We start from the raw sequence: 144,179 nt of genomic DNA, 5'->3' as shown, positions 1-144,179 counted from the left end.
TAAACAAATCAAAATATATTTTATACTTGAGATTATTCAAAGTAGCCACCCTTTGCCTTGATGACAGCTTTGCACCCACTTAGCATTCTCTCAACCACTGGTACTGTACATACATAGATAAATAAATACAGTGCATTCGGAAAGTATTCAGACCCATTTACTTTTTCTACATTTTGTTATGTTACAGCCTTATTCTAAAATGGATGAAAAATAAAAATGTTCTCATCAAGCTACACACATTACCCCATTTTGACAAAGCAAAAACAGGTTTTTAGAAATGTTAGAAAATGTATAAAAAAACAAAAATATTACATTTACATAAGTACACTGCTCAAAAAAATAAAGGGAACACTTAAACAACACAATGTAACTCCAAGTCAATCACACTTCTGTGAAATCAAACTGTCCACTTAGGAAGCAACACTGATTGACAATAAATTTCACATGCTGTTGTGCAAATGGAATAGACAACAGGTGGAAATTATAGGGAATAAGCAAGACACCCCAAATAAAGGAGTGGTTCTGCAGGTGGGGACCACAGACCACTTCTCAGTTCCTATGCTTCCTGGCTGATGTTTTGCTCACTTTTGAATGCTGGCGGTGCTTTCACTCTAGTGGTAGCATGAGACGGAGTCTACAAACCACACAAGTGGCTCAGGTAGTGCAGCTCATCCAGGATGGCACATCAATGCGAGCTGTGGCAAGAAGGTTTGCTGTGTCTGCCAGCGTAGTGTCCAGAGCATGGAGGCGCTACCAGGAGACAGGCCAGTACATCAGGAGATGTGGAGGAGGCCGTAGCAGGGCAACAACCCAGCAGCAGGACAGCTACCTTCGCCTTTGTGCAAGGAGGAGCAGGAGAAGCACTGCCAGAGCCCTGCAAAATGACCTCCAGCAGGCCACAAATGTGCATGTGTCTGCTCAAACGGTCAGAAACAGACTCCATGAGGGTGGTATGAGGGCCCGACGTCCACAGGTGGGGGTTGTGCTTACAGCCCAACACCGTGCAGGACGTTTGGCATTTGCCAGAGAACACCAAGATTGGCAAATTCGCCACTGGCGCCCTGTGCTCTTCACAGATGAAAGCAGGTTCACACTGAGCACGTGACAGACGTGACAGAGTCTGGAGACGCCGTGGAGAACGTTCTGCTGCCTGCAACATCCTCCAGCATGACCGGTTTGGCGGTGGGTCAGTCATGGTGTGGGGTGGCATTTCTTTGGGGGGCCGCACAGCCCTCCATGTGCTCGCCAGAGGTAGCCTGACTGCCATTAGGTACTGAGATGAGATCCTCAGACCCCTTGTGAGACCATATGCTGGTGCGGTTGGCCCTGGGTTCCTCCTAATGCAAGACAATGCTAGACCTCATGTGGCTGGAGTGTGTCAGCAGTTCCTGCAAGAGGAAGGCATTGATGCTATGGACTGGCCCGCCCGTTCCCCAGACCTGAATCCAATTGTGCACATCTGGGACATCATGTCTCGCTCCATCCACCAACGCCACGTTGCACCACAGACTGTCTAGGAGTTGGCGGATGCTTTAGTCCAGGTCTGGGAGGAGATCCCTCAGGAGACCATCCGCCACCTCATCAGGAGCATGCCCAGGCATTGTAGGGAGGTCATACAGGCACGTGGAGGCCACACACACTACTGAGCCTCATTTTGACTTGTTTTAAGGACATTACATCAAAGTTGGATCAGCCTGTAGTGTGGTTTTCCACTTTAATTTTGAGTGTGACTCCAAATCCAGACCTCCATGGGTTGATAAATTGGATTTCCATTGATTATTTTTGTGTGATTTTGTTGTCAGCACATTCAACTATGTAAAGAAAAAAGTATTTAATAAGATTATTTCTTTCATTCAGATCTAGGATGTGTTGTTTAAGTGTTCCCTTTATTTTTTTTAGCAGTATATTCAGACACTTTACACGTACTTTGTTGAAGCATATTCGGAAGCGATTACAGCCTTGAGTCTTCTTGGGGCGGCAGGTAGCCTAGTGGTTAGAGTGCTGGGCCAGTAACCGAAATACCTGAGCTGACAAGGTAAAAATCTGTCATTCTGCCCCTGAACAAAGCAGTAAACCCACTGTTCCCCGGTAGGCCATCATTGTAAATAAGAATTTGTTTTTAACTGACCTGCCTCGTTAAATAAAGATAAAATAAATATTGGATATGAGGCCACAAGCTTGGCATGCCTGCATTTGGGGAGTTTCTCCCATACTTCTCTGCAGATCCTCTCAAGTTTTGTCAGGTTGGATGGGGAACATCGCTGCACACCTATTGTCAGGACTCTCCAGAGATGTTCAAGTCCTGGCTCTGGCTGGGCCACTCGAGGACATTCAGAGACTTGTCCCGAAGTCACTTGGCTGTGTGCTTAGGATTGTTGTCCTGTTGGAAGGTGAATCTTCGCCCCAGTCTGAGGTCCTGAGCGCTCTGGAGCAGGTTTTCATCAACGATCTCGCTGTACTTTGCTCCGTTCATCTTTCCCTCAACCCATGACTAGTCTCCCAGTCCCTGCCGCTGAAAAACATCCCCACAGCATGAAGCTGCCACTACCATGCTTCACCTTAATGATGTTTCCAGGTTTCCTCCAGCCGTGACGCTTGGCATTCAGGCCAAGTTTCATCAGACCAGAGAATCTTTTTTCTCATGGTCTGAGAATCCTTTAAGGTGCCTTTTTAACAAACTCCAAGCGGCCTGTCATGTGCCTTTTACTGAGGATTGGCTTCCCTCTGTCCACTCTACTATAAAGGTCTGATTGGTGGAGTGCTACAGAGATGTTTGTCCTTCTGGAAGTTTCTCCCATCTCCAGAGAGGAACTCTGGAGCTCTGCCAGAGTGACCATTGGGTTCCTTTTCCCCCGATTGCTCAGTTTGGCTGGGTGGGTCAGCTCTAGGAAGAGTCTTGGTGGTTCCAAACTTCTTCCATTTAAGAGTGGAGGCCACTGTGTTATTGGGGACCTTCAATACTGCAGTACCCTTCCCTAGATCTGTGCCTCGACACAATCCTATCTCGGAGCTCTACAAACAATTCCTTTAACCTCATGGCTTGGTTTTTGCTCTGACATGTGCTGTCAGCTGTGGGATCCTTATACAGACAGGTGCCTTTCCAAGTTATGTCCAGTCAATTGAATTTCCCCACAGGTGGACTCCAAACAAGTTGTAGAAACATCTCAAGGATGATCAATGGAAACAGGATGCACCTGAGCTCAATTTCGAGTCTCATAGCAAAGGGTCTGAATACTTAAGTAACTAAGGTATTATTTTTTTTGTAACACATTTGCAAACATGTCTAAAAACCTGTTTTCGCTTTGTCATTTTGGGGTATTGTGTATAGATTGTGGAGGAAAACCTTTTATTCATTCCATTTTAGAATAAGGCTGTAACAAAATGTGGAAAAAGCGAAGGGGTCTGAATACTTTTTGAATGTGTGTGTGTTCAAGATATCATCCTAATGTTAGATCAAACCCTATCTAGAACTTAATGGGGATCTTAGCTTATGTTCTGGGAATGTTCCCAGTTTGCTGTGTGCTGTCTGAAATAGTCAGCTGAGAATCACCCCCATCTCACCTGATGGAGAAGAAAGAGTCCGCTGACAAGTGTATCATCTGTCTCCCTCGCTGATGTTTATCACCACAGTAAGAGGTATAGGCAGGCAGACATTCATCACTGGATAGAGAGGAAAAGTAGTACATTGTCAACAACAGACTTGGTATTGAGCAGATGGTTTGGGGAATGATGTCTCTGCTTGGTGATTGACATCAGAATGCCTCACTGAATGGCAATGATCTCTCACTGGTCTGTTTCATTGTAAGGACTGTCTCTCTACACTTCATGTGTCTGTCCTTGACAATTAGACTGTCTTTGTTACTCTCCTGCAGTAGCATGCCCATGCACACTCATGTGCATGTCACACATACACATACATATCCTCTCAATATACTTATTACAGGCTATGCTAAAACCCTACACTCCAACCCGAGTACTCCGTTCTGCCACCTCTGGTCTCTTGGCCCTCCCACACCTACGGGAGGGCAGCTTCTGCTCAGCCCAGTTAAAGCTCTTTTCTGTCCTGGCACCGCAATAGTGGAACCAGCTCCTGCTCATCATCGAAAAACATCTGAAACCCTACCTCTTGAAATAGTATCTTAAATAATCCCACAGCACCCCCCCCCTTGTTCGCACCTCCTCCTCAGCATCTGCTAAATGACAAAAATGTAAATGTTTAGAAGTTTTTAAAAATTAGGTGTTGAAATGGATTGGGTAACAAACCCATTCCACCTTTTTATTATCGATGACAGAGCTGTAATAGTGGAAGTACTGAGTGTTGACTGATTGGCTGTACTTTGTGTGTTTCAGCTAGCCAGACACAGCAAGTTCCTGCAGCAGAGCTTGAGGCCGCCAGCGGCGGGGCTGCTTCTGAACGATGACACGGAGGCAGACGACGCCCTTGGTTACTATGCCAACCACACCGCTCAGATAGAGGTAGACCTCACCCAGACAGTCTTCATCCAATCACATCATCCTATTATCTCAATCCAGTGGCAAAAACTGGGTAAAACTAGTTGAAATTACATCATGATTTTTATTTCATCCAGTTTTTGGTTGTAATGACACCAAATCATCCAATTTTGCTCGATGGAAAGCTACAGGCCTCTTCTGCACTTGTTTTTGCTCAGGGGTTTGTGATATATGGCCATGGGCTGTATCCAGGCAAACTGCATTGCGCCTTGCATAAGAGCAGTCCTTAGCTGTGGTATATTGGCCATATTCCACACCTCCTCGGGCCTTATTTTTAAATATACAGTACCAGTCAAAAGTTTGGACACAGCTACTCATTCAAGGGTTTTTCTTTATTTTTACTATTTTCTACATTGTAGAATATTAGTGAAAGACATCAAAACTATGAAATAACATATGGAATCACATAATTTCTTCAAAGTAGCTACCCTTTGCCTTGATGACAGCTTTGCACACTCTTGGCATTCTCTAAACCAGCTTCATGAGGTAGACACCTGCAATGCATTTCAATTAGATATACCCCTGAAAGTACAGCTACTTTTGTTCTTAGTCTTAGGTGTATCATATCATGTTCTTTCCTCAGATTGTGCGTCACGACCGCACCATGGAGCAGATAGTGTTTCCAGTGCCCAACATCTGTGAGTACCTGACAGAGGAGTCCAAGACGCGCGTGTTCACTACAACCGAGAGGGACGACCAGGGCAGCAAGGTCAACGACTTCTTCACGCAGTTTGATGACCTCTACAATGAGATGCGCTGGCAGAAGAAGATACGCAGTAAGATACATTTTACACTGATGAACAATTCTGGTGGTGAAATAATGGCTACATTGTGATACAGGGACATTAATCAGTTGTCCCGTGTCTCTATAGACAACCTGGCTCTGTTCTGGTTCTCTCGGCACATCTCTCTGTGGGGAAGCATCTCTTTCTACCTAGCCGTTCTAGTCAACGTGGCCGTGGCTCTTTTCTACCCCTTTGGAGATGACGGAGATGAAGGTGAGATGTCCTACAGCAAGTTCTTATTCATTAGGGACAGTTTGAAATACATAATGTCCTCATCTGCTTGCATGTGCCTCCCCTATCAAGGTGTTTTTGTACTTCCCTTATGCACTACGCTTTTCTGCACGCTTACTATACCACCGGTCAATATAATCTACCAGTCGACTGTCTATCCTGCCATTTATCCATAGTGACAATAGTGGTAGTTGGATTGTGTGTCTAGACCTGTAATCGGTTAATCATACCAAACATAAAATAATTTGATTGTGACCGACGGGCTCGATTCGGTCTTTATGTAGCAAAATTGGAAATTGTGTTTTTTACATTGGATAAACGTAGAGACTCAGAGCTATAAAATGGTATGTCATACACTACAGTTGAGGAACAATGGGAAAGTAATTCTGCTTTGAAAGTTAATAAACTTGTAACCTCACTTTTGAGAAAATAGCCCTTGAATGTTTTGGTACTACTACTGGAAAGCCCTTCTTTGTCTACACCCATTCAGCATCGTTCACACCCTTTTAAACTTTAGCCCCACCCATCTCTTTAAGGATTCACATGTGAGGCTATGTACTAAACAACCACAGTTTTTCAAGACTAAAGGCTGGTTTATACTACGGATGTGTTTGCAAATTTAATCTTCAGTGGCTGAGTGTGCTCTGGGTGTTCGTAAGCTCAGAGTGTTGCCAGATTGGCCATTCGAAAAATTGAGAGCGTTTAATTCTCAGAGCGTTCAGAGCGCACACTGAACGCTCTGGCTGAAAAGTAGGGTTGATCCAAGCATTCTGACCTAACAGCAGCAGTCAAGCACCCAAGCTAACTGGCTAATGTTGGCTAGCTTGCTAGCTACTTCCAGACACAAATGAGAGAACAGCTCACTCTGACCATTTTACTCGCTCTAACAGAGCTGGTTAGGCTGTTTTTATGTTATCTGGAGCATTGGTGACGGCAACTGTGCTGCTGGCAATAATGTAATTACGCTTTTTTTGCCAAATTTATCTGGCACCAACCATATTTAACGTGTGTTGAGCGTTCGTAAATTCGTCAGTTATTCTGCGCTCTGGCACACTCAGACGAGTGCTCTGAAATCGGAGTAGATAGCCAGAGCGAATTTACCAGCTACGTCTATCGAAAGTTGTTGCAGTGACAACATAAACATTCTATTGAAATAGTTAGCAGTCTTTTGTTTAGACATGTATCTAGCTAGCTAAACAATGAACCATAATCCCAACTTATAACGTTGCTACCCTGCATGAATCTGAAGGTAGCTAACCAAACAGGTTCAATGTTAGCTAGCTAACATTAGGCTTTAACTAGCAATCCAAATGGCTCTGAGATATGAATAATATTACTACACAGATCACACACAACGTTAGCTAGCTAGCCAGCCTATTAACTTTAGCTAGCTAGTTAACAGTACACTTTAACTTGAAATGAAAATTACTTTCTGACAAAATTAGTAATGTGAAATATCTGAAAATGTAGCTATCTAGACTCTCTTACCCGTATACATGGATGGATGCTTCTACCTCTGTCACGAATGTCATGGTTGCCCATAGTTTGAAAATGTAATGCGGAGCCTTCTGTGTGATCTCTTTTCGACTCCATCTGCATATTTGCAGTCAAACACCAGAATTTTCTCCATCTCCTTAGCTATCATACTCAAATTCCAATATTTCAAAACTCGGTCCTTCAGAAAGTGGACAGCAACACTTATGCAGTTCTACTACGTGATATCTTTTTTAAAAAGCTGTGTTAGAAAGTATTACCAACACATACTGACCAGCTCATATTATAGACCGAAGCTCGCTACATGGCAGACCAATCCGAACTCCTCTATCGGCATGTCCAGCCTACTCACTTTCTCAGCCAGTCATGGCTACCTGGAAGATTTCGGTCTTTTTTCCATGGCTAAACCAACTAGGCTCGTAATTTAACAATGATATTCATATTTACAGATGGCATACAAGTTTGTTATTAACTTCACTAGGGTAGGGGGCAGCATTTGGAATTTTGGATGAAAAGCGTGCCCAAATTAAACTGCCTGCTACCTAGGCCCAGAAGCTAGGATATGCATATAATTGGTAGATTTGGATAGAAAACACTCTAAAGTTTCCAGAACTGATATGGCAGGCAAAAACCTGAGGAAAATCCATCCAGGAAGTACTATTATTTTGAAAGGCTGCTTTTCCATTGAAAGCCTATCCACCATACAAAGACTTAGGACCCAGTTCACGATCTCTATGGCTTCTTCTACATGTGGCCAGTCTCTTTAGGCATTATTTCAGGCTTTTACTCTGAAAAATGAGGGAGATACAGCACGTTCAATGAGTGGTCAGTGGAAATGTCCAGACATGAGCCCAGCGCGTGATCAGGCCTTTCTTGTTTCTCCTTTTCTATTGACGAAGCTTTTGTCCGGTTGAAATATTATTGATTATTTATGACAAAAACAACCTGGGGATTGATTTTAAACATAGTTTGACATGTTTCTACGAACTTTTATTGTACGTTTTTTGACTTTTCGTCTGGATGTTGAGAGCTCGCTTTGTGCCTTTGGATTACGGAACTAAACGCACCAACAAAACGGAGGTTTTTGGACATAAAGGGACATTTTCAAACAAAACGAACATTTATTGTGTAACATGTAGTCCTGGGAGTGCCACCAGATGAAGATCATCAAAGGTTAGTGATTCATTTAATCGCTATTTCTGACTTTTGTGAGTCCTCTCCTTGGCTGGAAAATGTCTGTATGGTTTCTTGTGGCTAGGCGCTGTCCTAACATAATCGCATGGTGTGCTTTTGCCGTAAAGCCTTTTTGAAATCGGACACTGTGGTTGGATTAACAAGAAGTTTATCTTTAAAATGGTGTATAATACTTGTATGTTTGAGGAATTTTAATTATGGGATTTCTGTTGTTTGAATTTGGCGCCCTGCAATTTCACTGGCTGTTGTCGAGGTGGGACGCTAGCATCCCAATGATACCAGAGAGGTTAAGGCACATGAAAGTTCACATGTTCCTGAAGGCAATTCTGCCAAAAAACGTATTTTGATTAAAAAAAAAATTGTAAGTTTTTGTTCAAATGACTGTCCTGTGAAGTAGTGAAGGGCAACTTACGCCTAGTTTCCTGAAACGAGTCACAATTTTCTATATAAATCTACAAGATAGAGGAATAGCTGATAGGCAGTGGAGGCCAGGTGCTTCATTGCACATGAAAGAACAGTGAAGACAGGCAGCTCAAAAAGCTCCCCTATTGATCTTGTTTTAGGGACTATAAAATGATCCTACCTAGACTAGCCTACAACACCACAATCCAATGAATAATTTCATAATTGTTTTCTAGTGATCACAATTCTACTCTAGGCTGTAAACTGCAGTGAAAATGTCATTTGAATAATGGCGCAAAAGCACTGTTATTTGAATGTTTGATTTCATTCATTCCATTTGGATCAGGAGTGGGTCTACTCTCAACAGTTTACAGAAAGGCACAGTAGCAGGCCAGTCTGGCTGTATTTTTACTTCTGATGCGCTGTCTGTTGCCAATCATCATTATCCCAAGTTGCCCTGGCCACAGGCCTATGCTCCCAGCAGGCCCAGTTATTCAGGAAAGCTTAACACGAGCAGCCATTCCTCGACCTAGACCCTAACGCTTCAATATAGCCTAAATATTTGTCATTTAACTTTTTAAATGTATTACCTTTTGTGTGTGGCATAAACACAACTAGTCACAATATTCTCATCTGATTATACTACTTGAAAAGTCTCCTGTAGGCGATCTGTGCATGTTCATCCACTCCACTCTAATAGAATTCCAGCATCCGAACTGTGCAACTGCCATTCGATTAATGGAAAGAGAAACACCAAAATAGTAATGACATTTGGAGATTGTCAAACCAAACCATCGATGCTGAGTAGGGAGGGATGTATTTTCATTTTTTTATTTTATTTACATTTACATTTTAGTCATTTAGCAGATGCTCTTATCCAGAGCGACTTACAGTAGTGAATGCAAACATTTCATACATTTTTTTCTCCGTACTGGTCCCCCGTGGGAATCGAACCCACAACCCTGGCGTTGCAAACACCATGCTTTACCAACTGAGCCACACGGGACAAATTTAGATTCTGTTCTTGATTGTGTTGTTGAAAACGCAAACCATTATGATAAGCGCTCGAAGTCGGTAATCGGTATACAGTTGTGTTGATTATTGGTTGTGTGTGGTGCATTGGCACAGAAACCTGTTTCTGGAAAATTTGTTGCATATATTTGTATATAATTATAAACTGGGTGGTTCGAACCCTTAATGCTGATTTGGCTGACAGCCGTGGTATATCAGACCACGGGTATGACAAAATATTTATTTTGGTTGGTAACCAGTTTATAATAGCAATAAGGCACCTCGGGAGTTTGTGGTATATGGACAATATACCACGGCTAAGGGCTGTATCCAGGCATATACCACACCTCCTCATGCCTTTTTGCTTAATATAGCATCAAATTGTGAAAATCAGATTTCCCCCCAGCTGATCATTGTCTGCAGCCGGCTCTGATCGTAGTGTAGTGAAACAGGCAGGGAGAGTGAGCTCGTCCGTGGTGGTCAGCAAACCCTCAAACTTCTGGCCTGTTAGCCCTGCGTGGCAAAACCATGCTGAAGGTCGTAAAGTCGATATCCACGTTTATGAACACAGGGTTGCTACAGGGTTTACAGTACAAGAGAAGGGTCATGTGAAAATATTTTTGACGTTGGGGAGGGGGGGTGCGTCTTTTTCGACCAGTCCCTTAGGGCACATGGTAACAAAAAAAACACGAAAGCAAGCGTTTCTTATTGGACATGTTCAGTTAGTCCCTACCTGTTTTTGGTCCATTTTCTTCCGTTTGATGCCAACTGAGCACGACCCAGTAATTCCCAAAGGGTCCCAAGTGGCTCTGGAATCCACTAGTGAGTTAAGCTGTTTATCTTAGGTGAAGGCTAAAGCCTGGATTGTGGCTGGAAACATGACTTCTCATTTCATGATAGTAATAGCGAAATCTAAAGGTAGATCATGATGCAAAAAGTTAAGCACAGAAGGAAAGTCCCAATCTTGTATGGCGAATTCTACATGATCATGTGCCTGATAATCACAGTAAATGTTGGTTCATGTGCTAAGGTAAGTGTTTATGAGATGCACGAGGTCAGTGGTTTGGATATCACCAGTCTTCCCTTTGGGCCATTGTTTGACATTCCCCGCTGTTGCCTATTGTGACTGTCTCTCGAGAGGCAGAGAACCCAGAGTGTTGTGCCAAGTGCTAGACTGGTCCCAGATCTGTTTGTGCGGTCTTGGCAGTTGCAACTTAGCTATAGGCTTGTCCCCAACTGGCAATACGGCACAAACAGATCTGGGACCAGGCTATAATGAAGCACTCTGCTCTGTTGCATAATACATGAACCCAAAGGCTTCAAATGCCAACTCTCTGAACAGTGTCAATGTCTTCATCTGTATTTGTTGTTTGTTTGTTTGTTTACTCCGTTCCCAGGCATTCTGCCCCCCTTTGTGTCCATCCTGCTGTGGGTGGCGTTGGTGGTGTGCACCGCCATGCTCTTCATCCTGCCCAAACCAGGGAGTGTCCGGCCCTTCCTGGTCTCTGTCATACTGCGCTCTATTTACACATTGGGCCTGGGCCCGACCCTGCTGCTACTGGGGGCCGCCAATGTAAGTACATTAAAGTAAAATACAGACAAAATAGTTTTAAGTAAATGTACAGTGTAATATTAAAAACTCTTGTTTTGTCATCTCAGCATCATCTTCTATTGAAGCCATCTTTCAGTCCTCCTCTTTCCTCTCCTCTCTCCAGCTCCTAAATAAGATAGTGTTCCTGGTGAGCTTCGTGGGCAACCAGGGGACGTTCACGCGGGGCTACAAGGCGGTGGTCATGGACATGCCCTTCCTCTACCACGTGGGCTACATCATCGTCTGTATGCTGGGCCTCTTCGTCCATGAGTTCTTCTACAGCTTCCTGGTTAGTGGAAACAATCTTTGCAGCACTTCACCATTTAAGTAAAAAAAATACAAGAACTTTATATTATTATTGCTCATTTGTAATTTTAAATATCCATCCAATTCAATGAACTGGATTAATTTAACTTGAAAGTACTTGGTTATTATTCGGAAAACATAAAATGGACGTTTAACAGTGATCTTGATTAAGTCTGGACCTTTCTTGGTGCCATGTGATGCCGGCAGGTGGTTATAGTGTGGTTCCATCATTTAGCTTCATGGTCGACTTGTTCCCCCACTTGAACCAGGTTTTTCAGACACAGCTGCATTTGCAGAAAGCCACATCCTCTCCTATTTTTGCTGTTGCTGTTGCTGTTCGGAAGCTATGTGATGTCTGGTTCCTTTACAGCTCTCCTAAAGCTGTGGGTGCCCGTGTGTGTCCCTGTGTCTGCATATGTCTGACTGTGTGTCTGTCCCCCTCAGCTTTTTGATCTGCTGAACCGTGAGGAGACCCTGCTGAACGTGATCAAGAGCGTGACACGTAATGGGCGCTCCATCGTCCTCACGGCTGTGCTGGCCCTCATTCTGGTCTACCTCTTCTCCATCGTGGGCTTCCTCTTCCTCAAGGATGACTTCCTCATGGACGTGCAACGTCTGCCAGGTCAGTACCCATAGACGTCCCCTTGTCTTCAGCCCAGAACCTTGTACTCTATCCTAGGTGCCTGCACTGTAAACCACCGTCACCCCCTACTCACTACCTTTGCCTCTATACCCTACCCTTGGTCTCTGCACTTTTACCCCTGTTCAATTAGTACTAGTACCCAATGTTCCTCAACCCCTATACTACTCTAGGTCTCTGCCCATTTACTCTGCTCTGTCACCCCCCCTGTTCCCCCACACTACCCCACCCTCCTCAGCCTGTTCTGCTGATCGCTGATATTGTCACTGCAAAGTATAAGGTACATGATCTCTGATGTTGCTCCCGAACACCTCTTACACTGGACTGTGGCCACATAGTCTCCCCATTAGTCCTGCCACCCACACCTGCCCTTCAATACCCACACCTGACTGGCCAATTCTATGTCCCTCGATCGTAAGAACTTCCTCATACAGCCAGTATACAATCTGACCACTATCTAATAATGACGTCAGTGCAATTCATTTTGCCCACTAGGTAGAAGGGCTGTGTGATTTTTGCACGTTAATCCATATGTCTGTATCGCAGAATCAAGGTTTTTTGTATTTTTCATTTTTATGAGTGTTTATGTCCGCTTGTTGTCTTTTTGGTCTCGTTCGCTCCTTCTGTACTGTGTGCACCTTCCCATTTATTCCAGATATATGTATATAATGACGAGATGCTTATGTCTCTGCCCTAGCAATAGCAGTTGTTGTCCCAAAGGCGGAAGGCAGGCGACAAGCGTCGGTTCAAAATAAGCGCATATAAAAGAATTGGGCTTATTTTGGACAGATTCTGGCAAGAGTGAAACCTCTTGCTTCTCCTCTTTCTCTATGGTTTACATACACACCCAAGCCCACTCTGACAAATGGTTTCGCTATTTGCATTTTATGTTTGGTCCAACAGAATGGGTCATATGGACACCGAAACACATGGAGACATTATTTTACTGTAATAGAGGAGAAGTTAACCTTTCGAACCATACCCTGTTTATGTTTCAACTCCTCAAACTTCGAGCGGCGCAGACACTACTAAAATGGATGTGTCAATGAACATTAATTCTGGAAAAATAATGGCCAGTTTGTTGCGTGCATTACGCTACCACGTATCGCTCTCAGCCTTTTAGTCAAGTAAAGATTGTTATACTGGCTGTTTAGTCCGTGTTTTATAAACGTGCAATAAGCAGAAATCAATTATATAAGGAATTGCCAACTGGTTCTCATTCTGAGAAATATGGTAGGCCACTTGATTTCAACATCTGAGCAAAGTGGACAGGCTAGCATGCTGTTCAAACATTTGGAGAAGGACAGAATGCTGTGTTCATAACAATTCAACTCTTTTACCTTGTTAGCTAGCAAATAGATCCAAGTTGGCTAAACTTCAAATATAAAGATTAGCAGGCTACTCATTAGCACGTGGACTTGTGCTTGAGAGATTGTTTATGAGATCGGTGTTAATTTTCTATAATGCCTGCTGCATTATTAGTGAAGGTGCATTATGCATGTTTCTGGTTAAATTTGTAACAAAAAGGGTATTTTTATAGACAGACCTGAAAGACAGATCTGTGATTATTGCAAAAAAAAATATTCCTCCTCCACCACACTTTAGTTGGCACTATGCATTGGGGCAGGTAGCGTTCTCCTGGCATCCTCCAAGTCCAGATTTGTCCGTCGGACTGCCAGATGGTGAAGCGTGATTCATCACTCCAGAGAACGCATTTCCACTGAGTCCAATGGTGGTGAGCTTTACACCACTCCGGCAGTTTGAAACTCGGTAGTGAGTGTTGCAACTGAGGACAGACCATTTTTAGACGTTACGCGCTTCAGCGGTCCCGTTCTGTGAGCTTGTGTGGACTACCACTTTGTGGTTGAGCTGTTGTTGCTCCTAGACGTTTCCACTAAACAATAATAGCACTTACAGTTGACCGGGGCAACTCTAGCAGGGCAGACATTTGACAAACTGACTTGTTGGAAAGGTGGCATCCTATGATGGTGCCATGCTGAAAGTCACTGAGCTCTTCAGTACGGGCCATTCTACTGCTAATGTTTGTCTATGGAGATTGCATGGCTGTGTGCTCAATTTTATACTCATGTCAGCAACGGGTGTGACTGAAATAGTCAAGTCCACTAATTTGAATGGGTGTCCACATACTGTTGGCCGTGTAGTGTATATTGTGATTCGGCCCATAATTTAGAACAAATGGAGATATGAGTTTTTGCCCCTATCGCCCAGCCCTACTGGGTAGTTATCACCAGGAAGTTATCACCAGGCAGTATTTCATGAGACAGATGGCTCCATTATCATTACATGCTGCTCTCTCTTCACAGACGCTCTGCTAATTATTAGTGGAAAGGGGTTGGAGAGTAAACAGCATCTATTTTAGTGATGTCGCCAGTTGAAACTGAAGAAGGTTGATGTTTTGATTTGTCTCTGCAGTACTCATTAGGTTAGGCAGGATATACAGAGCAGTAGGATGGACTTTTTGTTTTCTGTCACAACAGCTATGTGGAATTGTCATTGAAAACTAGTAAACACATGTTTACTATACATAGCTAGTTTACTAGACTAAAGGTTTTTGATAAACCTGTTCTCTGTCTTGGTTGACTGACTGTCTGTGCTTGCATGTTTGTGTGCGCTTATACAGTGCCTTCAGAAAGTATTCACACCCATTGACTTTTTCCTCATTTGTGACCGACCGGCTCTATTTAGCAAAATTTGAAATTGTGTTTTTTACATTGGATAAAAGTAGTCTCAGAGCTAGCAAATTGTATGTCATACACTGCAGTTGAGGAGTAAAGGGAGTAATTCTGCTTTGAAAGTTGATAAACTTGGAACCCCACTTTTAAGAAAATAGTCCTTGAATGTTTTGGTATACCTACTGGAGAGCTCTTCTTTTTCTTCACCCATTCAGTGTCTTTCAGACCCTCTTAAGCCTTAGCCCCACCCATCTCTTTAAGGATCCACATGTGAGGCCATGTGCTAAACAGAGTGAGTAAGGTAGTGTAGAAAACAACCAAATATTTCAAGACTAAAAGTGGTGTAAGTATTAGAAAAAATATGCTTTATCTAGTCCTTGGCCTATATCCTAATCTGAATTTGGTGCACTTCATGTTGTTCTTCACATTACCATCTCTGGTAAACCCACACTATATCAAATACAATTTAAATGTACCCCTCAGCCACATCTAGCTAAGTAGATGGGTCAATATTGTCTAGACATGTACAGATGACCGTATAATTAGCAATGCAATGGATTTTTGAGATACTAATAATATTACTAAACAGATCATATTCGTAACGTTAGTTAGCGAGCAAGCCAGCTAACAGTACACTTTAACTTGCAATAAAAATGATTTTCTGACAAAATTAGAAATGTATAACATCTGAAAGTGTAGATAGCTAGACTTTTACCCGTATGTATACATGGATGAACACTTCTCCCTCTCTGTCACGGATGTCATGGTAGCCCTTAGTTTGAAGATGTAATCCGGAGACAGGTGATTTATACAAAAGCTTTCTGTGTTCTCTTTTTGACTCCCTCCACATATTTGCACTCAAACCACATTATTTTCTCTAGCTCCTTAACTATCATACTCTGCTTCCACCGGGCATTCTACTGATTTCAAAACTCGGTCAACATCTTCGTGACAACAACACTGTTGATCGCGATTTCTTCCCCATCACTGTCATCAGAAGACTCTACAATATCTCGTTCAGTGAAGATGTTTTTACCAAAATCAGGGATTTCCTCATTGTCAGAGTCAGCATTGCACCATCGTCCTCCAGTAAGTAGTCCATCACAACCTTTTCCCACTGATCTTTGTCAATAGCGTCTGTTAAATTCAGTGCAGCACTTTTGCAGTTATTCATGATATCTTTCAAAAAAGCTGCGGTAGAAAGGATTATATACACATACTGAGCAGCTCATGTTATAGACAGAAACATGTTAGCTTCATGGCAGACCAATCTGAACTCCTCTATCGGCATGTCCAGCCTATCCATTGTTTCAGCCAATGATGGCAAGCTGGAAAGTTTGTCTTTTTCCTTGGCTAAACCAACTGGGCTCGTAATTTAACCATTTTATTCGTATTTACAGATGGCATACAAGTTTCTTATTAAGGTACATGAAAGTTCACATGTTCCAGAAGGCATTTCTGCCAAAAAACGCATTTTGATAAAAAAGTACATGTTTACATTCAAATGCCTCTCCTGTGAAGTGCGACATACGCCTAGTTTCCTGAAACTAGTCACATTTTGTTATTGCCTGAATTTAACATTTATTAAATCAAGATTGTGTGTCACTGGCCTACACACAATACCCCATAATGTCAAAATGGAATTGTGTTTGTAGATTATTATTTTTTTTTTAATGAATGAAAAATGAAAAGCTGAAATGTTTTCAGTCAAGTATTCAACCCCTTAGTTATGGCAAGCCTAAATAAGTTCAGGAGTCAAAAATGTGCTTTAATAAGTCACACAATAAGATGCATGGACTCACTCTCTGTGCAATAATAGTGTTTAACATTTTTAAATGACTACCTCATCTCTGTACCCCACATGTACACTTATCTGTAAGGTCCCTCAGTCGATTTGTGAATTTCAGACACTGATTCAACCACAAAGACTAGGGAGGTTTTCCAATGCCTCGCAAAGAAGGGCACCTATTGGTAGATAGAAAAAAAGCAGACATTGAATATCCCTTTGAGCATGGTGAAGTTATTAATTACACTTTGAATGGTATGTCATCACACCCAGTCACAAAAAATATATAGGTGTGCATCCTAACTTCGTTGCCAGAGAGGAAGGAAACCGCTCAGCCATTTTGCCGTTAGGCCAATGGGACTTACATTTACATTTTAGTCATTTAGCAGACGCTCTTATCCAGAGCGACTTACAGTAGTGAATGCATACATTTCATAAATTTTTTTCCCCGTACTGGTCCCCCGTGGGAATCGAACCCACAACCCTGGCATTGCAAACACCATGCTCTACCAACTGAGCCACACGGGACTTTTAAACAGTTGCCGAGTTTAATGGCTGTGATGGGAGAAAACTGAAGATGGATCAACATTGTAGTTACTCCACAATACTAACCTAAAAGAAGGAAGCTCTGTACAGAAAAATAATATTTCAAAACATACAGTCGTGGCCAAAAGTTTTGAGAATGACACAAATATTAATTTTCACAAAGTCTGCTGCCTCAGTGTCTTTAGATATTTTTGTCAGATGTTACTATGGAATATAATATAATAGTATAATTACAAGCATTTCATAAGTGTCAAAGGTTTTTATTGACAATTACATGAAGTTGATGCAAAGTCAATATTTGCAGTGTTGAACCTTCTTTTTCAAGACCTCTGCAATCCGCCCTGGCATGCTGTCAATTAACTTCTGGGCCACATCCTGACTGATGGCAGCCCAATCTTGCATAATCAATGCTTGGAGTTTGTCAGAATTTGTGGGTTGTCTTTTGTCCACCCGCCTCTTGAGGATTGACCACAAGTTCTCAATGGGATTAAGGTCTGGGGAGTTTCCTGGCCATTGACCCAAAATATTCAATGTTTTGTTCCCCGAGCCACTTAGTTATCACTTTTGCCTTATGGCAAGGTGCTCCATCATGCTGGAAAAGGCATTGTTCGTCACCAAACTGTTCCTGGATGGTTGGGAGAAGTTGTTCTCGGAGGATGCGTTGGTACCATTCTTTATTAATGGCTGTGTTCTTAGGCAGAATTGTGAGTGAGCCCACTCCCTTGGCTGAGAAGCAGCAACACCACACATGAATGGTCTCAGGATGCTTTACTGTTGGCATGACACAGGACTGATGGTAGCGCTCACCTTGTCTTCTCCGGACAAGCTTTTTTCCGGATGCCCCAAACAATCGGAAAGGGGATTCATCAGAGAAAATGACTTTACCCCAGTCCTCAGCAGTCCAATCCCTGTACCTTTTGCAGAATATCAGTCTGTCCCTGATGTTTTTCCTGGAGAGAAGTGGCTTCTTCGCTGCCCTTCTTGACACCAGGCCATCCTCCAAAAGTATTCGCCTCACTGTGCATGCAGATGCACTCACACCTGCCTGCTGCCATTTCTGAGCAAGCTCTGTACTGGTGGTGCCCCGATCCCGCAGCTGAATCAACTTTAGGAGATGATCCTGGCGCTTGCTGGACTTTCTTGGGCGCCTTGAAGCCTGCTTCCCAACAATTGAACCGCTCTCCTTGAAGTTCTTGATGATCCGATAAATGGTTGATTTAGGTGCAATCTTACTGGCAGCAATATCCTTGCCTGTGAAGCCCTTTTTGTGCAAAGCAATGATGAAGGCACGTGTTGTGACCCGATCCTGTAGGTTCATGCTCTACAACATTCGCAGAGTACGACCCTGCCTTACACAGGAAGCGGCGCAGGTCCTAATCCAGGCACTTGTCATCTCCCGTCTGGATTACTGCAACTCGCTGTTGGCGGGGCTCCCTGCCTGTGCCATTAAACCCCTACAACTCATCCAGAACGCCGCAGCCCAAGTTCTCTCACATCACCCCGCTCCTCCGCACACTCCACTGGCTTCCAGTTGAAGCTCGCATCTGCTACAAGACCATGGTGCTTGCCTACGGAGCTGTGAGGGGAACGGCACTTCCGTACCTTCAGGCTCTGATCAGGCCCTACACCCAAACAAGGGCACTGCGTTCATCCACCTCTGGCCTGCTGGCCCCCCTACCTCGGCGGAAGCACAGTTCCCGCTCAGCCCAGTCAAAACTGTTCGCTGCCCTGGCACAACCACTTTACGATTGTAAAGTGGTTGTTCCACTGGATATAATAAGGTGAATGCACCAATTTGTAAGTCGCTCTGGATAAGAGCGTCTGCTAAATGACGTAAATGTTTCCTTGCAGGTAACCATGTTTGACAGAGGAAGAATAATGATTCCAAGCACCACCCTCCTTTTGAAGCTTCCAGTCTGTTATTCAAAATCAATCAGCATGACAGAGTGATCTCCAGCCTTGTCCTTGTCAACACTCACACCTGTGTTAACGAGAGAATCACTGACATGATGTCAGCTGGTCCTTTTGTGGCAGGGCTGAAATCCAGTGGAAATGTTTTTGGGGGATTCAGATCATTTGCATGGCAAAGAGGGACTTTGCAAATAAATTGCAATTCATCTGATCACTCTTCATAACATTCTGGAGTATATGCAAATTGCCATCATACAATTTGAGGCAGCAGACTTTGTGAAATTTAATATTTGTGTCATTCTCAAAACCTTTGGTCACGACTCTACATCCTGTTTTCAATAAGGCACTAAAGTAAAACTGCAAAAAATGTGCCAAGAAATGTACTTTTTTTTATTTTTTTATTTTTTATTTCACCTTTATTTAACTAGGCAAGTCAGTTAAGAACACATTTGTATTTTCAATGACAGCCTAGGAACAGTGGGTTAACTGCCTTGTTCAGGGGCAGAATGACAGATCTTTACCTTGTCAGCTCGGGGATTCGATCTTGCAACCTTTTGGTTACTAGTCCAACGCTCTAACCACTAGGCTACCTGCCGCCCCAGGTTAGTTAGCACAATGTCCAAAGAAGGGCCAGAAGTATACAGAATAGTGTCGTCTGCGTAGAGGTGGATCAGAGAATCACCAGCAGCAAGACCGACATCATCGACGTATACAGAGAAAAGAATCGGCCCGAGAATTGAACCCTGTGGCACCCCCATAGACTGCCAGAGGTCCGGACACCAGGCCCTCTGATTTGACACACTGTACTCTGTCTGAGAAGTAGTTGGTGAACCAGGCGAGGCAGTCATTTGAGAAACCAAGGCTGTTGAGTCTGCCGATGAAAATGCTGTGATTGACAGAGTCAAAAGCCTTGGCCAGGTCGATGAATACGGCTGCACAGTATTGTCTTTTATCGATGGCGGTTATGATATCGTTTAGGACATTGAGCGTGGCTGAGGTGCACCCGTGACCAGCTCGGAAACCTGATTGCATAGCGGAGAAGGTACAGTGGGATTTGAAATGTTCGGTGATCTGTTTGTTAACTTGGATTTCGAAGCCCTTAGAAAGGCAGGGTAGAATAGATATAGGTCTGTAACAGTTTGAGTCTAGAGTGTCTCCTCCTTTGAAGAGGGGGTTGACTGTGGCAGCTTTCCAATCTTTGGGGATCTCAGACGATACGAAAGAGAGGTTGAACAGGCTAGTAATAGGGGTTGCAACAATTGTGGCAGATACTTTTAGAGAGGGTCCAGATTGTCTAGCCCAGCTGATTTGTATGGGTCCAGATTTTGCAGGTCTTTCAGAACATCAGCTATTTGTATTTGGGTGAAGGAGAAATGGGGGAAGCTTGGGCAAGTTGCTGTGGGGGGTGCAGAGCTGCTGACCGGGGTAGGGGTAGCCAGGTGGAAAGCATGGCCAGCGGTAGAAAAATGCTTATTGAAATTCTCAATTATCGTGGATTTATCGGTGGTGACAGTGTTTCCTAGCCTCAGTGCAGTGGGCAGCTGGGAGGACTGAATACAAAGCGTTATGTTTGGGGCAAATCCAACACGTCACTGAGTACCACTCTTCGTATTTTCAAGCATGGTGGCAGCATCATGTTATGGGTATGCTTATCATTGGCAAGGACTAGGGAGTTTTTTTTTGATAAAAATAAACTAAATAGATGTAAGCACATGCAAAATCATAGAGGAAAACTTGGTTCAGTCTGCTTTCCAACAGACACTGGAAGATTAATTCACCTTTTAGCAGTACCATAACCTTAAACACAAGGCCATATATAGACTAGATCTGCTTACCAAGATGCCATTGAATGTTCCTGAGTGGGCTAGTTAAAGATTTGACTTAAATTGGCTTATAAATCTATGGCAACTTGAAAATGGCTGTCTAGCAATGATCAACAACCAACTTGACAGAGATTGAAGAATAAACAAATATTGTGCTATCCAGGTGTGTAAAGCTCTTAAAGACTTACCCAGAAAGACTTACAGCTGTAATCATTGCCAGAAGTGATATTGACTCGGGTATGAATACTTTCAAGTATTTTTACTTAAGTAGTTTTAAGGGAGATCTTTACTATTTGTATTTTTGACAACTTTTACTTTTACTCCACTATATTCCTAAAGAAAATCATATACTTTTTAATCCATACATTTTCCCTGACACCCAAAATTACTCGTTACATTTTGAATACTTAGCAGGACAATTTTATAATTCACACACTTATCAAGAGAACGTCCCTGGTCATCCCTTCTGCCTCTGATCTGGCGCACTCACTAAACTCAAACACTCCATTTGGGTTATTTTTCCAACACTGTATTTCATTTTTTATTATTATTATTTGGGCTAAATTTAAAAAAGTCAAAAATTATATTCAGTCTATAACACAAAAAAATGTGGAGTAGGTCAAGGGGTAAGAATACTTTCTGAATGCGCTGTACCTTAATACATATTTGCATGCAGAATGAATAGCCTATGCCTTTGCTCAGTTCCCAATTTGGCTATGTATGTGTGAGAGCTTTCCAGAGCATGAGTGCATGCATGCGAGAGTGTGTCTGTGTGGGCGTGTGTACGTGCCCTTGCACAGCGCTCGGGCAGTCAGACGGAGAGAACCTGCCAGCACATGTGCACCTGTTGCATAATCTGGAGCAGTGGCTGTGCAGCGCAGCACTCTTATGTAACCCACTGGGCTGGGGGGTGGGGGTGTGTCTGTGTCTCTGTCTGAGGGCACTGCAATTCTTAGTGCAACTTTTGACAAATGAAAAAGACCTAGCTAAAAGACAGTCAACTGGGCTCTTTAAATTGCAGTTAATTTTCTTAAATCATGTTTGTCCGTTTACCCAGGTTTGTAATGCATATTACCTCTTTATGTGAGTGTTATATCACACAGTCCATTGGCCATAGGTGACGCTTGGGACAAACTGTTTGATGGTGAAATTATTTGGGTTTATTGAAATGTGCCTGAAAAGAAAATGTATGTTTGGGACAATCTGAAGCAGCGAAGAGAGAGGGTTATGAGATGGGTATATAGTAGAATCTCTTACGAGAAAACAAGCTCCAGGCATGGACCCTATTAGACAAAATTGGTTGTCACAAAGTTGTCTCCAAGTCACTATATGTGACCAATCAATTTGAGACGTTCTCACAAGTGGCTACGTTTACATGCACACCAATATCCCATTATTATTCGGTATACTCAATTATCGAGTTGACGCGTATAAACATCATATCCTGTTCACAATCACCTGAAAAAGTTTGTATCCCGGTTATGAGAAACCTGCATAAAATGCCTGGGATATTCTGATCTTCGATGGAATACTGTGGCATGTAAACATCCCATTTACTGTTGTTTATTGCAGACTGTTTTATGCATCCCATTGTGTGATGTTTTCATCTGATTGTCAAACATCACTTTAAAAAGTAGTTCCATCCATCATAATAATGCCATAATAATTTGTTTTGCTGATACTCCGTACTGGACATTTTAGACTACTTGCTTATGCTACTTTCACCCCTAATTTAAATACGTTTCTGCTTATAATTTCCAACATTTGGTAGGTCATTTGTTTGTCAACTATAGTTAGATACATGCAACTTCTCTTCTGTCGTAACATTTTGCCCTAGAAGACTAAATAAATTAGTGTTCACCAGAATCTCTTATATTGATAAAATTAATACATTAGTAATCTAGTTAACAACGGTAAAGTTGTCTGTTTCGTTTAGGGACCGTAAAACGCAATAACTCCAAAACAGTGGAAAGATTGTTCCTGTGCAAAATGTCCAAATGTCATCAGTTTGACCGGTTTTAAGGAAATGAAAAGCTGAGAAAACGATGAGACACATTTCTGATAAGTCTTCAGTTGGTTTTGGGTACATATTATATGTGGTTGAAATACTGTCTGTTTGCATAACAATGTCAAAGATAACACTTTACACGTGCATTCACATTTTCTCGAGATGTTCAATGAAATAAATAATATTTCTCCACTCCTGTTCCCAAGACAAAATTAATATTTGTTGTATAATTTTACTGCAAGAAATGCATAATTCTGCAGGAGTTAATATTATATTATTTTACATGTGAGAGGTTATAGGCCCACAATCAGTGTCCACATTTCAGTTACTATTCCATTTAACCCATATGAACTTCAATTAGGAATATTCTGTTTATTTCTGGAGACAGGGATACTCGTGAGCAGGATATCAAAGGTGCATGTTAACGGCTTATCCCAAATAAGACCTTAAGTGGGTTATGAGCTACTATCCGGACTACTTTGCGCATGTAAACGTGGTCAATGTCATAACCAGCCTTCTCACAACCTATTTATAATGTTGTGACAACGTTATGTTTTAGTATTGGCGAGGAGGGGGGAACACCCTGCCCCATCTCCCCAGCTTCTCTACTCCCTGTTATGGTCTCAAGGGTCCCTGGTCATGACTCTCCAGCCCAGGTGTGGACCTCTTCACTCTGCCTGTCTCTCATTATCACAGTCAAGCACTGTTGAAAAGGATATGAAGGGCCTGTTGAAATGTCAGTATTTTCAAACACACATAGCCACCGGCCTGCATCTGCTGTTATGTGCTGGGTACACAACTACTGCGAATGTGATTCATGTTGAGTCTATCATGACTGGTTATGAATGGATAACAGATCTATCCTCCATGACAAAAGGGGCATGTCTGCTCCTTGTTTTGCTGCGACCTTTTTAATAACGTTTATAGATTATGAAATATTGATGAGAACCTTCAAGCGTTTTTTCTCTCTAACCTACTCAGAATAATTTCTGTATACTGTCCTATTATTTTGTTTTCAGTTGGATTTGCTTATTTTCCTGCTTTTAGGGAAACTGGAAACGCTAAAAGATGGCCGAGCTCCCTCCGACAAGTGTTTGAAAGACGGCTGCCCAGACTCCTTACCCACGTCTGTCACCAGTAAGTTATCACCAACTAAGTCTCTAAAATGACCCCCTGAAAAGGTATTCTCCCCTTGTCTCATTAGCATTTTCCTCTGTGTATAATTGACACTGCAGCAGGCTTTAGAACTCTCCATGTCAATTCCGTTTAGCCAACTAAAGAAGCTCTGTGTGTGATCTGGGCAGGTCTAGTGGTCTATAGCTGCTGCCTCTGGAGCATATGTACAATGTACTGTTGCGAACATGGGTTTGAATCCAGCCCTCTGCTCTTTCAGCACTTTCTATCCAACCTATCACCTCTATCTTTTTTTGAGGCCATGTGATATGAACAGCCAACCACTTGTCCTTATCATGAATGTTTTATCTAACAGCATTTGGCACATGTCACATGGATCCCCAAACTCAATGTCCTGTAACAGTGGTTCCTAATCAGACCATGGCTCGTTCAGTCAGTTCTCAGTCCTTCATGTTCAGTAGCCCTCTAGGTGTGTACCTGTTCAGGGAGCTGTGTAAATTGTGAAGTGTTGGCTCTCCTCTCTAGTCAGTTAGCCTCTGGAAGGTTCCACACTGAGGCAGTGGCTGAGGAAGGGTGTTGAGACAGGGTGTTAGAGGCAGGATGTTAAAGCAGCATCCTGGAGAGGGAGAAGCAGAGGGGATGACTCATCGTCCTCATCTTTGTTCTCCAGCCCAGTGTGTGTCCATGGATCACAAGCACTTCAGGGGCCTCTACACGTGTCCTAACCCGCACTTCTCTCCATGCTATTTCTATCCCTCCATCTCTGGCTACGTTTCACCCTCTCAATCTCTCCCATGCTTTTTTCTTTACACCCTCTATTTCATTTTTTTCTGTCTCGTAGGGGGGTCACATCATCCCATGTGTTCCTTTGTTTAAACTCTTTCATCCTGTGTTGAAGTCCTACATCTACTATTGTGAAGGCATTTGAACCTGTGTTTTAGAATTTTGTCAGAATGTTTTTGAATTATCAACATGCCTCTCATTGTCAGGAAGATCTAGGACACTACTACTACCTTTGTTGTGTACATCTATCATTAGTTTTGTACACTATTTTTGTGTCCAGTGATGGTGGGGGAGGATGATGGGACGGAGCGTGTGTGTGACACTCTGCTGATGTGTATCGTGACGGTGCTGAACCAGGGCCTGAGGAACGGAGGGGGAGTAGGAGACGTGCTGAGGAAGCCTTCCAAAGATGTGAGTGACCTCATACAATCAATCAGTTGATCAATGAACCAGTCAGCCAGTAATTGATGGATGGGGGGTGGATTGTCTTGTTTGTTTTATAGAAAACAAAAGGCCAAATCTTTTTCATGATGATGATGATGATGATGATGATGATAATGGTAATAATTGGGATGCTGATTATGACGATGCTGAGTACGATGACGTGTATAGTGATACAACTTTTCATGATGATGCTGATGAATATCACCGTTTCATTGTTTCTCACTGGTCCTCTCGTTTACCAGGATCCTCTGTTTGCAGCCCGTGTGGTGTATGACCTACTGTTCTTCTTTATTGTCATCATCATTGTCCTCAACCTCATCTTCGGCGTCATCATCGATACGTTCGCCGACCTGAGGAGCGAGAAGCAGAGGAAGGAGGAGATACTGAAGACCACCTGCTTCATCTGTGGTGGGTACACAGCCCTACATAGCACCACATAGCGCTACATAACACTATGTAGCACTACGTAGAACTACATGGCACTATACATTTACATTTACATTTTAGTCATTTAGCAGACGCTCTTATCCAGAGCGACTTACAGTAGTGAATGCATACATTTCATACAATTTCATACATTTTTTTCTGTGCTGGCCCCCCGTGGGAAACGAACCCACAACCCTGGTGTTGCAAACACCATGCTCTACCAACTGAGCTACAGGGAAGGCTATACAGCGCTAGAGCACCACATAACAGTACACAGCACTACATAACTGTACATAGCAGAGAAATACAAATAGTACAGTTCTGTTGCTTTATTTGTTACCCTTCTGCGTGAAACTGTGGGGGGTTTTGTATCATCATGATAAATTCAGTAAATAGCGTCATTCTACAGTAAATTTCTTGCTTCTTGCAACTTTGGTAGCAATACCCATTCGACTCTAACTTGCTATATTGTGCATGCTGCCTGTAGATATCAGACATTCATATGTGCTGTAGATATACAAGACAGGATAGAGGCTCTAAAATATGGTTAAGAACACCAAAGAAAGACGGAACGGTAAAGTGAATTGTTGTTATCAGAGTGTATAAGTCATGTTTCACCTCTCTCAGGGTTGGAGAGGGATAAGTTTGACAACAAGACAGTGTCATTTGAAGAGCACATCAGGTCGGAACACAACATGTGGCACTACCTGTACTTCCTGGTTCTGGTGAGGGTGAAGGACCCCACGGAGTACACTGGCCCCGAGAGCTACGTGGCCCAGATGATCAAGGTGGGTAGTTTATTAGCTACTTCCATGCTCTACACGTCTTTACCTCAACACACAGGGTCTGTGTTGCATGACAGAAGGGTGTGTGTGTTTTATCACCAAGGTACTGGTGATGCAATGATAAGTCAGGATTTTATATTTGAGCCCCTACGCTAAATGTGAAAACCGTGTTGGAACGTTAAATTCACACTCCTCGCACACACAAACACAACGTTTGTCCTGACAGTGTATGTGTATGCAGTATCCATAGCGTCTGAGTGTGAACCCGTAGCCTCTGCAGCAGACTCTGCCAAAAAAAGAGAGAAAAAAACACCCAAAACGTGACTGAGCCTCACCCCCCCTCCCCCTTCCCCCTGCCCAGCATCAGTCTCCCTCTCTTCTCTCTTCCTCTCCTTTTAATTATTTTCTTAGACTTGGTAATATAGCTACAGTGCAGTACTTCTCTCAGGTTTCACAGAAACTAGTGACTGTTACTATTATACTCAGGTCTTCTCCCCTCTAGGGTTGTAGTAGTGTGATACTCAGACCTTCTCCCCTCTAGGGTTGTAGTGGTGTGATACTCAGACCTTCTCCCCTCTAGGGTTGTAGTGGTGTGATACTCAGATCTTCTCCCCTCTAGGGTTGTAGTGGTGTGATACTCAGACCTTCTCCCCTCTAGGGTTGTAGTGGTGTGATACTCAGATCTTCTCCCCTCTAGGGTTGTAGTGGTGTGATACTCAGACCTTCTCCCCTCTAGGGTTGTAGTGGTGTGATACAGTCATATCAAGGGTGGCGGCATCAGCTCACTGTATGGTAATGAGTGCTGAAACCTGTCTGGAAAGCCATACAGAGGAGCTTTTATGTATTGGGTAGGTATTATGATGCATCGTTAGGCTTGTCATAAGCCTGAATAACCCCCCCATAATTCCTTATAATCATCTCATAATGATTCTGACTACTACCAGCGATTTTGAATCTGTTCAAATGTTGAAACAAAGAGATACTTAACATATGATATGCCTTGTTATAAAACATAAAAGCTCATACATGATTATAACATGTTATAAAGCATTATAGCTGGATGCTTAAAGTAAAGGGTTACCAAAAGGTGTTTTAGATGGTTGCCAAGAGGTTAATGGATTTAAACATCATTGTGGTGATTTACATTATGACGTAATGGGAGATCAGGGATGATTGTATAACAATGCAGATTTGCATAACATAATTGACAACTGAATCTATTTTAGCATGTTTTAAACAAATGATGCGTCCTCTTCTGACGGCCAGTCAGTCCAAGGTACTAGTGCATGGTGACGTCATGGTTAATCTGTTTATGTAGGGCCTATAAGCACTGTGATTGGCAGAATCCTGTTACGTGTGTGTGTGTGTGTGTGTGTGTGTGTGTGTGTGTGTGTGTGTGTGTGTGTGTGTGTGTGTGTGTGTGTGTGTGTGTGTGTGTGTGTGTGTGTGTGTGTGTGTGTGTGTGTTTTGCATGCTTACAGTGCATTTGGAAAGTATTCAGACCCTTTGACTTTTTCCACATTGTGTTACATTACAGCCTTGTTCTAAAATGTGTTAAATTAAAAAAAAATCCTCATCAATCTACACACACTACCCCATAATGACAATACCCCATAATGACAAAGCGAAAATGGGTTCCTAAAATGGGTTCTTGGGAGGTGACCAAGAACCCGATGGTCACTCTGACAGAGCTCCAGAGTTCATCTGTGGAGATGGGAGAACCTTCCAGAAAAACAACCATCTCTGCAGCACTCCACCGATCAGTCCTTTATGGTAGAGTGGCTAGACGGAAGCCACTCCTCAGTAAAAGGCACATGACAGCCCGCTTGGAGTTTGCCAAAAGGCACCTAAAGGACTCTCAGACCATGAGAAACAAGATTCTCTGGTCTGATGAAACCAAGATTGAACTCTTTTGTCTGAATGCCAGGCGTCACATCTGGAGGAAACCTGGCAACATCCCTACGGTGAAGCATGGTGGTGGCATCCTCATGCTGTGGGGATGTTTTTCAGCGGCAGGGACTGGGAGAGTAGTCAGGGTTGAGAGAAAGATGAACGGAGCAAAGTACCCTAGAGATCCTTGATGGAAAATCTGCTACAGAGTGCTTCGATTCACCTTCCAACAGGACAACGCCCCTAAGCACACAGTCATGACAATGCAGGATTGGCTTCGGCACAAATCTCTGAATGTCCTTGAGTGGCCCAGCCAGAGCCCAGACTTGAACCAGATCGAACATTTCTGGAGAGACCTGAAAATAGCTGTGCAGCAACACTCCCCATCCAAACTGACAGAGCTTGAGAGGATCTGCAGAGAAGATTGGGAGAAACTCCACAAATACAGGTGTGCCAAGCTTGTAGCATCATACCCAAGAAGACTCGAGGCTGTAATCGCTGCCAAAGGTGCTTCAACAAAGTACTGAGTAAAGGGTCTGAAAACTTATGTAAATGTGATATTTCAGTTTTATTTTTTGCAAAAATTTATAAAAACCTGTTTTTGCTTTCTCGTTAGGGGGTATTGTGTGTAGATTGATAAGGGGGATAAAACAGTTGAATGAATTTTAGAATAAGGCCGTAACGTAACAAAATGTGGAAAAAGTGAAGGGGTCTGAATACGTTCTGAAGTGTGTGTGTTTGTGTGAGATTTATCACAGTGAGCACAGAACCAGCAGGTGTACTGCAGCCATAGCTGTGTTACATAACCCATCTCAAGTGGCCTGCTAATGGATCAGCCTTGCATGGCACGTGCTCTCCCGTCCCTTTCTCTCACAAACACTCTGACACACACTCATTATCACGCCGCAAGTCATTTGTCTCCTTAGCAACGTGGCTGTCGGTTGCAACAGGATAGAGGAAGACGAGCGTAGAGGGGCCTCTGAACTCATGATCTATAGAAGCCAAAGGTCAGCGTGTCCCTGTGGGGGGGCACATGCATCACACACGCATAGTCTCACTGACTCACTCACTCACACAGACACACGCGCACACACCCACACTCCTCTGAGTCAGTCAGTTTTTACCTAGGTGAGTCAAGTGGAAGGCAGCACATTTAGTACAGTCTCCAGCAGAGATGGGTGAATTGAACAACCTTGGGGCTCTTTCTCAAGACAGTGATTAACACAATCATGTGCTGCTTGCTTTTCTTAGTTTGATAGCAGTGTAGTGGACTGTAGGCCACTAGGGTTGATTATGGAAGTGGATTGGTCAAAAAAAGAATGCTTCCTCAGGTGAGGTGTGAGCGTGTACCCTTATGGGTGGTGCTATGTCAGTGACTAGCCGAATAAACAAAGGAAAAGTCAAAACGGTATCCTTGGGATGTCCCAACTTTGATGTCACCCCATTGAAGTTGAAATGTAGAAGGTTAAGGTAAGGGTTAGGGTTAGGTAAGTCTTATGTTTAGGGTTTAGGGTAGGGACGTCCCAAAGATTCCAAATAGCACTAACCAATAAACAAAAGCCCTACAGAGGGCACCTGTACCTGACTATACCCGAAACATTCTCTGGAGTTTAATCATGGTTCATTAATCAGTCATCCCTCTGAGCAGGTTAAGAGTGTGTGAGTGGGTGTCCCTATAACTCCCCTTTATCGGTCTGTGCCTCTCTGATTCTCTCTCTCTCTCTTTCATATACACACACTCTCTCTCTTTCTCTCTCTGTTGCAGTGCAGTGTATATTCCTCCACTAGAGAATCAGTGCTGCAGGCAGGAGAAACCATACACAACTCCTCTCAAACCATACACAACTCCTCTCAAGCCATACACAACTCCTCTCAAACCATACACAACTCCTCTCAAGCCATACACAACTCCTCTCAAGCCTAAAATGGTTGTTCCCCTAGTCACTATCATGCTGAGTTGTGTGCTTTGTCCATGTTCTGTTGTGTGCCTGGTGGAAAAGCTTCACCGCGATATGGCAAGGGCCAACCACTGGAGAGCCACTGTGAGTGGTGTAGTCTGTAGTGTGAGACTAAGTGAGGTGTCAGAATGGTTCAGTGAAGCAGTACTGAACCCCTGACTCACCCTCATATACTGTACACTGTTATTATTTTGGCAGGTGATTGTGCCCAAGTCAATTTTTACACTGTGGGGTTATTTTGGGATAGACTCGTTATGTCAGAGGTAGGCTGGGATTGTTTATATTAGCCCATACACACAGCTCAAAGGTTAGTCTGTGGACTGTACGCTTTTAATAAAAGCACTCTCAGCACCTTTTTAAACTGTTTTTCAGCCAAACTGGCAACAAGAGCTTACATAACATCAGCTGATTGCAATCTATCTGTCTCACTGAAAGTTGTCTTACACACACAGATACAAATCCGCACATGCGCACATCGGCGCGTAAGCAAGAATATAATCAACACACATCCGCGCAAAAGACACACACACAAAGGCAAACCGACACAGATATTGGCACAGATACACGTACACAACTTAAGCCTATTACATAATGCTGCTGTTATATAATGTTCCCCCGTTCTCCTTTTCAAATCCTTGTTTATTGTTGATCTGTATCTGCAATTACAACAGTGCTATATTCCTACTCATTTTATTTACTGCTTCACTTGAAACACAATGGTTATGTGTTTGAGCTTGTGGAGGCTTATCTGGAGTCAGTTTCTTTGAGGAGACGTACTGTACAGCTTACTGCAGTACCCAGCCATCTGATCTGGAGTCAATTTGTCTGAGAAGCTCTCACTACAGCTTACTGCAGTGGCTGGCTCTGAGACAGCACGCCTGTCTCCCAGCACACACTCCTCTTAAGTGAGGAACTTGGACCAGTTCCCACCAATGATTTATGTATTCACTAGATGATTGACAGGGGGAGATGATTTGACACCACGGCACCTCCATCTTGGCACTTCCCCACCATTATAATTTTTATTTAGGAAGCTATAGAAATGCGAGAGCATGCGTGTACCGATAGGATGCTTGAGGAATGAGTAGGTCAAGTTTTTACATACAAAACTGTGATTAAATGTAGAAGCCAGACAACAGTTTAAATTAAGCCTCTAAAATTGATAGATCAATATATCCCCAAGTAACTGGGAGAGAGCGAGTGGTCAGTTATGAACAACAGCGAACCAATCAGTTAGTAAAGCGGCGCAGCAACACGAATCCAACAAGCTTCCCTCAGAGGAAAAGACAAGGAGCAACTTGGAGATGCAAACGAGAGTAAAGAACAGCTAAACGATATCCAGGAAAACATACACTATATATACACAAAAGTATGTGGACACACCTTCAAATTAGTGAATTCAGCTATTTCGACCACACCCGTTGCTGACCAGTGTATAAAATTGAGCATACAGCCAAACAATCTCCATAGACAAACATTGGCAGTAGACTGGCCTTAATGAAGAGTTCAGTGACTTTCAATATGGCATCGTCATAGGATGCCACCTTTCCAACAAGTCTCTTTGTCACATTTCTGCAGTGCTAGAGCTGCCCCGGTTAACAGCAAGTGCTGTTATTGTGAAGTGGAAACTTCTACAACGGCTCAGCCACAAAGTGGTAGGCCACATAAGCTCATAGAACGGGACCACCGAGTGCTGAAGCGCGTAACGTGCAAAAATCGTCTGTCCTCGGTTGCAACACTCACTACCGAGTTCCAAACTGCCTCTGGAAGCAACGTCAGCACAAGAACTGTTGGCCGGGAGCTTCCATGACCAAGCAGCCGCACACAAGATCACCATGCGCAATGCCAAGCGTTGGCTAGAGTGGTGTAAAGTTCACAGGCATTGGACTCTGGAACATTGGAAATGCGTTCTCTGAAGAGATGAATCACGCTTCCCCATCTGGCAGTCCAATGGACGAATCTGTGTTTGGTGGATGCCAGGAGAACGCTACCTGCCCAAATGCATAGTGCCAACTAAAGGAATAATGGAATACTGGTCTGGGACTGTTTTTCATGGATCGGACTAGGCCCCTTAGTTCCAGTAAAGGGTAATCTTAACGCTACAGCATACAATGACATTCTAGACGATTCTGTGCTTCTAACTTTGTGACAGCAGTTTGGGGAAGACCCTTTCCTGTCTCAGCATGACAATGTTCCCGTGCAAAAAAGAGATCCATACAGAAATGGTTTGTCGAGATTGGTGTGGGAGAACTTGAATGGCCTGCTCAGAGCCCTGACTTCAACCCCATCGAACACCTTTGGGATGAATTGGAACGCCAACTGCAAGCCAAGCCTAATCGCCCAACATCAGTCCCCGACCTCACTAATGCTTTTGTGACTTAATGGAAGCAAGTCTCTGCAGCAATGTTCCAACATTTAGTGGAAAGCCTTCCCAGAAGAGTAGAGGCTGTTATAGCAGTAAAGGAGGACCAACTCCCATGCCCATGATTTTGGAATGAGATGTTCGACAAGCAGGTGTCCACAAACCTCTGGTCGTGTAATGTAGCCAATATGCTCTCAATGCACACCAAAACAAAGTGCTACAATCTGTTGTTAAAAAAGTAGATTAGCTCAAAAAGAAAGTAGTGTCAGACATGCACATACAAGTCGTGCGCATGAACGAACAAGACAAGAAAATTTGCCTTCTGGAAACAAAGTTACAAAGTTTAGAAGATGAATTTGACCAGCAGCAAAACTGAATGAGACGAAACAACATGAGAAATATTGTCCTTACTGGAAGACGAGGAAAAAGGGGACCTTTCCAACTACGTGTTCAAGCTGATATCGGAAGAACTTGACATGGATATATCACTAAACGATGCCATAGGATCATCGTGAAACAGAAGAACACTAAATACCATCGCACTGTAATCTTCAGGCTGTGGAACTATTAGACTAAAGTCAACATTCTGAAGACGCAGAGATCAAATCCACAGCCAGTCCATTCAATTGGTCCAGGACCTGTCTGCTAGGCTGGGGAAAAAACGCAAGAAATGCATTCCGATCAGACAGGAATCAAATCTCACCTCCGCTTCCGGTAATAGAAACTGACCACAATACTTAAATGGCAGTCTATCTCCAATGTATGTACAAAGACATAATCCACAGGCTTTTGGTACATCAGGAGAGGAGTTGGAGTTTAAAAGCCCTAAAAGGAGTAGCACCTCAAAGTACAAAGAAGTAATTTGATTTATGTTTTTTGTGTATTCTCTGTTAAATGTCTGCTCAGCCCATATGCTCACACACACTATATATACAGTACCAGTCAAAAGTTTGGACACCTACTCATTCAAGGGTTTTTCTTTATTTTACTATTTTCTACAATGTAGAATAATAGTGAAGACATCAACATTTATGAAATAACACGGATGGTATCAAGTAGTAACCAAAAAAGTGTTAAACGCATCAAAATGTATATATATATTTTTTGGCCCAACACGCCTGTGTGTTAAGTCATTGTCCTGTTGGAAAAGCAAATGATAGTCCCACTAAGCGCAAACCAGATGGGATGGCGTATCGCTGCAGAATGCTGTGGTAGCCATGCTGGTTAAGTATGCCTTGAATTCTAAAAACCAGCAAAGCACCCCCACACCATTGCGCCTGCTCATCCATGTTTCACGTTGGGAACCACACATGCAGAGATCATCTGTTCACCTACTCTGCGTCTCACAAAGACACGGCGGTTGGAACCAAAAATCTCACATTTGGACAGATTTCCACTGGTCTAATGTCCATTGCTCGTGTTTCTTGGCCCAAGCAAGTCTCTTCTTATTATTGGTGTCCTTTAGTAGTGGTTTCTTTGCAGCAATTCGACCATGAAGGCCTGATTCACGCAGTCTCCTCTGAACAGTTGATGATGAGATGTCTGTTACTTGAACTCTGAAGCATTTATTTGGGCTGCAATTTCTGAGGCTGGTAACTCTAATGAACTTATCCTCTGCAACAGAGGTAACTCTGGGTTTTCCTTTCCTGTGGCGGTCCTCATGAGATCCAGTTTCATCATAGTACTCGATGGTTTTTGTGACTGCACTTGAAGAAACTTTCAAAGTTGTTGAAATTTTATGGATTGACTGACCTTCATGTCTTAAAGTAATGATGGACTGTCGTTTGTCTTTGCTTATTTGAGCTGTTCTTGCCATAATATGGACTTGGCCATATTTGGTAAAAGACCATCTTCTGTATACCCCCACTACCTTGTCACAACACAACTGATTGGCTCAAACGCATTAAGAAGGAAAGAAATTCCACAAATTAACTTTTAACAAGGCACACCTGTTAATTGAAACCCATTCCAGGTGACTACCTCATGAAGCTGGTTGAGAGAATGCCAATAGTGAGCAAATCTGTCAAGGCAAAGGGTGGCTACTTTGAAGAATCTGAAATATATAAGATATATTTTGATTTGTTTAAGACTTTCTTGGTTACTACATGATTCCATATGTGTTATTGCATAGTTGTGATGTCTTCACCATTATTCTACAACATTGAAAATAGTAAAAATAAAGAAATACCTTTGAATGAGTAGGTGTGTCCAAACTTTTGACTGGTACTTTATGTAACGAATACAATAACTATGTGTTTATACTATGACTATCCCATTTCGTGAAATGCCCACCACCCTCATACAACTGTCTGCTAAAATGTTTTATCTGGTTCTTCAATGACAGAACAGACAATGTTAACTTTTGATTTTATACAAGTAAAGACCAACAAAATCCAACGTATTACATGGAATGTACACATTCTCTATGATGGGGGGGGCATATGGTTCTTGAACACTTAGAGATTGTCAGCAGATGTGGTTTTCTTGCAAGAGTTTTTTTCTAAATATAAGGTGGGTCTGGGCAGGGGGGGATGTTGTGGATGTTTGTGTGTGTCAGTATTTTGTCGTATGTTTTGTATTGTAAAACAAATATTATACATATTTTATAGTACATTTGTTTATGCCACGTTTATTATATTACAGACACCGTAATGTATGCTTTTAAATGATATGTGAGCTAAACATTAAACAAAAATGAAAAAATATATACAAATATTTCCTTAATGTTACTGTTAGGCTAACATCACATTTAATCTTTTCACAAATAGTTTCATATGTAATCACATGTAGATGTAAACCTGAAAATTGATTAGTGTACACAAACAGAGATACAGTAATGTGGGTTTCCTGTCCTTCATGAGATCACCAAATGAAACACACTCGTCATGACTGTCCCTTAAGTGTCCACGGGCCACTCCCACATTCTCAAAAATATAAATATTGTTTAATTATTCAAACTTTTGATGTCCAAGGGTTTCTCTGTGTTCCACAGTTTACATTCCAATCTCAGACCCACTGTAACCTGATCCTTCAGATTGTCACAGGAGAGAATGCCTTCATCAAACAACACTGTTTCATGACGCATCAGTGACATGGCAGGAGATGTTTTGAAACAATTACTGCTTCACATACAAGCCAGTGAATTCTATGCGTTACAGTGTATGAGTCAACAGATTTGGCGGGCCTGGCACAGCTCCAGGTATATGTCTGTTATGTTTATGGGGGGGTCAATTAAGGAAGACATCCTCTTCTGGAAACCAGGACAACAGGAAAGGATATTTTTAAAGTACTGGACGGCTTTGTGACATCAAATGGACTTTGGTGGTCAAGATGTGTTGGTATCTGTACTGATGGCGCAAAAGCCATGACAGGGAGACATAGTGGAGTGTTAACACGCGTGCAGGCAGTTGCTCCTAATGCCACTCGGGTACACTGCAGCATCCACCGAGAGGCTCTTGCTGCCAAGGGAATGCCTGACAGCTTGAAAGACGTTTTGGACACAACAGTGAAAATGGTTAACTTTGTTAAAGCAAGGCCCCTGATCTCTCATGTATTTTCTGCACTACGTAATGATATGGGCAGCGACCATGTAATGCTTTTACAACATACAAAAGTGCGCTGGTTATCAAGGGGCAAAGTATTGACACATTTTTTTTTAAATTGAGAGACAAGCTTAAAGTTTTTAGTGACTTGTCTGACCGCTTGCACGATGACGAGTTTCTCACACGACTGGCCTATTTGGGTGATGTTTTTTCTCACCCGAATGATCTGAATCTAGGATTACAGGGACTCTCCGCAACTATATTCAATGTGCGGGACAAAATTGAGGCTATGATTAAGAAGTTGGAGCACTTCTCTGTCTGCATTAACAAGGACAACACACAGGTCTTTCCATCATTGTAGAATTTTTTTGTGTGCAAATGAACTGTGTCCTCCTCCCAGAGTGCTAAGAACCTTGGCGTGATCCTGGACAACACCCTGTCGTTCTCCACTAACATCAAGGCGGTGACCCGATCCTGTAGGTTCATGCTCTACAACATTCGCAGAGTACGACCCTGCCTCACACAGGAAGCGGCGCAGGTCCTAATTCAGGCACTTGTCATCTCCCGTCTGGATTACTGCAACTCGCTGTTGGCTGGGCTCCCTGCCTGTGCCATTAAACCCCTACAACTCATCCAGAACGCCGCAGCCCGTCTGGTGTTCAACCTTCCCAAGTTCTCTCACGTCACCCCGCTCCTCCGCTCTCTCCACTGGCTTCCAGTTGAAGCTCGCATCCGCTACAAGACCATGGTGATTGCCTACGGAGCTGTGAAGGGAACGGCACCTCCATACCTTCAGGCTCTGATCAGGCCCTACACCCAAACAAGGGCACTGCGTTCATCCACCTCTGGCCTGCTGGCCCCCCTACCTCTGAGGAAGCACAGTTCCCGCTCAGCCCAGTCAAAACTGTTCGCTGCTCTGGCACCCCAATGGTGGAACAAGCTCCCTCACGACGCCAGGACAGCGGAGTCAATCACCACCTTCCGGAGACACCTGAAACCCCACCTCTTTAAGGAATACCTAGGATAGGATAAAGTAATCCTTCTAACCCCCCCCCCCCCCCCCCTAAAAAGATTTAGATGCACTATTGTAAAGTGGTTGTTCCATAGTATATCATAAGGTGAATGCACCAATTTGTAAGTCGCTCTGGATAAGAGCGTCTGCTAAATGACTTAAATGTAAATGTAATGTAAATGTAAATGTAACTGAAGCTTACGGACAATGTCAAATGTGATATAGTGAAGCACCTGAGTGAGCTGGGTGTGCAATTACGCGGGTACTTTCCCGAAACGGATGGCACAAACAACTGGATTCATTATCCCTTTCATGCCCTGCCTCCAGTCCACTTACCGATATCTGAACAAGAGAGCCTCATCGAAATTGCAACAAGCGGTTCTGTGAAAATTGAATTTAATCAGAAGCCACTGACAGATTTCTGGATTGGGCTGCTCTCAGAGTATCCTGCCCTGGCAAATCGCGCTGTTAAGACACTGATGCCCTTTGCAACCACGTACCAATGTGAGAGTGGATTCTCGGCCCTCACTAGCATGAAAACGAAATACAGGCACAGACTGTGTGTGGAAAATGACTTAAGATGGAGAGAGTCTCAAATACAACTCAACATTGCATCCTTTCAAGCACACCCTTCTCATTAATCTGTGGTGAGAAATTCACAATTTTCAATTAACAAATAAGGTTTTATATGAAAAATGGTTAAATAAAAAGCAAAATTATTGATTATTATTATTATTATTATTATTATTATTATTTGTGCCCTGGTCCTATAAGCGCCCTTTGTCACTTCCCACGAGCCGGGTTAAGACAAAAACTCACACTCATTCTTATGTTTAATAAATGTATCGTATAGTGTTGTGTGTGGCAGTCTTACAATGATGGCAAATAACAACATTTGAGAGTGTGCTGACCCTGGTGCTAGAGGGGGTACGCAGCTGGAGGTTGAATGTTTGAAGGGGTTTCTGGAAAGTGCCAATATGGTCAACCGGTGGCTTCAAGCCCTCATTGGCCAATACATAGCATCAGCAATCCAGAGTTTATATACAACACTGGTTCCCACGGATGTACTGCTCCCCATCCTGCCTTCCTCTCTTTCACATTCTGTTCCTGGCTCCCTCACTCTGTTTGTCAATCAGCCTGCCTCTGTCTTTGTCTTTGTACAGTGCCTTTGGAAAGTATTTAGACCCCTAGACCTTTTCAACATTTTGTTACGTTACAGCCTTATTCTAAAATAGATTAAATTCATTTTTCATCCATCTACACACTATACCCAATAATGACAAAGTGAAAACGGGTTTTTGGAAATTTTTGCTAATTTATAAAAAATAAAAAGCAGAAATACCTCAGTTACATAAGTATTCAAACCCTTTGCTATGAGACTCCAAATTGAGATCAGGTGCATCATGTTTCCATTGATCATCCTTGATGTTTCTACAACTTGATTGGAGTCCACCTGTGGTAAATTCAATTGATTGAACATGATTTAGAAAGGCACACACCTGTCTTTATAAGGTCCCACAGTTGACAGTGCATGTCAGAGCAAAAACCGAGCCATGAGGTCGAAGGAATTATCTGTAGAGTTCTGAGACAGGATTGTGTCGAGGCACAGATCTGGGGAAGGGTACCAAAACATTTCTGCAGCATTGAAGGTCCCCAAGAATACAGTGGCCTCCATTCTTAAATGGAAGAAGTTTGGAACCAAGACCACCAAGGTAACCTCCCGGCCAAACTGAGCAATTGGGGGAGAATGGCCATGGTCAGGGAGGTGACCAAGAACCCGGTGGCCACTCTGGCAGAGCTCCAGAGTTCCTCTACCTTCCAAGACTGGGAAACTAGTCAGGATCAATGGAAAGATGAATGGTGAAGTACAGAGAGATCCTTGATGAAAATCTGCTCCAGAGTGCTCAGGTTCACCTTCCAACAGGACAACAACCCTAAGCACACAGCCAATACAACGCAGGAGTTGCTTTGGGACAAGTCTCTGAATGTCCTTGAGTGGCCCAGCCAGAACCCGGACTTGAAGCCAATCGAACATCTCTGAAGAGACCTGAAAATAGCTGTGCAGCGACGCTCCCCATCCAACCTGACAGAGCTTGAGAGGGTCTGCAGAGAAGAATGGGAGAAACTCCCCAAATACAGGTGTGCCAAGCTTGTAATGTCATGCCCAAGAAGACTCAAGGCTGTAATCTCTGCCAAATGTGCTTCAAAAAAGTATTGAGTAAACTGTCTGAATACTTATATAAATGTGATTTCAGTTTTATGTAACATTTTCAAAAAACTGTTTTTGCTTTGTCATTATGGTGTATTGTGTGTTGATTGATGAGGGGTAAAAAAAACAACCTAATGTTACAATAAGGCTCTAACGTAACAAAATGTGGAAAAACGTGAAGGGGTCTGAATATTTTCCGAATGCACTGTATAGCCTTCACACTTTTCCTCTCCTCTCTTTGGTTTTCCCCTTTTTTTACCATTTCTTACCCTCTCTCTCCCTCTGGTTTTAACTTTGAATCTGCTATGTAAATACATTAATCTCCCCTCTCTTTCTCCCTTCCCCTCTCTCCATCTCCAGGAGAAGAACCTGGACTGGTTCCCCCGAATGCGGGCCATGTCCCTGGTGAGCAGCGAGGGGGACGGCGAGCAGAACGAGATGCGCTCCCTGCAGGAGAAACTGGACAGCACCGTCACACTGGTGTCCCTGCTGTCCTCCCAGCTGTCTGAGCTAAAGGATCAGGTACGTTACTGTCGTTGAACAAGACATTAATTTAGACACTGAACACGGCCGCACAACTCCAGTGTCATGTTCATTGTGACATGCAATGTTTGATGAGCACTTCCTATTGGATAAGTCCAAATAGGCTTTCCCCGTTTCAGTCCATGTTTGAGTGCTTGGTGCCTTATGAACACCAGTCAGTATTCGAGGGCCACCATCCTGTTGATTTTGTGGGTGTCCCTAGCACTTAACTGATCAATGGATTTCATTGATTGTTCAGAGTTTTTTCCACACGCTACGGACTTTCTTCATTTCTATCCCTTTAAAAGTTCAGAAGCATCCACTGTGGCCCTTGAGGACCAGATCTATGCACTCAGCCTTCCATTATCTTTAACTCCGTGTAATATCCAAAGTTACATTTGATTCCAGTACATATCTTTTTAACCAGGGATTGAAATCAGCAATCCTGTGTTTCAATGCTCAACCATACAGTCATCTCGCTCTCCTCTCTGACCAAGAGGCTCTCAACTCCTTCATGACATCCCAAGGCACAGATCACCACGGGTCTACTCACTCACATCTACTCATTCACATGCACTTGTCATTTTCTCTGAGGTTATCATGCCTTTATGTACGAGGCAATTTCCCTCCCTGACCTTGGGCTAACTAGTTGTGTGCAGCAAGTAGTGTGACAGATCTCAACACTCACCATCACCCGATCATCACCCGATCATCACGACCCCATCATCACAACCACATCACCTGCCTCTCCTACATGTAAACTCAAGGCAGTCACAGGCCTCTCCGTGGCAGAACAATCAAAGTGCTGGTGTTCATGTTATCACAGACATTGCTGTGTTTACCTAGGAGAGTTGTTAAGGACTCAAGTCAGACAATTGTTTCTGAAATATTACATAGAGCAGGGTGAGTATGGAAGACAGGAAATCAAAGCTAATTGGCCCTTCACACTCGTACCTGTATACAGAATGAAAACTACAGATTTGGGTACTGATAAGATTTAATTGAAAACTGCCCAAACTGGCAACGCTGTGTGTAGTTTATATTGAATAAGTTATTATTTCCTTCTCTTCTCCCCAGATGACAGAGCAGAGGAAGAATAAACAGATGATGGGCTTCCTGGGGCCTGCTGGGGTCAACAACCACCACATCCCAGCACACTGAGGGGCCTGGGTCCCCCTGCTAACAGAGAAAACTGCTGGTACACAAAGGGGCCACAAACACGTGCACACACACACACACACACACACACACACACACACACACACATATACAATGTGCATACAGTACACACACGCACCCACACAATAGTATCAGATTTATGGGGCCAGCAGCCACTGGCCCACACACATAATTTACTCAAACAGTGCTTTGTATTCAAAGCAAACAGTGCCTTGTATTCAAAGCAAACAGTGCCTTGTTCTTAGACAGTGTACTGACTCCTCACCCAGCATCACCCTCTCACATAGAACAGTACAGTGATGTCTGCCTTTAGGACAGCACAAGCTGCCCAGACATTCTGATCATCCCATGTCAGCCCTGCTGCTCAATGAGTGAGCCTCTGAATGAGATCCCAGGCATGCCACACATTGGCCAGTGTCACTATGGCAGACTCCTGCAGACTGGAGGTCATGGGAGAGGGTTAAAGGTTAAGTACAGTGGCTCTGTGGGCAGCCACGCTCTTCCTTCGGTATTGTCAGTGTACTGTGTCTGAGACTAAGATGACGACAGAGACTGGGCTATACGCAGGTTAGGTATTAGTACATTGGGTTGGTTGGTGTTGTTCAGTTCTCTTTGGACTTGAAAGGCTGCTCCTTGTATTACTGATAGGCCCTCTTTGGAAAGGGTGTACGTGTAACTTTAAGGTGAAGTATTTGATCATTAGCCTGGTCTCAGATCTGTTTGTGTGGTTATTCTCTTTGGATATGTTTTAATATGACCTGTTAACTTGTGAACGGAACTGGACTATTAAATTTTTTATACTTTGGAATTAGAAATGGAACATTGATCAACTTACCGCCTGGCTGCCTTGGAGGGTAACATTGATCAACTTACCGCCTGGCTGCCTTGGGGGGTAACATTGATCAACTTACCGCCTGGCTGCCTTGGAGGGTAACATTGATCAACTTACCGCCTGGCTGCCTTGGAGGGTAACATTGATCAACTTACCGCCTGGCTGCCTTGGAGGGTAACATTGATCAACTTACCGCCTGGCTGCCTTGGGGGTAACATTGATCAACTTACCGCCTGGCTGCCTTGGAGGGTAACATTGATCAACTTACCGCCTGGCTGCCTTGGAGGGTAACATTGATCAACTTACCGCCTGGCTGCCTTGGAGGGTAACATTGATCAACTTACCGCCTGGCTGCCTTGGAGGGTAACATTGATCAGCTTACCGCCTGGCTGCCTTGGGGGGTAACATTGATCAACTTACCGCCTGGCTGCCTTGGGGGGTAACATTGCTTTGTCATCTCAATCATTATGACTGTGATAGTCAATGTTCTCAATATCCTGCACTTTTAAAAAATGTTAACGTACAACTGGAGAAACGGATTTGCATATGACGTTACTTTGCCTTTTGTTTTACACTTTACTTGAACTCGCTGCCATAATGCTTCATACCAGTTTCATTAACATGTCGTAAAGCTTCATAGCATGTGTCCGGTCTCCAGGATATACTATGCCAATGTTATGACACATGTATATTTACATGTATTGTGGTATTTAGCCTTATGCTATGAAGCTTCACGACGAGTTCAAGTAAAGTGTTGTCGCCTTTTCTCTCAGAGAAGTGTCCTCCGTGATAATGCAATCCCTGAACAGCATTATGACTTTCTATTCATATTGTACATAGTCTATAAATAACAGAATGAAAAGAAAATGTATATGAAGATAATCTGATTATCTGTACGGAATTTACTTGAAATGCCTTGAGTCTTAAATCTTATATTGGTACAGAATGTAGTCAGGAGGACTGATTTGAAAATCATGTGCTTGTGTCCAATACAGTAGATAGTCTTAGTAACTCACTCATGTTGATAGAGATGTTTGATCATACTGTAATCGTGGGGTGCGTCCCAAATGGCTCCCTGTTTCCTATGTAGTGCCTTACTTTTGACCATGGTCCAGAGGGCTCAAGTAGGTGCTTCTGGGCCCTGGTCAAAAGTAGGGCAATAGATAGAGAATAGATTGCTATTTGGGACATAGGCATCAACTCATCTCATACTGTAATGATCATTCTCTATGGCTTGTTAGGGGTTCAAGCAGTGAAGCTGTGAGAAGCCCTATTGTATTTGTTGGCGTTCATTATTATACATCTTCTTCCGCCAAGGAAAATGAATTCGCACATTCCTGTAAGTCCTAAGAGGGTGCAATTTGGCATGATGGTAAAGGCCTATGGGCCCCACACCCTCTCAAGCAATGCCATGTCAATTGGCCTCATGGTGGCTTTATAACAAGCGATTGAAGATGCAAACTTTGAAAGGTCATGTCCCTTACCCCGGTTCAGCTAGAGTCATGAAATTCGGTACATAGGTCCCTCTCCTTACAAGGAACAAATTTGCTTCGATGACGCATACGTTTTTCCATGATGGATTTTCCACCATTTCCAATTTTTTGTTAAACATTTAAAACGCTACTCATCTGGCATCGAATGACCGATCTGCATGAAACTTCATTCATGGTATCTATGTACCAAGTTCTCTCAAAGCAATATTTTCCAGGATAGCATCTCAAACAACATGGCCGCTACTGACCAATAAACATTTAAGTGGGCGTGACCTGGCACATAAATGCATATAAATCAGACACAGATATTTGTATTTTAACAACTTCATACACATGTTCCAAACACTGTCAAAACTCAACATATGCAAGCACATTTAGATCAACCACAAAGTGGCACTGTCATGGGCACATGTTTATATCTCTTGATCTGTTTGACTCAGATTGATGAAATTTGGCACACACGCTCAGGGATCTGGGTGGAGCTAACTTGTAGAGTATGGTTAGGTTTCCTGTAAAAACAGGAAAAAACAATCATGCAAGCTCATTGGCTTATAGTGGCCATGTTGTTTGAGCTAGAGTCTTGGAAAATATTGTGTTTAAAGACGTTCATAGATGCTATATACCAAATTTGTTGCCAATTGGTCAAGCGATTTTCTGTTGTCGTTTTTAACTCTTGTAACTCAGCCATGTAACTCAGTCACATGGAATTCAATTGAATATGTGTGTATAAAACTTGTATGTCTGTAAAAGTTTTTATCTTCCACAATCACATGACAGTATGAGAGTATGTATGCACTTCAGAGGGGAATGCCCTTTGACACTTTTCTGTAAACAGATAGTATTTTATGTTGTTCAGATGCTATATTGTAATAAATCTATGATAAAATGAGACTGGATGTTTCTGCCTTGAGTTGATCACTGTCTCTGTGTATTTAGTCAGCCGTCTTGGGGTTGAATAATTGTTGTTTTGGGGTTGAAATTCATGTTTGTCCTACAGTTGTGGGCCACCTACACACCCACACACACTCATTTACTCACACGGATCATGACCCCAGAATGGGACCTTTAGCCCCCCTAACAGCACCACTGGCTCAGTGGCATTACAGTGTCACGTTCCACCTCATGGTCAGATCCTGCGGTCATCTGCAATTGATCAACGCTCACAGTAAACATCATGCTTTAATCACACTGCAACTATTCTGCTTCTTCCATCTAATTAACTGGATAAGAACAGCTAGTTAACACACATTAGATGCCTGATGTTGACTTTGGGTCAGCAGGAATACAGTCGAGTTATAACAAAATAAAGATGACCAAAAAAACCTGTAAAATAACTAATATACATACTGAGCTATATTGTATGCTAAAAAAACAGGACAGGGCTCACGTTCAGAAATGGCCCGGTTATGTTTTGTTAGTGTTGATTCTGGCGAGGCTGCGTTGGATTATGCCGCCTCTGTGAGACAGCTGTTAAAATTAGCTGCACGTGGTGTCATAATAACCCACAGCTGTCACTGAGCAAGGCAGGAAGTGGAAAGTCCAGCATATCTGAAATGCTCCGACTCTGAGGTGAGGGAAAGGAGGGAAGGGAAGGCTAGAGGCAGTGATGGGGCTTGCCACCCCTGAATCTGTCTACTGTATGGCACAGTCATAAACATCCACTGCTTTGTTTTTAATTTTATTTCAATGACGTGAGCAACTGGGGACAATTTCAGCCATATATTCTCAAAAATCTTTCTCATACAATTAAAATGGTAGGACAGATACCACCATAGTTAATGTACTGCTTTGTACCTGCTTCTGTTGGGCATGTCCTGCCAGTGGACTGTAGTGGTGTAAGGTGCTGCTCCGGACCAGAAAGAAGTCTTTCCACTGTCTAGTGCTGCTCATAGTCTGAGAACATACTGATGTAATGTTATGAGTAACCACTTCCAGGTCAATGTCTCTTACTGTACACTTGTGATTCTGAGGAACTGTCTGGAATGACTCTTAGAATTCTTAGTCTCTGATATGACTATGACTGGGTTCACTAGTAGTGGATTGGGCCAGGTACACTGTATTTCCATTGTCCATTCTACATGTTTTGTGCATGAGAACAACACGATGTGTGCACGTGTGCTTAGACACAATTGGACACCGGCCATCTTTGAGTCTCTCGACACTGGCAGTCCCCGCCCAAAGTCACGTGTTGTTCTGTCAGGGTGAACTCGAACCCACCCAATATTAGTAGGACAATAAACAGGACATTATGCCATAAACCCCTCTGGGACTCAGCCACGCTAATGTTTGGATGGTGGGTTTACTGAATGGTTGTTGTAAGCATATGTGTTAGATGTTGCAGTGTGACAAACTAAGGTATTTTTGTGTTGCAGTGTGACAAAAGAAAAATAAGTATTTTCAAATAATGTTGACATGTTTTTTTTGATAGTTTCGGTTATGCCAGGTGCATGTGGCCATTACTGAAGTGAAGCGTCTCAATAACAGAAGTGTATCACACATTGGTGATTTAGCTTGTTTTCATTTCATTTTAGTTACTTGAAAGTGTTCTGCTCCCACTGTAAGGTTGATCCAATTAAGTAATTGATCGCCTCATTGATCTCCTACAATCATCTCCCTCTCAAAGGCTCTGAAGAAATTCACAGGACAACAGATCAGATATCTGTTTTTACCCTTCACAGATCTATGACCATTTCAAGCAGGTGTTTGTGTTTTCAAAGGAAGAAAACACATTTTGTGGGAGGGAAAGAACTCTTTACTGACAGTTGTATAAATACACTTCCCTCGTGATGGGCTGCATGTTACTTCCTGTGTCATGCTGTGGGGATGATGAGGCGGTATGGTCACATTGTAGTTCATACACCCTCAGGCCAATCAAAAACACCACAAACATCAGGGCTGTTTTCATTAGGGAACACCCTAGTAGTCCCTCCCTGTTTAAGTATTTTTTTCATTCGTTTGGTGTCTAATGAACAAGGCCCAGGCCTTCTAATGCCATTTAACTTTCTCACTTAATCTGATAACATGCTGCTGTAGTGTATTTTTGCAGTCCAAAATATCTGGTGGTGTCATGCTTTTCCCTTGGAGGGGTATGGTGAGAGACACAGATCCCTTATCCCTTCTAGTAAGGGAACGAAAAGACTCCAGCTCAGATAGTTATTATGCTTCCCTCGAAAGATGTCTGCTGTCTTCAGTGATAGCTAGGTGGGATACTGTAGCTCTAAGGCAAAACGCATTCATTCATTCACATATTTTTAATCAACAGTATTTCAGAATTGGATTAAGAAACAGAAGTAGGATTGCATGTGACATACATAATAAAACTGTGATTCAAGGACTTAAGTCAACACCATTTATTCAAAGTAAAAGTGAATCTAAGCTAAAAGGCATAGAAAATGGACGTTGGCAGTCGTTTTTTCTCTAATGTACATGTAAGTTACTTGAAAACGCTCACCAATTAAATCTATTGAAGATTAAACAGATTTCTCAGTTTTTCTTCTTGTACAGTAAATACCATATTACCACCCACCACTAGTTAACGCTAATGCATCACGTTTCTCTTTCTCATTCTGCTCTAGTCTCCGGTTGTGTCGTGTGATTTATGAACCACAAAAGTTGATTTTTACATAAGGCAAATCTCTCAACTTGAGACAACTGATTTAACGTACTGTCTTCACTATTGAAGAGAGTGGGACACTGTCCTGCTGAATTAGCCAATGAGCCATGTAAACATCATTTCCCTCTTCGGATGGCACGGTCCAGCTGTCCGTCCAAGTACCCCTTTGGTAGTTTGGTGTCTTTTCTTTATCTATTAGAAATATCTCATGTAGCATTGGCAACTACGAGTACAAAGTTATCCACACAGTATATAAAAGTCGTTCAAAAAGCCATTATAGAAAAAGTCAACGACCCCAAAATGTTAATATGATTGAGAACAACCTAAACACACACTTATGCACACACCAAAAGGTTTTGTGTAATACATCTGTCCATTCGAGAAGAATGAGTGAAGATTCTGATTGGCTGATCTCTCAATACTCTACCCTCAATAGTGGCATCATCATGGGCTAACACATCATCATGACATCATCATGGGCCTCTTCTTCCTACAACTCCCATCAGACCTTCTACCAGTGCTGGAAGGAGGGCGAGCCCATCTGCAGCTCCACGAAGAACACTTGATAGCGGCGCTTCCACATGACGAAGGCCCCCAAGGCACATACCAGTGCTTTAGTACAGCAGCTGGAGGGGGAGAGGAGAAGAGGTGAGCTAGTTTAGTATAGCATAGAATATCTAAGCATAGTGGGGATTCCAGGGCCGGGGATACATTTTTAGAGGGAGGTCATCATTAATCCTGAAGGACAACAGCAGGGTCATGTTCTGCAGGCATGCAATGAAATTACTTGAAACAGAGGACAGACTATGAATGACAACACTGTTACAAAGCATTTTCACTGTTGGAGCCTTATTAAACATGACTCTAGTTGTCTACACTAAGACAACTGGAGTTTTATGTCTTTACGCTACTTTACGCTACTTTAAATGACAATGACAGCAAAAAAATCTAATGGAATCGGATCTTTTTACTTTTGATTTATGTGGTATAAGTCAAAAGATTAGATTCCATGTGTTTTACTGTTTACACATTAGGGAAAAGATCAGATAGGTATCAGATATGCAAATAATTGGCAAAATATCTGAATTGGGCTGCCTGTGTAAAAGTCACGCTAATCAGTAATTTAATGTGTTACAGTAAGCGGAGTAAAGACATACAACTCGTTGTCTTTTCCCTTATGTGTAAACAGCAGAAAAACACATGGAATATGTTCTTTTGACTTTCGATTTATACCACCTCTATATGTGGATCTGACTCCTGATACAAACCTGATGATCCATATATGGCTCTCTGATCATTATTTTGCTTTGCTCATTACCTACCGTTTCCATGACAACCACCCCAATATTTAAAGGAACAGTGACCAGAAATGAGCATTCCATCCGTGTGCTACATCAGTGTGAATGCACAGATTTGATGTGGGTCACATGTAAAAGTGTAGACAGAAAAATAATTGGGATATGGAAAACAAAATCTGATTTGGATTTTTAGGGTGGCTGTGTAAACACAGCCTTAGAGAACAAGGTATGCCCCCTCTCTAGCCATATAAATATGTTTGTCTGCTAACAATTATCTCCTCGCACAGCGGCCAATAAATACCTGCAGGTCCTGGCTATCGGCCAGAGGTAGAACCTGACCCTGAGAGACACTCTTAAAGGGGCACTTCACCACTTTATAACCTCATTCATTATGTCCAGCAGTACCATACCAGTGTGTATATATTTTAAAACGTCAATATTTTACATGTCAAAAAGATACAAAGAAAATGACCCCCTTTGATGTCATTGGGAGTTATTTTCAAAATAATTCAGTTATTTTCACACAAAACGTTCCAGTTGGAAGTATCCTTTCAATGGAGGACTGACTGCTGAAAGTAGTCTTCATGTGAGAATCCCCTGCAGCTACCATCCACTGTACCTTTATCCACATGTTGTGTGGGTATGTACACATTATGTAAACGATGTCTAAAAATACAGCTTGATAATGTGTGAGAGGGGCTTTGTGTGGTTTATGTAATTGGAGTGTACAATCCCAATAACGCTAGCCCTTCATCTAAATCCACAGGTTACGTAACATAGCCCTGATTCGCTCAGTATTTGTTTTCCAGTACACGCCTCTTATAGCATTATGTCATGTTTGATGCTTGCTTAATTTGAAATGGTGTTTATGTTTATTTAAAAACCACTGTGAAATATTGAGAATTAAAGTACATCATGAGATGTATTGTGCTGTGCTGAACCAAAGCGTGCTAGAAGCACTTCACAAAGCCGTTTATATAGCTGTACTCACGTGTTATGTTAGGCTATGAACTTTAGGAAGACATGAAGAAGGCGAAAATAGGGACAATCTTTTGTTGCATACATTTATACCACGGAATGTAGATTGTATTACTTTTTTAATGTATTGTTCAATTTATACACGTTATAAGACTACTTGTCAGTGTCCGTGTATAGGAAATGAGAAATGGAGTCAGTCGCAGGACACCGAACTGAGTAAAACATACGTATTTTACTCTAAGAAAATTTCATCATACAAAATCCACGCAGGGATAAAAAAAAAAAATAACTATACACACGACCAACAGAAAAACAATAACGCACAAAACATCATGAGAACCAGAGGGTTTAAATAGGGAGGTAATCACAACGAAATGGGAACCAGGTGTGAACAATCAAGACATAACAAATGGACAAAGAAACATGGATCGGTGGCAGCTAGAAAGCCGGTGACGATGACCGCCGAACGCCGCCCGAACAAGTAGTGTCACAACTTCTACATACATATTGAGTGGAGGAAGTCCACCTGTGAAAATGTTATATTTGGACGATGCTCCCCATTCTGGCATCTCTGCACTGCCTCCCAGTCTCACTCAGAATTGAATTCAAAACCCTCCTGCTGACATTCCAGTGCATCCATGGCAATGCCCCAACATAAGAAGTGTTGACATGCTGCATGCACCGAGGTGTCTGTATAAACTACTAGCACACAGCTTGGACACCCAGCATACCCCACAAGACATGCCACCAGAGGTCTCTTCATAATCCCCAAGTTAAGAACAGACTTTGGGAGTACTACATAGAGCCATGGCTACATGGAACTTTATTCCACATCAGGAAACTGATGCAAGCAGTAGAATCAGATTTAAAAAACAGATAAAAATACACCTTATGGAACAGCAGGGACTGTGAAGAGACACATACACATGATAAGACACGCACTCTACACACTCGTACACATGTATGTTGTATTGTAGATATGTGATAGTAGAGTAGTGGCCTGAGGGAACACAATGTGTTGTGAAAAGTTTTATAAAATGTTTAATTGTTTATAACTGCCTTAATGTTGCTACCCCAGGAAGAGTAGCTGCTGCCTTGGCATGAACTAATGGGGATCCTTAATAATTACAAATACCTCAAATAACTGCTGCTATACCATAATCTCACCGCAACCTCAGATCGCATGATAGCCTACTCCTCCACGTCCCCAGGACCAAGCTCTGCTCCATGGGGGACTGGGCTATCTGCTCGACCGCCCCCGTGCCTCTGAAATGGACTGGGCTATCTGCTCGACCGCCCCCGTGCCTCTGAAATGGACTGGGCTATCTGCTCGACCGCCCCCGTGCCTCTGAAATGCTCTCTCAGACCACGTGAAGGCACCATAGACTCTGGGCTCCTTTAAAAATTGCATAAAAAACGTCCTCTTTAGGAAGGCATTCGATTAGTTATAGCTGTTTTCTTTTGTTGTCTTTGTCCTTGTAGCGTCAGCTGTGTTCTCTGTGCCAGTGGCCCTGTCTAGTTGTCCTTTTTTGTCCACGTCTCTTGTTTTTAGTGCACTCACTGTATCACTTTGAGAGTTTTTCGCATTATATAATCAATGTATTATTAATTGGTTGGAAATTCCAATTGCCTTCATTGTATGGCTAATTAAATGAAACGATCAAGTCATGTCCAATAACTGCGCTCATCTACCCATAGGCTTCCTACAGAGCTTTGCCAATAGACATGCTGTGTTCTGCATTTCTCTGTATGGCCCTATACATACAGTATCACCTTTATGGTTCAACCATACAACCCTACAATCAGACATGGGTTCAAATCATATTTTAAATAAATTAAAATACTTTATCTGAGCTTCATTGAGCTTGCCTGTTGCAATGGAACTAAAAGAACAGTTGCAAAAGTGCCAACCCTGTCCATATGGCACTCTAGCCAGGCTAAAACAAGTATTCAAAAGATTATAGTATTTGAAACCAGGTCTGCGTACAGTATGTCAATGTGACAATCAATGTTCTCTGTGCTGTAGTATATTGGCCCTACACATTACTTTAAATCAGATCCAACTGACTAAGTACAACCTTTGTATGGTTGATTTGAACGGGGGGGGGTTGGTAATGAATGGTATTCTTTTAAATAGTACCAATCATCCATTAGATCTGAGTTGGGCAGGAAATTGTCAGAGGGCATGTGGCATAGCCGTGGGAAGTAGGGGTGCTGAGGCCTCCGATAAATAGGGAAAATATATTTACAGTACCAGTCAAAAGGTTTGAACACACCTACTCATTCAATGGTTTTTCTTTATTTTTACTATTTTGTATGTTGTAGAAAAGCAGTGAAGACCTCAAAACTATGAAATAACACATATAGAATCATGTAGTAACCAAAAAAGTGTTAAAGAAATCAAAATATATTTTAGATTTGAGACATTTTTTTTCACCTTTATTTAACCAGGTAGGCTAGTTGAGAACAAGTTCTCATTTGCAACTGCGGCCTGGCCAAGATAAAGCATAGCAATTTGACGCATACAACAACACAGAGTTACACATGGAATAAACAAAACATACAGTCAATAGTACAGTAGAACAAAAGAAAACAAAAAGTCTATATACAGTGAGTGCAAATGAGGTAAGTTAAGGCAATAAATAGGCCATGGTGGCGAAGTAATTACAATATAGCAATTAAACACTGGAATGGTAGATGTGCAGAAGATGAATGTGCAAGTAGAGATACTGGGGTGCAAAGGAGCAAGATAAATAAATACATACAGTATGGGGATGAGGTAGGTAGATAGATGGGCTGTTTACAGATGGGCTATGTACAGGTGCAGGGATCTGTGAGCTGCTCTGACAGCTGATGCTTAAAGCTAGTGAGGGAGATATGAATCTCCAGCTTCAGAGATTTTTGCCGTTTGTTCCAGTCATTGGCAGCAGAGAACTGGAAGGAAAGACGACCAAAGGAGGAATTGGCTTTGGGGGTGACCAGTGAGATATACCTGCTGGAGCGCGTGCTACGAGTGGGTGCTGGTATGGTGACCAGTGAGCTGAGATAAGGCGGGGTTTTACCTAGCAGAGACTTGTAGATAACCTGTAGCCAGTGGGTTTGGCGACGAGTATGAAGCGAGGGCCAACCAACGAGAGCGTACAGGTCGCAATGGTGGGTAGTGTATGGGGCTTTGGTGACAAAACGGATGGCACTGTGATAGACTGCATCCAGTTTGTTGAGTAGAGTGTTGGAGGCTATTTTGTAGATGACATCACCGAAGTCGAGGATTGGTAGGATGGTCAGTTTTATGAGGGTATGTTTGGCAGCATGAGTGAAGGATGCTTTGTTGCGATATAGGAAGCCGATTCTAGATTTAATTTTAGATTGGAGATGCTTAATCTGAGTCTGGAAGGAGAGTTTACAGTCTAACCAGACACCCAGGAGGTTAGTTAACACAGTGTCCAAAGAGGGGCCAGAAGTATACAGAATGGTGTCATCTGCGTAGAGGTCGATCAGAGAATCACCAGCAGCAAGAGCAACATCATTGATGTATACAGAGAAGAGAGTCGGCCCGAGAATTGAACCCTGTGGCACACCCATAGAGACTGCCAGAGGTCCGGACAGCAGGCCCTCCGATTTGACACACTGAACTCTATCAGAGAAGTAGTTGGTAAACCAGGCGAGACAATCATTTGAGAAACCAAGGCTGTCAAGTCTGCCAATAAGAACGTGGTGATTGACAGAGTCGAAAGCCTTGGACAGGACGATGAATATGGCTGCACAGTAATGTCTCTTATCGATGGCAGTTATGATGTCGTTTAGGACCTTGAGCGTGGCTATGCTGCACCCATGACCAGCTCTGAAACCTGATTGCATAGCGGAGAAGGTACGGTGGGATTCGAAATGGTCGGTAATCTGTTTGTTAACTTGGCTTTCGAAGACCTTAGAAAGGACAATGACCTAACACACCTCCAGGCTGTCTAAATAATCAGCTAGAGACCAAAATTATGTTCATTTAAGGCCTAATGAAGTCAAGGTGACGTCATCACATATGTAAGAGGTGGAACAACATGGTTGGTTAAGGCATATTGGGCAGGGCTAGAGGCTCTACAGTGAAATAAGACAGTAATCACTAACCAGGACAGTAATGAACGAGGCATATTGATATTAGAGAGAGGCATGCATAGCCAAGTGAACATATGGGTCCAGTGAGTGGTTCGGCTGACTGGGGACACGGCGATTCAGACAGTTAGCAGGCCGATGCTAACAAGCTAACAGTTAGTAGGCCGGGGCTAAATAAGCAAGCAGTTAGCAGACCGGGGCTGGCAAGCTAGCAGTTAGCAGACCATGTTAGCAAGCAAGCAGTTGGCAGACCGGGTCAGGCAAGCTAGCAGTTAGCAGACAGGGGTATCGGTCTTCAAAGTAGCCACCCTTTACCTTGATGACAGCTTTGCACACTCTTGGCATTCTCTCAACCTGCTTCATGAGGAATGCTTTTCCAACAGTCTTGAAGAAGTTCCCACATATGCTGAGCCCTTGTTGGCTGCTTTTCCTTCACTCTGCGGTCCAACTCATCCCAAACCATCTCAGTTGGGTTGAGGTCGGGTGATTGTGGAGGCCAGGTCATCTGATGCAGCACTCCATCACTCTCCTTCTTTGTCAAATAGCCCTTACACAGCCTGGAGGTGTGTTAGGTCATTGTCCTGTTGAAAAACAAATGATAGTCCCACTAAGCGCAAACCAGATGGGATAGCGTATCGCTGCAGAATGCTGTGGTAGCCAAGCTGGTTAAGTGTGCCTTGAATTCTAAATAAATCACTGACAGTGTCACCAGCAAAGCACCATCACACTACCTCCAACATGCTTCACGGTGGGAACCACGCATGCAGAGATCATCCGTTCACCTACTTTGCGTCTCACAAAGACACAGCGATAGGAACCAAAAATCTCAAATTTGGACTCATCAGACCAACGGACAGATTTCCACCGGTCTAATGTCCATTGCTCATGTTTCTTGGTCCAAGCAACTCTCTTCTTATTATTGGTGTCCTTTAGTGGTGGTTTCTTTGCAGTAAATCGACCATAAAGGCCTGATTCACACTGTGAAGCATGGAGGAGGAGGTGTGATGGTGTAGGTTTGCTTTGCTGGTGATGTTGTCAGTAACTTTTTTGGTTACTACATGATTCCATGTGTGTTATTTTATAGTTTTGATGTCTTCACTATTATTCTACAATGCAGAGAATAGTAAGCATAAAGAAAAACCCTTGAATGAGTAGGTGTGTCCAAACTTTTGACAGGTATTGTATACTGCTCAAAAAAATAAAGGGAACACTTAAACAACACAGTGTAACTCCAAGTCAATCACACTTCTGTGAAATCAAACTGTCCACTTGGGAAGAAACACTGATTGACAATAAATTTCACATGCTGTTGTGCAAATTGAATAGACAACAGGTGGAAATTATAGGCAATTAGCAAGACACCCCCAATAAAGGACTGGTTCTGCAGGTGGTGACCACAGACCACTTCTCAGTTCCTATGCTTCCTGGCTGATGTTTTGGTCACTTTTGAATGCTGGCGGTGCTTTCACTCTAGTGGTAGCATGAGACGGAGTCTACAACCCACACAAGTGGCTCAGGTAGTGCAGCTCATCCAGGATGGCACATCAATGCGAGCTGTGGCAAGAAGGTTTGCTGTATTTGTCAGCGTAGTGTCCAGAGCATGGAGGCGCTACCAGGAGACAGGCCAGTACATCAGGAGACGTGGAGGAGGCCGTAGGAGGGCAACAACCCAGCAGCATGACCGCTACCTCCGCCTTTGTGCAAGGAGGAGCAGGAGAAGCACTGCCAGAGCCCTGCAAAATGACCTCCAGCAGGCCACAAATGTGCATGTGTCTGCACAAACGGTCAGAAACAGACTCCATGAGGGTGGTATGAGGGCCCGACGTCCACAGGTGGGGGTTGTGCTTACAGCCCAACACCGTGCAGGACGTTTGGCATTTGCCAGAGAACACCAAGATTGGCAAATTCGCCACTGGCGCCCTGTGCTCTTCACAGATGAAAGCAGGTTCACACTGAGCACATGTGACAGACGTGACAGAGTCTGGAGATGCCGTGGAGAACGTTCTGCTGCCTGCAACATCCTCCAGCATGACCGGTTTGGCGGTGGGTCAGTCATGGTGTGGGGTGGCATTTCTTTGGGGGGCCGCACAGCCCTCCATGTGCTCGCCAGAGGTAGCCTGACTGCCATTAGGTACCGAGATGAGATCCTCAGACCCCTTGTGAGACCATATGCTGGTGCGGTTGGCCCTGGTTTCCTCCTAATGCAAGACAATGCTAGACCTCATGTGGCTGGAGTGTGTCAGCAGTTCCTGCAAGAGGAAGGCATTGATGCTATGGACTGGCCCGCCCGTTCCCCAGACCTGAATCCAATTGAGCACATCTGGGACATCATGTCTCGCTCCATCCACCAACACCACGTTGCACCACAGACTGTCCAGGAGTTGACGGATGCTTTAGTCCAGGTCTGGGAGGAGATCCCTCAGGAGACCATCCGCCACCTCATCAGGAGCATGCCCAGGCGTTGTAGGGAGGTCATACAGGCACGTGGAGGCCACACACACTACTGAGCCTCATTTTGACTTATTTTAAGGACATTACATCAAAGGCGGATCAGCCTGTAGTGTGGTTTTCCACTTTAATTTTCAGTGTGACTCCAAATCCAGACCTCCATGGGTTGATAAATTGGATTTCCATTGATTATTTTTGTGTGATTTTGTTGTCACCACATTCAACTATGTAAAGAAAAAAGTATTTAATAAGATTAATTCATTCATTCAGATCTAGGATGTGTTATTTTAGTGTTCCCTTTATTTTCTTGAGCAGTGTATATCGACAGCACCCCCACCCCAAATTATCTTCCCACGGCCATGGCATGTGGGTCTCACCTTGGCGATGAATTGCATGGAGGTACTCTCATCTGGTAGGTACGTAGTGCAGTAGAGGAGGAAGCCCAGCAATGAGACCACACATAACTAGAATAACATAGAACACAGCGAAAAATGTATTTATTGAGGGTCATTCTCTAAATGATATGCTTTGCAAAATATACTTGTATACTTTAAGTTAACCATTCTTTCATGTTTGCTTAAAAATACAAAGGCTGCTTTAAGGGAAGGGAAAGGAAAAGGGGGAAACCTAGCCAGTTGTACAACTGAATGCATTCAACTGAAATGTGTCTTCCGCATTTAACCCAACCCCTCAGAGAGGTGCGGAGGGCTGCCTTAAACAACATCTACGTCTTCGGCGCCCAGGGAACAGTGGGTTAACTGCCTTGCTCAGGGGCAAGACATAAGGGGTCATGCATGCTCATGAAAGTCTTACATTGCATCATTTTGCATTATTCCTGCATGCTTTAAGTAAATAGTTACCAGTCCATGATCACTGCGTTTTTATTTTCTGAATGGCATATGTGTTATTGGGAAACTGAAATCTTTTCGGATCTGATAAACACCAAGTGTTTCCATGGTGCTCTAAGCCACTGTCACGACTCCCACCAAAGGTGGCTCCCCCTCCTGCTCGGGTGGCGCTCGGCGGTCGTCGTCACCGGCCTACTAGCTGCCACTGATTCCCTTTTGTTTTCCCCCTTTCCATTATTGTTTGCACCTGTTCTGTGTTGGGTTCATTAGCGGGGCTATATTAGCCAGTAGGCCCGCCTGCTCTTTGTGCGGGATTGTTTCTCTGTTGTATTGCTTGTGTACACGCTGTTGGTGTTTTGCACTAGTGCGTGTTTTTGCGCCGACTGTGTTTGTCCCCTGTGTTTGGGGCACTTTGTTTTGTGTGCGCTCATATTGCTATTTGGGGTGGCTTGTGTTTTCGCCGTTGGGCTCATTAAAAGCCATTACCCGATATCGCTGCTTCCTGCGTCTGATTCCTCTCCCACAACGCTCAAGCCTTACAGCCACACACACGCAAACCTCTTATCTTATTTGCTGCTGAGAGGGGCCTCTTCAACCCTCTTCAAGCTGTTCATCCCAAGTTCACTATTAATATTCTGCACTTTCAGCATCAGCTTGTCATCTGATAACATTCTTACTGCTATGGCGAAAACTGTTTTCCTCCTCTGTTGCAATGACACACACCCTCTCTCAGAGCATATTAGAGTCTTGTGACTAACATGCAGCATCTAATTGAATTATCTTGGTAAACTCAGTGTTTTTCACTGGGCTGTAAAACTCAGAATGGATGTTCCCTATGTGTACTAAGACTTCCGATTGCACACATCTGTACACACTGTAATTAGGGTATATGGGAAGCTGAGAGAAAACAACATGTTTTTCTCCTGTACAGAGATGCAACTGTGAAGTATCTCACATGGACAACATGATTTTGTTAAAGAAATGCTAACGTTCACCACTAGAAAGTCAATGCTATAGATGGTAGAGAAAAACACATAGTCAGACCCCTGTGTTATCATTAGTAGGCTGCTATAGCCTTGGGGCTAAAAGCGTTCATTAATGTAGTTTCTATAGAGTGAAATATTATTTGTTGTAGCATGAGAATATTCCAAATTCAATATAGAAACGCTGTATCTTATGTAACTTGTATTACTCCTAAGCAGAACTTCAGTGGAAATCCTGACTACATGTTAATACAATGTTGCAACATAAGGTAAAGTGTTACCTTCTATTGTTTTCAGTATTGTTTGCTTTATTTATCTGAAAACATTAGCGAACTGTAGGATTGAGGTAAGAGGCTAAGAGCCATAACGCTGACTGGCATTCTAGACTTGTTGTTTTCCCTGCAAGCCAAGTACTTTTACTTTTACAAGGCCAAAGTCTTGCCATGATTACAGTTGGGGGAAAGTTTGAAACTTGTTACAGCCCTTTAAGCCAGTATACTGCTTCTACGAGATAGATCTAATCAACAGTCAGCGAGTGAGGGAGCAAATGTGAAAATAACATCAAGTTAATTGCTAGTAGTCAACATGTTTACATTTAGAATGTCACCCAATGTGTTCAATGAGACTGAGGGGAACTTTCCCTTTTAAACCCTGAGATTCTAACAGCTATAGAAAAGGCAGTAAAGCATGATAACTCTAATTCTGACTTTAGGTGGAGATAATGTAAGATGAAGTGTGAATAGATAGATGAGACTAGGCTGATAAGGAGGTGTATACTGTATGTGTACACGCAGTCAGGGCAAGGTGGAAATACAACAGGGACAAAGTGACAAGTCTATGCAGAAGGACATTTGGCGTACAAACTGAAGAGGTAGAAATTAGTAATGTACAAGAGGGCCATGCAAATGTGTTGAGACAAATGTGGAGATGAGGAGATATGTACATATGTCTGTGTGCTAGAGTCATACAGATGTGTTTATATACATCATTAGGCCATGCATGCAGTGAAGGTAGAAGAGAAGTCCATTCGGCTACATTCCAGGGGATGAGGCGGTACAGCCCAGTGTCCATGCATCTATTGTAGGTGAAGTGCATGGGAGGCACAGTAGGTACAGCCAAACAGTGAGGTGAGGCTGGACAGAGGCAGCAACCATAGTGGCCAAACTGAGTGTCTATGCATGTAAATACACAAGGTTGCATTGACAGTGGTAGACCTGATCACCGACGACGATGAGACAGTCTATAGGGAGGTCAGTGACCTGGCAGTGTGGTGCCAGGACAACAACCTCTCCCTCAACGTCAGCAAGACAAAGGCGCTGATCGTGAACTACAGGAAAAGGAGGGCCGAGCAGGCCCCTCTCCACATCGACAGGGCTGTAGTGGAGCGGATCTAGAGCTTTAAGTTCCTCTGTGTCCACATCACCAAGGATCTATCATGGTCCACACACACCAACACACAACAACACCTCTTCCCCCTCAGCAGGCTGAAAAGATTTGGCATGGTCCCTCAGATCCTCAAAAAGTTCTACAGCTGCACAATTGAGAGCATATTGACTGGCTGCATCACCTCTTGGTATGGCAACTGCTTGGCATCCGACCACAAGGCGCTACAGAGGGTAATGCCGACGGCCCAGTACATCACTGAGGTCGAGCTCCCTGCCATCCAGAACTTCTACACTGGCGGTGTCAGAGGACAGCCCTAAAAATGTTCAGACTTGAGCCATCCAAGTCATAGACTGTTCTCTCTGCTACCACACGGCAAGCAATACCAATGCACCAAGTCTGGAACAACAGGACCCTGAACAGCTTCTACACCAAGCCATAATATTGCTAAATAGTTAGTTAACCAAATAGCTACCCGGACTATCTGCATTGACCTTTTTGCACTAACGTTTTAGACTTATCACATACACTGCTGCTACTGTTTATTATATATCCTATTGCCTAGTCACTTTATTCCTAGTTATATGTACATATCGACCTCAATTACCTCGTACCCCTGCACATCGACTCTGTACTAGTTACCCCATAGATATATCCAAGTTATTGTTACTAATTGCATATTTATTATTACTTTTATTATGAAGTGTTATTACTTTTCTATTATTTCTCTTTTATTTCTCTCTGACACCGCCAGGCCCTCTATACCAGGTGGTGTCAGAGGAAGGCCCTGAAAATTGTCAGAGACCCCAGACACCCCAGTCATAGACTCTTCTCTCTACTACCGCATGGTAAGCGGTACCGGAGTACCAAGTCTAGGACAAAAAGGCTTCTCAACAGTTTTTATCCCCAAGCAATAGTACTCCTGAACAGACTATTTGCATTGTGTGTCCTCCCCCTGCCCCCCCCCCCCACTACTCTCTGTTTATCTTATATGCATAGTCACTTTAACTATACATTCATGTACATACTACCTCAATTGGCCTGACCAACCAGTGCTCCCGCACATTGGCTAACCGGACTATCTGCATTGTGTCCCACCAACACCTCTTTTTACGCTACTGCTACTCTCTGTTCATCATATATGCATAGTCACTTTAACCATACCTACATGTACATACTACCTCAATCAGCCTGACTAACCGGTGTCTGTATATAGCCTTGCTACTCTTATTTTAAAATGTCTTTTTACTGTTGTTTTATTTCTTTACTTACCTACACACACACACACACACACACACACACATACTTTTTTTTCGCACTATTGGTTAGAGCCTGTAAGTAAGCATTTCACTGTAAGGTCTACTACACCTGTTGTATTCGGTGCACGTGACTAATAAACTTTGATTTGATTTGATTTGTTGGGAAGGGAAGGGCCCGTAAGCAAGCATTTCACTGTTAGTCTATACCTGCTGTTTACGAAGCGTGTGACAATAAAATTTGATTTAATTTGTTAGAGGATGAGGATGAGGATCCATGCAGTCATGTAGTGAGGTCAGATGAACATAGGGACCAGAGAAAGATAAGGCAAAAGCCCATGCAGCTACAACAGTAGCACTATGCCATATTGAGTGAACATGCATACAGACGGACGAGGAAGGTCCATGCTTACAAGGATGCCGGCCCAGTGTGGGGTCTCCCTGGCCAGGAGCGAGGGGCTGATGGTGACCATGAAGAAGGCCACGGCTGTGATGGCCACCCCCAGCAGCAACTGCAGCAGGGCGATGAGTAGGTGGAAGTGACAGCCACAGCACTTGTGGGAGTTCTCGGGTGCTGGGCCTCCATCCTCGGCCTTCACCTCTTTCTTCTCCTCTGATGGGGGGTGCTCCTCCGCTCTTCTCTCTTCCTCCGGATCCCTTCTTCCCTTCTCCCATTCTTAACCTTCTGTCAGGGAGATGCGACAAGCACTTCTTCTTCAGCTTCTCGGGAGATGGTTTTCAATCTCTTTCCTTTCCCGTTCATTTGTTTGTCAGTCTCTTACCGTCGTGCTGTCTGTCGGGTCTGCTACCTGCCGCGTTCCCTTCCTCTTCCTGCTCAGGGTTCCTCTCAGCATAAGCCCAGCTCTGCTGCTAGGCTATTTGGAACCAGAGAAGGCTCTGAACTAATATGGAAAACATTTAGAGCAGATTCCTGGAGCTGCTCTGGCGCCACTTAGCAGAGCAGCAGCACATTGAAGGAAAATAAGAGGAAGAGAGGGGGGGCAGGGAACACAAAGGGGGACTCCAACACATGACCAGAAGCACTGATGTGATCAGGCATCAGTTACATAGAAAATAAAACAAAATAATGTTTGCTGTAATCGGAAATAGAAAGCAATTAGCAGTTAGGGGTTAAAGAAAGATTGGCACAGAAAAGTCAGCCACGTCATTCTCGAATGAGAGCGATTGGATCACTGTTGTCAACACCGTTACATGCACAGTTGGGCCAAGTGGTGGAAGCCAAAGTCACATGATTTAGTGGAAGAAGTAATGTGATCAGGAGACATGTGAGGGCATTACTGTAGCTCTGATCCTTCATTAAAATGATCAAAACGTGGATTAATTAGTCCAATTACAGTTCAGTCTCAAGGGTATAAGGAATTTTGGGGTGTTTTATTCCAAATAAATAGCAATGCCAAAGTAATGGAATTAATCATTACATTATTATATGGTTTCAGAGCAACATTTAAAATGAAAGTAAGTAATTAAATGCACAACCTCTAAATTGTCAGATCTTTCATAACATTACTTATGAATCGATTTTACAAGTCCTTATCTGTCTTGACGTTAGCATTTTTTTGAATATTTTTTTAATTAAATTAAATTTATATTGACAGAGGGGTACAAAGAAAACAAGGAAGTCACATTAACCCTCTGTCCCACCCACCCTCCCCCCGTCCACACTCAGTCATGAAATGAAACAAACAGAAGAGAAAAGAGCAGGATGCTAATCCTTTACCGTTATTCCCTCCCTCCCTTACTCAGACCGAGCCCCTCCCCCCCACACACACACAAATTCAATAAGGTACAGAAGAACCGCAAGAAAGAAAGTTCAGTAGCCCCTCCCACCCCTCCCCCCTACAGGACCACTTAACCCAGAGGCCCCTCCCACAAAACATCCACTGAATTTTTCAAATAGTTTTTGCTGAGGCCTTTTTTTTCATTAATCGCAGCCCAATATATTATTTTATATTCATCCAATGTCTGGCATGTTTTTGGATGGTGTGATGACATCGCTGCTCACTCTGCTCCCTGTGCACACTGACTGCTAGTGTGCATGTGAAGTTGGGCCGTGTAAACCGGATACAACCCGGATATAGGCGGTCCATTTTAAATGCTTGCGACGTGGCTCTGTTTTTGACGACTCTGAGACATTCCAAATATCGACTTTGATACTGTTAGACAATGTTGTATGCATGATTGAATAAATCTAATTATATTTTAGTATTAAGCATCTTGTTGTCCTGAGGTGTAATGGATCATGATGAATGGATATCAAAACTGTCAGGCAAATTGATGTTCAGTGATTATACCACCCATTCCCACCATCAACACTTTTAACGACAGGTGCAAATGCAGCATATTGCTGTGTGTGGAGTTCTACCTCCAATTGCTGCTGGTGGAATCAATCAATCAAATTTATTTATAAAGCCCTTCTTACATCAGCTGATGTCACAATGTGCTGTACAGAAACCCAGCCTAAAACCCCAAACAGCAAGCAATGCAGGTGTAGAAGCACGGAAGGTTGTGCTGTGCACAATAATGTCTGCTAATGTGGGTTAAAATTGCAAATGGTCAAATGCATTAAACATTGTTAATATTAAGACACGATCACTGAAAGTAAATAATCAGAAAGATTAAGTAAATGTAATGTTTAATAAGAGTTTCGAATCAATATAATTGAATTGGATCTAAGCCATGTTTTTATGTTGGACTTAATATATTAGTGTTTGTGAAACACTAAAAGTCAAATATATTGTGCATAAAAATACCTCATGCTGGAAATATTCTAAAAGTTGATGCAAATATTTGCCTAATCTGTTAAAAGTAGAACTAGCACACTATTTTATTTTCAGTGAATATGCTCTCAGACGTTGAGCAGCAAGCAAGCCTGCAGGACTCCTCTGCTCTCTCCAGGGGTTCCTAACTGGTTCTACACTAGTCGAACAGGGAGGTTGGCAACTGGTGTGGTGTGAGACTGACAGTCCCCTGCATGCCTGTCACCATATTGCTCTTGGCCACCTGAGTGTAGCATATGGCTTCATCTGTCACAACAACCACTCTGCAGCATGATCTATAGTACTGGTAATGAGAACCAATATTATTAGGACCAGACATCATGTGACATGGCCAGGAAAAACTCTCGGCCCTAAAGCCTATTACTGGAATCCTGTATTTTTATCTGGTCAGGTTACATGGTAACCTGGAAATATCCTATGGCCCTCAGTATAATCACAGCAAACAATTTCAATCCGCTTTGACTGACCTTCATGTCTTAAAGTAATGATGGACTGTTGTTTCTCTTTGCTTATTTGAGCTGGTTTTGCCATAATATGGACTTGGTCTTTTACCAAATAGGGTTATCTTCTGTATTCCCCCACTACCTTGTCACAACACAACGGATTGGCTCAAACACATTAAGATGGAAAGAAATTCCACAAATTAACTTTTAACAAGGCACACCTGTTAATTGAAATGCATGGGAGGTGACTACCTCATGAAGCTGGTTGAGAGAATGCCAAGACTGTGCAAAACTGTCATCAAGGCAAACGGTGGCTACATGAAGAATCTAAAATGTAAAATATATTTGATTTGTTTAACACTTTGTTGATTACTACAGGATTCCATATGTGTGATTTCATAGTTTGATGTCTTCACTTCTATCCTACAATGTAGAAAATAGTAAAAATAAAGAAAAACCCTTGAATGGGTAGGTGTGTCCAAACTTTTGACTGGTACTGTAAGTATTCACACCCATGAGTCAATACTTTGTAGAAGCACCTTTGGTGGCAATAACAGCTTTGAGTAGTCTTGGGTATGTCTGTATGAGCTTTGCACATCTGGATTTGGGGATTTTCTCTTATTCTGCCTTGCAGATTTTCTCAAGCTCTGTTAAATTAGATGGGGAGCAGCGGGGAACAGCAATCTTCAAGTCTTTCCACAGATTTTCAATGGGATTCAAGTCTGGGTTTTGGCTGGACCACTCAAGGACTTGCACATTCTTGTTCTGAAGCTATTCCAGCGTTGCTTTTGCAATATGCTTGGGATCATTGTCCTTTTGGAACGTAAATCTTCGCACCAGTCTAAGGTTGTTTGCACTCTGAAGCAGGTTCTCATCAAGGATTTGTCTGTATTTGGCTCCATTCATTGTTCCCTCTACACTTACCAGTCTCCCAGTCTCTGCCACTGAAAAGCATTCCCATAGCATGATGCTGTTACCACCATGCTTCACGGTAGGGATGGTTTTATACGAGTGATGAGCTATGCCTGATATTCTCCAGACATAGTGCTTTGCATTCAGGCCAGAGAGCTCAATTTTATCTAATCTGATCACAGAATCTTTGCCTTAGGCTCTCAGAGTCTTTCTCAGTTATCACTATTCAGAGCTTTCTCAGTCATCATTATTTAGGATTCATTCATGATTATACATAATCATGGTAGCATCCACATTAATGAAGAAGTGTTCAGAAACATCTTCTATTCTTATTTACAATAAAAGCGACTCCAAAATGACACAATACATTATTCACCATTCAGTTCCTATTGGGCAAACAAAATTCTGAAACACAATCAAGTAAATCTGCAAATGCATCCAACAAGTTTGTAGAGTCACATGCTTGATGTAGTCATTGCATGCTAGGAATATAGGACCAAATAATAAACTTTTGACTAGTTGAATACACATACTGTATAAGTGAATTTGTCCAAATACTTGACACCTTCAAATGAGGAGACTAGATACGTAAAGTGCATTCATTTCTAAGCAGTATACAGACATGTATGAAAATAATGTGAGCGGTAATTTAGCAGTAGCAAGTTGACTTTGAAAAGGTTAAAGGAGGAGACTTGACTTCCAGGATCCAGTCAAAGTTGTAATACAGAGCTTTGGGGTACTTTATTATTTTACCTTTATTTAACTAGGCAAGTCAGTTAAGAACAAATTCATATTTTCAATGACGGCTTAGGAACAGTGGGATAACTGTCTTGTTTAGGGGCAGAACAACAGATTTGTATGTTGTCAGCTCGGGGATCCAACGCTCTAACCACTAGGCTACCTGCCGCTCCAAGTGGTCATGTGAAAATACAAAAGCTTATAGCATCAGAGGATAAAAAAGCCAAGGCCAATGGTGTGGTGGTATAGCATGGCTAAAAAGGCATGTCTCAAAGGCACAAAGGGCAAATTATTCCTCAACATTATATAGTCATTTTGAATTACGTATACATGAATCGTTACAGACATTGGTTGATATGAACCTGATAAAATGTTCAACTGAACAGTGAGACATCTGCTGCTTTGGGTACAGAGACTGAAATTCAGCAGTTTAGCAAGTTCAAGATTGGATTTTTAGTTCCTGAGGACTACATAGATAATAGAAAACACTGGTAGACTTTTACTTCAGACCTTTTAAAGTTGTGTGTAAGCAAGAGCAGGCTAATTTATCATATTATGATTATAAGCAAACAGGATGCACCTGAGCTCACTTTCGAGTCTCATAGCAAAGGGTCTGATTTCTTATGTAAATAAAGTATTTCAGGTTTTTTTGTAATACATTTACTAAATTTTCTATACACCTGTTTTTGCTTTGTCATTATGGGGTATTATGTGTATATTGATGAGGAAAAACATTTATTTAATCAATTTTAGAATAAGGCTGTAACGTAACAAAATGTGTGAAAAGTCTAGGGGTCTGAATACTTTCCAAATGCACTGTTACATTTAGATGTATGCACTTACTATTGTCACGACTTCTGCCAAAGTCGATGCCCCTCCTTGTTCGGGGGGTGCTCGGCGATCGACGTCACCGGTCTTCTAGCCATCACTGATCCATTTTTCATTTTCCATTTTCCATTGGTTTTGTCTTGTTTTCCTACACACCAGTTTCCAATCCCAGTCATTACATGTTGTGTATTTAACCCTCTGTTTTCCCACATGTCCTTGTCCGAGATTGTTTTGTTTGTTATTGATTTTCGTGCATTTTGTATTGGTGTGCTACGGGTATTTTTACCCATGTTATTTTTATGGACTTTGGTTTTGGAGTTTGTGTTTGTTTATTATTTATTAAACAACTCCAGTTCACCAAGTTGGTTTCTCCTGCGCCTGACTTCCTTACCACCTACACACACGGCGATGACAACTATACGTCGCTCTGTATAAGAGCATCTGTTACATTACTAAAATGTAAATGTTTTACATACATATCTCATATTACTGTATTTTTAAAAAAAAATGTATTTAAATATTGATGTCACTAATGTATAACTTGGACAGGTGTTTATTTAAAAATGTTATTTGTTACATTTGACTGTGTAAAACAGTACTACTTAATTCTCTGAGAGTGAGGCGGATATATAGCATTTTGCAAAAAAACATGATTATTTGTCTGAAACGATCAAGTGATAAACATGTATTTGTTTAAAATATGTAATTGAACAACCCCATGCCATGATTAGATAGTGAGAAAACATAACAATATCTTGCATAATTTCTTTAATAGATTAAACTTAATTTACCAACATTTCTGAAAATGAATATATAGCATTTTGGAATTAAACTCTTCAAGTGAGGATGTGGTCGTCATTGATCTTTGTTGTCAGGCATCCGGCTGGCCACCACAATACCCTCAAATAAATAAAACATTCTGTACTGTCGCCTCGTAAAACATTTGTTCTCAAATCCAAAATGGTGGAGTAAAGAGCCAAATTGAAAAGTTTTAGCTTCACTGTTAAAATAAATACGTTCAGAAGTGTAGGCCTACATTATATGTGTTCACTTATGCATGTATCGCTATTGTCACCATTGGCATATGACGCTCCCCCACAGCCCACACAACGCGGGGGCCCTCCGAGCTTTAGGGGGGCCCCAACTCTCCAAAAAATAAGCTCTCTTTAAAACTGCAAAATCTCAACCTGTGTAGAATAGCAGGAAATTAGCTTCAAAACTGCAATATTTTCTCTCAGCCTCCATGGCAAAATGTGTTGAATAGCATGATATTAAATATAAAACTGCAAGATTTTCTGTTAGCAAGAATTGCAAGAAGTTCTGTTTTCATCAACAACAAAAAACGTCATCCAAAAGAAGAAATAAAAGTAGCTTCAGGGCTGAGGGAGTGCATCCTATGCCACTGGTTTCAATAGCCATGCACACATATGTTAACACATATATACTGAACAGAAATATTAAAGCAACATACAAAAAAAAAGTTACAGATCATTTATTTCAATAAATTTAAATAAATTCATTAGTCCCTAATCTATGGATTTCACATGACTGGGAATACAGATATGCATATGTTGGTCACAGAAACACTATATACACAGAAGTATGTGGACAACCCTTCAAATTAGTGGATTTGTCTATTTCAGCCACACCCGTTGCTGACTGGTGTATAAAATCGAGCACAGAGCCATGCAATCTCCATAGACGAACATTGGCAGCAGAATGGCCTTAGTGAAGAGCTCAGTGACTTTCAATGTGGCACCGTCATAGAATGCCACCTTTCCAACAAGTCAGTTCGTCAAATATCTGTCCTGCTAGAGCTGCCCCAGTCAAATGTAAGTGCTGTTATTGTGAAGTGGAAACGTCTAGAAGCAACAACAGCTCAGCCACGAAGTGGTAGGCCACACAAGCTTACAGAACGGGACCGTCGAGTGCTGAAGCGTGTAGTGCGTAAAAATGATCTGTCCTCGGTTGTAACACAGACTATCGAGTTCCAAACCGCCTCGAAGCAAAGGCCAGCACAATAACTATTCTTCGGGAGCTTCATGAAATGGGTTTCCATGGCCAAGCAGCCACACACAAGCCTAAGATCACCAGGAGCAATGCCTAGTGTCGGCTGGACTGGTGTAAAGCTGGCCTCCATTGGACTCTGGAGCAGTGGAAACGCGTTCTCTGGAGTGATGAATCACGCTTCACCATCTGGCAGTCTGACGAACGAATCTGGGTTTGGCGGATGCCAGGAGAACGCTACCTGCCCCAATGCATAATGCCATCTGTAAAGTTTGGTGGAGGAGGAATAATGGTCTGGGGCTGTTTTCATGGTTCGGGCTAGGTCCCTTAGTTCCAGTGAAGGGAAATCTTAACGCTTTAGCGTACAATGACATTTTCGACAATTCTGTGCTTCCAACTTTGTGGCAACAGTTTGGGGAAGGCCCTTTCCTGTTTCAGCATGACAATGCCCCAGTGCACAAATCAAGGTCCATACAGAAATGTTTTGTTGAGATCGGTGTGGAAGAACTTGACTGGCCTGCACAGAGCCCTGACCTCAACCCCATCGAACACCTTTGGGATGAATTGGAGCGCCGACTGCGAGCCAGGCCTAATCGCCTAACATCAGTGTTTGACCTCACTAATTATCTTACAGCTGAATGGAAGCAAGTCCCTGCAACAATGTTTCAACATCTAGTAGAAATCCTTCCCAGAAGAGTGGAGGCTGTTATAGCAGCAAGGGGGGACCATCTCCATATTAATGCCCATGATTTTGAAATGAGATGTACGACGAGCAGGTGTCCACATACTTTAAGTCATGTAGTGTAAAATAAAAGTAGGGGTGTGGATCAGAAAACCAGTTAGTATCTGGTGTGACTAACATTTGCCTCATGCAGCACGACACATGTCCTTCGCATAGAGCTGATCAGGCCTGTGGAATGTTGTTTACACCAGTTGTTCCACATGCTGGTCATTTATGAACATTTGAACATCTTGGCCATGTTCTGCTATAATCTCCACCCGGCACAGCCAGAAGAGGACTGTCCACCCCTCATAGCCTGGTTCCACTCTAGGTTTCTTCCTAAGTTTTGGCCTTTCTAGGGAGTTTTTCCTAGCCACTGTGCTTCTACACCTGCATTGCTTGCTGTTTGGGGTTTTAGGCTGGGTTTCTGTACAGCACTTTGATATATCAGCTGATGTAAGAAGGGCTATATAAATACATTTGATTTGATTTGATTCAATGGCTGTGCAAAGTTGCTGGATATTGCCAGGAACTGGAACACGCTGTCGTACACGTCGATCCTGACCATCCCAAACATGCTCAATGGGTGACATGCATGGTGAGTATGCAGGCCATGGAAGAATTGTGTTCAGATCCTTTCAACATGGGGCCGTGCATTATCATGCTGAAACATGAGGTGATGACGGCGGATGAATGGTACGACAATGGGTCTCAGGATCTCCTCACTGTATCCTGTGCATTCAAATTGCCATCGATAAAATGTAATTATCTTCGTTGTCCGTAGCTTATGCCTACCCATAACATAGCCCCACAACCACTATGGGGCACTCTGTTCACAACGTTGACATCAGCAACCGCTTGCCCACACAATGCCATATATGTGGTCTGCGGTTATGAGGCCGGTTAGACGTACTGCCAAATTCTCTAAAACAACGTTGGAGGCGGCTTATGGTAGAGAAATTAACATTACACTTTCTGGCAACAGCTCTGGTGAACATTCCTGCAGTCAACATGCCAATTGCACACTTCCTCAAACTTGAGACATCTGTGGCATTGTGTTGTGTGACAAAACTACACATTTTAGGATGGCATTTCATTGTAATATGGGATATTTTATTTCAGCTCATGAAACATGGGACCAACACTTTACATGTTGCATTTATATTTGTGTTCATAGTAATTGTTTCTCTTCTCAAATGGGCCATGTTCATGATTCTATTTATATTGTTGTCAACTTGACAGGGGGCTGGCATAAGGAACTGCGGCGCACGTGTTTGAGCACACAGCCAGAGCCATTGTTACTGAAAACGCACCTCGGGGCAGCTGGAGGTTGAGTGACTACTGGTGCGAGAACGAGAAGGGATGAGTACCTCGCCCGCAGGATGTTTGTGTTTGTGTGTGTGTGTGTGTGCGCTCCTTGCGCACCCTCTCCTTACCCTCTCCTTACACACCCGCGCCTTCCACGCACGCACGCATACATACGCACAACGCCTACTTTCCCGTGTGCCTATCTATGTGCATGCCGCATTTGCTTCACATTCACCTTTATGTGGTCAATGGGAATGAGCATGTTCACCGGCGCATAATATAATCAACTCTTATTTCAGTTTCTTCACTATATACATGTTAAATCCAATAGAATAGCATTAATTAGATACGGTCCAAGTTTGCATTGCCATAGAAACGGGCTGTCGCGTAGGTCTACTAGACCAGGAATAGCAAAGGTCTTAATTACCGGACTTCGTGCTGGTGCAGTTTACACGTGAGTTGGAGCTGATCCGACCGGAGTCGCGCGTGCGCTGTGCGCTCTCGTACAAACGACTCGCAAAGTGGCAGTTCAGGAAACTAGACATCATTCTAAAGTGCTGCACTGTTCAGAACACTCGCCGTGCAACATCTTCTCAAAAGCTTCTCTGCCTGCTGGTTTTGGAATAACACACATTGTAAAGACAAAGAGGAATACCAACAAGAGACAAGTTATGGATGAAAAAATACCGCGTCTGCAGGACAGGCAATTTATGGATCATGCTGATTTCTTAGGGTAATCTAATTATTTCATTTTTAGAACGGTATGGGGCTATGTCCATTAACAATTAACTAACTAGATGTACACCATTTGTACGTTTATAACTATGTAACTAAACTGCCCTTTTCATTTTGTCAGGGTGGAATACTCCTCACTCTACATGTGTAAATCGAAAAGAGGGCTGAAGCGCGAAGATGGCAAGGTATGCGCGCGTTTTATCTTGTTTTGTAGATCAATAAATGTCTGATAGGTAAAACGTCCTTGTAGGATAAGTGTCTTGACTGTGTTGTACTTGTTGTAGATTTGATCTAATGCTATCATTTGTTTCTGTGGTCGTAATCAAATGTATCTTTTCATTCCCAGGACGCGTACAAGTTACCACACCGATTGATAGAGAAGAAGAGGAGAGACAGAATCAATGAGTGTATCGGACAGTTAAAGGATTTGTTACCCGAACATCTCAAACTGACGGTAAGCTTTTGCGATTAAGAAGTGATTTGCATATGAAATGTTTTTTATTGTTTTGATGAATGATTGTTGAGTTATCTGATCTCGTGTTTTCCACTCAGACGCTCGGGCATTTGGAGAAAGCAGTTGTTCTTGAGTTAACTTTGAAGCATTTAAACGCGTTGACTGCAGTCACTGAGCAGCAGCACCAGAAGATTATGGCTTTTCAGAATGGTAAGTTGTTGTTGCATAACCTCCAATGACTATTCAAAGTTTCATGATAGGCTAGAGTTTATGAATTCTCTATTTTGGCTTCTTTGGTTTTGGATAGGCTATGTGTAAAAGTTATTGTAGCCATCAAATTTGATATGGTTGCATTCCCACAGTTAGGTACAATTTAATTCAGTCAATGAAGTTGTCATTTCTAACTTTAAATGCATGTTTTGCAGGGGATCTATCGACGAAAATGCCCATCCGCGCTGATTTGGATGCGTTCCACTCGGGGTTCCAAGCGTGTGCCAAAGAGGTCCTGCAGTACCTAAACAAGTTGGAGAACTGGAATACATGCGAGCAGCGGTGCGCCCAACTCATCAGCCACTTGCACAAAGTCTCGGCACAGTTTCAGCCTGGTGCGCCACTGCTCCATCCCCAGCTACCTGCTAGAGACGCGCTCGACCGCGATGGCCAAAAACCAGACAGCCAAGCCGGACATGACCGCGTATCAGTCATACAGAGGAGCCATGGAGAGCTTAACGAGAATGACACAGACACAGACAGTGGATACGGGGGTGAGGCGGAAAAGAATGATGGGAAGAAAGGATGTGACCGGAGCAAACTGCAGGGGCCCAAGGCAGTAAAGATAAAGCAGGAGTTCGAGGATGACCGCGCTGCCAAAAAAACAAAGATGAACTGGGCTGGAAACTGCACGACAAGCGCAGACGCGACCACCAGACCTGATCTGGTCTTTATGAATTCGTTGATGGGAATAACTGGCGTGGGACAGCAGACTCCCTTTTGCATGCCCTTTTACTTCATAAATCCCTCGGCGGCAGCGTCCTACATGCCTCTATTTGACAAAAATAACCTAGAGAAGTTTGTGTACCCAGCTGCGGCAGCGGCGACGATCTCATCTCAGTTTCACTGGTTATACCCCGGCCTCAACTCACATGCGTCAGCAGCTGCGGCCGCAACAGCCGGTGTTTTTTCTCGCATGTCGACAGAGAAGATCTCTGGATTGGGTTCCGACTCCAAGGACTCTCCCTCCGACGACAGTGACATGTCAAACGTGGCAGAGCCGGGCTCACCTGATGAGAGGGAGGACAATCTTGAGAATGATGAAGATGACGATGATGATTATGATGATAAGGAATTAGGGGATGACTCCCTAGACAATGAAAATGACAGTACATAATTAAGATGACATTTTGAGATTTTGTTTTCTTTCTTGTAAAAACTGGCTAATTTAACTGTGTATGTGTTAAATTGATGTGCATTCTGCATTGTAAGCCTATGTTGTTTACGATTCTCCGACAGCTGTCTGTTTTTACCTTATTTTCGTATTTTCGATAGATTTTTATTGATATAGGAGTTTCGAGACAAGTTTCACAGTTAAATTTCTCCTGTATCTTGGCCAATCAGGGGGAAGTTGTGACAGTGTGTGCCTTTTGCACTTAATGCGAGAATAATCTGAATGATAATCGACAATGATTGACACTAACAACAGGTTATATTGAGCTGGAGTTTTTCCATTAACACAACCTTTAAAACTGCGAATATCAGTGCCAAAACATCAAGACAAACAATCTGCTTATAAGCAATATTGCCCTCTGATCCCCAATCAGCTAGTGACTTTGGATGTATGATGTTGCAACTGACCTACGCCAAGGTCAACATTGCAGGTCAACATTTCTGACTCTGACTGTACAGTATGACTAATTGTGATAGGTGTGATTTGATCTATTTCCTTGTTTATGCACTAAATGGGCCTCTGTATAAAGTGCTTGAGAAAGTTACTTAGGTACCTCAAACCGAGATGTCCACCCTGGATCATAGATAAGCCCTAACTGGACAAATGATTTACTTCATATTATGTAACTCCCTCTCCATGCCAACACATTTGGATTTGTTTATTTAGTCTTTTGGAATTTGCAGTAACCCCCTCAGATACATTTTGCTGACTGCTGATATTTCGCATTATATTGAAAGGAAGCACGTCATTGGAAGATGCTGTTTTATGACAATTGACAATTATATCCCTGATTGGTTGGCATCTCTGCACACATAATGAGACACCCCGTGACCAGTCAGCTAAACCTCCAGCAAAATTATACTAGGCATGAACTTTGATATTGAATGTAACTACCTTTGTTTGTCTTAGCTCTGGAAGTTTCAGAGATAAAGTGCACTTGTTTCTGCCTTTGAAAAATCTCCCCGTTTCTTCCCAACACTCCCTTTCCAACTATTGTAGTCCATCACTGTATGTATTTTTTAAAATATATTTTTCTTGAAGAAAATCACTAAACTAGAGGGCAGAAACTTTACGCCAGACTGTATAGACTGTGTATGTGTTTGAAGAATAAGATACTAGGCTACTACAGATCATCAGGCTTTTTAGTGTTTTTCAATAAACATTATAAGCCACTAATCATAATTCATTTTGGGTTATACGTCTTATTGTATTTATAAAGCTACATGAAACAACTTATACTCCGCCTCCGAATGAAGAAGAAGCTCTAGTATCACATTCTAATAGATACACAAACTTACATTCAGATTAGGTGTATGTAGTTGGAGGTAACTTTGGTCCGGTGACCAAAAGTTCTGATAAATGTCCTTTTAAAATGTACAATCCTTTTTTTTCTTGAGAGATGTATTCCTGCAATTGTGGTGTTTATCATGTTTGAGTTTCTTGTGTGAGTGACTAGATTTTATTTGCATATCCAATATTGTTTATTTTTTGCTTCTGTTCAGCAGCTCTTGCCTCAAATCCATTATGTTTTCAACTGTCATTAAAAGTGGCATGTGTGTGTAAATAGTTTTGTGAATATACTATGGAATATATGTCCGATGTCAATGTTGTAGAAGAAAGGTAGAACAACAACAACAACAAAAAGATTTAACTGAGAAACTGTTGCACATTTCGTTAATGCTTTACACATATGCTGTTGTAAATTATTTCTGACCAGCTGTAAAATAAATATCAGACCAAAAACTATTCGGATGCCTCATTGTTTAGTTTTTTTTTTACACAAAATCGATTGTTTCCTTCTTAGACATAGCTATATCAAATGATTTAATTGATAGGAGGCATGCTATAGATCAGAGGTGTCAAACTCATTCCATGGAGGGACTACTGTCTGCAGGTTTTTGAAAACCCGCAGACACTCAGCCCCCCGTGGAATGAGTTTGACACCTGTGCTAAAGATGATCACAAACATTTCAATGATTGTTTCTCTGTAGTTCAAACACGTTACAGTACAAAATATTAGCTTCAACTTCAAAGGAATGAACGATCCCTTTAAGGTACTGATAAGGTCTCCCTACCTCTACATACATAGCTTTATGGTAGCCATACCCCTATTTAGTTGACCATGTCCATTATTGGACTTATCGGCTCTGGGTGATTAAAAAATCACCTACCGTTAAGTTAATTAGGTCTCCAAAAACAAGTGGTGTGAATAGGAAGTGATACTGTACACCCTGACACTGTAAGTCCTCAGGCTGATATGTACTGCTACTGTGGAATGTATGGGAGAGTGGGGTAAGTTTAGCCATTTTTTACATTCAGCATCACTCTGTCAAGGAAAATATACAGTTAAAGTCGGAAGTTTACATACACGTTAGCCAAATACATTTAAACTCAGTTTTTCATATTCCTGGCATTTAATCCAAGTAAACATTCCCTGTCTTTGGTCAGTTAGGATCACCACTTTATTTTAAGAATGTGAAATGTCAGAATAATAGTAGAGAGAATGATTTATTTCAGCTTTTAATTCTTTCATCACATTCCCAGTGGGTCAGAAGTTTACATACACTCAATTAGTATTTGGTAGCATTGCCTTTCAATTGTTTAACTTGGGTCAAACATTTCGGGTAGCCTTCCACAAGCTTCCCACAATAAGTTGGGTGAATTTTGGCCCATTCCTCCTGACAGAGCTGTTGTAACTGAGTCAGGTTTGTAGGCCTCCTTGCTCGCACACGCTTTTTCAGTTCTGCCCACAAATTTTCAGTAGGATTGAGGTCAGGGCTTTGCGATGGCCACTCCAATACCTTGACTTTGTTGTCCTTAAGCCATTTTGCCACAACTTTGGAAGTATGCTTGGGGTCATTGTCCATTTGGAAGACTCATTTGCTGCCAAGCTTTAACTTCCTGACTGATGTCTTGAGATGTTGTTTCAATATATCCACATCATTTTCCTGCCTCATGATGCCATCTATTTTGTGAAGTGCACCAGTCCCTCCTGAAGCAAAGCACCCCCACAACATGATGCTGCCACCCCAGTGCTTCACAGTTGGGATGGTGTTCTTCGGCTTGCAAGCATCCCCCTTTTTCCTCAAAACATAACGATGGTCATTACGGCCAAACAGTTCTATTTTTGTTTCATCAGACCAGAGGACATTTCTCCAAAAAGTACGATCTTTGTCCCCATGTGCAGTTGCAAACCGTAGTCTGGCTTTTTCTATGGCGGTTTTGGAGCAGTGGCTTCTTACTTGCTGAGCGGCCTTTCAGGTTATATCGACATTGGACTCTTTTTACTGTGGATATAGATGCTTTTGTACCTGTTTCCTCCAGCATCTTCACAAGGTCCTTTGCTGTTGTTCTGGGATTGATTTGCACTTTTCGCACCAAAGTAAGTTAATCTTTTTCTGAGATCTTGGCTGATTTCTTTTGATTTTCCCATGATGTCAAGGAAAGAAGCACTGAGTTTGAAGGTAGGCCTTGAAATACATCCACAGGTACACCTTCAATTGACTCAAATTATGTCAATTAGCCTATCAGAAGCTTCTAAAGCCATGACATCATTTTCTGGAATTTTCCAAGCTGTTTAAAGGCACAGTCAACTTAGTGTATGTACATTTCTGACCCACTGGAATTGTGATACAGTGAATTGTAAGTGAAATAATCTGTCTGTAAACAATTGTTGGAAAAATGACTTGTGTCATGCACAAAGTAGATGTCCTAACCGACTTGCCAAAACTATAGTTTGTTAACAAGAAATTTGTGGAGTGTTTGAAAAACGACTTTTAATGACTCCAACCTAAGTGTATGTAAACTTCCGACTTCAACTGTAGTATTCTTTCTCACAAAAATATCTACATATATTTCAGGTAGTTGTGTATCCCTGGAAATAGTCAGAATTCATATCAACATTAGTTTTGAAGACATAGCATGTCCAAAAAAAGTGGTCTCTTGGCACAACTTACACCAGGTATAGGGTAGGTTGAGCCGCAGGACAGGGTAAGTTAAGCCGCCTACACATTTCTGTACTGAATGAAATATTACTGCTACCTTTGTTTATCATGTCTATCTTTATTTCCCAAACATAATTCAACACAATCACTTTCTTGTCTTTTAATAATTTTTTTGCATATTTTAACACCGGCTTAATACCTAGCAAAAACTTTGTAGTTAAACACTGGTAACATAGGCCAGGCCCTGTTGTTACTTTAGTGATAATGCCTTGGGAAGAAAACACTTCAATTTGCTCAACTTGCCATTGGTGCAACTCATCCCATGACCATTGGCTCATTTTACCATAAGGGAAACATTTTGACTACATTAGCCCACACAGCTACAAGGAAGCACTTTCATGCTAGGTTTTGGACCTCATATTGAAGCTTATATAGACCACAACTGATGTATAGAACAATCTTAAAATGATCTACTGTGGTTTAGATACAAGCATCATGAAACCTCTAACACAATAAATTCATTTGACTTGGTGAAAATATTTCTTTTCGACCTAACTTGCTTACCACTTTTTCCATGTGGTTTCTTCTTTGACAGAATTCATGAAACCATTTTCCTAAATATCTGGACAAATTTTATTTTTTTTGCATGGTTTCCTAGAAACAATGGTGGCTCAATTTACCCCTTTGGCTCAACTTACTCCACTCTCCCCTACAGTACTCTAAGGCTTAGTTAGTGTCATGTGATAAGAGAATGATGAAGTATGCTTCCAGTTGCACCCACTCTGACGTTTTTTCACTACTTGTGTGCTGCTTCGGCAAGATCAACTCCAGTGGAAAGGACAAAAGGGCTTATGTTCCTAATAACACCTTTTATTAGGCCTAGTGACAAATACCAGCCCTAGCCCCTTAGGTCTATGTTGTCACAATTAGTTGAATATATGCCTTGATGTCTTATTAGGTTGTTATTTCTGAACACAGGCATCAATGCAAATGTCACCAATTGTCACTATTGTACATTTTGATATCGACCAAATACAGGTTAAACCTAGGGGTCCTGTCTGTCTGTGTGTGTTTCTACTGAATGTGTGTTCACAACCTTTTTGCTTTGTAAGACTGTATTTATTGTAAAAGATAAACGGAAAATATGTTGTTTACCTATGTTTGATCTAGTCTTTAACATGACATTTCTGTTTGGATAGTTAGATATGTTTAATGTTTTTTTTTTTTATTGCCTGACTTGTGAGACTAGTTGATAACAAAGTTGTCAGCTATTTGAATCAGAGAGTAATAAGCTGATTTCTAGTCCCTTCTTACTTCTGTTTTAGTCAAGTTCAGCTAAGCACTGACACAGCCTTGGGGGGGGGGTCCCAGTATCCGTAATGCTCTGCATAGTAATGCAAAAGTAGTCTTGAGGTTAAAATATTCTGAACAGCAACATTTCCCCCTCTCACTGGTGAAGCGCAACAATTTATGTTTGACTATCAATCAAATGTATTTATAAAGCCTTTTCTTTTTTACATCAGCAGCCTAAAACCCCAAACAGCAAGCAATGCAGATGTAGAAGACTAAAGCTTCTGCTTTACACAGTTGCCACCAGAATGCAGGATACTATTGGAAGTATCTAATAGACTAACATATTAGGAGGGTAAACAACTGTAGAATGTATATTAAGTCAATTTAATCTAATCAAGTCAACCTCACTGACTTTTATTAATACAACTCAGTGTAAAATTCTTCATAAACCAGATATGAGTTTGAAATTATAAATCAGTCTGATTGAACAAGTTGCCTGAAGTATTTTTATGGCTGCTAATAGTTTAAAAACAATCCACTAGGTTATTATAATGCAATTATTTCCAGTCACTCACCTAGAACCACTGGAGCCATCCAGTTGTTAGTCTGTGATTATTGGACAGATAGCACCATCTAGTGGTGATACTGACAACATGATTGCCATCTCCATCATCAAGTACATTCTTCATAAACCAGACAACTCCCATTTTTTTCATAGGGCTTTTTACGCTACCGAGCCAAACTGAGGCGAGTCCAACCAAAGCGAGTTGTTTTGAGCTGGCCCGTTTACACATCCACCATAGTTGCTTGCACCGTGCTGGAAAGGACAATGTGAAAAGGAAATATCTGAGCCAGCATGGCAGTGTGATGAGGGCACATTTCTCCGGTGTACTCTTCCTATGGCCTGTCCCCCTTTCAATTATCATTTCATAGAATATAAGACTCATGTATGACTTCATATAAGATGACAAAAAATGTGTCATATCGTTTTATTATAATCATGCAATCCATGTCACATCAGCAGCCAATTGTATCCATACATCTCTCAACAATTTTCTGTGAATTAAGGCAGGAAAATAAAACATGTAGTTATGTACAGTTGATTTCTTAACATGGGAATGCACAGGACATCAAATTGTAAACACTGACCAAAACAACCTATGGAAACATACAAGTGTTTTTTTTACAGCTATACAGCCACCTACTTTTCCTTAGGTGGAAAATGAATGCTAAAACCACAGTAAGTATATAGGCTGTAATCAAATCTATCAGAAACTAATGTCGAACCACCTGTTTCTTCCATAAACATCTTACTCACACAACGAACACAGCTAGCCTGGTTCCAGATCTGTATGCGCTGTCTTGCCAACTCATTTGTTCACTGGTAGAACAATGACTAAAGGAGTTAGCAAGACCGCACAAACACATCTGGGACCAGGCTAGAACTGAGCCGGGTCATTGTTGGAATAATTCCTGCTAAAGCTTTACATTATTTGTATATATGTAGAAATAAGCATGAGTATAAGGCACTTGTTAAGAACTTATTAAAAGATGAGTAGCAGTGAACCATTTGTTTATCAAAACCAATGAAAGGTATTCCGTACATTGAAGGCAATTATGATATTGTGTACAACAACAATTGGTCCATTTCTTCTTTATTGCAGAAACTAAAATGGACTGTTGTTTTATCAGATTTTAGGGCTCGATTCAATAAGTAGCGCTGAAGGTCCGCCTTATAGCGCGATTGAAAGGTTGAGATGACATATGCAGCGTTTAATGTAAATGCAGTCTCCACAAACACAGGAACATTGCCTTTCAATTTCAATCGCTCCATAGTGCAGGTCTTCAGTGCTACGGATTGAATCAAGCCCTTAGTCAGTGGTGTGGTGTTGCATTAGCCTGGTTCCAGATCAGTTTGTGCTGTTTTGGCAACTCACTCTGGTCATTGTCATGCCAAGGAATTGGCAAGACAGGAAAAACTGGTCTGGGCCATTATCCACAAATCTTCTCAGATTATGGGTCATGATCTAGGACCAGGGCCTCTCTGGCCATATAATCATATTCATTATGATGTAAAAGATCAAACTGATCTTAGAGCAGCACTACTACTCTAGCCTGGTCCCAGGGCCTGTACTCATACATGTGTCTCAGAGTAGAGTGCTGATCTAAGATCAGTTTGACCTTTTATATCAGTGTTGCATATCTGTCAATTAAGGCAAACCACTCCCTCTCAGGATCTTACAAAAGTCAATTTACTGTCACTTAGCTTTAAATAAGTATTCAGATATGGCTATTTGGAAAACCAAACAGATGCAATAAGACCTCTAATCTTTGGTCCCATTTCTTTACAGATGAATATGCTTAAACATTTTGGCATAGTAACATAGTCATATTGTCAGAGCAAGATGAAAGGGAAAACTAACACTGGCGGTTCATTCAATACTGTTGCATTAACAATATTGAGTAAAGTACATACACAGTTGCCAAAGTTCTGCTTCTTCCTCAGCAATGGAAATAAATGTGAATAGTGACCAAGCTTTATACTATCTACAGTATTCTACCATTTCAATAGGTGAATAGATCAGTTGTCATACCACATACAGTGCATTCGGATATTATTCAGACCTTTTCAACATTGTTACATTACAGCCTTATTCTTAAATGCTTTTTTTTCATCAATCTACACACAATACCTCATAATGACAAAGCAAACACAAGATTTTAGAAACTTTTGCTAATTTATAAAAATAAAATAAAAACTATACTCGGCCTTGTCTTAGGACGGTAAGTTGGTGGTTGGAGACATCCCTCTAGTGGTGTGGGGGCTGTGCTTTGGCAAAGTGGGTGGGGTTATATCCTGCCTGTTTGGCCCTGTCCGGGGGTATCATCGGATGGGGCCACAGTGTCTTCTGATCCCTCCTGTCTCAGCCTCCAGTATTTATGCTGCAGTAGTTTATGTGTCGGGGGGCTAGGGTCAGTCTGTTACATCTGGAGTATTTCTCTTGTCTTATCCGGTGTCCTGTGTGTATTTAAATATGCTCTCTCTAATTCTCTCTTTCTCTCTTTCTGTCTTTCTCTCGGAGGACCTGAGCCCTAGGACCATGCCTCAGGACTGACTACCTGGTATGATGACTCCTTGCTGTCCCCAGTCCACCTGGCCGTGCTGCTGCTCCAGTTTCAACTGTTCTGCCTGCGGCTATGGAACCCTGACCTGTTCACCGGACGTGCTTGTTGCACCCTCGACAACTACTATGATTATTATTATTTGACCATGCTGGTCATTTATGAACATTTTAACATTTTAACATTTTGACCATGTTCTGTTTTAATATCCACCCTGCACAGCCAGAAGAGGACTGGCCACCCCTCATAGCCTGGTTCCTCTCTAGGTTTCTTCCTAGGTTTTTGGCCTTTCTAGGGAGTTTTTCCTAGGGAGTTTTTCCTAGCCACCGTGCTTCTTTCACATGCTTTGCTTGCTGTTTGGGGTTTTAGGCTGGGTTTCTGTACAGCACTTTGAGAATATCAGCTGATGTACGAAGGGCTATATAAAAATAAATTTGATTTGATTTGATTTGAAATATCACATTCATATAAGTATTCAGAGCCATTACTCAGTACTTTGTTGAAGCACCTTTGGCAGCGATTACAGGCTCGTGTCTTCTTGGGTATGATGCTACAAGCTTGGCACACCTATATTTGGGGAGTTTCTCCCATTCTTTTCTGCAGATCCTTTCAAGCTCTTTCAGGTTGGATGGGGAGTGTCGCTGCACAGCTATTTTCAGGTCTCTCCAAAGATATTCGATCAGGTTCAAGTCTGGGCTCTGGCTGGGGAACTCAAGGACATTCAGAGACTTGTCCTGAAGCCACTCCTGCGTTGTCTTGGCTGTGTGCTTAGGGTCGTTGTCCTGTTGGAAGGTGAACTTTCGCCCCAGTCTGAGGTCCTGAGTGCTGTGGAGCAGGTTTTCATCAAGGATCTCTCTGTACTTTGCTCCGTTCATCTTTGCCTCGATCCTGACTTAGGAGTAGCTTACGTCTGGCCACTCTACCATTAAGGCCTGATTGGTGGAGTGCTGCAGAGATAGTTGTCCTTCTGGAAGGCTTTCCCATCTCCACAGAGGATCCCTAGAGCTCTGTCAGAGTGACCATCGGGTTCTTGGTCACCTCCCTGACCAAGGCCCTTCTCCCCTGATTGCTCAGCTTGGCTGGGCGGCCAGCTCTAGGAAGAGTCTTGCTGGTTCCAAACTTCTTCCATTTCAGAAAATCATTTGTCAAAGACTCCAGCCACCCTAGTCATAGACTGTTCTCTCTGCTACCGCACGGCAAGCGGCAAGTCTAGGTCAAAAGAGGCTTCTAAACAACTTCTACCCCCAAGCCATAAGACTCCTGAACATCTAATCAAATGGATACCCAGACTATTTGTATTGCCTCCCTCCCTCTTCTATGCTGCTGCTACTCTCTGTTATTATCTATGCATAGTCACTTTAATAACTCTACATACATGTACATATTACCTCAATTACCTCGACTATCTGGTGTCCCCGCAAATTGACTCTGTACTGTATATAGCCTCGCTATTGTTATTTTACTGCTGCTCTTTCATTATTTGTTACTTTATTTGTTACTTTTTTTTAGGTATTTTGTTAAAACTACATTGTTGGTTAAGGGCTTGTAAGTAAGCGTTTCACTGTAAGGTCTACACCTGCTGTATTCGGCGCATGTGACAAATACTATTTAATTTGATAAGATTAATGGAGGCCACTGTGTTCCTGGGGATGCTGCAGAAATGCTACAGAAATGTTTTGGTACTCTTCCCCAGATCTGTGCCTCAACACAATCCTGTCTTGGAGCACTACGGACAATTCCTTTGACCTCATGGCTTGGTTTTTTCTCTGACATGCACTGTCAACTGTGGGACCTTATAAAGATAGGTGTGTTTCTTCCCAAATCATGTCCAATCAATTGAATTTACCACAGGTGGACTCCAACCAAGTTGTAGAAACATCTCAAGGATGATCAATGGAAACAGGATGCACCTGAGATCAATTTTGGGTCTCATAGCAAAGGGTCTGAATACTTATGTAAATAAGGTATTTCTGTTTTTTATATTTAATACATTTGCTAAGATTTCTCAAAACCTGTTTTTGCTTTGTCATCATGGGGTGTTGTGTGTAGATTGCTGAGGAAAAGGTTTTATTTAATCCATTTTAGAATAAGGCTGTAACGTAACAAAATGTGGAAAAAGTAAAGGAGTCTGAATACTTTCCGAAGGCACTGTATATGAAATATGCATTGACAATAATTGACATATCGCATATGACATATCAATTTATTGACAATAATTGACATATTAACACTTATGGACACAGGTTACCATCTATCCTTTCTTCAGTAACAAAACCTTGAACCACTGGTTGTATGTTGTACTGTGCCTAGTGTATAATGAAAATCAGAACAGAGCAGAGACAGTCTGCATGTTGGTTGATGTGAGCTGAGGGTCAAAGTTTGATATGATAAATACACAGTATAAATGCTTCAGAAACAGAAATCCATGAAAAGCTACTTTGCCCCATAGGGCCACCATATGGACATCTCATCCACGACTCAATGCAGTCCAAATGTAGCTACATTACAGCTTAATTCATTTAAATGAAAATAAAGTAATTGCACTTTAAAGGGATGAAAACGGCGATGATGATGATGATAATGACGATGATGATGATAATGACGCATCACTTTTAGTCACAAGGTTTCCATAGATAGGCAACCATTTGGGTTATGACACATGGTTCTTATGTCTGTTGCTATATTGTCTATTTCAACTACACCGAGTGTACCAAACATTAGGAACACCTTACTAACATTGAGTTGCACCCTTTTGCCCTCAGAACAGCCTAAATTCGTCAGGGCATGGAGTCTACAAGATGTGGCTGGCCCATGTTGACTCCAATGCTTTCCATAGTTGTGTCAAGTTGGCTGGATGTCATTTGGGTTGTGGACGATTCTTGATACAGACTGGAAACTGTTCAGCGTGAAAAACCCGGCAATGTTGCAGTTCTTGACATGCCCAAACCGGTGCGCTTGGCACCTACTACCATAGCCCGTTCCGTTCAAAGGCACTTACCTCTTTTATCTTGCCCATTCACCCTCTGAATGGGACACATACACAATCCATGTCTCAATTGCCTCAAGGCTTAAAAATCCTTCTTTAACCTGTCTCCTCCCCTTCATCTACACTGATTGAAGTGGATTTAACAAGTGACATCAATAAGGGGTCATAGCTTTCACCTGGATTCACCTGGTCAGTCTGTCATGGAAAGAGCAGGAGTTCCTAATGTTTTCTACACTCAGTGTATCTCTGTCTGTTTATCCAAGCTAAGTGCCCCATCCTGCAGTCAGGTAGGTTACTCATAGTCTTCCCTTCATTGTTGGAGCAATCATCATCATGTGTTGTCCCATGTGGGAGACTAGGAGTGCTTGTACACAATGGCCTCTAGCCATATCCTCTGTGTAAGTGTAGGTCCTTTTATCCATGACAGGAGAGTGTTACTGAAGTATCCTTTACCTGGACGTGCTATTACATCCTTGAGCTAGTCTTATCCAAGATCTGTATATAACCAACTCCTGACTAGGAGTGACTAGGAGAGGAGTTGGCTAAAGACAACCGTTTTGGGACCAGACTACCAAGCAGGCTACCTTTAGGTTGGTAGTGAGGGGGCCAGCTGGCAGGGAACATAGACAACCCCCTCTGTGTCCTCTGTCCTCTTAAACGTAGATCCCTTCTGGGTTTAAGCCAGATGTCAGCGGGCTTTGCAGGACCCGAAGGTGACCGGGCATCGAGGAGACTGGACGCTTCAGGGAACCGGACAGAGGAACCAAGTCTGAAAGAGAGAGAGAAATAGAGAAAAAATAAATAAAGAGAGAGATAATTTGTTACTTTATTTTGCTTTAGATATTTGTTACCTTTAAATCTACTTCTCAGATTTAAATGTGAGTTCCTCCATGCATTACTAGGTCTGACCTCAGGGTGTCAGCATTGAACCATGCAGGACACCAGCCATAGCAGTTGATTCAATGGCCAAACATGGAGGGCTCTAACTGATTCAACACACGTCTTGCTAAGTTATTAGAAGGACATGAACATTAAACGCATGACTTTACATAAATGAAAACCATTAGCATGACTACTAATATAAATTCACATGAGGTAATGGTAAGTAATGATAAGCACATAGTAATACAGTTATAAAAAATTATTTGGAAAAGTGATCTGGAAAAACAATTGGGTATACTGGGTTGATATATATGATATTTTAAAAAGGTCTGGTTTAGTGCATAAAGCCACAGTCTTTTAACAGTCTCTAACATAGAACACTACAGCTGCACCATCAAGAGCATCCTGACCGGTTGCATCACCACCTGGTATGGCAACTGCTTGGCACCCAACCGTAAGGCGCTACAGAGGGTAGTGCGTATTTTATTTAACTAGGCAAGTCAGTTAAGAACAAATCCTTATTTACAATGACAGCCTACCGGGGGAACAGTGGGTTAAGTGCCTTGTTCAGGGGCAGAACGACAGATTTTTACCTTGTCAGCTGGGGATTCGATCTGGCAACCTTTCGGTTACTGGCCCAACGCTCTAACCACTAGGCTACCTGCCACCCCTGCTGGCCCAGTACATCACTGGGGCCAAGCTGCCATCCAGGACATATATACTAGGCGGTGTCAGAGGAAGGCCCAAAAAATTGTCAAAGACTCCAGTTGTCAAAGACTCAAGTCGTCAAAGACTCAAGTCGTCAAAGACTCAAGTCATAGACTGTTCTCTCTGCTAGCGCACGGCAAGCGGTACCGGAGAGCCATGTCTAGGTCCAAAAGGCTCCTTAACAGCTTCTACCCCCAAGCCATAAGACTGCTGAACAATTAATCAAATGGCCACCCGGACTATTTACATTGACACCCACCCATTTGTTTTTACACTGCTGCTACTCACTAATTATTATTAGTCACTTTACCCCTACCTACATGTACAAATTACCTCGACTAACCTGTACCCCCACATATTGACACAGTACCGGTACCCCTTGTATATAGCCTCATTCTTGTTATTTTATTGTGTCAGTTATTTTTATATATATTTTTTTACTTTAGTGTATTTAGTAAATATTTCTTAACTCTATTTTCTTAAAACGGCATTGTTGGATATGGGCTTGTAAGTAAGCATTTCACGGTAAGGTCTACAACTGTTGTATTCAGCACATGACAAATAACGTTTGATTCAATTTGATTAGGCACTAACACACACCTTCAGAACCCGTTTCAAATTCAAGTCTCATACAAAGGTCTAAAGGTTTTCAAGACCACCTGGTGACTTGAATAGTTTGTTCTCTCCCAAAGCCTTTAACAAGCCTCAGTGTTCACAGTGTTCTTAGCTCTCTGTCTAACTCTGTTCTCTCCGCCAGGCCAGCCTAGCCTCTTGGCAGGCAAGATACAGTCCACTGAGTCCATCACAGAAACGGCTGAGCATGAGATGGAAGGAGAGAGTGATGGAGGGATATGATGATGGAGGGAGAGAGGGAGAGCTGAGGTGGCGGCTAGCAGCCGTATTGAGGCAGCTGTTGGCATGGAGACCATAAGTTCCACTGGAGGGGGCGAAACAAATGCACGCTCGCTCGCGCTCTCTGTAGCCGAGTAATCCTCTTTCAGCAGGCAGAGGGACGTCACATAGAAAATTATAACTGCTGTAGAAAAGCCTTAGTGGGACTGACTGAGTGACCTGGCAGACAGAGCAGTGAAGAGCAGAATGAAAAGGTTACATTTTCGTCACGCAAAAGATCCCAGATTTGTGCAACAATGGTCATTAAATGAATCAGCATGATTTAATTTGCGTGATGGCAGCATGATTTAATTTAAAGGTTTACAGGATTTTTTGCTCCACAGATATGTCACCCGACAAGGGAAATGGCATGTAAATACACCTTCTGCACAGTGGTAGTGATATAGCCAATGTCATGAAATTGCCTGTCTTTGTTCAGTGTGGACAGGCTTGTTATTGGTTGTGTTTAATTCATCAGCAATGAATCACATAAGTTGTGATTATTATGCCTTTTCAATGAATATGGTGAATAAACTGAGACTCAGCAATATGACATGACCATGAGCAGTAGTGAGAACCAAAGACATTGCAGATTAGAGCAATGCAAGAGGCTGCACCCACACAGAGGATCGACGCATCTAGCTCATTTGAAGTAAATTACCTGTGCCCTGTCCAGTGTGGGTAGTCCCCTCCTCGTCCTCACTGGGCTCGGCTGGCAGCACAGTGACCTTGGTGCCAGTCTGCTGGATGAACTGCTGCAGGTTGACCTGTCTCAGCTCCTTGGTCAGCTGCTCCAGCTCATGCTGCATGTCCTGGAGTGGAGATACAGATTGACCAAAGATATAAATCTATATTTTTGCCATCTGTATTTCTATAATCTGCAGCCATACTGACTGGTAATCTGTTCCTGGTGCATGGGTGGGCTACATGTTATGCCCCAACAATCTGCCCATGGTGTGTGTGTGCCCACCAGTATGTTCATTCAACACTGTATATGTGTCTCTATATGTGCATTTGTTTATGGGCACGGTCATGCATCAGTGTTTTGTGTGTGTGTGTGTGCATGTCAATGCATGCGTCTGACCTGCATTCTCTTGCTACTCTGGCTCAGGGACCTGTCCACGGCTCTGCAGCTGCTCTCCAGCTGGACGGCTTGTCTGTCCTGGGTCTTGAGCTCCGTGCGGGCCCTAAGCAACTGCGCCCTGGCCTCCACCTCGCTCACCCTCTGAGTCTCCTGTCTTTCCCACCGCAGACGCTCCTCCTCGAGACCCGCCTCCACACCCTGACACAAAGACAGGTTTTAGTTTGAGACCAATAGGAGTAGGGGGTGGTTAGGAGAAGATATGGTTCCCAGCACCCTAACCACATCATCTGTTTTGCAGGTAGTCTGTTATAAATACAGATGGAAGTGCATAGAAATGCATAGAGAGACATTCAGAGAGAGGACAGGCATTGTCTCTCTTTAAAATGGTGATGCAATGTGCCTGTACACCTTTAATGTTAAGGGGTTATAACAATGTCATTTTCAACAGAAATCGTAACATTTCGGAATCGTAATGTGGAAATGTGTCTTTGACTTCACCACATAAAAATGGACATTAAACACCATCAGGAGCACATCATCCTCGAGATCATTAAGGAAACTATACAAAGCACAAAAGTGCAACAGTGCAAGTGCAGTTTCGTACAATTTAGGTGACCAATAATAGTGTCTAGGCCACTTGTACATATCTAACTAATGCCCATGGGTCATAAATCCGAGGTGTGCCCCACCCACCTGTACCAGAGCCATCCTGTCCCCCAGGTCGACTTTAGCGCCCTGCAGACGTCCCGTTAGCTCCTCAAGCCTGTCCTCCAGCTGCCTCTCGCTCTCCAGCTCAATCTGCAGCTCGCTGGCCCAGAACTCCTCCTCTTCCATCTCCACCTCGTTCTTCCTCAGTTGTCTCTCCAGCCTCACTATCTCCTCCACCAGCCCTCCCGCTCCTCTTGCCTCCTCTCCCCCACCCCAGGTCTGCAGCTCAGCCTCATAGGCCTCCAGCCTCTTCTCCAGCACACCCAGAGTCTCTCTCTGGAGCGCCACCAGTCTGACCAAGTCATCCATGCGGCAGGCCCACATGCCGGGGGATACTACCCCCCCTGGGGCTACCGCTTCGGAAGCTACATGGTGTTGGTTGTTCTGGTTCCCACCGTTCCCCTGGAGTAAGAGACGTCGTTTGGTCTCGGCCTCCCTCTCCTCCCAAGCCCGGCCTCCACTCAGGATGTCCCGGAGGCCCCGGGGCCTGCCGGAAAAGGTGAGGGACTTGCGGCGCGGCTCGCGGCGGCGGAGGGAGCGCTCACTGGGGTGGCGGAGCTTGGCAAGCGGGGGGAGGCTCTGCCGGTGGAGTCCGCGTTCCGGGCCCCGAAGCGGGGGCCCCTCGGAAGGGGGGCGTTCAGTCAGGGAGGGGCCTGTGCGGTGCAGGATCAGCTGGACGTCACCGGCATACTGACCCCAGGTGTTGATGGAGGCCACTGGGCTCTCGTGGGGGGCCAGGTGGCGCTCTGAGTCCCGCCATTGCTCCACCAGGGTATAGCGCCCAGTGCGGCCTTGAGAAAACAGATAAGACAATTTCAGATGTCGGCTTTTTGTGTATGTTTTTGTGAATGTCTTCTCAGCCTACAGTTGAAGTCGGAAGTTTACATACACCTTAGCCAAATACATTTAAACTCAGTTTTTCACAATTCCTGGCATTTAATCCTAGTAAAAATTCCCTGTCTTTTGTCAGTTAGGATCACCACTTTATTTTAAGAATGTGAAATGTCCGAATAATAGTAGAGAAGGAGTTATTTCAGCTTTTAATTCTTTCATCACATTCCCAGTGGGTCAGAAGTTTACATACACTTAATTTGTATTTGGTAGCATTGCCTTTAAATTGTTTAACTTGGGTCAAACATTTCAGGTAGCCTTCCACAAGCTTCCCACAGTAAGTTGGGTGAATTTTGGCCCATTCCTCCTGAAAGAGCTGGTGTAACTGAGTCTGGTTTGTAGGCCTTCTTGCTCACACACGCTTTTTCAGTTCTGCCCACACATTTTCAGTAGGCTTGAGGTCAGGGCTTTGTGATGGCCACTTCAACACCTTAACTTTGTTGTCCTTAAGCCCTTTTGCCACAACTTTGGAAGTATGCTTGGGGTCATTGTCCATTTGGAAGACCCATTTGCGACCACGCTTTAACTTCCTGACTGATGTCTTGAGATGTTGCTTCAATATATCCACATCATTTTCCTGCCTCATGATGCCGTCTATTTTGTGAAGTGCACCAGTCCCTGCTGCAGCAAAGCACACCCACAACATGATGCTGCCACCACCGAGCTTCACGGTTGGGATGGTGTTCTTCGACTTGCAAGCCTCCCCCTTTTTCCTCCAAACATAACGATGGTCATTATGGCCAAACAGTTCCATTTTTGTTTCATCAGGCCAGAGGTCATTTCTCCAAAAAGTACGATCTTTGTCCCCATGTGCAGTTGCAAACCATAGTCTGGCTTTTTTCATGGCGGTTTTGGAGCAGTGGCTTCTTCCTTGCTGAGCGACCTTTCAGGTTATGTCAATATAGGACTCGTTTTACTGTGGATGAAGATACTTTTGTACCTCCAGCATCTTCACAAGGTCCTTTGCTGTTGTTCTGGGATTGATTTGCACTTTTCACACCAAAGTACATTCATATCTAGGAGACAGAACGCATCTCCTTCCTGAGCATTATGACGGCTGTGTGGTCCCATGGTGTTTATACTTGCGTACTATTGTTTGTACAGATGAATGTGGTACCTTCAGGCGTTTGGAAATTGCTCCCAAGGATGAACCAGACTTGTTGAGGTCTACAATTTTTTTCCTGAGGTCTTGTCTGATTTCTTTTGATTTTCCCATGATGTCAAGCAAAGAGGCACTGAGTTTGAAGGTAGGCCTTGAAATACATCCACAGGTACATTTTACATTTTAGTCATTTAGCAGACGCTCTTATCCAGACCGACTTACAGTAGTGAATGCATACATTTCATTTCATGCATTTTTTGTTCTTCTTCGTACTGGCCCCCCGTGGGAATCGAACCCACAACCCTGGCGTTGCAAACACCATGCTGGCGTTGCAAACACCATGCTCTACCAACTGAGCCACAGGGAAGACCTCCAATTGACTGAAATTATGTAAATTAGCCTATCAGAAGCTTCTAAAGCCATGACATCATTTTCTGGAATTTTCCAAGCTGTTTAAAAGGCACAGTCAACTTAGTGTATGTACATTTCTGACCCACTGGAATTGTGATACAGTGAATTATAACTGAAATAATCTGTCTGTAAACAATTGTCGGAAAAATGACTTGTGTCATGCACAAAGTAAATGTCTTAAACAACTTGCCAAAACTATAGTTTGTTAACAAGAAATTTGTGGAGTGTTTGAAAAATGAGTTTTAATGACTCCAACCTAAGTGTATGTAAACTTCGGACTTACAACTGTATGTACTTTGACAAACTAACTAACAAATCCATTGAGATGAATAATAGCTCTTGTGATAATTAATGTGGATCAGTAGGATAAGTATCAGTGCATCCATCACCTTGGAACGTATATGAGTCTTGAATAATTGAACATCAATCTATGCAGAGATTAATAAACTCGTTTTAGGTCATATGACACTTCAGTGGAATTTAATTTTCCAATTTCCAATTTTCACACACGTAACAAGGCCAAATAGACCGAGGCAACCCCCTGATACACACAGTCTCTTGCCAAAAGCCCAATGCTGGTCGCAACTAGAGATAAACCCAATAAACCTAACATTAATCTTGTCATTAGACATTAGTACTGTGCATAGGACCCTTCTTTAAACCCAGAATATACAGAGGTTTAGGATCAGTGGATCTCAGTTGATGATCACTCTCGAGTGGCGCAGGCACTGCATCATAGTGCTAGAGGCGTCACTACAGACCCTGACAGACCCTGGTTTGATCCCGGGCTGTATCACAACCGGCCGTGATCGGGAGTCCCATAGGGCGGCGCACAATTGGACCAGCGTCGTCCTGGTTAGGGTTTGGCCGGGGTAGGCCGTCATTGTAAATAAGAATGTGTTCTTAACTGACTTGCCTAGTTAAATAAAGGTTCAATAAAACATTTTAAAATCACCATGTGTAAAACAGTCGCAAATTGAAAAACTATAAATGTCACTTGGGAGAGTAAGAAGCAGTATCCCATATTATAAGCGGTTCTATGGTGATTTTACCATACAAGCGATGATCCATACAACTGTATCTCATGAAAGAGAAATATGGTTTTACAGCTTATCTTGTTTAAAAAAAGAAATAAAAAAAGTAGGAGAGGCAGGGGAGAGGAGGAGAGAGGAGGAGAGGGGTCTTCAATAAGTGATTCTGCTTTTCCCCTTCCTGGCGAGCGATGGAAGGATGAGTCAGACTTTCCCTCCTCCCGCCTGCCCCACATAGTGGGAAGTGATGTCAATATAGGCTGCTCCATTCCTCTCCTCTCACTGAGAGAGGGGGATGGATGGAGGGATGAAGGGAGGAGGGAAGGATGGAGGAGGGGGAATCTGATCCAAATAAAGCCTCTGACTAAGATCCTCTATCTCTCACTACAGCACCAAGAGGTTGAGGCGAAGGCAGGAGGAGAGGAACACATATTTGTTAATTTCATTAGGCCTATTTTCAATTAGCGACAGGCTATTACGTTTTCTGCAGCAAGCATAATTTTAAGACAGCTCCTGATTAAAATTGGAGTTCAATTAACCACCATTTCTTAAACGAGCAACACATTACTGAGAATCAGTATATCTTCTTCACTGTTTCTATACTTGAGTACTACGATCAGTAGTTCTAAACACTTAACACTAGTCCACATTGTACGCAGTCAATCAACTTTGGCTTGGTGACAAAGACAGTAGCCTACGTAACCAAAGCCTCACTGGTAAATAGGTTAGGATAGAGGTGCATTACATGATCATTCTATTACTCCCTATGTCAATACAATCCTTGACGAAGGGCAAAGCACATTCAGAAAACAAAATATAGGCCTACTACAGGCTTAAATGCCAATACTTTTTATATTTCAAACACACATAAAACAAACATCCTAAAGCCTTGGTCAAGAGTCATAGGTCAGAGCTCACCTATGGCTTGGGCCAGAGCGATGACTACTTCCTGGCAGGTGGTTGCCTCGGTGACCCCGCATACGACCCTCTGGACCCCGTCAACCCAGACCTTGAGCTCCATGCTGGGTCAGGTGACTCAGGTCAGGTGACCCAGGTCAGGTGCAGCGAGGGGGCCTGCTGCGGTGGGTTGGCCCCATCATTCCTGGAAGCTCCAGCTGTGTACAGTGGTGCAGGGTGGCTCCAGCTGGCCACCACCTCACTGAGGAGGAAGAACACAGAGCAAAACAGGAAGGACCTGGTCAGGAAGCACATTTAAGAGGACAACATTGTTTTGATTATTTGTATTCTCTGCCCAGAACTGGGCAAAACTGGTAAAAACTGGACCAACTGTTTGAAATAATTTTCTAGTTGAAATGTTGCAATTTCAACCAGTTTTCACCCACTGACTGAGGATCTTTTGAATTGTGTAAAAACTATTTATTTGGTACATGTAGAAGTTGTTGTCAGTATGGTCTGTGAGGAGATAGTTAGTGGCTATGGGAGATAGGCTCATTCATCATGGCCTGAAAACAATACCAGCCTGAAAATGTGTGCCACTATTTTTAGGGGCTGTTGAGGAAAAGGAGGATGGCTCAAACAGTTGGTGAATGACAGAACCGTCAAACCGCCCAGCCAGGCATACTGGGACCAGCTGGACATGACATTGTTGTTTTCATCCTGGCTCTGTGAATAGGGGGGTTAGACAGGAAGAGCCTGCCAGTACTGATGCTCTGAGCCAAGTTCCTGTTATTTTATGGAGAATCGTGAGGAAACAACAGTGAGGAGAGAGCAGGAAGATGGCGTCAGTGAGATAGAGGGGGCATGCAGGAAAAGTGAGTGAAAGGTGAAATGGAGAGGGGGCAGGAAGAGAGACTGCAACAAAGGTGGATGAAGGGAACAATTACTTTCTTTTGATGTCGAGGAGTCGAGGATCTCGTATTTTGCCGCAGATGTGCCAACTTTTCAAAGAGATCCTACGATAAGTGAGACGTTTTATTGTGCAAATGTATACACACAGAAAAGACAAGACTCCTCTTTAGAGAGAATGGCCACCAAGGGAACAGGGAAAAGATGCACACGATGTGTTGAAAAGGAAAAGTGAAGTGTATGTTTGTGCTTCTGGCTCGATTTGATGAGGAACATATGGCCGAAACTTTAGTTGGTTTTCTACATAATGCTCTGTGTGTTGTTCACTGTATGAGATTCAAAATAGCTTCACTGTAGTAATCCAATGAAGTATGTGGTAAACACTGAAGAATTTAGGACATAGACTGAAGACTACCAGCTTTATCAGAAATGCATATTTGTCTCACATTCATTTTGAACCCCAATCCCTTCCCAGTCAAGTTCATTCCAGACAAAATGAACAAGACTGCTTTTGTGACTGTAGTAGACTCTGAGTAGAAAACAAAACATGGCCAGTGTCCTTGCTCCATGCAGTCTGGCACATTCTAGATTCCTTCCTGCCACACAATGGACCATGGAAGAAAAGTCAATATGAAATTGTGAAATCAGATTAAATTAGGGTCATTTCAAAAGGAAAACCCAGCTCAGCTCCATCACAGTCCTCTTCAAGGAGAGAGTCTATGAAGAGAGAGTAGATAGATGGCCAGTGTCCAGAGCTGCGATGCCCCCTAGAGGGCTGACCTTCATAGTGCAGTTGAGCGCAAAGCTCTATCCCTCTGCTGGTCACTTAACCCCCCTCCACACCTCCCCCACCCTCCTCCACCCACCACGTTCCCTCTCCATGTTCTTAATGTCATCTAGCACAGCCTCGGCAGGCTGCTGTGCCTTACAGACACACACGCACACATGCGCACACACGGTCAGACACACACACACTGCCTCTCTCATGGTGCTTTGCTAAACACAGTGGGTCCGGAACACTAAACAGCATTGCGAGAGCTAAATAGAACTAGGGGCTTTGAAATAACAATTGATCATTTTAGGACCAGGCAAATGAGGGCTGAAAACAAACGCTCTGTATGTATGTATGTATGTATGTATGTATGTATGTGTGTGTGTGTGTGTGTGTGTGTGTCACCTTTATCTCTGGCCTGGCTGATGATCTCTCTATTCCTGGCGTGTTTACATCTGGTTAGAAAGTGCTTTTGTTCTTCATCCAGATTGCCCAACCTCTTACATCTAGGCGTTCCGCCAGCGGAACCCCTAGCCAACAGCCAATGGGATCACATGGCGCGAAATACAAAACCTCAAAATGCAATAATTTCTATTTTTGAAACATACGACTATTTTACACCATTTTAAAGATAAGACTCTCGTTAATCTAAACACATTGTCCGATTTCAAAAAGGCTTTACAGCGAAAGCAAAACATTAGATTATGTTAGGTGAGTACATAGACAAAAATAATGACACAGCCATTTTCCAAGCAAGCATATATGTCACAAAAACCCAAAACACAGCTAAATGAAGCACTAACCTTTGATGATCTTCATCAGATGACACTCCTAGGACATTATGTTATACAATACATGCATGTTTTGTTCAATCAAGTTCATATTTATATCCAAAAACAGCTTTTTACATTGGCATGTGATGTTCAGAACATGCATTCCCACCCAAAACTTCCGGTGAATTTACAAAATTACTCATCATAAACGTTGACAAAATACATAAATTATTTTAAGAATTATAGATACAGAACTCCTTTATGCAATCGCTATGTCAGATTTTAAAATAGCTTTTCGGCGAAAGCACATTTTGCAATATTCTGAGTACATAGCTCAGCCATCACGGCTAGCTAATTTGACACCCACCAAGTTTGGGGCACACTAAACTCAGAATTACTATTAGAAAAATGGTATTACCTTTGCTGATCTTCGTCAGAATGCACTCCTAGGACTGCTACTTCCACAAGAAATGTTGTTTTTGTTCCAAATAATCCATAGTTATGTCCAAATACCTCCGTTTTGTTCGTGCGTTCAGGTCACTATCCAAAGGGTAACGCGCGAGCGCATTTCGAGACAAAAAAATTCAAAATGTTCCATTACCGTACTTAGAAGCATGTCAAACGCTGTTTAAAATCAATTTTTATGGTATTTTTCTCGTAAAATAGCAATAATATTCCAACCGGACAATAGTGTATTCATTCAAAGAGGAAAAAAAAAATCAGCGTGCTCACGTGAACGCGCATATCCAATCTCTTTGTCACCAGGCAGACCACTGAGCTACTATACTCTGCCCAGAGACAGAAGATGCCTTAATCCGCTTTCTGAAGGCTTTAGAGAGCCAATGGAAGCCTTAGAAAGTGCTACGTAACCCCACAGATACTGTAGTTTCGATAGAGAATCAAAAGAAGAACACATTTTCAGACAGGCCACTTCCTGCTTGGAATTTTCTCAGGTTTATGCCTGCCATATGAGTTCTGTTATAGTCACAGACACCATTCAAAAAGTTTTAGAAACTTCAGAGTGTTTTCTATCCAAATCTACTAATAATGTGCATATTCTCGTTTCTGGGCAAGAGTAGTAACCAGTTTAAATCAGGTACGTTTTTTCATCCGGCCGTGAAAATACTGCCCCCTATCCCAGACAGGTTAAATGGCAGCAGACTGCAGATAGAGGGATGGAAGGAAACAGGCTGCGAGTCACACACAAATAGGACCCTGGGAAATTTTTCTGCACTGACCCATTACTCTGTCACCATTTTGTTGAACCTTTTTTTCCAGGGGAGTGTGAAGAGTGAAAAGGACAGAGGGGCCTGAATGGACACCGGAATACAGTGTGTGTGTGTGTGTGTGTGCACGCACATATGTGCGTGCGTGTCAGGGGTTAACATGAAACTGACAACACTCCACCATTGAAATGGTTCAAGGTTATTAGCCAGAACCAGTTTGGTTTTATAATAGTACAATCCCCCCAGGAAAACAACCAGTGGTTATGTCTACACTGTGAGGGTACTAATGCGCCTTAATACCATGTTGTAACACACATTGGCAGGTATTACAATATGACATATTATCTATATAAGCTTAGCATTCAGTAAACACAAACAGAAAATACACATCAAATAAAATAAAATTATATTTGTCACATGTGCCAAACACAACAGGTGTAGACCTATCCGTGAAATGCTTACTTACAATGCAGTTCAAGAAATAGAGTTAATAAACATTTTTTACTTTAGTTTATTTTGTAAATATTTTATCAAAAAGTAACACAAGAAAATTACATAACAATAACGAGGCTATATACAGGGAGTACCGGTACCGAGTCAATGTGCGGGGGTACAGGTTAGTCGAGGTCATTTGTAAAGTGACTATTCATAGATAATCAAAAGCGAGTAGCAGCAGTGTAAAAACAAAGGGGGGGGGGTCAATGTAAATAGTCCAGGTGGCCATTTATTAATTGTTCAGCAGTCTTATGGCTTGGGGGTAGAAGCTGTTAAGGAGCCTTTTGGTCTTAGACTTGGTGCTCTGGTACCGCTTGCCATACGGTAGCAGAGAGAACAGCCTATGACTTGGTTGGCTGGAGTCTGACAATTTTTTGGGCCTTCCTCTGACACGCTAAGCATATAGGTCCTGGATGTCAAGAAGCTTGGCCCCAGTGATGTACTGGTCTGTACGTACTACCCTCTGTAGTGCCTTACGGTCAGACGCCGAGCAGTTGCCATACCAGGCGGTGATGCAACCGGTCAGGATGCTCTCGATGGTGCAGCTGTAGAACCTTTTGAGGTTCTGGGGACCCATGCCAAATCTTTTCAGTCTCCTGAGGGTGGAAAGGTGTTGTCATGCCCTCTTGACAACTGTCTTGGTGTGTTTGGACCATGGTCATTTGTTGGTGATGTGGACAACAAGAAACTTGAAACTCTCGACCCGCTCCACTTCTGCCCCATCTATGTTAATGGGGACCTGTTCGGCCCTCCTTTTCCTATAGTCCACGATCAGCTCTTTGTCTTGCTCACATTGAGGGAGAGGTTGTTGTCCTGGCACCACACTGCCAGGTCTTTGACCTCCTCCTCATAGGCTGTCTCATCATTGTCAGTGATCAGGCCTACCACTGCTGTGTCGTCAGCAAGCTTAATGATGGTGTTGGAAGTCGTGCTTGGCCATGCAGTCGTGGGTGAACAGGGAGTGCAGGAGGTGACTAAGCACGCACTCCTGAGGTGCCACAGTGTTGAGGATCAGCGTGGCAGATGTGTTGTTGCCTACCCTTACCACCTGGGGGTGTCCCGTCAGGAAGTCCAGGATCCAGTTGCAGAGGAATGTGTTTAGTCCAAGGGTCCTTAGCTGAGTGATGAGCTTTGTGGGTACTATGGTGTTGAACGCTGAGCTGTAGTCAATGAACAGCATTCTCACGTAGGTGTTCCTTTTGTCCAGGTGGGAAAGGGCATTGTGTGGAGTGCGATTGAGATTGCGTCATCTGTGGATCTGTTAGGATGGTATGTGAATTGGAGTGGGTTTAGGATTTCCGGCATGATGGTGTTGATGTGAGCCAAAACCAGCCTTTCAAAGCTCTTCATGGCTACAGACGTGAGTGCTACGGGGCGGTAATCATTTAGGCAGGTTACCTTCACTATCTTGGGCACAGGGACTACGGTGGTCTGTTTGAAACATGTAGGTATTACAGACTAGATCAGGGAGAGGTTGAAAATGTCAGTGAAGACACTAGCCAGTTGGTCCGCGAATGCTTTGAGTACACGTCCTGGTAATCCAGTCGTCCAGAACAGCTGATGTTCTCATGCATGCTTCAGTGTTGCTTGCCTCAAAGCGAGCATAAAAGCCATTTAGCTCATCTGTTAGGCTTGCGTCACTGGGCAGCTCGCGGCTGGGTTTGCCTTTGTAGTCCATAATAGTTTTCAAGCCCTGCCACATTCGATGAGTGTTAGAGTCGGTGTAGTAGGATTCAATCTTACTCCTGTATTGACGCTTTGCCAGGAAGTCAATTACAGTATGTATATAACTGACAATGATACAGGACAACATAGTGGTTGGTGCCAGGCCAGTGGCACACAGGGCACAGGTCCATCTCTCTGCCAACTCTGCCCCTTTCCCTGCCAGCCTGCAGAGATGCCCATGGCCTGATCCTGTAGAGCTGATCATAACCCTGAGCCAAGAAGCATTCCGTGAGATGCACGGCTTACACTACATACCAACACATTCCATTTCAGCTCCAAGAACAGCAAAAAAAATAGATGCTTTATTGCTGTAACGTAAAACCCAAAACATCCCAAGTCCCAGATGACCCAAGATGCATTTGTCTCAATGTGGCACAGCTTCAGAGTTCAGGCTGCTGGTCTCTGGGCTGGCTTCCTGTCTGCCCAGTGAGGTGTGTGAGTACAGGGTACTGTGGGCAGTGTGTCGGCTGAGACCCAGGTTGCTGCTATGGCTGTTCCCGCTGTTGTCAGCCCAAAGGTCCGGGGCTGCAGGCGTACAGATAGTTGGCACCAGGGCCAGGACTTCCACTGACTGATGCAAGTCACCATATTTTCCTTTGGGTCCTCACACATACAGGGGGATGGGCCACGCACTGCTATCACTTTACCAGGCCAGGAGCTGGCCCAGGTTCCCAACCTCTAGAACAGGTCATTGCCACAGAGATAGTATCCTGCAGAGTGATCATGTACATCTCTGAGCTATGGGAAATATGGCTGTGCTGGGGTGAGGTTGTGTGTGGTGAGGTTTTGTGACCGTAGGTAGGAAGGATAAGGGCAACCCTTAAATCATTGTCTCATAGCGCAAATACTCTGTCTGCACTGATTCCCTGTAAGTTGAGGGACAAGCAGCATGGAGGAGTGACAGCACTTGACGTAAGACATGTCAAACCCTTACATGTCATGGATGAAATTATCATATTATTTCCTTAATTTAGGCCTACAACTATGATGCATTTCTGCTGAACTGTACTGCAGTAGACTGGTATGAATATGATGCATTTACATGAAGAACAAATGGCCGTTTGAGGAGAAACAAAATGGATATTCTTCATGGGGCTAACACAAAGAATCAGGCACAACTTGATTCTGGGAATTGGGAGAAACCCCTTGGGGAACCACTGAGCTGTTTTGAGGACAAAGGTCCTCTAGCAGAAAAACAGTCTTGTTCCACTTTCCATGATAGATGTCAATGGCGCCAGAGGAGATGGCTGCCGTTTTCCTATTGGCCAATGTGCAATCATTGGAGAATAAACTGGATGAGCTCCGTTCAAGACTATCCTACCAATGGGACATTAAATATCTTATGTTTCACAGAGTCGTGGCAGAACGACGACATGGATAATGTACAGTTGGCTGGTTTTTCCGTGCATCGGCAAGACAGAACAGCTGCCTCAGGTAAGACAAGGAGTGGCGGTCTGTGCCCATTTGACAATAACAGCTAGTGTGCGAAATATAATATTAAGGAAGTCTCAAGGTTTGCTCGCTTGAGGTAAAGTATCTAATGATAAGCTGTAGACCACACTATTTAACAAGAGAGTTTTCATCTATATTTTTCGTAGCTGTCTATTTACCACCACAAACCTATGCTGGCACTAAGACCACACTCAACGAGCTGTATAAGGCCTTAAGCAAACAAGAAAATACTCATCTAGAGGCGCCACTCCTAGTGGCTGGAGTCTTTAATGCAGGGACAGTTAAATCCGATTTACCTCATTTCTACCAGCATGTGTAACCAGAGGGGAGAAAAACTCTAGACCACTCAGACGTATACAAAGCTTCCTCTGTAACGACTTTCGTTGGAATGAGAAGGGGACCAAAGCGCAGCGTGGTAAGTGTTCATGATTTATTAATTTAATCAATGAAACAACCGAACAAAGTAACAAAAACGAAAAGCCAACAGTTCTGTCAGGTAACAGAAAATACTAAACAGAAAATAACTACCCACAAAACACAGGTGGGAAAAGGCTGCCTAAGTATGATTCCCAATCAGAGACAACGATAGACAGCTGCCTCTGATTGGGAACGAGCATGCCGTTCCTTCTTTTTCTTCTTGAATGAATATGCTATTGTCCGGTTGGAATATTATCGCAATTTTACGTAAAAAATACCATAAAGATTGATTTTAAACAGCGTTTGACATGCTTCTAAGTACGGTAATGGAACATTTTGACTTTTCATCTCTGGTTAGTGGGCTCGAACGTTATGCCTTTGGATAAGTGATCTGTACGCACAAACAAAATGGAGGTATTTGTACATAAATATGGATTATTTCGAACAAAAACAACATTTCTTGTGGAAGTAGCAGTCCTGGGAGTGCATTCTGATGAAGATCAGCAAAGGTAAGAGAATATTTCTAATACTAATTCTGAGTTTAGGTTGCCCCGAACTTGGCGGGTGTCTGAATAGCTCACCATGATGGATGAGCTATGTACTCAGATTATTGAAAAATGTGCTTTCTCCGTAAAGCTATTTTAAAATCTGACACAGCGGTTGCATCCAAGGGTAGTCGATCTATAATTCTTAAAATAATTGTTATATATTTTGTCAACGTTTATGATGAGTATTTTTGTAAATTGATGTGCATTCACCGGACGTTTTGGTGGGAATACATTTTCTGAACATCACGTGCCAATGTAAAATGCTGTTTTAGGATATAAATATGAACTTTATCGAACAAAACATACATGTATTGTGTAACATAATGTCCTAGGAGTGTCATCTGATGAAGATTGTCAAAGGTTAGTGCTTCATTTAGCTGTGTTTTGGGTTTTATTGACATATGTCCTTGCTTGGAAAATGGCTGTGTGATTATTTTTGTCTATGTACTCTCCTAACATAATGTAATGTTTTGCTTTCACTGGAAAGCCTTTTTGAAATTGGACAATGTGGTTAGATTAACGAGAAGTTTATCTTTAAAATGGTGTAAAATAGTTGTATGTTTGAGAAAGTTGAATTATGACATTTTGTTGTTTTTGAATGTTCCGCCCTGATATTTCACTGGCTTTAACAGCTTCTAACCCCAAGCCATAAGAATGCTGAACAACTAATCAAATGGCTACCTAGACTATTTGCATAGACCCCCCTTCCCCTTTTTTTTTTTTACACTGCTGCTACTCGCCGTCTATTATCTATGCATAGTCACTTTACCCCTACCTACATATTAGAGGTCGACCAATTATGGTTTTTCAACGCCGATTCCGATTATTGGCGGACCAAAAAAAGCCGACACTGATTAATCGGCCAATTTTTTTATTTTTATTTGTAATAATGACAATTACAACAATACTGAATGAACACTTATTTCAACTTAATATAATACATCAATTAAATCAATTTTGCCTCAAATAAATAATGAAACATGTTCAATTTGGTTTAAATAATGCAAAAACAAAGTGTTGGAGAAGAAAGTAAAAGAGCAATATGTGCCATGTAAGAAAGCGAACGTTTAAGTTCCTTGCTCAGAACATGAGATCATATGAAAGCTGGTGGTTCCTTTTAACATGAGTCTTCAATATTCCCAGGTAAGAAGTTTTAGGTTCTAGTTATTATAGGAATTATAGGACTATTTCTCTCTATACGATTTGTATTTCATATACCTTTGACTATTGGATGTTCTTATAGGCACTTTAGTATTGCCAGTGTAACAGTATAGCTTTCGTCCCTCTCCTCCCTCCTACCTGGGCTCGAACCAGGAACACATCGACAACAGCCACCCTCGAAGCAGCGTTACCCATGCAGAGCAAGGGGAACAACTACTCCAAGTCTCAGAGCGAGTGACGTTTGAAACGCTATTAGCGCACACCCGCTAACTAGCTAGCCATTTCACATCGGTTACACCAGCCTAATCTCAGGAGTTGATAGGCTTGAAGTCATAAACAGCGCAATGCTTGAAGCATTGCGAAGAGCTGCTGGCAAAACGCACAAAAGTGCTGTTTGAATGAATGCTTACGAGCCTGCCGGTTTCTACCACCGCTCAGTCAGACTGCTTTATCAAATACCAAATCATAGACTTAATTATAATATAATAAACACACAGAAATACAAGCCTTAGGTCATTAATATGGTCGAATCCGGGAACTATCATCTCGAAAACAAAACGTTTATTCTTTCAGTGAAATACGGAATCGTTCTGTATTTTATCTAACGGGTGGCATCCCAAAGTCTAAATATTCCTGTTACATTGCTCAACCTTCAATGTTATGTCATAATTACGTAGAATTCTGGCAAATTAGTTAGCCATGAGCCACGCCGGCCCAAAATGTTGTATATACCCTGACTCCGCGTGCAATGAACGCAAGAGAAGTGACACAATTTCACCTGGTTAATATTGCCTGCTAACCTGGATTTCTTTTAGCTAAATATGCAGGTTTAAAAATATATACTTCTGTGTATTGATTTTAAGAAAGGCATTGATGTTTATGGTTAGGTACAGTCGTGCAACGATTGTGCTTTTTTCACAAATGCGCTTTTGTTAAATCATCCCCCGTTTGGCGAAGTTGGCTGTCTTTGTTAGGAAGAAATAGTCTTCACACAGTTCGCAACGAGCCAGGCGGCCCAAACTGCTGCATATACCCTGACTCTGTTGCAAGAGGTGACACATTTTCCCTAGTTAAAAGAAATTCATGCTAGCAGGCAATATTAACTAAATATGCAGGTTTCAAAATATATACTTGTGTATTTATTTTAAGAAAGACATTGATGTTTATGGTTAGGTACACGTTGGAGCAACGACAGTCCTTTTTCGGGAATGCGCACCGCATCGATTATATGCAACGCAGGACAGGCTAGATAAACTAGTAATATCATCAACCATGTGTAGTTAACTAGTGATTATGATTGATTGATTGATTGATTGTTTTTTATAAAAATAAGTTTAATGCTAGCTAGCAACTTACCTTGGCTTCTTACTGCATTCGCGTAACAGGCAGGCTCCTCGTGGAGTGCAACGTAAAGCAGGTGGTTAGAGCATTGGACTAGTAACCGAAAGGTTGCAAGATTGAATCCCCGTGCTGACAAGCTGAAAATCTGTCGTCCTGCCCCTGAACAAGGCAGTTAACCCACCGTTCCTAGGCCATCATTGAAAATAATAATGTGTTCTTAACTGACTTGCCAAGTTAAATAAAGATGTAAAAAAAAAAAAACGGTGTCCAAAAATACCGATTACCGATTGTTATGAAAACTTGAAATCGGCCCTAATTAATCGGCCATTCCAATTAATCGGTCGACCTCTACTACATATACATATTACCTCAACTAACCTGTACCCCCGCACATTGACTCGGTACCGGTACACACTGTATATAGCCTCGTTATTGTTATTTTATTTAGTAAACTCTTTCTTAACTCTTATTTTTCTTAAAACTATATTGCTGGTTAAGGGCTTGTAAGTAAGCATTTCACAGTAAGGTCTACACCTGTTGTATTCAGCGCATGTGACAAATAACATTTATTTTTATGTTCCCCTTGGACTTTACAGGCCATTGTTCACTATGGGAGAACCAATATAATCACTTATTGGTAGTGATGCACCGATATTACATTTTTGGCCGATATCTGGTATTTTCCTTGCAAAAAAACCCCGATACCGATAATAAACATTTTTGCGGCTTTTTAAGCATTCTAGTAGTTACCTTTTTATTTATTTGTATTTTATTTCACCTTTATTTAACCAGGTAGGCTAGTTGAGAACAAGTTCTCATTTACAACTGCGACCTAGCCAAGATAAAGCAAAGCAGTGCGACACAAACAACAACACATGGAATAAACAAACACACAGTCAATAATACAATAGAAAAAGTCTATATACACTGTGTGCAAATGAGGTAGGATAAGGGAGGTAAGGCAATAAATAGGCCATGGTGGCGAAATAATTACAATATAGCAATTAAACACTGGAGTGATAGATGTGAAGAAGATGAGTGTGCAAGTACAGATACTGGGGTGCAAAGGAGCAAAATAAATAAAATAAATACAAGTATGGGGATGCGGTAGTTGGATGGGCTATTTACAGATGGGCTATGTACAGGTGCAGTGATCTGTGGGCGGGCAGGTGTGGGCAGCGATCGGTTGATGAGCATGCATTTAGTTTTACTTGCATTTAAGAGGAGTTGGAGGCCACGGAAGGAGAGTTGTATGGCATTGAAGCTTGTCTGGAGGTTAGTTAACACAGTGTCCAAAGAAGGGCCAGAAGTATATAGAATGGTGTCGTCTGCGTAGAGGTGGATCAGAGAATCTCCAGCAGCAAGAGCGACATCATTGATGTATACAGAGAAAAGAATCAGCTAAATAGTTAACACACACACGGACGCAGTGGTCTAAGGCAATGCATCTCAGTGCAAGAGGCGTCACTACAGTCCCTGGTTTGAATCCAGGCTGTATCACATCCGGCCGTGATTGGGAGTCCCATAGGGCGGCGCAAAATTGGCCCAGCGTCGTCCGGGCCGCCATTGTAAATAAGAATTTGTTCTTAACCGACTTGCCTAGTTAAATAAAGGATATACACACACACACACGGACCAAAAAGCTATTTTGTTGGCATTTACGTATGTCCCCATTACCAGTAAAACATACTCAAAAACTATTTATTTCACTTACTTGCTGTGCTGTTTCGTTGTTCATTTGTTCAGTCCTTTCATTCTCAACCAGGATTTCTATGGAACGCCATTTGGGTCTTTGCGTGTCAAATAACATTATTTGATGTGTCAAATAAGCTTGTTGACCAATCAGGAGCTGAATATGACTGCACGTCACATAATATGTTAACGCATTCATACATTTTTTATGTAGTTATTACACAATCACTCGTGTTTCATATGTCACAACGATTCATGAATAAGTATGCTATGATGATGGTAAAGTTGTCTTGCACACCTACAGTGCTGGTCATAAAAAAAGCTAGATGGCTCATGGATGCAAACAATGTTCTTCCCCAAAAACATCGCAAAATGACAATCTGTTTCAGTAGCTATAGTTAGCTAGCTAACTATATAGCTAGGTGTCATCTAAAATAACCCTAATTTATAAGACAGTTCTTATTTGATTAATGGTGGTCGGACCCATCTATGTGAAGCTAGCCACAATAAGGATTAGCCACAATAGTGGACTTTGTGGTTAGCCTTCAAAATAAAAGAGTGGTATAATTCTACTATTTGTATTCATTTGCATCACTGTCAATGGCATACTTTTATTTTGAATGCAAAACGCAAATTCCACTATTGTGCCTAATCCTTATTGTGGCTAGCTTCACAACACATAACCCAGTCAGGTCGAGCCTCACTAGCCAGATGAAGCTAGCTGGCTGCTTATAACGTTAGCTTTGGGCAACAGAGTTAAGTAGCTGGCGAGCTATTTATTTTCATGAACTAAAGTTCAATTTCAATAGGCGAACAACAAGTGGCAACCTAGGTAATACTTACTCACAAGGATTCCTAAATCATTGCTAAGAATAATGAAAATGACTGCAGTTTCTACTGGTCATTGTTTTCAGGCTGGTTGGATTGGTGCTAGCTAGGTACCAAGCTAAAGCTAGCTACTCCAGAAGTTGCGGTCAAACAAATTATGCGTTATTACCAACGCGTATTGTAAACACATCGTTCGTGGCCGGTATTTGCTTGTTTGCTGACTTTTTTTGTACAGCTTTGACAGTGCTACTGTATCTTTCTTGACACGCAAAGACCCAAATGGCGTTCCATAGTATGCATGTCATGAAGCTAATAGTAGTGACGCTATTACTGTGTAACTCCTGTAGGACAACATCTAAAAAATAGCGCACTTTGTAGTGTGTACCGGTGCTCGACCAGTCGGCAAAAGCCAACATCACCCACGACAGAGAACGGTTGATTGTCAAGGGCAATGAATTCCATTATCTTGGCTTTAATGGATTTCACCTTTGAGTTGTCTCACTGAAATTGTCTTACTCTTTCAAATGACTGCTCGACTTGTTGACTGCTCGATCCACATAGCAGACATTGTGGGCTAGGTTAGGAATGCTGTGTTGCAAGTGTAGCGCAACATTTTACGTGGCGTCATTACGTCATGGACCTATGTTATATAGGTATGCACGGTAGCTTTGACATCAGTTTTTAACATCGGCGTTAAACTAGACATTGGCTGATACCGATGTTGGCATTTTTAGCTAATATCGTCCGATTCCGATATGTTCACCGATATATCGTGCATCCCTACTTATTGGCAAAGGGGAGAGGTTGAAGGCCATTGAAGGTATGAGAACAGAGATACACCAGAGGTAGCGATATATAAAACAAAAGAAACATTTACTTCAACCCTATCCTGATTAGAAAAAGTAAAACAGAGCTCATCCCCCCACAATCCATAATGAGTTATTTTTTACAGAGTGTTGTGCGATAGGGGGTTCTGGTGCTTACAAACTATTTCCATTATTGAACTTTAATTCAAATTGAATTTCCTGTTGCACGGCTACATTGTAATTACTAGAAATGTATACACTCTAGTGTAATTGGTACCAGACTAGGCCTCTTGTGAAATGGATCCCCGTATCCCAGCCATAGCAAGAGACAGATTCTGTTTTATTGTGGTGGTGGTGGGGACTCTTTTTTGTGTGTGTGTGTGTGTGTGTGTGTGTGTGTGTGTGTGTGTGTGTGTGTGTGTGTGTGTGCGTGCGTGCGTGTTTTGGAGTAGGCTGAGAAACTATGCCTTTAAATCTCCCCAGTTAGCCATCAAGTGCTGCCCTGGCCTTACTCTCATGTCTCATACACACAACAGATCTGGGTAGTTGGTCGTACTAGGGCCTCAGGCCTATATACCACAATGCAAAACAGCCTGGTATGCAAGACCGAGGAAGTTGTACATAGAGGAGCTTTGGGGTGGGGGCTATTGGGAGGAGTTTCTGACCACAAACATCAGCACAATAAATATGCAGAGTTAATATCATGTGTGCAGTTATCTTTTCTATAGGAAGGAATTCCACTACATATCCATGCCAGTGCCAGGCATCCAGACAGGCTTGTATTATATGCCCCCCCGTCAAATGTTGTTGTTTGTGTCACACTGCTTTGCTTTATCTTGGCCAGGTCGCAGTTGTAAATGAGAACTTGTTCTCAACTAGACTACCTGGTTAAATAAAGGTTAAATAAATAAAAAATACATGAGAACTGTGGAGCCAGGACGTCACAGGGCACCAGCAGAGCACTGGCAGGCTATCTCCCTCCAGAGATGGGCCTTGATCCTGCAGCGTGGAGACTGATAACATCCAGAGTGTGCATTCCTGGCTGGTGAGAATGCAATGGGCCATGACGTGGAGATAAGGTTGGTTCTGTGCACAGCCCTCTGATCTCAGGGCTGTGTTTAACATGAATACACAATAGATTCTACTCACAGCTAAAGGACTATATCAGTTATATAGTGCCAGGCTTTTTTTGTAGGTGATTTTGTGGGCTGACTATATTTATATTGGGAGAAAGGAATTAGAAGAACTGTATTACAATCTATGATTAAAAAAACTAAGCTAAATAGGCTAAATCTTTGGGTAAATCTTATTATTGAATTACATAAAACAAGCATTTTTGCTTTTTATAAACAGGAGCCCCACTCCCATTTCCACATAAATACCAAAACAAGAAAGAGGAATGAATGTCAGCAAGGAGTCTTGTGGTTGGTTCTCTAAAGTCTACTCCCTCCTCCACACTGCCGGCAGCAGCATCCTCTCAGGTCAGACCAGGTCCAAAATGGCATTAGGTTGACTACAACGATGAGACCTACCACCTTAATAAAGTTAGTTACAAATAAATAACAGATTAAAGTTGCGAAAATACATGTTCTGCTTGTGTGTGGGGGGTCTCTGTATGTATGTTATACTAGAATTAAAGTGAAACAGTTCACATTGGATTGTAAAGTGGAAAACATTTGTATTTGTGCAAGTTTGATATTACTATAAAATAAATATGTCTAGACAGTTCAGATAATACAAAAAGTTGAGTTAAGGTAAATTACAAGGTAATTGGCCGAAGATTGGCCAGAAAAGGACCTGTAGTTATAGAAGGCCACCTGAAATATGCTGGAAGGGCCAAAAACAAAGGCTGTCTCGAGCTCACCCTTCCAGCCAAACACTTGTTCAGAATTCAGCCCCCCCCCCCATCCCCTTAATCCAAAAATCGCCAAGGAGAGTGAGTTTGAGACGTCCATCGGTTATAGCCCCAGCTCCTGTAAAGCTTTCCATTAGGAACTTCTGGAGCTAAACACTCCTCTCAACTCTCCCTCCCTAACGTCAGGCTGGCTGGATGTTATATTAGACTCCAGAGTGGCCCTCGCCTCGCCTCGCCTCCCCTCCCCTCCCCTGCCCCGTGTTATTACACCTGGGATAATGTTGTGAAGGGGTAGTTACTTTAGAAACACAGTATAACGGTAATACTTTAAAATTAGCGGGGAAACTACAAACGTAATCTCTTACCTTCGTGTTTTAGGTGCCGATACACCAACAGAAGTCCCCCTCTGTCTTCTCTATCGGGTCTGAAGTTTAGGAAAAATAGATTCTGTAGAGGAATGGAATCTGCAAATGTGACTCGGCGCAAGCCTACAAATCACTTGTACGAACTGCGACAACGTGACACGGTCCACAGTAAAGAGAAAACTGCATCATGAGAAAATTAGGAGCGTTGTGATATCCTTGGCTGAAAGTTTAACGATGCACTGTCCCTGCTATAGCCATTGCAGGTTGATCAATATGCTGCGGAAAATTGCCTCTCCCCATTTCATTACTTTTGCTTGTAAATACATTGCATCGGAACTGTGAGACCGCAAGGCATTATGGACCGTTTTAAAGCTGCAATACACTTCTTAGAAGAGGGGTACTCACCTAGAGGAATGGGGTTCCTGAAAGTGGTCGGGTAGACTTCTTGAGTAGGAGCCATATGGTGACTATCAGGTATAAGAAAAAGTTATCTGGTATGAACTATTTATTTTCTGTATTTTGAAACACCTATTATCAGAACCAGACACTCTATACAGTGTGTGGCAGTGCTCTTGTCAATGCATTGTTCTTTCATGGCAGAATATAGCCTACACACACAGAGTAACAACATAATATCTATTAAAAACATTATTCAGGCTATAAGAGGTAAAAGCACATTTGAAAAAGCTTGTTCGTTCTTCATTGTGTATTTAGATGTTTGGTTATTTATATTCATTTATTTACAGTGCCTTTGGAAAGTATTCAGACCCCTTGACTTTTTCCACATTTTGTTATGCTACAGCGTTATTGTAAAATGTATTACATTGTTTTTATTCCTCATCAATTTACAAACAATACCCCATAATGACAAAGTAAAAACATTTTATTAGACATTTTTGCTAAAATTAAAATAAAGTAATGAAATATCACATTTACAGTTGAAGTCAGAAGTTTACATTCACTTAGGTTGGAGTCATTAAAACTTGTTTTATAACCACTCCACAAATTTCTTGTTAACAAACTATAGTTTTGGCAAGTCGGTTAGGACATCTACTTTGTGCATGACACAAGTCATTTTTCCAACAATTGTTTACAGACAGATTATTTCACTTATAACTCACTGTATCACAATTCCAGTGGGTCAGAAGTTTACATACACTAAGTTGACTGTGCCTTTAAACAGCTTGGAAAATTCCAGAAAATGATGGCATTGCTTTAGATGCTTCTGTTAGGCTAATTGACATAATTTGGGTCAATTAGAGGTGTACCTATGGATGTATTTCAAGGCCTACCTTCAAACTCAGCGCCTCTTTGCTTGACACCATGGGAAAATCTAAAGAAATCATCCAAGACCTCAGAAACAATTTTATAGACGTCTGGTTCATCCTTGGGAGCAATTTCCAGATGCCTGAAGGTACCACGTTCATCTGTACAAACAATAGTACGCAAGTATAAACACCATGGGACCACGCAGCCGTCATAACGCTCAGGTAGGAGACGCGTTCTGTCTCCTAGAGATGAACATACTTTGGTGCAAAAAGTGCAAATCAATCCCAGAACAACTGTAAAGGACCTTGTGAAGATGCTGGAAGGAACAGGTACAAAAGCATCTATATCCACAGTAAAACGAGTCCTATGTCGACATAACCTGAAAGGCCGCTCAGCAAGGAAGAAGCCACTGCTCTAAAACCGGCATAAAAAAGCCAGACTATCGTTTGCAACTGCACATGGGAACAAAGATCATACTTTTTGGAGAAATGTCCTCTGGTCTGATGAAACAAAAATAGAAGTGTTTGGCCATAATGACCATCGTTATGTTTGAAGGAAAAAGGGGGAGGCTTGCAAGCCGAAGAACACCATCCCAATCGTGAAGCACGCGGGTGGCAGCATCATGTTGTGGGGGTGCTTTGCTGCAGGAGGGACTGGTGCACTTCACAAAATAGACGGCATCATGAAGCAGGAAAATGATGTGGATATATTGAAGCAACATCTCAAGACATCAGTCAGGAAGTTAAAGCTTGGTCGCAAATGGGTCTTCCAAATGGACAATGACCCCAAGCATACTTCCAAAGTTGTGGCAAAATGGCTTAAGGACAACAAAGTCAAGGTATTGGAGTGGCCATCACAAAGCCCTGACCTCAATCCTACTGAAAATGTATGGGCATAACTGAAAAAGTGTGTGCGAGCATGGAGGCCTACAAACCTGACTCAGTTACACCAGCTCTGTCAGGAGGAATGGGCCAAAATCCACCCAACTTATTGTTGGAAGCTTGTGGAAGGCTATCCAAAATGTTTGACCCAAGTTAAACAATTTAAAGGAAATGCCCCCAAATACTAATTGAGTGTATGTAGACTTCTGACCCACAGGGAATGTGATAAATGAAATAAAAGCTGAAATAAATAATTCTCTATACTATTATTCTGACATTTCACATTCTTAAAATAAAGTGGTGATCCTAACTGACCTAAGACAGGGAATTTCTACTAGGATTAAATTCCAGGAATTGTGAAAAACTGAGTTCAAATGTATTTGGCTAAGGTGTATGTAAACTTTCGACTTAAACTGTGCATAAGTATTCAGACCCTTTACTCAGTACTTTGAAACACCTTTGGCAGTGATTACTGCCCTGATTCTTCTTGGGTATGACGCTACAAGCTTGGCACACCTGTATTTGGGGAGTTTCTCCCAATCTTCTCAGCAGATTCTCTCAAGCTCTGTCAGATTGGATGGGGAGCGTCCCTGCACAGCTATTTTCAGATCTTTACAGAGATGTTCAATCGGGTTCAAATCCAGGCTCTGGCTGGGCCACTCAAGGACATTCAGAGACTTGTCCCGAAGCCACTCTTACATTGTCTTGGCTGTGTGCTTTGGGTCGTTGTCCTGTTGGAAGGTGAACCAAGGATCTCTCTGTACTTTGCTCCGTTCATCTTTCCTTCGATCCTGAATAGTCTCCAAGTCCCTGCCGCTGAAAAACATCCACACAGCATGATGTTGCCACCACCATGCTTCACAGTAGGGATGGTGCCAGGTTTCCTTCAGACATGACGCTTGGCATTCAGGCCAAGACAATATTTCAGTTTTTTATTTTTAATACATTTGCAAAAATTTCTAACAACCTCTTTCTGCTTTATCATTATGGGGTATTGTGTGTATTAAGGCCAATACGGTATTTCAGTTATATTTTATTACATATGCAAAAATGTCAAATAACCTGTTTTCGCTTTGTCATTATGGGGTATTGTGTGCAGATTGCTGAGGATTTAAAAAAAAATCAATTTTAGAATAAGGCTGTAACGTAACAAAATGTGGAAAAAGTCAAGGGGTCTGAATACTACCGAAGGCACTGTATATGATATTTAATATAAGTCTATGATTCATGTAGTCTGGGGACATTAATATTCAAAGTCTGCAGCTGATTCTGATCATCTTTATAAACTCTATCAGTAAACAAGTATCTTAATAGTTCCACAGTTATCTGCTTAGCTTTGCACATCATTTTGACAGGACAGAAGACTATTGAAAGTCTGCCATGGAGGCATTGATTTAATACTGCATATGATTGAGTCAGTCAAGATTGCACATTACATGTTCTAATTACCACAAACAGAGAACTTCCTCTGATGTAGTCTGCCTATAGACTTTGAACTGGAATATACCTGGGTGACTGGTAGTGTAAAGTAATCTTGTCACGGTCGTCGTAAAGATGGGACCAAGGCGCAGCGGGAATGTGAATACTCATCTTCTTTATTAAGATGAAAAACCAAAACAAACACTTAAACAAAACAACGATGAGAAAACAGTCCTGTGAGACATACAGCTACACATGGAACAACTACCCACAAAAACCCATGAAAAAACACCCCTACTAAATAGGACCGTCAATTAGAGGCAACGAGAAACTGCTGACTCCAATTGAAGATCAAACCAATAAACTAAGCATAGAAATAGACTAACATAGAACATTGCCCAACAAACCCCGAAACACATTAAACAAACACCCCCTGCCACGTCCTGACCAAACTACAATAACAAATAACCTCTTTACTGGTCAGGACGTGACAGTAACCCCCCCCCCAAAGGTGCAGACCCCGGATGCACCTCAAACAACAAAAAAACATTAAAATAAACACAAAAATAAACCCCAAAACAAAAATAATCCCAAACTAAAGGGAGGGAAGGGAGGGTGGCCACCGTCACCGACGGTTCTTGTGCTACACCCCCCCCTCCCCCATCCTCCTACTATGGAGGTGGCTCAGGCTCTGGCCTTAGTCCCCAACCTAACCTGTCCACCCCAGCTGAAGGCTCAGGGCTAAGGCGCGTCGCTGGAGGCCTCGGGCTGATGCGCGTCGCTGGAGACCTCGGGCTGGAGGGCGACTCTGGCTGCGCCGGTTCCGGACTGGAGGGCGACTCTGGCTGCGCCGGTTCCGGACTGGAGGGCGACTCTGGCTGCGCCGGTTCCGGACTGGAGGGCGACTCCGGAAGCTCTGGACGGGGAACTGTCTCCGGAAGCTCTGGACGGGGAACTGTCTCCGGAAGCTCTGGACGGGGAACTGTCTCCGGAAGCTCTGGACGGGGAACTGTCTCCGGAAGCTCTGGACTGGACAGGCGCACTACAGGCCTAGTGCGTGGGGCTGGCTTTGAAGGCGCCAGACTGGTAACACGCACCTCAAGGCCAGTGCGAGGAGCAGGAGCAGGATGAACTGGACTGGGCTGACGCACTGAAGGTCTAGTGTGTGGGGCTGGTACTGGAGGTACCAGACTGGAGACACGCACCTCAAGGCTAGTGCAAGGAGCAGGAACAGGACGTACTGGACTGGGCTGACACACTGGAGGCCTGGTGCTGGCTTTGGAGGTGCCAGACTAGAGACACGCACCTCAGGGCTAGTGCGAGGAGCAGGAACTGGATACACCGGGCCATGAACAAGCACTGGAGATCTGGAGCGCACAGCCTGCACAACCCGTCCTGGCTGGGTGGTAACAGTAGCCCTGCACGGGCAGAGTGCTGGCACAGGGCGAACTGGGCTGTGCAGAGGCCTGATGGCTGCCGTGCGTAGAGCAGGCGTAGGGTAGCCTGGGCCTAGGAGATGTACTGGTGGCCAGATCTGCTGTGCAGGCATACTCCTACCTGGCTGGATGCCCACACTAGCACGGCACTTACGGGGGGGCTGGTATCGCTCGCATCGGACTGTGCGTGTGCATGGGCAAGATCGTGCGCACTTCCGCATAGACCAGCGCTCTTCTGATCCGCTGCTCCCATAATAAGCACGGGGAGTTGGCTTAGGTCTACCGCCTGACCTAGCCAATCTTCCCGTGTGCCCCCCCAAAAAAATGATTGGGGCTGCCTCTCCACCTCCACCTGCTTCCCAGGCAGGCTGTTGCAATATTCCAGTAGCTGTTCCCACGGCCAGTCTTTCCTTGCCTCTAGTACCTCCAGCGACCAGGATGCCATCACCTCCCGAGCACGCTGCTTGCTCCACTCCTGGTGCTGCTCCCTTCTTTCCCTGGCCCAGGATCCGCTGCTTGGTCCGTTTGTGGTGGGTAGTTCTGTCACGGTCGTCGTAAAGATGGGACCAAGGCGCAGCGGGAATGTGAATACACATCTTCTTTATTAAGATGAAAAACCAAAACAAACACTTAAACAAAACAATGACGAGAAAACAGTCCTGTGAGACATACAGCTACACATGGAACAACTACCCACAAAAACCCATGAAAAAACACCCCTACTAAATAGGACCTTCAATTAGAGGCAACGAGAAACAGCTGCCTCCAATTGAAGGTCAAACCAATAAACTAAGCATAGAAATAGATAAACTAGACACAGACATAGAAATAGACTAACATAGAACATTGCCCAACAAACCCCGAAACACATTAAACAAACACCCCCTGCCACGTCCTGACCAAACTACAATAACAAATAACCTCTTTACTGGTCAGGACGTGACAAATCTTATCTTCACAGATATGATATGTAATTGAGCTAATGGACAGGCTTGAATCAAGGTGAGATACAGGGTTGGGTAGGGACCTTTGGTCTATACTATGGGATCAGTGAAATTCATTTAGCAAAACGTGTTTCTATTGGATTGGTGCATGCCACATTCTCAGGATTCCAACAAAGCGTGTCTCACTTTTGTGTCTTCTAGGTGTTATTGAGTGGACAATTAATTTGAGAGAAAATGTCAAATTTACAGATAGTGGCACTCACAGCATGTAAAATAAAGAGGACAAGAACACATAAATCTAGATTACTCCTACACAATGTGTAGGCAAATGACACTATATCTGTTTATGTAACTACAACATAAAAATACATAGATTTAAGAGCAACTTAATGTTACAGTCCTTCCACAAACTGTTTACAATATCAATCTACAGCAAAAAGCTATAAATATGCACAAAGTATAATATATGCCACACACAAGACTGAATGAAAACAGCTGATGGGGTACCAGCAATGGCATTGTCTGCGAGCTCATAAATGTACAACTACTGACCCCTTGTGGCTCCATCTAGACGCAGTCTGAATGCCTCAGTCCATCCATTTGATATGTTATTTCATTTTTTCCAGAGTGTTTGAGAAAGTGCTAAAACTCAACACGTATTACTCTACAAATTAAATATTAAGTGTGAGCAAGCTACGTACTGCAGGCTTTGTACTGTCTCGATTATTGTTTAATAGCTATGTAATTAGTATCAACATCTTTAATCTTTGTTAGGTAGGCCTTTAAGCAGTGTTTCAGATCAATTTCGTTTTTTTGCCAGAGAACTGGTTCCTTGAAAGAATGATATGAAGGTAAAATAGTGCCTTAAGTGTACAAGCATGTCAAACAGAGATAGGCAACTTTGATGGGGGTGGGGGCCACAAAAAAACAGAACTCATCATGAGGGGCCACAGTGGCTCGTGGGTCTGCAACTTGGAGACAAATGTTTGCAGTTTTTAATATGATAACTGATGATCAATGGGCCCCACCCGGTCTGTAATTCGAAAAAATTAAAATTAGTTTATAAAATAATTATTTGCTCTGTATATTTGATGTGTAGTTGGTTGGCTTTGCTAGTTAGCAAGCTGAGATCTCTGCTCAAGTTGGCTAATGTTAGCTAGCTTGCTAATAATGTTTTGAGGAGAACAGGCTTGCTCCCTGTAGAATCAAGACAAGAGGGGATGGGGAAGAAGATTAAATGTGTAGTTACTTCATCTGGCTGATGCAGTGCCCAGACGAAATGAGAGCTAACTGCTACAGAGATAGGTAAAAGGTGAGATCTCTCAGATTCTATCTTGATTAGCTCGCTAAATGTCAATATCGAACCATGCTTTAAACTACAGATTTAAGGGCATTGAAGTGGTAAACATAATGGCATAAAAAGGCAAAATGCAGTAAAGAGGAGAAAATACATTTACAATGGTTATTTCTGTATTAGTATTACCAACATCAGCCCATTAAACACAACAGGTGTTTCATCTCCACTCTAGGATGATTTTAACAATGAGATACCACAGCACTTCAGGAGCACACAGACAACTAAAATATCCCATCAATATTTTCAACTGTCTCGGCTCGCTATTACAGCACCACACATTTCCATTTCTTAAAGGCGGAAAAAAATCCTATTGAGATGAGTGGCTGGAAACATTCGATGAATCTGCCAAAGTCTGCCAAAAGCTCCAGCACTGTTCGTTAAGATGAAATGTGTCTGAGCACCTCTACTTAAACCTGTTAGAGTCTAGCCTTGCGTAGTGTGGCACTGTTGTTGACTCCCTTGTGAAGAGGAAGAAAATCAGCACCATGATCATGGTGAAGTAGAGGATGGTAGTGGTGATGATCTGCAGCTTGGAGAAGTAGTGCAAGTCGTAAACAAACTGGTTGACTGCCATGAATAGCCTGGTCAGGAAGGAATGCCACCACCAGTGAGTCCTATACAAAACATAAGACACTCTTTAGGTTCGGCTCAATACATTTTTTGACACTGTAGTGACATCTAAGTGCTTGGATCGATGAGCAGAGATAAATTAAGTCATATGAGAAAGAAACATTTGTATCATTTAGAATGTTTTCATGAAACTAAAATAGATTTACTGTTGACACAAAGACTTCACTTTTGGTAGCTAAACATAATGGCACAGATAATCTGGCAAACTGGAAACATTAGGAATCCGTTTTACAAATATTACATAATGCATTTACATGCAAAGAGAGAGCACAGTATACCATTATTGTGATGCCAGATCCATGTATGCATGGCTCCACCCACCTCTGCACACAAGTGGAAGTAGCACAGCAGGATGGTGGCCTTGGAGCAGGTGATGAGGAAAATGATGAACACCAGGAACAGGAACCCAAACATGTAGTACATCTGGTGAGATAAAATGTTGAGAAAATACTCAACAATAAATCAAATTCAGTCTCCTTGCTTTTGACATTGGTTCAAATAAATTATTAGGTATTTACTTATTTGTTAATGTGTAATTAACATTTACAATCTAATAATCAATGAATGACTTGTTTCTTTATGAATCATTATACAAGCACCACTAGGCTAATTCAGGCTCATGGTTGAGTTGCAGACTTGACCCTTGTTCTTACCAGATGCTGTTGATGATGAAGAAGAGCTGGATGAAGATGCAGCCGAAGGGGTGGATGAAGACGGAATGTTCATAGATCTGCCGAGTGATCATGTTGGTTCGCAATGGCTGCTCAATCGCCTGTATCACAGAGAATAGCATACTTTGAAGAATCTCAAATCTATATATATTTTTGGTTACTACATGATTCCATATCAGTTATTTCATAGTTTTGATGTCTTCACTATTATTATACAATGTAGAAAATAGTAGAAATAAAGAAAAACCCTGGAATGAGTAGGTGTGTCAAAACCTTTGACTGGTACTGTACAATCAATACCCCTGGTGGCATGTCTGGTGGGTTATGTGTGTGTGTCACAGCTATGTCTAAGTTGACTATGCAAACAATTTGGAATTTTCAACACTGTTCCAAAGTTTGGGGTCACTTAGAAATGTCCTTGTTTTTAAAAAATATTTTTAATGGAATATCTACATAGGCGTACAGAGGCCCATTATCAGCAACCATCACTCCTGTGTTCCAATGGCACGGTGTGTTAGCTAATCCAAGTTTATCATTTTAAAAGGCTAATTGATCATTCAAAAGCCCTTTTGCCATTATGTTAGCACAGCTGAAAAGTGTTGTTCTGATTAAAGAAGCAATAAAACTGGCCTTTAGGCTAGTTGAGTATCTGGAGCATCAGCATTTGAGTGTTTGATTACAGGCTCAAAATGGCCAGAAACAAATAACTTTCTTCTGAAACTCGTCAGTCTATTCTTGTTCAGAGAAATGAAGGCTATTCCATGTGAGAAATTGCCAAGAAACGGAAGATCTCGTACAACGCTGTGTACTGTCTTCACAGAACAGCGCAAACTGGTTCTAACCAGAATAGAAAGAGGAGTGGGAGGCCCCGGTGCACAAATGAGCAAGAGGACAAGTACATTAGAGTATCTAGTTTGAGAAACAGACGCCTCCCAAGTCCTCAACTGGCAGCTTCATTAAATAGAACCCGCAAAACACCAGTCTCAATGTCAACAGTGAAGAGGCGACTCCGGGATGCTGGCCTTCTAGGCAGAGTTCCTCTGTCCAGTGTCTGTGTTCTTTTGCCCATCTTAATCTTTTATTTTTATTGGCCAGTCTGAGATATGGCTTTTTCTTTGCAACTCTGCCTAGAAGGCCAGCATCCCGGAGTCGCCTCTTCAATTTTGACGTTGAGACTGATGTTTTGCGGGTACTATTTAATGAAGCTGCGCACAGATTCGACATCGGCTAATGTAGTTTTTATTCACAGAAGAATATTTACCAGTCGCAAGTTTATTTTCAAATTTTTTGCATGCTTGCAAATGTTACTTAATTTATTTGCATATGAACTTACATGTTTGCAAGTGTTCTTGCATTTATTCTCAAAAGAAGTTAAATGTTTTCAAATATTTTTTTGCAACTACAAAACTGATTATATAGGTGCAACTCATATGTTACATGCGCAAATCATACTTTACATGCTTGTACACTTAAGGCACTATTTTACCTTCATCAATAAATAGTGTTTGAATTCTCACAGAAAAAGGGGTATGGTTCTGTCCCATGAAGATAGTTAGAGGATGCAGCATTGTATCTGTCCCATTATGGCTTCAGCGAGAGCATGGGCAGCTCCATTGCTATAGATTTTGAAGTAGTCAAATTTCTTCTACTACTTCTATGAGTTGGAGTGTATTGTTTGAACATGTATAAAGCAAAGGTTGGTGATTTACTGCCACCTGTAGTTTTGGAATGTTTGCTCACGAGGATAATTCATTGGCTGATCCCGCCTGATGACCTGGATGAAATGACATGATCGTTCCTTAGCCCATAGGAAGTCCCACCCAGTTGACTACTTCAAAATGGTGAAAGTCCTAAATGGACTAAAATGGTCTTTTGAGCACTAGAGTCCACTATCTACTGTATCTATATGTTCTGTCCATAGCTATTCTGCGCATTTCTGACAAAAAAAAAAAAAAAAACGGCATAGGTGCTGCGCACTTTAGTTTTATGAACATGTGTAATTTAAATGTTAAGCATATGCGTAATTGTGTCAGTTAGTTACCGCCTCTCTGTTTGTCTCCGAGCCTAGCTGTATGTTTTTACCTTCTATCTCTATGCACATATTCTGCGCAGAAGGTATACCAGTGAAATCCGAGAAAAACTGACACGGGATCACCAATCATTTCCTTGCCTGGGAATGACGTCCCTCCAGTACATTCCAGTTATATTTAGAGCCTATATATAGTGGAGGCGCCCCCTGTCCGTTATTGTTCCAGCTTCACTGGGAAGTAGACCATTTATTCCCAGAGATAGGTCTTGAAATATTGATGCTAGATATAATAATTAAATTAACACTGCCATAATGATCGATTTCTAGATATAAATGGTTTAAATATGCCTATTTATGTCATTCCAAATTATTTGAACGCATATGTATACGCCCTATTTCAGTCCTCTTGGAAAGACATATCGACTCCAGAACGTTTCAAAACACAATCTGCCAACACAGGCACCCACCAGAACAATACATTGAGGTAAAGTAGATGTGCATTGAGTGGAGAACAGGGGGGAAGAGCGTCTTTATATTGCGACACTAGTGTAGTGATATCACACCGAAACCAGTTGAAATCCCCTGCTTTCTAAGTAAGAGCTGTACTAGGCTACTCTGCACCCGGTATCCGCCCATATTCGCACTTAAACCAAACTCAGCTGAATCGACAGTAGCAGGCCCAACGCTGGATCAAATATAAAGTTCAATTGATTAATTTCCTTACTTTCGTCTGCTTTTTCAAATACATTTAATCTACATAAATGGGGCCGTTTCAGTGTGAAGTAGGAAATGTAGAGATCGTGTGAAAAGGGAGGATTATCTGCTTGACTTGTTATTTGGTCGCTACTTCGGACGCGGAACTCCATAAGCTAAAGGTAAAACAATTTAACAAGATCGCTACATTTGTATCACTTTACACAATGGATACAGGGGTGACATTGTATACCTTCGCCGGTAACTTAATTTTATGTTGGGTCTGTATTGATTTCATAATTTGCTGGACATTTGCAGCTAAAGTATAGTTGTTTATGCAAACTACGCCCAATTGTTAACCTAATGTCTGAAATGCAGACCTATGCGGTATTTATGGCGGCTTCAAACTCATCAAGTCGCCCATGAACGCTGCAGGTTCTACCGGGTTTACACATAGCGTTCAATCCAGTGTGCCACCAGATAACGTTTAGTGTTAATTAAATTCGCACACGGCTAATCTAGTTAACTAATACTTGTGGGGATCTGCATAATCTAGGCTACTCTATCCATGTGGACCTACTCCAGTTATTGTAGGCTACAGCCAGTCAACCTGAGGGTGTATCGATAAGGGTGTTTTGTTCTCATCATTTCACGTGTAGAGTATTTTATTCATGACTAGTAGTAGGCCTACACTTTACAATGGAAGCTACTGCTGTCATTGGGCATTGGTTGACTACTAATGAAAATGGTTGAAAGGATCACTTTGTCTACCATCAGATTATGTGAATAAGTAAACTGCATAAAATGGACACTGTTCGATTTTTCTTTATAGGTGTCTTTTTGTCTACTCTTTAACAATACTTTCCCACAATATTGCCATGTATTTTACTGTAACTTGTAATTGATCTGAAACCAGAACCCGGGGAGAGTGCTTGATTAGACATTACAACCTTGTTGATGACTGATAATGGCAGCTGACTGTACAGGTGTCAGGACTAGCCAATCATGATTAAGCTTTCGATTTCCTGCAGGATGTGAGGATATAAAAGGGCTGTCAAAATTGTACTAACAGTGCAAACGTTGTGGCCAAGTTATTAAGCCTACTGTACAATAATTTTATGTCAGTGGTAGAATCTGAAAGTCATGATTAATCTGTATTTACCTTATCCACACTGTAGGCAATAGTTTCTGATGATGGTGATCATTAGGCCTATAATGTCACATTCAATAGAAATAGTAGGCATAAGTGCTATACTTAAGCAATAACGCCAGAGGGGGTGTGGTATATGGCCAATATACCACGGCTAAGGGAACTTCTTATGCACAACGCCGAGTTCATGGATGCAGCCCTTAGCCGTGGTATATTGGCCATATACCACAAATCCCTGAGGTGCCTTATTAGTATTATAAACTGGTTACCAACGTAATTAGAGCAGTAAAAATAAACGTTTTGTCATACCCATGGAATACGGTCTGATATACCACAGATTTCAGCCAATCAGCATTCAGGGCTCGAACCATCCAGTTTATAATGCTCCTTTTGTTTCATGCATTTTCAGAGGGAGTACATAAATAGGTGTAGAACTCCAGGCTGATCATTTCAAGGGGCGTATGAGAAGTGTGATGAAACACTAACTTTGTTAGTAAATGTATACCTCAGTTGGGTGAAGGCATGGGTGAGGTCTTTTTGTTTGTATTGACAATACAAGATTCTCAGAACTGACCTCAGTATTAAACCTAGCAGGGTATGTTTTTGAAAAGGGAAACTGTATGGACAGTTGTTGTTCACATATCGTCTGCATAGCAGTGTGCTTCCTAGTTGTTTCTCAATTTTGGGACCATTATGTAACATCATAGATCTGTGTCTACTGCCTGAGGCCAGATCCCATTGTGTAGCTGTTACTCACAACTATCTATTGAACTTGTGTTGTTACACTTAGAGCTACATTTCAGTTGAAGGATAATTTAGTAGCAACATTTGTGGGGATGATATTTGGGGGAATTGTAAATGGCAATCTTCTGTTCAAACAATGTTAAATAATGATGACAAGTCATTATTTAATCAGAAAGAACATTGATTGTGCCAATTCATAGTAATATAATAGTCAACAGACCTGATATACATAAGCTGCCTTATCTTTCCGGAATTCCAGTCTCTTTCATAGTTTTCAATATCTTCTCTTTGTTGATAATCCCATTTCAGAATGTTATAAAATGTGATATTATACTCTACTATCTTATCGGTCACATACACATGGTCAGCAGATGTTAATGCGAGTGTAGTGAAATGCTTGTGCTTCTAGTTCCGACTATGCAGTAATATCTAACAAGTAATCTAACAAATTCACAACAACTACCTTATACACACAAATGTAAAGGGATGAATAAGCATATGTACATATAAATATATGGGTGAGCGATGGCGTGCGGCATAATATAATAATATATACACTCATCCCGCTTTCTGTAAAATCGCAGGATGAAATTGGATAGAATTTAAACATTCTTGTATCCAAAGAGATCTGTTATTGTATACATTCCCTCCAGCTCTGGAGAACATAGGAGGACCATTGTGCAAATGAAATGCAATCTGGAGACAATCGGGACAAAATACAATTTTGCACTTAAATTTAGTTTAAGGGAATTAATACAACTTGACCAGATGGCTTCAGCTTCATTCTCATTATGTGTGCATAGGGTTGGAAACTTTCCAGAAATGTCCAGGTTTTGGAGATCCCAGTTGAAGGATTGTTGTGTCGATAGGTAGTGTGTAGCTCATAAAAGGTTTTATATATTCACTGACCTTATTTCTGTGTGCTTTCTCTCCCACAGGTGAACGATGACAGAATACAAGCTGGTGGTGGTGGGAGCAGGAGGCGTGGGCAAGAGCGCGCTCACCATCCAGCTCATTCAGAACCACTTTGTGGATGAATATGACCCCACCATCGAGGTAATAAGTAGTTTCAGTACACCCTTGTCTCTTACTTCTGCAAGGCATGCATGGGAATCGGGAGACAAATCGTTTAGAAATAAAGTTGTGTAGAAATTTAGTTCTAGCAGGTTTTTCTGGTTGAAGATGAAAGATGCCAAATAGGTTTTGATCATTTCTGATCATTTTCTGTTAATTGAATGTATGAATATTATAATATCATAAACATGGTGTCTTTCAGTCAGTTTAATTTTGTTGGTTGATGATAGATTGCTGTGTGATTAAATGCTTTAGTAGTTTCACATGTCAGATATTATTACTCAATTATACTTTCTGAAAGCTATCAATTTTATGACTGCTTGAAGATTGAGTGCATTTTTCCCTTGGTGCACATATAGTCACTCTTAGTCATCCCATCCATTCTCTCTGATTCTAATATTATTTAATTTCCTCTGTGACTTTATTAGATGAGCATTCTATGACCATATTGTTAGGTCTAGAAGTTTTGATTCCTAGTCAGGTAGACTGGACACCTATGAATATGTGATCATTCATAAGTGTCCAGTCTACTTGATTACCGGTAAGGTGCCCCTCCTGACCCAATCCATCCCTCTCTTTCTCTCTCCCTCCGTCAGGACTCGTACAGGAAGCAGGTGGTGATTGATGGGGAGACGTGTCTGCTGGACATCCTGGACACTGCAGGTCAGGAGGAGTACAGCGCCATGAGGGACCAGTACATGAGGACAGGGGAGGGCTTCCTCTGTGTCTTCGCCATCAACAACACCAAGTCCTTCGAGGACATCCACCACTATAGGTGAGCTAGACTCTTCCCTTGTAGAGGACATCCACCAATATAGGTGAGCTAGACTCTTTCCTTGTAGAGGACATCCACCAATATAGGTGAGCTAGACTCTTTCCTTGTAGAGGACATCCACCAATATAGGTGAGCTAGACTCTTCCCTTGTAGAGGACATCCACCAATATAGGTGAGCTAGACTCTTCCCTTGTAGAGGACATCCACCAACATAGGTTGAGCTAAATTCTGCTGCTGTACAGGACATCCAAAGCACTGCTGCCAAGTGCACTGATGGCGGAAAGCCAGATTCTAGTTGTAACATCTGTGAAGCAGTTTCCAAGCAGACACGGTTCTGCCAACTGTATCCCTTTAACTGTGTGTCAATGCCAACATCACTTTATACTTGTAAATACAACCCACTCTTTAACTAACTTTACCCAGATTGTGTGTGAAATCAATAACCCCAAAAAACGAGTAAATTCCCTACTTACTTTGGACGACCAAAGCATTACACTGTTATTTAACCCTTGCCTTCCTTGTCGTCTTTGTTCTCCAGAGAGCAGATCAAGCGGGTGAAAGACTCAGAAGACGTGCCCATGGTGTTGGTGGGGAACAAGTGTGACCTGCCGTCCCGGACGGTAGACACCAAACAGGCTCAGGACTTAGCGCGCAGCTACGGCATCCCCTTCATTGAGACCTCAGCCAAAACGAGACAGGTGAGAGACCGACAACAGGCCGTAGTGGGCAAGGTGGACATAGCCATGGCGCAAATGGCAACCATAGCCATGGTTTTTAACATGACGGCCATTGGCTAGCCTGAAAATCCAGACTGAATTCAGTGAATTGAAATGTAGCGTTATTCAGTCTGGATTCCAAGGCTATGTTAGCTCTGCTACATATCCAGTTGAAGATGGATTTGGGACAGATTTACTACGCATTACCTGGTATAACTTTGCACCTTTTAATAAATCAAGCCTTTGTAATAGTGAAGGGTTGCTTGTAGCTTTGAGGGTATTTCCTGGTGTGAAACAGAAACCATTTAACAATGTTCTCCACAGATCAATTTTCATTATTGTAGCAAGATTACATCTTACCAGCTGTGTCAGGTGTCCTTGCAATGGCTTTTTACAATCATGGCCACTTCAATCTCACAAAATCCTGTGATCCTCTTATGACTCCGAAGGTACTTTTTGATTTCTGTTGGTATCAGTGTCTATCTGCTCGGTTTCTAAATGGTGCTTGGAAATGTATCAGGTAATGCACTGCAAAGTCCCCTTGCTTATATAATTATTGATATATGAGTAATTGTTCTATCTGTGCATGCCCCTCTGTCATGGTAATGTGGGAAGTCTTCATAACGGATCTGGCAATCAACAAATCTGTACATTTCTCACTGAATCGTCACCAAAGAGGGGAATTTATCAGTAATGGTTTTGTGGCGAGGTAATAATCATGCTTGATGGACAGTGGGATGGGTGTGATCTTGTGCGGCATCGTGCTCTATTCTGTCTGTTTTGTGGTTGGTGTGTGTGTGTCGTGATGCTTTGCCTGGCTGGCACTGTGATATATTTGGCAGTCGGTGAGGTGAACCTTCTGCTCTCTTTGCATCGGTCCAATCACAACTCTTTCTGGGGACACGGGGGACACTGATTGGTCTCTTCCAGCTCTCTTCTCCATTTTCATTGGTCGATTCGACCAGCTACCTGGTGTTGCCCTTGTACTGAATAATACACACACCACTTTCACACCTTTTACAATGACACTGAGTATAATGTTTGTACCTGTCATGCCCCTGTGAAGTTAAATTACTATAATGTTTTGAACTATAAAACGATGACCGTAGATTTATACATCAGCTCCATACATAGCTATATGTACACTTGTCTTAGTCTTGCATCCCAAATGTTTAAAAGACATAGAAGCTCCATGCACAGTGGTGCGACTTTTTCAATGTGCTGGTTATGGCAAGGACAACCGAGTATCCAATAAAAACTACTCAATGAGGGTCCACATAGTTATCCCTATATTCCCTAACACTGAGGGAGTCCACGTAGTTATCCCTATATTCCCTAACACTGAGGGAGTCCACGTAGTTATCCCTATATTCCCTAACACTGAGGGAGTCCACGTAGTTATCCCTATATTCCCTAACACTGAGGGAGTCCACGTAGTTATCCCTATATTCCCTAACACTGAGGGAGTCCACGTAGTTATCCCTATATTCCCTAACACTGAGGGAGTCCACGTAGTTATCCCTATATTCCCTAACACTGAGGGAGTCCACGTAGTTATCCCTATATTCCCTAACACTGAGGGAGTCCACGTAGTTATCCCTATATTCCCTAACACTGAGGGAGTCCACGTAGTTATCCCTATATTCCCTAACACTGAGGGAGTCCACGTAGTTATCCCTATATTCCCTAACACTGAGGGAGTCCACGTAGTTATCCCTATATTCCCTAACACTGAGGGAGTCCACGTAGTTATCCCTATATTCCCTAACACTGAGGGAGTCCACGTAGTTATCCCTATATTCCCTAACACTGAGGGAGTCCACGTAGTTATCCCTATATTCCCTAACACTGAGGGAGTCCACGTAGTTATCCCTATATTCCCTAACACTGAGGGAGTCCACGTAGTTATCCCTATATTCCCTAACACTGAGGGAGTCCACGTAGTTATCCCTATATTCCCTAACACTGAGGGAGTCCACGTAGTTATCCCTATATTCCCTAACACTGAGGGAGTCCACGTAGTTATCCCTATATTCCCTAACACTGAAGGAGTCCATGTAGTGTCCCTGTATTCTTTAACTGAGGAGAGCTGTGTTTCGCACTGCAGAGAGTGGAGGATGCCTTTTACAGTCTGGTACGGGAGATCAGGCTGTACCGGCTGAAAAAGCTCAGCAAGGAAGAAAAGACCCCGCGCTGCGTCAAGCTTAAAAAGTGTGTTGTGATGTGAAAGGGGTAAGTGTGTAGCGGCCGTGCTCCCTCCCGTCCGTCAGGTGTGTGTGTGTGTGGGAGGGTGTCGTCCGCGTGGTACCGAGCAGGGAAAGTAGTGCTGCTTGCTCCTTGGTGGGCGGGATCCATTCCTGTCTAAGATAACCTCCTGGGATCTGCTGGGCCGTGGGATCTCCTTGAAACTAGGCATCCATGTTGGTTTCTACTCCTGTGGTAGCTCTGTCTCTGTGTGTTTATACTATCATGGAGTGCTGATCATTCTGTAGTCTGCTCAAATGAGATCTGATCTGTGTGATTTAATGGAGATTGTGATAATCTGGGCTGAAATTAAGTGTTGAAATGATGACCCAAGGAAGTGTGATTACTAAGAGGACAACACAGAGGTGTTCCACTGAAACTCAAGTCCTGGGCCAACTGTGAGTCATCCATGTTGTTATGGCACAGATACTCCCTTTGTGTCTGTCTCTCTCTCTTGTTCTTTCTCTCTGTCGCAATCTGAAATGACCACCCATTGCATCAGGGAGGAAACCAATGTCGTGCTCAGCGAATGACAAAGACCTGGTTATTTTTTGCCTCATTGTGGCACCATTGATTGTGTCTGTGCTGTCTGCTGGGCCAGCTGATGCTGCGAATCCACCTTCCAACGAATCCATACACAATTAACACATTTATAACATACTAGTAGTGCACACCGAAATGCTATCCTAATCCCTATAGTCAAAAGTAGTGCACTATATTGTGAAATAGGGGAGCCTTTTCAGACGCCCCCATTACATTTGCATCTGACCCAGCTTTCACGTTAGTCACAGATGAGAACGTCCATGTTTTTGATAAGTTTTCAAAATTAACCGTAACTTATCTTTTTCTTTTCCCCAGGGTGTCGATGATGCCTTTTACACATTAGTGCGGGAAATCCGAAAACACAAAGAGAAGATGAGCAAGGAGGGCAAGAAGAAGAAAAAGAAGTCAAAGACAAAGTGTATACTCATGTGAATAATGACCCCCCCCCTTTTCAAGATAGAAAAAATGTGTTCAAACTGTTTAATACATTTTTGTACATTACACTAAATTATTAGCCTCTTTTATCTAAGTAACCACAACACCGAATATCGAAATGAACCCTTTTTTTTCTGCCTTCATTCGTTTTGCTAATTTGAAACTAATAAGCTTTACTTAGTGTTTAGTGCCAGTTGCCCAGAAGTGTTGGTCCAATAGGTTGATTATAAATTAGGAGTGGTACACTGTAGGGACATTTTGGACAATAGAAAAAGCAAGCCTAAAAAGCTTATTTTCCCTCTGCTAGAAGAGCATGAGCAGAAGAGGTTGTTGTAGTACATGCTTCTAACAGTATGGGGGAGAGTTGAATTCCATCCATAGTGCCTAAAAGCCAGTTTTAGCATAGGCAACGCCATTGAGGACTTTCACAATTTTTAAGTAGTCAACTGGGTAGGACTTACTATGGGTTATGGAAGGATCACATGATTCCATCCGGGTCATCAGGTCATTAATTATACTTGTGAGCAAACATTTCATAACTGCAGGTGGCAGTACATCGTCTTTATATCTGTTCAAAAAACACACTCCAGGTGGCACTATGCACCCTTTCAGTTTGTCAACTCGCAGTAGTAGAAGAAGAAAATTGACTACTTCAAAATGGATATGGCCTCAATGACGCTGCCCATGCTCACAGACGCCATAATGGGAAAGATGCAATGCTGCGATTTCTATCTAAGTCTATGATTCCATTCGATACCATAGGACCTTCAAACTGAACTCTGGACCTCAAAGCCAGTTCCACTGCATTTTTTTCATTGGTTCCCTCGAGTCAGGGACTGATTTAGACCTGTGACACCAGGTGTGTGTGCAATTAATGATCAGGTAGAACAGAAAATCAGCAGGCTCCGGACCTTGTAGGAGTTGAGTACCCCTGCCATAGGACAAGGAGTAACAACCGGGAGGCACGACCAACACTTGATTAGGGGAAATTCCAAATGTCCTGTCCACTGTGTGTAATAATGCCCATCCTCCTACATTAGACTCCTAGATATGATTCAATAATATCATGCAGTACTTTTAGCATGCATATGAACTTTACTACTGTACCTAGTTAAAAAAAAAATCATGGTTACCCATTTAATTCACTTGTATCTGTTAATGCTTTTTTTTGTAATTAGTGAGCGGGGATTTCCTGCCTACAGGAGAGACTTTCCTTTTTGCATGCAATGTGTTCTTACGGGGAATAGCACTGTGATGCTAATACTGTATAATACTGATACAGCCACTAGGGCCAGGAACAAGGAGCTCTGTTCCAGTTGGGCCACACAGGTTTTCATAGTGTTTCGTGGCTTGAGTCAATCCATATCCCCCAAACATGATCTGATCTTTTGGGTAGAAACCAGTTGTTGAGTGGTGGGAAACCTTCTCAACAACTGAATTGCTCCAGGTGGCAGGTTTGAAGCAAAATATATTTTTATGTAAAGAGAGGCATCAGAACAGCAAGATTCTGCCAGTGATTTTGAAAAGGACATGCAGCTAATGTTGTTGCTCAGTGGCACTTCATGTTGCTTAAAACCCATGACAAGCCAGTGTCTCCTGTAGTTATTTTATCATTAGATTTGATATTCCCTGCTCATTACGAACATTCTAGAAGATGAGTTAATTGTTCCTGAAGAGACCTTGTTTAAGCTATGAACTTCCCTCTTATCCTCAGGATTGGTGTATTTTGCGTCATGTTTTGTGTTTTTGAAGGTAGTTCACTGGAGTAACACATTTGACCTCAGCTAATTGAGCCAGCAAATCAAGATCTGGGCTTCCTTGTTACAGTTTAGCATCTGAAGTGTTGAGTGCAAAAAAAATAGCATGCCTAAATCAAACCTAAACTTTAAACCAAGTCATCTAATGTCGACTACGTAGATGTGTTCTTCGGGTGAACTATCTTCTTAAAGAATAGTGACTCATTGTCTTCAGATGCAGGACATAAAACACCCTAACAGAATATGCCTTGCACATTTCCCCAATCCTTTTTGTATTTATCGCTGCCATAAACTTACTCTCCTGTTTTTGGATTGGCTAGATTAGGCAAAACAAATCTTAAAGGCCTTGTTTTGTCCTACCACATATTACTTTATTTTAATTTTTTACTTGTACAAAGCTGCATCCCCATAGTAATGGTGTCATGATAAGGGTGTTCAAAAATGTATTGTTCATACGAATTCTTCTAAATCATCCATGGATGTTTTGGGGGGTTTGGAGTTTGGGTGGGAAGGTGTTGAGGGTTTTTCTGTGCTGGCTTTCAAGTGAAATGACTAGTCCAGTCCAATAATTTTTATGTCACGTTTATCTTTCACAGGTTGTTGCTTCCAAGTGATGTAGTAACTGGAACTGATGTCTGCAAATGAGGCAATAATTGCCATTTAAATGAGTTTTTACAGAAAAAAAAGTCTGAATTTATAACACGGAATATTTGCTTTGCAGGGTCAATACATATTTCACCACCTTATTACTAGTTTTTTACCTTGGGGCTTCTTACACATTGCCTTTTGTGCTGGCATCGGGTGTTTCAGTCAGACAGCATAGGCTTCTCTGTCACGTCTGTTCAAGAGCTACAAACTCGGTGCTGTTTGAGAGGAACAAGATTCTAAATTGAAACATAATACACGATACAATATATTTTGGCTGTTTACACAACCACCCTAAGAACCCAAATCTGATTATCTTTCTATATCCAATATTTTCTTCTGACTGTCCATACAGTTTTACATGTGACCCATATCAGATTTGCACATTCACACTGATGTAGCACACAGATGCAATGCTCGTTTCCTGTCTCTGTTCCTTTCAATTTCGGGTGCTTCTTATGTGCATAAATAACACTTCAGAGGAAAAGAATCTGATCCGAGCATCCAGACAGAGGTTGCATATAGAGGATCGGATTTGTATCAGGGTTATGATCCACATATGGAGGTGGTATAAATCAAAAGTCCAAAGATCAGATTCCATGTGTTTTTTTTGCTGTTTACACAGGGAAAATATCAGATGGGTATCACATATGCAATTAATTGGCAATAGATCTGAATTGGGCTGCCTGTGTAAGTGCAGCCTTAGTTCTTAGGATTTATGCTTTTTTGACCCACTTTGATTAAATCCTTTTTGTTACTAAAGGTAGATATTAACTGTTAATGCATTTTTGATTATGGGAACCCATTTGTTAACAATACTGTATCAAGAAAAGTAACTATACCGAAATGTGTTGAAATATTCCGCCTCCCTTTTTTTACGTGCCAATGGCTGATTTCTGAGAAAAAAAGTATAATTTATACTTGGATTGTATTTTAACAACCTATTGTCATACTGAAAGGTGCATATTTTGTAAATTGTGCTTCATTTTGTTGGTATGTCTAAATGAATGTTGCTTTAATGGAGTTTTCACTACTCCTCTCTGTTTGTGTATGATGGGACTCGGGAGAGTGACTGGGTCCAGGTCCAGGGGAGTGAATGAATGACCACTGTTGAACACATCAGTAGAGATCTCTCTTTGGGCAGTGTGTAGAGTGGTGATCTGATCTCAGAAACTTTTTTCCATGAATCTCACCACTCCTATTTAATAAAGAAAAGAGGAATTGGCTCTGTCTTCTCATCTTTGCTCATATTTGTGCCCCAGGAATTATAGGGTTATTTTGGTGCTGTCTGCCAGTTCGTAGTGGGCTTATCTGAAGTCATATTTACGCTCATATATTCCCTGGTGGAGGCTTCCATGAGTGCTGTTCTATTGTTATTTATGAACATGAGGGAGCTCGGGTGGGGATGCGTGATCATGCCTCATGTTTGGACAGAAGCACAGGACCCTCAGACAACTAGTTTATTAGTATTTATTATGGAGCCCCATTAGCTGTTGCCAAGGCAGCAGATACTCTTCCTGGGGTCCAGAAAAATTAAAGCAGTTATACAATTTAAAAAACATTATAGTACATTCACAACAGATTTCCAAACACTTTAAGTGTGTGCCCTCAGGCCCCTACTCTACTACCACATATCTACAACACAAAATCCATGGGCATGTGTGTATAGTTTATCATGCTGGCTGAGAGATTAGGTAGATTGACATATTACCAAACATGTATAACATAAAGATGCATGTGTGGATGACGGTGGATTAACTGTACCATTGATGAATAGTTGTTTAGGGTTGTAGTCTTGTAGTTCTACCAGACTGTGCGTCATGTCATGAGTTTGGCCAGCATTGGTCACTGTTTTCTCATGCTGCTGTGTCTGACTGAGGCTAACAGCCAGAGCATCAAGTGTAACCAGGGAATGGAGCCCCTAGACTGAGACAGCCATCTGCATATTGCACATGCTATAATCAGGGTTGGGTAGGTTACTTTCTAAATGTAATCCGTTACAGTTACCTGTCCAAAATTGTCATCAGTAATGTAACTTTTGGATTACCTAAACTCAGTAATGTAATCTGATTACATTCAGTTACTTTTAGATTACTTTCCCCTTAAGAGGCATTAGAAGAATACAAAAATAAATGTTACCAATTGAACCACGTCCATTGCAGGATAAATCAATGTTAAAGTTTACATACAGTAGCTGGCCATATATGGATGTTACATTTTATTCTATGGTTGGTTATGTAGGCTTCTTCTAACCCATCGATTTCTTCATCATATAATAATACGATTAAATTATATCTTTACATTAAAAACCAAAGTCTATCAGAATTTCAGTCAATCCAATAAATGTTATACTCCTTGATCTTCAAGAATAGGACTTGGAAATATGGAAGTATAGATTAGCCAAATTGTTTTACCTGAGCATGACCCCAAAACGAAGGATATTTTAGCCAGCCCTACTCTGTTGTTTATGATTTTGTTGTCATGGAGGACTGATTGGGCTCATTGATTCAAGTTGAAAAAGAAATGCTACGCTCATGGAATGGCATGCTTTGAGCACTACAGAAAAGTGATATTTTCATGTGAAAAATGAATGCCATATGCTGCATTTGCTGTAGGCCTATTGTTAAGGTTTTTGTTGGTGACACTTTGATATCTTCATAATCCACAGATGAAACAATAACAAAATGGTCGCCCCACCTCTGTTTTGGTAAAAAGCGGATGAGGGATGGGCCTGGAGAAATGTAACCACTCTCAAATTAATAGACAGAGCTATGGATGCAAGAACTGACCATCGATGTTTTAACCATGTTATGAGCCTATACAGTGTTTGTTTACATTTACAATGTTTACAAAAACTGGAGAAAAATAAGCTTATATTTTGGGTTCTCATGTGGTGTGACAGTTAAACTAAGCTCATGATATATCATTTCTAAGTTGTATTTTTCAAGAATCAAATCTCATTTCTGATTTTAAAAGGGGGCTTCTTATGGCTGATTTTCAGCTGTAGCACTCACCAGCCCCATCTAGTCTACAGCCATAGCCATATCACTGCTACAGTGGTGTCAGGCATTTTCCTCTGGGTTTGTGCCCTAAGATGACCAGGCTTGTTTTGTCCTACTGTGTAAAAGGCCCTGTCATGTTAAATCAAAGATTTTATATTTTCCCAAAATATTTGTTGTGGAGTAAATGCCAGAGGGATCAAATTCGGAGACAACAGACGGGCATTGTAAGGATGTTGCTCTGTGGATGCCATGTCTAGATTAGCGTCACACAATGTGTGGTTAACTGGTTGAAATGTATTATTTGGTGAAGCCAACATACCTCATTGTTGTATAATTGACTTGTTACGTTATTGATCAAGATGAAACCCCTATTTGGCTACATGTTGCTACATGTTGCATAATTATGCTCAGTCTTGAATCCTCTGTCATCTTGCTGAAATGGATCTTGGTCCTGTTTTTATGCACCTGTAATTGTCCCTGGCGTGTTTTATACGAAATATTAGAGTATTATGTTCAAACGGCAGTTTAGCTGTATTCAGATTTTCACCATGCAATATAAACAAGGTTAACATCTTGTGACATGCTCAATTACGCTCCACACAAAACAATAGAGCTGTTGAAGCTAGGCTACAGCACCCACCATGACGCAGCAGAGACAGACAGAATGAGAGGGAAGGGAGATATGTTAAATTAGGCAGAGAGGGCATTCTGTCTCCCTGACAAGTCGGAGACTAGCCGGAGAGAAAATTGTAATAGAAGTACAAGTCTGAGCGGACTTCACAAATACCGCTGCCCCCCCGACCCCCCGGGGGCAGCTTAGTCCGAGGCCTGTCAGTCACAACCCCCCTCCCTGCTCTGTAATCCGGGGACGGCACTGAGAACCCTGCAGGTCTGATAAAGCACTAAAAAAGATGACCAGACACCAATCCCTGGCTCTCTGGGCCCACTTTGGGGTAGGGGAATAGGTGAAGGGGTGAGGGGGCAGAGAAATAGCAAATGTTCCCAACTTGATAACAGCCCAAGTCCTCGGTCTGGTTCCACCCAAACTCTCTCAACCCAGACAGGCAAATCCTCCATCACCTACTTCCCTGTCTGTGCCCTCGTGCCCACTATCAAGCACAACCACATAGCACAAGCAGAATGCAGGGTGAATCCACAATTGTCTGGCCTCTGCCTTGCTAGTAGAGGGAAAAGTGAATTTGCTTCTTGTTTTAATGAAGCGTGTCTGCCCTGTGCCCGTGAGGCAGCTACTATGTGGGGAAGTTACCAGTCAGTAATTAGGGGTCACTAGGTTCAGGTGTCTTTCAACAGAACACCACAGAAGAAGACATTATACAGCCACATTTCCATACAACCCTGAAGGCAGAAAAGGAGCTTGATGATAAATATTCATGCAAACAGTGATAAATTGCATTGCCTCCAGGTGCTGTGGCACTTTGAAAGCCCTTCATGCTGTCTCTTTTATCAGAGGGTGGCCTCTCGACTAAACCCTCACAGACCACGGCACAGCATCTGGAACAACCAAACTACCAATTATCATCTCAGATCATTTACTGATTATGTTGAAACAAACACTGCTCTTTTAAAAGGCCTCGTGTTTTCTAATGACCCTCTCAAGGAAGACTGGCTTGATTGAGTTGATTGGGTTGTTTTTGCCTTCATAGTTGCAATCACTTATCAAGTGATATTTGAATACAAATCTAAGAAAGGTAAACAGTCCATAGTTATTAAATTGCCATTATGCTGGCAATCATATAATAGTCTGCATAATGGTATGCTTTTGATCAGGGGTAGGCTACTAGATTTTATGTCAGAGCGAATCATCGGGGGGGCTGGAAAATTATAATAAACATTTGTACACTGCAAATTGACCACAATTAAGCCTAAAAAGAGATTATATTTGAAAATGACAATCATTTCATAAAACTGGTCCGCGGGTTGCCCGTTGCCGACCCTTGCTTTAGATCCAGTGAAACTTTGCAGTTTGCACATCAGTTTCAGTATGTAATAGAGGCAATAAATGTACACTTAATGTCATCTTGTTGAATGTGGATACTTTGGCGTGCTGCCTGGATGGTTATGGGAAGTCACGATTGCGTGTGGTGGAGGGGTCGAGGTTGGAGGGATGACGGGGTGGAGAGACATGGATAGAGAGGGATGCAAGGATGGATTAAGAGGTGAAGGAATGGATCCACATCGAAATGGAGAAGGACCCGAAACTCTGGGACCTGCCGAAGATCCTCTCCTGGATCAAAACACTGTATTTATTGGACTAATTAAAGGTCTGTGGTGGAGCAATCGTGTGCTGGTCCTACTTTATTTCTAGAAGTTGTCTTTTGCCCAGCACCCCTTAACAAGTGATGTGTGTTGACTATAAAGACTATTGGGCTGTGGACTGAGCAGTGGCATGTTGAGAAGCAGCCCCCGACGGGTGATTCATACCAGCCTCATCACGGGCAACAGACAGGACATCCAGGCCTTTATTACCTCCATCCATCACCATCACTTCATCAATCTAGGGCCCTGTGAGCCAGCTCTCCTCTCCAGCCAGTCCCTTAACAGCCATCCTCACACGCTGCCGATGGAGAGAGATTTACACACACACGCACACGCACAAACATAAACACACACACACAAACTTAAACACACACACACGCACAAACATAAACACACACACACAAACTTAAACACACACACACACACACACACACACACACACACACACACACACACACACACACACGCACACACGCACACACACACACACACACACACACGACACAGAAGCCATTCTGCAGCCAGGCATGGTGTGGTGCTAGCCCCCTAAGGGCCTCTCTCTGACAGACCATCCTGCATTGTGGAAGACACAATCCAGCCACACTCATAAATGCTCTCTACTGTTACTAAACAATGTGTCTGTTCTCCTCTTCGATATGACCAGTATGGATTTGCTTTAGGAAAGGCAAGGCACAGTAATATGTAAGACAATAGGATTTACTTGACTATTTCTGAGAGTATTTGTGGTGCACAGTGGTTTCATTTTACATGTGCGAAAGAAAGTTTCCACTTGAATTCATTTATTTCTGAATTACTGTCTGGTATGGAAATACATATTTCATTTCAGATATATGCGAAGGGGATATAAAGGACAAACAGGAAACCAATCACCTTTGGAAATCTATGGATGCTATTATATGTCTTCAGTGTGTATTTTATTTGTCCAAACTGGTTTGTCTTATGTATTTGTCCCTAAACGGACATACATGGAATATCATTACAATGCATAACTGGAGTCAACTGGAGAGTGGTAAATCAGTGTTCTATTTGGGGTGGCAGGTAGCCTAGTGGTTAGAGCGTTGGACTAGTAACCGAAAGGTTTCTAGATTGAATCCCGAGCTGACAAGATAAAAATCTGTCGTTCTGCCCCTGAACAAGGCAGTTAACCCACTGTTTCTATGATGTCATTGTAAATAAGAATTTGTTCTTAACTGTCTTGCCTAGTTAAAGAAAGTTAAAAGAAATAAAACATTTGGAGAATTATTGTATTTTCAAACGAGAAGCAGTATTGAATCATGTACTGTACCACATAGTGTTATGTCACTGTTATTTTGATATACGTTTGAGTGAATGAATGCTGAATAATATTAACTTTTCCTTTTATCTTATTTGAGTCATCCAAATGACTGAATTGATCCTCATATATGTATGGGCTTCTCCATGGTAGATAAAACATTGGGCTGTGAAGTTTACACAGGTGCTTTAACAGAACTGGACTGATAGAAGGAGAGAGGGATGGGGGGGAGAAAGAGAGAGAGGGAGAGAGAGAGCGAGAGCAACAGGGAGAGAGACAGAAATACAGAGGGAAGGGGAGGGAGGGAGGGAGAGTGGGAGGGAAGGTGGGAGGGATGGTAAAGAGACAATGCTTTTAATGTGTCTGTCAAAGTGGAGATGTTTGGGTAATGGTGGTTTTCCTTGCGTCAAAGCAAACAGCAAATACATTGACGCAGAAACTTTTTGTGCTTTCAGAGCGTTTTTCTGTTTGGAAAGTTGAGATTGCGGTTTCTTTGTTTACTAATGCTCCCTTGAGGTCTGTTTGGAGATGGATTCCCTGTGTTTTGGTTCACAGTCTCTCTGTGTGTGTGTCGTGTGTGTGTGTGCGTGCGTGCGTGCAAGCGTGTGTGATTTTGTCAAGCTATAAATATCTAAGCTAGAATAACTAAATAAGTTAATAATAATTTGTTATGCTGACAACTGTTCAAACTTACACTCTGCTTCACAGTGTCATTATTCGATTATTTTCTGACAAATGTCCGGGATCTTGCAAGTGATACATTTTATACTAAATTCATTTTTGTGTAGTTAGATAAATGAGCAATGTTATTTTGCTCCGGAGAGTTGTGATTATGTGCAGCTCACCCTGCACTAACATAAATAACATGAGCATGTCTACTTCTGCTAAGCTCCCAATAAAGCAATGAAAACAATCAAGAATGCCAGAAAAGTGCTAAAAATAGGCCACGTTAACATATGTAGCCTAAGAAACAAGGTTCATAAAATCAATAATTTGCTAGTAACAGAAGACATTCATATTCTGACAATCTCTGAAACTAATGGGGATCGTTAATAAGTACACATGATATCACTATCTGTTTTATTTCTACCTTCTCTTTTCTACAAAACTTTCTCTCAGTTTATGGCCATGGACTTTTGTGCAGGTATGTAAGCATGTCATTGTTCAGGGGTGTGTGTGTGTGTGTGTGTGTGTGTGTGTGTGTGTGTGTGTGTGTGTGTGTGTGTGTGTGTGTGTGTGTGTGTGTGTGTGTGTGTGTGTGTGTGTGTGTGTGTGTGTGTGTGTGTGTGTGTGTGTGTGTGTGTGTGTGTGTGTGCCCCTGCGTACCTGCATATATGTCTGTGCATGTGCATTATTGCGTGTGTCTGTGTGTGTGTCTGTGAGTGCACCTGCACTGCTATCTTCTCGTCATTCCAGTCATGTCACAGGCCAGACACTCCATTATCAGGAGATTCTTTTATCTGCTGACTTCAGATGTGCCTGTCATCCAGTCCAATTATACACAGAGAAATAGGTATTGTTACACTCCGGGGATTGATTCAAGACACAATAGAAAAGTGGAGAAAGGACTGTCGGCTGCAAAATGATCTGTAGACACATATTCAAGCACACACGCATGCAGAGACAGACCCACACACCAACAAACACACACGCATGCACACATACACCTGTAAAATGATACGTTCACACAGAAATCTTCAATCAATACTGAGGGAAACTACTGCATAATTAGGAATGCAGATAGTAAGTTGATCATTGTTTAACTTCACTAAACCTACTGTAGTTGATGAATACTGTACCTACCACCCATGCATGGAGTGTCTGCATGACCAGAAGGCTGAATCTTACAGCCATACACTGTCTTATTGGACTTTTTAGACAGTTAGACACAGTGTTTCCCAAACTCGGTCCGGAGAACTCCAACAGGTGCATTTTGGTTTTTGTCCTAGCACTACACAACAGATTTAAATAATCAAAGCTTGATGATGGGTTGATAATTTGAATCAGCTGTGTAGTGCTTGCCTGGCTACCCAGGCCCCTTGCTCCGGCCAAACGCCAAGCCACGCCCACAAACGTTAGTCTCTTCTCCGCAATGAGTCTGGATCTGAGTACCTCCTTGACTCTTCACCGAATGCGAACACATTCGTGGCCGTCTGATTGGTCCAGAAACCGATAGGTTGGGCCAGAGCCAGAGCCTCACACTGTTTGGGATGGTGCTTTTAAAGAGATGGCCAGGTGGAGGAGTGGGGAGTTGTTCTATCTCAGATAGAAAGTCTGAGTCTGCCCTGCTGTTTGGATTGCAGTTTAGACAGACATCAATCAGCAAGAATGACACGAGCTGTCCTATTCCACTGCTTCTCTCTCGTCTGTCTCTTTGATGAACTGACAGTTCATGTCAGGAACCTCCATTTACCTACTTCTACCACTCAAAGAGAAAATATCAAATTGAATACAATAGCACAGCTGAATGTCACATTCAGATATTAGACAGCTTGCTGTGCAGACTAGTTTCTGACAGCACGAAATGTAGGGAATAGTTGACAGTTTCTTAGTACATGGATTTGTTCATTGCGGAAATTACAGCGAATTTACAGTGTAGCCCTGACCGGAACGCAAACCTGGGTCCAGTGACTGACAGTCTAACATCTTAGCCGCTACGCCAACATACCCGAACGTCTTGACAAGGGTTAAGGTCACTGTTATATCATGCATGATAGACAATAAATTCATTCTTACTGGAAATTACCTAGCTCATAAATCATTCAATTACTGGTGTCAGGTGTAGCAAGAGCCCAATTTTGTGACATGCCAAGAAGGTGGACGTCTCCGTTTAGACCATACTGCCATGATTTGTCAACACACTGTGTCACTGATGGCTGCCGCATGATGTCCTTGCTTCTGATATTGATTCACTGATGTGGAACCTGGCTGGCTGGCTGAGATGGTGGGGGCTACATGGGGAGAGAGGATTTGCTCTCCAGCTAAGCTTTTTCTCTGTGCAGATTCCTACTGGGCCATGAGCAGAGATGTATATATATATATATATATATATATATATATATATATATATATATATACACACACACACACACACACACACACACACACACACACACACACACACACACACACACACACACACACACACACACACACACACACACACACACACACACTACACACTACACATGCTCCCTTTATCCCCAGCCAACTGCCTATGTTTTCTACCCTGACTCTTCCCAATCCACCCAGGTAGCCTAAGATTGAAAGTGAATAAATTCCCTCATCCAACACTGATCATTAATAATTCATTAAATTGCAGCATGCTGTCAGTTTAGAGTAGGTAGCACTATCTAGGTAATAGTTCTGCTGATTGATCCCTTGAGCCAGAGGATAAATATCGGTTTCCTGGATAATTGCATTTTTCTTAGATTACTGTTCATTAAGTATGTAAAGAAATGCTGTGAAATCGTTAGAATGGGTTCAAACCAGACCTGGGTTCAAGTACTGTTAGAATTGTTTTACATTTGAGCATGAAATGCCAGATCAGCAGGGTTTGCAGTTTAGGGACTATTCTGCTGGTCCATTAAGCCAGGCAATCTTAATCAAGCACAGATAAAGTTTTTGAACTGATTTCAAATAATAAAACAGTTTTTTACCGCTTTGGTACTATTTTAAAAAGTATGTGGTACATTTTTAAAAGTCAGTACAAAACTCCAAATTGGTCACACTTCATTCAAAACCTGACATTGTGCATTCATTTGGATTGTAAACATCTCTCACCACACAACTATTGATTCAAAATATATGTTTATTTTGAAACGTAATGAGTACATTGGTTTAATCACCAAAACATAATGATATCTTTTCAATTTAGTCGTTTTAACTACCAGTTCATCTAATAGCAAACAATGCAAGATATGTGTTTCAAATCGCCCTTAGAAGTGCTGAACGTAGTATGCTACAGTACTGTAAATTACAATAAATTACACAGTTTTCACATTAGACAATACACTTACATTACCCAACAAAATTGACAGAAAATCTATAATTTCCATAATGCAGTATCTATCCAATGTGTAATCAAAGGTGTGATCAAAGAAGACATCCTCTACAATCTTTCATGCAATATTTCATTGTATTTTTCAGATATAATGTAAGAAATTAAATTAAACAAATTAAAAGAATGAAAACAAAACATAACGTTTGGCACACATTCATTTGCATCAAGCCTTTCTTGAGCATTTGGCCATAAATTCTCATCCACATCACAGTGAAAGTCCTCATTGTTCATGCTCCGAAGGAAAAACCTTTTGGCATGGTGAATCCAAGCTTGACATTGGTCTGCATTGATGTCGTCGCATGCCTCATCCATGGCCAGAAGGAGGGTGGGGGATTAAGATCGTACACACTTCCACCTCCATGCTGAAAACCATCCTCAATAGGGTTGAGGAAAGGAGAGCGCGGCGTCAGGTATAGGATCAAAAATCAGGGATGGGATAATCAGGGATGGGATAAAAACCACCATGCAGAACTACCTCTGCATGGTGGAACCTGACATTGTCTCACACAATGACATAGGTGACCCCTTCACCTTGACAGGCCTGCTCAATTTCATTGAGAGACACAATGAGGTGTGCAGCACTGTAGGATCCAATTAATGGCCTACATTCTACCACACCATCTTCAGAAATAGCTGCGCACATGGGGATGTTTGCCCCACGTTACCCAGGCACTTGGATGGTCGCCCTTTGGCCAATGAGATTCCACCCACGGTGCTGAGTTTTGGCCAGGTTGAATTACGCTTCATCAACAGAGATATACTTGTGATGGTTCACAGCAGCATCAAGCACCATCACCCTCTAAAAAAATATTTTGGTTAGTTATTTTTACAGTATAGTTCCAATATGATATTGTGAAGTAGCATGTGTGTCAAATAGTAACAGTAATACAGTATACAGTATAGTGCTATACCTGAACATACTCGGCCCGCAGTTGTTTCACCCGGTCGTTGTTTCTCTTTACCTCTCTGGTATCATTGGGACGCTAGCGTCCCACCTCGACAACAGCCAGTGAAATTGCAGGGCGCCAAATTCAAACAACAGAAATCCCATAATTAAAATTCCTCAAACATACAAGTATTATACACCATTTTAAAGATAAACTTCTTGTTAAACCAACCACAGTGTCCGATTTGAAAAGGGCTTTACGGTGAAAGCACACCATGCGATTATGTTAGTACAGCGCCTAGCCACAAGAAACCATACAGACATTTTCTAGCCAAGGAGAGGACTCACAAAAGTCAGAAATAGCGATTAAATGAATCACTAACCTTTGATGATCTTCATCTGGTGGCACTCCCAGGACTCCATGTTACACAATAAATGTTTGTTTTGTTCAATAAAGTCCCTCTTTATGTCCAAAACCTCAGTTTAAATTGGCGCGTTATGTTCAGTAATGAATTGTCTCAAATAACATCCGGTGAAATTGCAGAGAGCCAAATCAAATTACAGAAATACTCATCATAAACATTGATGAAAGATACAAGTGTTATACATTGGATTAAAGATAAACGTTTTGTTAATCCAGCCGCTGTGTCAGATTTCAAAAAGGCTTTACGGAGAAAGCACACCATGCGATTATGTTAGGACAGCGCCTAACCACAAAACACCATACAGACATTTTCCAGCCAAGGAGAGGACTCACAAAAGTCAGAAATAGCGATTAAATTAATCACTTACCTTTGATGATCTTCATCTGGTGAAACTCCCAGGACTCCATGTTATACAATTAATGTTCGTTTTGTTCGATAATGTCCCTCTTTATGTCCCTCTTTATGTTTTGTTGGTGCGTTTAGTTCAGTAATCCAAAGGCACAAAGCGTGCTCTCAACATCCAGACGAAAAGTCAAAAAAGTACAATAAAAGTTTGTAGAAACATGTCAAACGATGTTTAAAATCAATCCTCAGGTTGTTTTTGTCATAAATAATCAATAACATTTCAACCGGACAAAAGCTTCGTCAATAGAAAAGGAGAAACAAGAAAGGTGCGCTCACGATCACACGCTGGACTCATGTCTGGAAATGTCCACTGTCCACTCATTGAAAGTGCTGTAGCTCCCTCATTTCTCAGAGTAAAAGCCTGAAACAATGTCTAAAGACTGGCCACATGTAGAAGAAGCCATAGAGATCGTGAACTGGGTCCTAAGTCTTTGTATGGTGGATAGGCTTTCAATGGAAAAACAGTCTTTCAAAATAATAGTACTTCCTGGATGGATTTTCCTCAGGTTTTTGCCTGCCATATCAGTTCTGTTGTACTCACAGACATTATTTTAACAGTTCTGGAAACTTTAGAGTGTTTTCTATCCAAATCTACCAATTATACGCATATCCTAGCTTCTGGGCCTGAGTAGCAGGCAGTTTAATTTGGGCATGCTTTTCATCCAAAATTCCGAATGCTGCCCCCTACCCTAGTGAAGGTAAAAGGCACCAGGTAAATGTGTTTCTTAGATACCTGGTGCCTCTTCGAAAGGCGGGCGATTGTTGGTAGGCTGATGGATGCCACATTGGCAAAGGTGTCATCGTTCTCCTCAATGGCCTGCTTTATTTCGGAAAGCCGTATGTCATTCCTGGCCCTCACCATTTCCACCAGAGCCCACTACTGCTGGTCGCTCAGCTCAAATGGCCACGGCCACCACCATGGGGTCTACTGTCAATTCTGACGATAGAACAGAGTATACTGTCAATAGATCATACTGTAAGAATACTGGAACATGTTTTGTAAATTTACATGCATTACAATATGTAATTTACTGTAAATGTAATGGTAAAGCATAGTGCATATCCTGCAGACTTACTGGTTTTCTTGGAGAAATGTTCTCATGATCGAATTGACAGTTAATCTTTTCAGATTGGGGTGAACTAATATGGCAACCTCTGCCATGGTAAGGCCTCTGTTTACCACATGGTCAACGACGATGGCCCTGACTTCATTAGACACAACAGTTCCCTGCCGTCTGCCTCCCTCTCTCTGATGTCCACCTCTTTGACGCGGCCCATGCCCACCTCTTTGACCTC

At 42.4% G+C, this 144,179-nt stretch overlaps 4 protein-coding genes, 1 long non-coding RNA gene and 1 pseudogene across 9 annotated transcripts in view; 3 read left to right on the top strand and 3 right to left on the bottom strand.

Annotated features, from left to right (window-relative positions):
- Positions 1-44,395, top strand: part of LOC100196824 (inositol 1,4,5-trisphosphate receptor type 2) — a 150,663-nt gene extending 106,268 nt beyond the window's left edge. For both annotated transcript variants that reach the window (XM_014125393.2, XM_014125392.2), the window contains exons 46-57: positions 4,351-4,476; positions 5,096-5,288; positions 5,385-5,510; positions 11,027-11,202; positions 11,345-11,509; positions 11,971-12,148; positions 23,981-24,070; positions 25,131-25,261; positions 25,537-25,702; positions 26,348-26,508; positions 39,839-40,000; positions 41,078-44,395. In XM_014125393.2, coding sequence (XP_013980868.1) covers positions 4,351-4,476; positions 5,096-5,288; positions 5,385-5,510; positions 11,027-11,202; positions 11,345-11,509; positions 11,971-12,148; positions 23,981-24,070; positions 25,131-25,261; positions 25,537-25,702; positions 26,348-26,508; positions 39,839-40,000; positions 41,078-41,161 — 1,758 coding nt within the window. In that variant the 3' untranslated portion in view covers positions 41,162-44,395. The remainder of the gene's footprint in view (positions 1-4,350; positions 4,477-5,095; positions 5,289-5,384; positions 5,511-11,026; positions 11,203-11,344; positions 11,510-11,970; positions 12,149-23,980; positions 24,071-25,130; positions 25,262-25,536; positions 25,703-26,347; positions 26,509-39,838; positions 40,001-41,077) is intronic.
- Positions 44,396-46,842: 2,447 nt separating this feature from the next.
- Positions 46,843-61,613, bottom strand: LOC106561445 (sarcospan-like; annotated as a pseudogene).
- Positions 61,614-70,757: 9,144 nt separating this feature from the next.
- On the top strand, positions 70,758-74,549 carry bhlh3 (Class B basic helix-loop-helix protein 3). The gene is given in 5 exon segments (NM_001165389.1): positions 70,758-70,903; positions 71,027-71,090; positions 71,252-71,359; positions 71,458-71,569; positions 71,785-74,549. Coding segments are annotated over 5 exon segments (1,308 nt in total). The 5' UTR covers positions 70,758-70,841; the 3' UTR covers positions 72,747-74,549.
- An 8,693-nt stretch (positions 74,550-83,242) lies between these two features.
- On the bottom strand, positions 83,243-109,468 carry LOC106561427 (ras association domain-containing protein 8). 2 transcript variants are annotated; one of them, XM_014125394.2, is made up of 6 exons: positions 109,120-109,467; positions 92,776-93,016; positions 88,408-89,213; positions 87,715-87,912; positions 87,292-87,442; positions 83,243-84,918 (listed from the first exon to the last, which is right to left on the bottom strand). In XM_014125394.2, the coding sequence occupies exons 2-6, from the start codon at positions 92,876-92,878 to the stop codon at positions 84,803-84,805; spliced, it is 1,374 nt and encodes a 457-aa protein (XP_013980869.2). In that variant the 5' UTR covers positions 92,879-93,016; positions 109,120-109,467; the 3' UTR covers positions 83,243-84,802. The 2 variants fall into 2 exon arrangements, with proteins under 2 accessions (XP_013980869.2, XP_045544248.1); XM_045688292.1 differs by lacking the exon at positions 83,243-84,918 and adding an exon at positions 86,222-86,810 and having other exon boundaries at positions 109,120-109,468.
- A 5,522-nt stretch (positions 109,469-114,990) lies between these two features.
- Positions 114,991-117,835, bottom strand: LOC106561429 (uncharacterized). The gene is made up of 3 exons (XR_001318789.2): positions 117,709-117,835; positions 117,334-117,478; positions 114,991-117,039 (listed from the first exon to the last, which is right to left on the bottom strand). It is a non-coding gene; the product is annotated as an uncharacterized lncRNA (long non-coding RNA).
- A 2,140-nt stretch (positions 117,836-119,975) lies between these two features.
- kras (v-Ki-ras2 Kirsten rat sarcoma viral oncogene homolog) lies at positions 119,976-131,757 on the top strand. 3 transcript variants are annotated; one of them, XM_014125396.2, is made up of 6 exons: positions 119,976-120,239; positions 123,281-123,398; positions 124,013-124,191; positions 124,730-124,889; positions 127,015-127,139; positions 128,010-131,757. In XM_014125396.2, the coding sequence occupies exons 2-5, from the start codon at positions 123,288-123,290 to the stop codon at positions 127,132-127,134; spliced, it is 570 nt and encodes a 189-aa protein (XP_013980871.1). In that variant the 5' UTR covers positions 119,976-120,239; positions 123,281-123,287; the 3' UTR covers positions 127,135-127,139; positions 128,010-131,757. The 3 variants fall into 3 exon arrangements, with proteins under 3 accessions (XP_013980871.1, XP_013980870.1, XP_013980872.1); XM_014125395.2 differs by lacking the exon at positions 119,976-120,239 and adding an exon at positions 120,269-120,630; XM_014125397.2 differs by lacking the exons at positions 119,976-120,239; positions 127,015-127,139 and adding an exon at positions 120,277-120,630.
- The last annotated feature ends 12,422 nt before the right edge of the window (positions 131,758-144,179 follow it).

Source organism: Salmo salar, chromosome ssa10, assembly GCF_905237065.1.
Source record: "Salmo salar chromosome ssa10, Ssal_v3.1, whole genome shotgun sequence".
Lineage (NCBI taxonomy): Eukaryota > Metazoa > Chordata > Actinopteri > Salmoniformes > Salmonidae > Salmo > Salmo salar.
This window is presented reverse-complemented; position numbering and strand designations above follow the sequence as displayed.

Bases quoted from the DNA above. Each gene is read 5' to 3' on its own strand.
- kras (XM_014125396.2), top strand. From the start codon at position 123,288: ATGACAGAATACAAGCTGGTGGTGGTGGGAGCAGGAGGCGTGGGCAAG. The intron at 124,192-124,729 runs GTGAGCTAGACT...TTTGTTCTCCAG, and splicing joins GAGGACATCCACCACTATAG to AGAGCAGATCAAGCGGGTGA. The intron at 124,890-127,014 runs GTGAGAGACCGA...TTCGCACTGCAG, and splicing joins CCTCAGCCAAAACGAGACAG to AGAGTGGAGGATGCCTTTTA.
- LOC106561427 (XM_014125394.2), bottom strand. From the start codon at position 92,878: ATGGAGCTCAAGGTCTGGGTTGACGGGGTCCAGAGGGTCGTATGCGGG. The intron at 89,214-92,775 runs GTGAGCTCTGAC...TGTTTTCTCAAG, and splicing joins CGCTCTGGCCCAAGCCATAG to GCCGCACTGGGCGCTATACC. The intron at 87,443-87,714 runs GTCAGACGCATG...TCTCCACTCCAG, and splicing joins AGAGTAGCAAGAGAATGCAG to GACATGCAGCATGAGCTGGA.